Source organism: Melozone crissalis, unplaced genomic scaffold (assembly GCF_028551555.1).
Source record: "Melozone crissalis strain CALT ecotype California unplaced genomic scaffold, PUWL_Pcris_2 ptg000023l_1, whole genome shotgun sequence".
Lineage (NCBI taxonomy): Eukaryota > Metazoa > Chordata > Aves > Passeriformes > Passerellidae > Melozone > Melozone crissalis.
This window is the reverse complement of record NW_026535801.1, coordinates 12,107,996-12,252,174: the sequence shown is the minus strand read 5'-3', so window position 1 is coordinate 12,252,174 and position 144,179 is coordinate 12,107,996.

Sequence of the window (144,179 nt, the reverse complement as noted above, 5' to 3'; positions counted from 1 at the left end):
TTGTATTATCTTCAAAACAGGCAATATAAAACCAGAACTGAAAGTTGAAAGTTTAAATTTCATCCATCAACACCGTAAGGTCCATTTTTTTTAGATGAAGCTCCACATCTAACATTCCTCCCACCCACAATTCTGTGACAGCGTTGGAACTGAAAACTGAAAAGTTACCAGGTGGTAAATACGATCCTCTATACTTGGAATTGAGAAAGAGCTTTTCTCCCAAGCTTGAAGTGGCAGGTTAAAGAATTCCCTTTTCCAAATGCAAATAGGAAATTCCAGAGGGACACTGTGGACAATTTTATTACCCATCTGCTTTACAATAATGTACCCACTAGCAACCTGATTACACACAGACAAGATAAATGATTATACTATATGGGTTCAGAAAATAGGACAGATTTTGATTTTACCACTGCACTCCAACATAACTCCATTGATACTCTGAGCTTATTTGTTCCTGTACTGGTGTGAAATCCAATCCTTAATCTGGAACTTGAACAAAGAAATATATTCCACTGTAAGGGGAAAGTGGGGTCATAGTGGGGTTGAAGAGAAAAGAACACTCAGTGCATGCAGTTCACAAAATAATCCCTCATGTGCTTTGCACATTAAAGAAGGACTTGCTAGGTCACAGAGGAGCAAATCCACTTCTGAGGGTAAAGTAAACATTTGTATCCTAATTAAGAGTTTCTGCTATTAAGCATTTCACATCACATATTTGGAAAGCAGAAATGCTTTAGGTGGAATTTGCACAGGCACTGGTGCAGCTCAGTGTGCAGACCATGGTGGGGCAGCTGTGCCCCTGCAGCCTGTGCAGGGCCACAGTGGAGCAGGTGGATGCCCATATTTTAGTTCTTTATGTAATAAACTTTATTTAGTGATATGAAATCCCAGCTACCTCTCTGTGCAGGTATCTGTTGAGCATCCCACCACGCTAATTTGTGATACAACAGTAAATAATAATGAACTTAAGAGTACTTAAGCTGCCAAAAAATGTTCCTGGAAAGATATTCCATGAGATAAAACTACAAGCATTTTATTTTCTCCAAATTTCCAATCTATTAACCTGTGATACAATTTGAGCTTCCTTCTGTTTTACCATTCTGGGAATGAAATAGGATGGTCTGCAGTTATTATAAGCAACTTTATGTCATATTAATATGCTTTGGGGCTATATGAGGGTCTCAAAATGTTATCGTGAAGAAAACAGAAGAGTAACAAGGGTGAAGGACTAAACTGTGACAGTGCAGCACAGAAGACTGAGAGATGATTTTCAAAAGCAATGCCAGTTCATGTAGAGACAGTATAAGTATAGAACTATTGAGGTTTCTATTCTGCATTACTTAGGTATGTGTTCCAATATTTTGAAGCATGTGACTCTCTTTTATCCAAAAAACAAATACAAACCCACACACAGACATACTCTCAGGTCCTTCATCAGACTGAGGTCCCACTGCACAGTTTGGGCTATATCCTAAGGACTAAAAAATTTCCTTTGGCCATTCATAGAGTGCTTACCATGCCATTTCTGAACACTTGCCAAACTGTGTGCCCTCTTGTTGTGCAGGGTAGTTTAAGAGGGAATATAAGGGCAGCAGACATGATTGAATTTAGGTCTGGAGGACTGATCCAGATTTAATTGATGCCTTATATTTTAAAGCCTTATAATCTGCTGGGTAAAATTTTGTAGGTCCTCATCTGCCTTCAGAGTTAGATTTTGTAGCGCACATTTTAGAACTACGGCCGACTGATTTATTCATGGGAGGAAACTATCAAATATTAACTAATTTCAAAGAGGCAAAAAACCCCCTTTGTCTAAGTAAGGCAAGCATTTGGAATAGCAGCCTAATGAGTGAGCACTTAACTACATGCTCCTTAATCTTGGTTAAGTAGTGCACCATATTTGTGTCATGGAAAAAATCTGATGTACTGTAGCACACCACCAGTGATTTTTGTGCTTTATGAACTGTACCACAGGCAATATGTACAATCTGAAATGTTTGTGAAGCCTTAAGATTTAGGCTACCCAGATCTAGTGGTACTAAAAGTGAAATGTGGTCAGGGTGGGACTATTCCTTTTGCCTTCAGACAGTAAGAATTCAGACAGATACAGTCTGCTTGAAATAAAAGAAAAACTACTGAGACATAATAAGCAGACTCACATTTTTTTCCCTTTTTCTTCATTCTTCCAATATTCCATACATATTTTAAGGTGCTTGTCACTTCCAACATCACAGAAAGTTATTATGCAGGTACTTGATGTGCCCCCAAAAGGAATTCAGCATTTCAAGAAAGCCATTAAATTATGCACCATGTTAGCCTGTGACCATCTATTCTTATCTCTACCGCAGTTGCTGCCTATCTTCTTTCTGCTCCCATTTCTGCTTTCTTCCACCCTCTGCTTAGTTTTGTCCTAGTTGAAATTCAATAGCAAGACCTTTGGGAGAAGGATCAGGGCCTGCATTGATATAGTTCTGTGATCTGTGAGCCAGGAAAAATAAGTTTGAATAAGAATGGTACTACTGATAATTTTGTACACCTGTATCCTCTTCTTGTTTAATGCTTCACTTAATGATTGGAAGTGGAAAAATTATTTTCTCTCTAAAACTATTTGGAATGTGAAGAAGAAGAACATGTTTGATCTTACGATTTCTAAGTTCATCCAGCAGGTTTTCAAATGGAAGCCACTAGTACAATGAAAGACACAACAGATTAAAAAAAAACACCTGCTTGTTTTACTTCTATAAATAATTTTTGCTCATCCTAATTTTATTGTGAGACTTAAATATGGGCTTGGTAGGTCTCTTTCTAAAAATACCACTCAAAACCTCCACTTTGGACACGAAATGTATTTTGTTAAATATTTTGTTGATCGTGTCCTTTCACAAGTTGTCAACGAGCTATTTCCCCCCCCTACCCCAAAAAAAGAAAAAATTCCACAAAGTCTTTCATACAGTTGGACTGGTGAGGGTATTAATGCATTTCAGAAGAAATGTGGTGGTGTTCTCAAAGGTGCATCTTACACTGTACTTAAACCAGTTCCTCTTCGGTCTGCAGGCAATAGGAAGGCAGATAGGGAATGGGAACTTTTCAACTGGTCTAAATATTTTAAAGTGGAATGTAATGTGCTTGTGTGATTCCCAAGAACTTTGGGTTTTTGATTAGCTAGAAATACATCAGGAATGGGATCTCTGAACTTGGATGCTTCTGTTCTCCATAATCAAATGGGAAATGTGGAGAGACTGCAGAGATTTTTTCACTTTGGTGAGGATGTGTGGGAGATTTCTGCAGGCATCTTTGTAATTTCTTTGGCAAGAATAGGTCCAAGTTACACTGGGGGAGAATTTTGGAGCCTATTTAGGGCCTTTGAAAATCAAGAGACTTATTATTTTCAGATGATCCCACTCTGCCATAATGCAACACTTTTCTCTTAGATGGTGCTTTTTATTCAACTTTTGTCTCCTTTCCAGGGAAAATAAAGCTCCTGTGCACTTCAAACTGTGAACTCCCCTACAATGTGTAACTGTGTGTCCTTTGTCTTGGAGGAGCTCTTTATCCATTGTTTGGTCTGATAATGTGTCCTATGATAATGAGGTGTTGTTTATCAGTGCCCAATACTCTGTGGTCAGGCAGGCATGTTGTACAACAGCTTCTCTCCATGGGCGTCTTGTGGGTGCTGCCTGCAGAACTCTGTTTGGGCCAGTCAACAATAGCCTGATACTGGGAGGGACTGAGAGCTTTCAGGTCTGGTATGGTGCCTTTCACAGGATCAGACCCCAGAGCAGGAAATTATCTTTGGAGCCCTTTCATTTTAAAATAGAGCTGTATTTCTCTAATGTTTTAAGATTCTGCCAGGAATTGTACTATGTATTCATGGTATTTAGATTAAAAAATCTGGCTTCTATTAGTGAGTATATGAACTTCAACTTAATTGAAGAGAATATATTGGTGGGAAGGGGATTGCAGATCATTCAGTAAATGTATGCCTGTGGGACTGTGAAGAGTGAATTGTTAAAAGGCTCCAACATGTAGTGGATGCATAAATATCTTACAAAAGCCTGAGATGCAAAGTTAATGCTGACAGTGTATAGTGCAGGAAGGTAATATTACCTTTATTGTAGACATCTGCAGCTGAAGGATCCTCTTGGGATCACCGTTTGCTTGCCCAGGGAATTTGTTGGTATGTTGGATGTCAGCATCCACAAGTTTTATGGGCTGGAACAGAAGGGTGTTTCCTGATCTCAGTTTTATAGCAAAGTCTTTGGTTAGTGATGTAGTATTTGATATTTGGTTGGACAGGGTAGGGAAGCCTTTTGTCAGGTCAAAGCTGGAGACTGGATTTTTTCCATGTGTGCTGAGTACTCTGGTGCAGAATACCCCTGACATTGCATAAAGTGTTAAATGCTAGCTTGAAATCATCAGAACTATTCTCAGATTTCAGGAAATATTCTTAAGCAGTTGTTAAATTGCAGAGAAATTCCAATAGTGTTGCATTCTATATCAAATATCAATGAAAGTAGCATCATTAATGACACACTAATGAATACCACATGAATTAATAATAATTGGCTACTTTTTGAAGTCTCCCTGGCTTCCAGCTGTCTCTTAAATCACTTCAAATAATTAATTGCTTAATGCTTTTCACCTTTGACAGACAGAAATAAATTGCAGGTTAAAAATACCTGTGTTGGCAGTGGGCAGAGCAAAGTGGAATAGCTGTTTGCTGCTAATCGAGAGGGACGGTGCATTTTGCCCTGCTGAGCCTGCCTTGTCCAGGTGGTGGATTAAAGGAGGCTGATATTGCTCATTTCAGTCAAAAACTAATTCAGGGCCACAGAGGTTTTGTCACTGTTTCTCCTCCACAGAGCTGAATCAGTACCTCTGAAGTGTCCAGCCCTCTCTTTGTAGCACTGCTGCAGGACAATGAGTGGCCATGATTTTCCCCTTTAGCTTGTTTGTGTCAGTATGTGACAGGGGTGTCAGGGGTCTTTTTTTAGGGTCATTTCTCCATTGAGACATCACCTCAGTCAGTAAGTGGTCAAGCAATTGCAAGAAATTCCAGTCCCATCGACCTGGGACAAATATGAATGACAGCCTCATGCAAATGCAAACACCTGAATATAATATTGTTTTCTTCTGGAAGCTGTCTGGTACTGAGGATTTTGATATTTTTATTCTTTTTGTTTGTAGATACTAAGGAACTCAGTTGCTTGGAGACCTGCATCTTTCTAACTGTGCTCAAAACAGGTAAGGTCAATTATTCAAATAAAGTTGTAGTGACCAGAGGATGCATGGGAAGCACCTTAATTTTTATCAGTTTAAAATGGGGAAGTCAGTCACTATTCTTTCTTCTCAAATTACTTTAAGTTGCAAAATGTGCAGTCTTGGCATTTCAAAAATATGGGAAAATGCCTGAGATATGTTGTGGCAGGAATTCTTTCCTGTTGTGTATTCTGCTTTATTCCACAAGTGACAAACACATTACAGTGCTGGATGCAAGACTATTGCATTTGTAAATTTTTGAGCTGCTGATATCAGTATATATTGTACTGCCTGGGCACTGTATAAGCTTAATTTATTATTTTTCAGTAATTTTTAAAGAAACTGTATTTTATGGGTTTATGATAGAGAATACAAGGGGGAAAAGCCATGGGTGCCCTGTGATTCAAAGGAAAGGAAAGCCCAAATGCCTGTTTTTTTCAGCCTCTGATAAGTGCAGCTCGCAGCATTCAACTGATAATGCAGAATTAAATCCTAGTTCTGCATTTTCCCTTTCTCAGCCTGTTAAATGTGATACAGAATGGCAACTCCTACTTTATTCCAAATGCATTTTAAATGCACATTTTCAAGTGCTAAAGTTACTGGAGGAGTTCTTAGCATAAAATGCCATTACCCTATGTACATGAAAAAAATGGAGGGCAACAGGAATTTGTTGTGATAGAGAGTGTAAGTTGATAGACTTTCAGACATTTAAAATTCTGGGAAAGATACTACAGTTAAAAAAAAAATAAAGTTTTCTTCTGCATACTTTTGTGCCAGTAATCACCACAAATTCCTTGCAGAAAGTTCCTCAGGCAAAGTTGTTCCTCCCAGGTATAATTATGCCAGACAGAGGGAGCTGCAGGGGCCAGTTGCCAGCCTGGAGGGCCTGTGCTCTCCTGAGGTCAGGCCCCTGGCAGGAGCAGCTCCAGCTCAGCACTGCCGGGCTGCTCCTGCCTGGGGATTTGGGAGAGTGTGTGAGCCCAGCTTTTGGGGGGAGACAACAATGTCAGGAGTTACTGGAAGAGAAACCACAGGGGATGAAAGGCAGTGGTGGAGGAGCAAAGGGGCTGTGACACTGGTGTCAGTGCCTGGAACCACCCCTGCCCAGCTCCCCAGCCCCCTCCCAGTGCCACAGTCCCAGGTGAGGTGCTGGCACAGGGACCCCGAGTAGGAAGCAGAGCCCCCACAAAATCCTGCAGAGTGATGGTGAGGAAAGATTTGACAGGGAGGGAAAGTGGCGGAGAAGGAAGATGTGTTCCAGTAAAAGCTTATGAAACAGAAAAAGGGGGGGGAAAAAGCAAGGGGGTGGGGGAAAAGGGAGGGCAAGCAAACTAAAAGCAAAGCAATAACAGCATAAGGCATAAACTAAGAATATTTTTAGCACTGGTATTACAAAATAAAAAAATCTACTGGGAAAGGAGGGCAAGCACTGGGTTGAGACAAGAGGCAAGATTTCTCTATGCCTGAAAGCATATTGTTGAGATGAATTTTCTTTATGCATCCATGCTCTTTACCTAAGTGCAGTAAGAATAGTTTGAGGCTTGTTGGCTATGAAATGTATTTATGATTTTCTGCTGCCAAATAAATGCTCAATTTTGTTCAAAGATTGTTTTCTTTATTTACCCAGGGCAGGTACTTATAGTGCTAAAGCTAAATGTCACTCTGATCTGCTAGAAGTATTTTGTTCTGGGTAATAGCCCAGTGCCTTTGGATTCAGTATATTATGCTTTATTTAAACATAACAGGCAATATAGCTGTATTTCACAGTGAATAAGTGTATTAATTATGAGACAAATAACACTAGATATTGTTTGCTGCTCAATTTCCTTTGAAATTCCATGAATAATAATTTCCTTTAAAACAGGGGACATTTTTAATGCATCCAATAAGAATGAAGTAGACTAATTACAGATAATATATTTTTATTGAAATCTGAATTACTACACTCATCACAGGGTCTCAGATGCATGTATACTCATTTGATTTATATAATATAATATAATATATAGATTTCTTCCATTACTACTAAAGAAAATGGAGTTAGTCAGAATTTCATCCCACCCAATTTTCCTGAAGTGTCAGAGGTAAAGCTTCTCTTGACCTAAAGGCAACCTGTGTTCATTCTTCATTTTATGGCAGGAACAGATTTTTTACCCTAAAACTTCTGCAAAACAGAATATACAGGGCTAGAAACTCCACACCACTGTAAAAGGCAGCTGCCAGCTCTGACTCTGCTGTGAGATCTCGCTTCTTCATAAGCTTGGGTGTCCCCTCCAGACACAAAGGCTCTACCATGATGCTCCACACCCATTACCAGGAAAAAAAAAATCCGAGGCTGTTGTTATAAGTTTCAAATTTTCTTTGTGTAAACCTCAATGTTCACTTAAACTTCAGCTGTTTAAGCACTTATACCTGCCACTAAATTCCTTTGCTGGAATATTAATGGAAAGGGAGCACAAGGGGTAAAATCAGTCTAAATTAATTTCAAAATTCAAATAAAGGCTCATGCTTAGGTTGTTTTTCTCCAGGACTCACCATTTCTAATTAGGATGCAATATGACATGTCCTGTTTTCACATTTCATACGCTGCATATTTCAAGTAGAAAACCTAGACTCTCAAGATGATGACTGGCAACTCGAGAGAAAGGAAAACATAAACAACTTGGAGGAAAAAAATGAATATAATAAAACTACTCTTGAAAATATTCCAAGGATAAGACAGTTCAGAAATATGTTCAAAATATGGAGTGTGAGCATTAGGTTTCCATAATACAGATGGAATCAATGCATGCAGAATATTGATTACAGATTAAGCTCACCTTATCAATAAAGACCAACTTCTGCAATCATCTGAGGGATTCATCATGTGGTTCTGTCAATACTGAAAAAATCTTTCCATTGTTAGGAAGGTTACCTTTTTCACTAACAGAGCCTGAAAACAGTTTCTCATCAACTGAGTTTCTTAAAAAAAAACAGCTACTAGGTTTTTTTCTACTTCTTCATCTATAACAATATTCATTTGTTTAGAAATTAATATCAGATTCTTAAGCACTATTAAAGAAAAAAAACGAAAATAAGATATACTAAAATTTTAAATAATGTTATAGAGATGCTAAAATTTAAAGGGCATAATGAACTCTGTAAAAAAATACATTATGCATCAAAACAAAAATACTTTTAAGGAGACTAAAACAAATATCTTTCTATATAGACTATGCAGTACACATTCCAAAACACATATCTGTAATTGGAATAAAAATAGTGAAACTAATATGATATTCAGACCTTATTCTGTTCCAACAATTAGCTGTTGATCTAACACACATTAAAAAAAGTAATATTTCCATTTGGCAACAAATGGAATGGAGCATCAAACAATGGCTTAGTGGTTATTTAAAATGAGCCTTGAACAATTTTGGTCTTAGATGGGGCATAAGAGTTAGAGCAAAGGGCAGATGTTCCAGATGGATGGAAGAGGCAGTCATGGCACAAAATGGCACAGAGCTAGGAAGGATCACTCACTCCCTGTCTCAGCTGTGGCCACTTAGAGGTTTCCTGTGAAGGTGTTGTACAGATGTCCAGGAATGAGCTGTGCTGAGCTGTACCTGAAGGCTGGATTCAGCTCAAAAGCTCATTTGACACATAATCGAAGCCCCCAGATGGAAAACCTGAACCAATAAAAACTCTCCATCTTTTCCCTTAGACATGAAGCAACAGATCAACTTTCTTTCAACAGTTAAATATCAAACTAAGGCTGTGTCTCAAACAGGCATGACAATTGTATCATTCTAATAACATGTGAACTACAATTACAGCTCTACAAATGATAGCCTTTACTCCTGTAATCTACAAGTATAGGAATTGTTTGTGTTTGATTTTTACCAAATCCAACAGCACCATAGGGCTTGATCATTAGCACTTAATTTAAGGAGACATCACGAGCTTCAGTAATGGTAAGTGTGTTATCAAGGGTAACTGCTCATTTCATTAGCTTGTTTTCAAACTTGTACAATTCTTATTCAATAGGATACTGCTTTTGTCAAGCTGGTTTATTGATAGCTTAATAAATTAAAAGAGACATTTCATTCTTTTCCCTGGAGAGAAAGGAAAAACAAAAGGATGGAAAACAATTAAGAATGAAGAAATGAATAACAAGCTGCAATTAGTTGTGCAATAGTGAAGTATTACAGAGATTTCACTTTGCACTAGAAGGACCAGTTCTTCAAAAATGTCCTGGATAAGAAGATCCTTTAAGAAAGCAAACATGCATTATTGAGCTGCACGGACTAGGAATCACAAGAGATTTTTCTCTGCCATTCAGTTTAAAAGAACTTTGAATCCTCGTTTGCTTGTATCTCAGTGGCAACTAAGTCTTTTAGTTATTATCAGAAAGGGTTTCTACTAAGTCCAGAACTCTTTCTAGAAACCTTTCTCTGTTTGAGAATCTCTCTCCCTTTCAGACTTCCCTGGCTTTAAAAAAATATTCAACTTTAAATCTCATCTGGTAATGGAATATGCTATTAACATGACAAAAGCAAACTTCATTTGTTATAAAATCATGCTGCACTGCAATTATTTAGAAATGCAATATGCCTATAAATGCATTTAAATTACGGTAAGCAAAACAGCACTTTATGAGGAGTTGGGTAGTGTTGGGTTTGGGGTGATTTTTCTTTTTAATGGACTGTACCACCCACTAAAAGATTTCTGGTTTCTTGGATGATTCATTAATGCTTCCTTCATTTTCCAATTTCTATGGGACCATCTGGCCCATCTTTGTAGAAAGGCTGTAAATATATTTTACAGTCTTTCTCAATTTAAAAGTAGTTGCCCAGCTGCTTCACAGAAACTGTCAGCAATTGGTAAACTCCTCAGAATTGCCAGCCTTCATTAGTAATCCAATCAGGATGTAGTTTAAAATACTGCAAATCAGATTATGCTCCATTGGACAGGAATTGAAGTGACATGATGTGCTGGGTTATCTTATTTTGCATCTGTGATTGCCTTTAATCCAGGAGATGCATCCACTTTCTTTTGAGGGGAAGGCACTTAGGCTGGAGCTGTCTGTCCCTATGCATGGATGTGGTCCTGTGTGTTCCCGCAAAAAGACCTGCTCAGTTTTGTCATTGTCCTTGAGCTGAAGTCACAGTCAGACACTGGTAGCATGAGTTGTATGCAGCATTGGCTGTACTTCTGAGCTCCTGTGTTATGTGATATAGGTTAACTAGAACTGTACATTTGTGTTTCCTGATTTCTGTGAATTTTAGATTGGTCCTGTTCTCTCTCACTATTATCTGCTGTGCTATAAAATCCACATTTCTTTAACAGCTGGCAGTGCTTGCTGGTAATAAGGTAAGAATGTGGAGGTAAGGCAATGAGGCTGGCACTGGGCTGCATGAATCAATTACTTCAGTACATCACTGTTGTCATTGTGAGAGCCTCTGGTAAAATATGCAGGTGGGAATATTTATCAGAACAGTCTAATTAACATAAATTCCCACACATGGAGAATCTTGTGTTGCAGACCAAACTGCACAAGGACTTGGATGGACACAGAATTCCATATTTATTTATAAGGCACCTGTACTACTCAAACAAACATGTGCATAGAAAAACTGCCACTTTGCACTGTAAGGTACATTTTGGACTATTAGATTTTCTGATGGGATAACTAATGTAGGTCAGTGAGGGAGTAAAGTTTACCTCATTTAGCCAGCTCATGTTTCCTAGGACATTTCACTATGTTACATTCAAAAGTAATTCTGAACTTTGTGCTTTAGATACATATTCTGAGTTACTAATTGCTATCATAAAAGAAAACAGGGCACCCACTACCTGCTGCTCAGCTCTAGAAATTTTATCACTTGTTAAAGGCTGAAAATTCTGTTCATTGTTACCAGTTGGATGCAGAGTTGCCTGATAGAGCTTTTATCAATGCTGCTTTATATGCCTCTAATTAGATGAGCCTTCAGGAACAGCCTTGAAAATATGAAGAGGACATGAAAACTGTATGTAAGAAATTCTGTGAGACATTCATATACTACTTCCAGTTGAACAGGAGGTTTCCAAGGTGTGAGATATAAAGGGACATACTGACAGAATAATGTAATGTCAGAGAAGTTTGTATAGTCATTATTTCCAAGAGAAATTTAGAAATAGGTAATAGTGTGGAGATAAATTCTGACAGGTCTATCCAGAGTAGATAAAAGAAGATAAATTTCTAGACAATCATGTCTTTGGGATCTATTTAGTTAACAGTACAGTGGGAGAACTGTAGGAGTGAAGGAGTAGAACTGTAAGGTGAATGGAGTAGAAGAGACAGAAATTCTGTTGGGGATTGAAATCCTTAAAAGCAAGCTTTACTACTTTTGTTAAATATGCAGTTGAATAGTAATAAAAAATACTAAAACTATGTGTCTTAGTGCTGTGAAAAGTTTAAAGTTAATGAGTAGCTTCTACTATTTGAAAATGCTGTGATGATATACCTGTTCTCTGACACAAAAGAAAATAATCTTACAGGTCATTGTGTACTGCATTCATGTCCTCCAAGCAATATTTTTGGTTAGTTTTAGGGAGGAAATCAGGGAGTGCTAGAAGTGACAAGCATCCATTTTCACATGTTTGGTAGGGGTAATTTTTGTTAATTAAATCCATTGTTTATGGAGTCATTGGCACTCAGCAGAAAGTTTCAAGATAACTACTTTTTTCAAAGGAAATTGCGTGGAATTACTTGAATGTGTGTGGTTACTTTATTAAATTCAGAGAGCTCTGCTGACTCTGATTTTCATGTATCTTTTCATTTTTGTCTACTGTCAATGTGATCTGTGAAGAGTTTGGCTTTTCAACTAAATTCCCCAGTTCAGTTCATTCCAGGCATAGTTTGAAGACTCATCCTAGTGGATAATTGCACATTTCATGGCATTTTTATGAGCCTTTGCTTCATAGCTTGTGGATGTCTGTATTTCCTAAGCTTTATAGCCCATGAAATAAAGGGGTTGTGTTGCAGTACACTCAACAGCTTATACAGAGAACCTGAATGCTAATTTTTAGGAACCAAGAATTTAGACAAGTGACATAATTTTCCTCTTGCAGTGGGGAGCCAGGAATGACTCTACTTTCAGCAACTGAATGAAGCTAAGCTAGTAAAAAGCCTTTGAAAATTTTGTTTATTCCTAAATACAGTATGATTCCCAGTGGAATTTCCCCTGATCTCCAAGTAGTTAGGAAGGAATTCTCTCTATATATTTTTTGTTGGCTGTGAGACTGCCAGGCACAAGCTATTCAAGCAAAATAAACAGTAATGTACAACACTTTTTCCACAACTGAAAAACTAATATGTGAAGTAGCGATTGTATCAATACACACTCAGCTATCAGAAAAGTAAGCAAAAGGGAAATGAAAAATGGTACATGTAGGGAAGAATGAGAAAAGGAGAAAAATGTGATCCAGCTGCCATCTCTAAAATATGATCCAAAGGAACAGCTCCTGTCAATCTGCAAGTGTGAGAAAATAACTCCCATGTTCATGTGAAGACTGCTATCATTCTGTCCTTGCTGTGTTTCAATATTAGGCTTTCTTTTGTTTAACTATTCAGTAAAGAGCAGTTACGAAATTTCTTTCCTACTGGATTTGGTGATTGATCCTTTATTCAGATCTTCATAAAATATCCACCAAGATCTACCAGTGATTTGGCTTTTTTGACTGATAATACTGATGATTTTATTAAAATTAGGGCAAAAGGGAATTGAATACTTATATCCAGAAATCCATACTTTAAGCCCCTCATTTTGTATGATGTTAAATGATACTGCTATGGATAAGCAATGGATGCATTAGGTACGCAGGATATATTCCATAGCTGTGGCTTAGACTTCCTCTGTGATTTTACTGCCATAAATGATTGCACAGCCAAACAGGTTAATTCACAGAGACTTTGTAATTTCTTCCATTTTTCTCTCTTTGTCTGTTCCTTGTGTTTCTTCTCTCTTTTTCTTCTTTACACTATCAGTAAGAAAATGAAATAAAAAGATCAATGTTGTGATAATTTGCACTTCCACATTTCAGCTGCCAATACATTTTACTCATGGATAAGGCATGACTTAGCCTTAAAAGTTCTCTATACTATTTAGGAGCAAAATAAATGGGAGCAAAACATACATACACATATTTACACATATTTACATATATTTATAGATTTATATGCAATTTATATTGCAGTTAATTTTCAGCAAGGATTTTATGGTTATATAAAAATCCTAGGACTTTTATCTGAAAAAAAATAAAGAAAGGGAAAGCTGATAAAATATGGAAAAATACAATTCTCTAAAAGAATTCTGGAAGAAGATATGAGCTCTCTCTCTTGACCATTAGTTTAGTTCAGTATTTTCAACCCCTTTGATTATGGGTCATTTACTAAGGGGTTCTAATCTCAAGTGATTCCCAGTGATTTAAAAAAGGTATCAAAGAAAATAAAAGGCACCTGTTCTGGAAGAGTTACAACTGCAAAGGTCTCAGGACCATTTATGAGAAATAAAAGCAGTTCTCCAGTGACTGCAAGTGTCAGTGGACACAACAGCGACTTTGATACTGATGTATCAACAGGAAAAACAAAGTAGCTTTAGAATTTTGCACATGGGCTTATAATTTTGACTGAAATAATAAATTAAAAACCAGGATCATCATGTTTTTTCTACAGTCTAGCCCTTGATTTGCTTCTGAATGGTGTGCTCTCTATTTACAAATAGCATTTATGAGCCTGTTTTACAGACCTATTATTTTCATTCTGGTCTGTATTTTTAAAACAAAAATACTTTAGAATTAAATGTAGAAAATGAACAGGAAAAACATATAAGAAAGCTAAACATCTAAAGTTAATTTACTATTCAAGGTTTGGTTTGGACCTGTGACACTATGAAGAAAAAGTCTACATCTATGCCATATGCAACAGGACATGAATTGATTTTTGTGTTTTCCATTTTACATAGTGGACATTGATTTGCATTCCTAATCAGGCCATTAATAATGGAGTGAAAGGAAGGGTAATAGTCATCCGGTATATCTGTGGCAAGTAGGAATATTAGTCATTAACTACTATGCCTGTAGTCACTTAGTTCAAATCTGTGACTAGGTGCCCTTTTACTTTGTACAAACTGTAGGACAAAGAGAGATTGCTGTAGGAGAGAGACTGTAGAAACAAAAGAGATTGCTGTGAAGTTTTAACTGGTCCAAACAAAAACATTTACTTCATATATTATTACATATTTGTGCCCAAAGATAGATGTGGATCAATAAACTGTAATTTAAAGGAGACATTTATATTTAGAAGCTTCTTCATTGCGGAAAGAGGAGATGTCTTAAACCTGGTGTAAATTCATTGAAGAAGTGCATTGCAATTTTATTGTCATGAGTAAGCAAGCGAGACAGCAGATGTGAGTTACAAAAGCAGAAAATATCTGGGCAGAACCTCTATCTACTCAATGTACTTTAATATAAATAGTCATAATGGCACTGCCAGCTGGAGGGCAGGATGAATTCACCTGAATGATATTTTGAGCTTTGGGATTCTGGGGAGTTTCAGAGAAAGTGGATGAGCAGATGGAAACAAATGAAAATGAAAACTTTTATGGTATGAAATTGTATGAAAAGGTGTGTTGTATGATTACCATTGCAGCATAGTGGGGAACATAATCTAGCTACAGAAAACACAGCTGCTAATGGTGAAAGGGTAGAGATCATAAAACTTAACACATTCAGATTCATTAACAAGCCATGCATATGTAACTAATCTTCCTGTTATAATTTTTCAGGACACAAAGACAAACCTAAGAGACACTGAAATGTAGTAAATGCTGTAAATAGTACTTCTATAAATGCAGAATAATGGAATTTCATACCTACTTGTTTCACGTAAATACTAAATAGATTAAATGTTACATAAATGAAATCAAAAATCTCCCCTAATATAATTATTAACATGTGTAGACCCCTTAACTCCATTGGTTTATCCAAGAACTTTTTTCTTCTTTCCTGTTTTTATCTGTGTTGGACAATGACTGAAACTGGCTTGCTTACAATGATAGAAACTCCCATCAGTTGTTTGCATGGTTTCTCTCAATTTTTTGGGTTTTTTATGGTTCCTTAACTAGTGCTGTCTTTGTGGTTCTTTAATTAGTGCTGTCATTCCATGCTGGACACACCACTTCATCTCTTCTGGAAAGCTCTGACAGGGTGCACTGGGAAAACAGTAACTCTCTTTTTCCATTGTGAACAGTGCTGCCTTGTACTTCCCACCCCCCTCAGTCCCTTCCTTTCCAAGTGGTTCAAAAGTTCCCTTTCATGTACTTTTATAATTATTTCAAATCACAGCATTGCTGCTTTCAATCAGTGCTGATGGATGTCTCTGTATCCTGTGAGTCTCACAGTGACACGAGAACACTTAGGTTTGTATTGTCCATCATCTTCCTCCAGTCATTGCACACCTCCCATCAGCAAGTATGGAAGACCATATAAATAAGGTGCTTTCATAAAATAATTACTACAGGATAAAGCACAGCCTGGGCTTTTTCTGCTTATTGAACTAGTTACCTATCTGTTTAAATGTCAGAAACAATTCCAGACATTAGCCAACATGTCTGTAATATACAATGATATGCTGCCGCAAAGGCAGCAATTTTCTAGCACTCATAGACTTCCTCAGGACCCTCACGATGAGATGAACAGAAGCAGACAATAAATTCCACTTCTTGCGTAGGCTCTCCCTGTCACTACAGGAGGTGAATCTTTGCTTAAGGTCCGACCAAGTTAGTACCATTTTGCTGTTGAAGCAAAAATAAAATACATGGTTAGACAGTTGCCATGTTCCCACCTCCTAGTTCTTCACAAAGAGAAAAGAATTTTAGACAGTTTTGTCAGCTAGCTGAGCTTTCTGTTCATTCCTCCTAGGCCTTTTCACAGTTTGGACAACTTCAGAGTAATTCAATGTCAAGGACGTTGCTTCTTCTGAAAACTTCACATCTGCCATTTTCATAGTGCAGGGAGCTGTCTCCTGCCAGCTGCAGTACATTAATTTTGAAGGCATCAAAAAAGGCCACCATAATTGATTGTTTAAACAGCAGTACCTCTTTTCCACACCTGCAAATAGAAGTGCAGACCTTCCTTGTCCTGTCACATCTGACAGCTGCCCTCACCCTCCCCAAGTGTCTCACCTACTCACCAGTATTTTAAAATCCCTTTTAAGAGGAATTCTTTATGAGAGTTTTACCTTAAATACACTTTGCAACAAAACAAAATGCTACATTAGTAACTAAGCTGGTAGGCATTACCCCAAAGTGTTGATTTCTCCTGGGCTAACATTTGTGCTAAGTTTCTTCTCAGGTCTTAACTCTAAGCTCGACAAGACTGGTCCAAAAATATTGTTGAATATCCTATGTCAGGTTTATATTTTATTATTTTCTGGACAGCTACTGGTGAAGGTGCAAAGCAAGGCAGGAGGGGTGATCTGTGTGACTGGGGACTAGTTTTACTCCAGGGGAAGTAGGGAGGGCAAAGTTTGGTATCTTCCTGGAGCCAGCCACCCCCTCCTGCTAACCAAGGAAACTGAGGAATGGTTTTCTTCCCTGTTTTCTCATGAGCACAATGATCCTTCCATGCCTTTAGTCCTAGAATGTGACAAGAATGTCACCAGTTGTGACAAGAAAGGCAAAGGTCCCTTTCTTTCACTGCATCCACTCCTAATTCCCCTTTTCAGGGAACATACTGTGTCTCCAGTCTTCCTTAGTTCTTCTCTCCTAAGATCTTTGTTTTTATTTCTCATCAGTAATACCTCTCCATGGATCTCTTGTCTATTAAGCACAGAGAGTAAACCCATTTTTGTACAGGATTACTGGTGTAATTTGAGTAATATCTGCCTCTACGATTAGTTTGATGCAATTTACTGAGATGTGATGGGCATATACTCAAAAAAAAAACCAAAAAACAAAACCTCCTGACTGGTGTTTCTTTGATAGTCTTTCATCTTTGAGGATATTGGTGAAGATCACATAATTAGGGGATGTATGTGAATATGAAACATATATTATTTACACCGTAAAAAATTTCAATGATATAATTTTATTTTTGCTTCTACATTTTAAAAGATTGCATGTTATACTGGCATGTTTGCTTGAAAACTAACTCACTCTTGAGGTAAGTGTCCAGGCATAAATCAGTTTGACATATTCTGTCTCCATGGTTAGGAAAGGCATTGAAAAGAAGGTAATATAATTTTGAAGTTAAGGAATAATATGGGCCCCAGCAACTGAGATAATAATGAGTCAAAAATTGCTATTCATTGTGCAAACTTGAATATGAAAGAGGCCATATCTGTGAAAAGAATCTGATTAAAAAAAAGAGATAAAATCCAGCACCAGTTCTTATTTGCTCTTTGAAGTCTGATTTTGCCCACAGAAAATGCATAAAAGAAATTTGAAATGCATTTTTCTGATGATCAGGCTTTTCAGCAGTTGACAATTCCAGGTATTTGCCTGTTAATACACTGTGTCAAGTGTATATTTAAATATAGGTAATTGGAGATCAGGAAGATTCCTTTTAATCTTTCTTGGCTTCATTGCCAAGTCCGGTGTTGAAATGACATGCATATCGCTGTTGAAATCAGTAGGGCAGAAAGAATCAGAGTAAGGAGACACCATTCTTCATATCCCAGAATGTTCTGCTTCATAGCAAAAAGAGTCTTAGAGGGGCAGATTTGCCTAAGAATTAACATTTCTGTAGAAAAACCAGCAAGATTTCAGTTTTAAGTAACATTTAACAAGAACTTTTTAGCCGTGTGGTAGAGGAGTTGATGTCTAATATCAAATATTTCCACAGCTCCATAAGCAGGGCAGGAAGAAAAAACTGAATAAGTTTCTTTCATTTTCAGGTCACCATGCTTTCATGGTAAGATGACCTTCTCTCATTCTGAGTCCAATGCACTCTGACCACGTTCTTTTAGATATTTTCCATGAGGAGGGTTAAATGTATAATGCAAAATACATTTATTGGTTCCTTTTTCAGTTTTCATACCCTTTCACTGAGCTGAGATACTTCCCAGTATTGGTCCTACTATCTTGGGAAGAGAGTATTTGCATTTCTTTGATTAACTCTGGGACGAAGTTACAGAGGCAGTTGGTTCTCTCAGCTGATGTAGCTGTTTATCAATAATAAAGACTGCCCTTATTGTTGAGCAGAGTTCAGCTTCCATTGTTCTTGCTGTGCTACATCACCCTGATGTTCTTACCTAAAATTGATGAGGGCATTGCCCTTGCCCATCACCTGAGAATCACCTTCAGCTGCAGGGGTGTGCTGATTCAGCACACTTTCTCAGAAAATTTCTCAGCATGGTGGGTATTGAACTCCTTCACTTTCAGGAAACTGATTTCCATCTGCTTCTAGCTGTGGTCTCTACTAACAGGTCATGAATACCTGTTACAGTGGTTTAGTTGAGTAAGAAATAAGTCAGTTCTCACTGTGAGTGCATGAAGCAAATAGAGAACCAGATCTGGGATTGAAGTGAATTCAGTTAGATTGTCTCTGTCCTTGGATCTCTGTTAAACACCATTTAGCACAATGCAGTTGCTATGGCTTAAATATTTGGGTTGTTCCTTAATCAAAAATATCAATGGGATCATCGAGTTTAAAAATAAAAACAGTAAAGCATTTTTATCTTATAAATTCTGGCTGGATTAGTAGTTTGCAGGAGTGCAAAGCAATTGGGGTCAACTTTTTACTTCAGAAGTTACAGCTGTTTGTCCAGTATTCCAAAACAGTTTTCTGCAAATTCATAGCAAGGAGAAAATGCAGTGGCAAGTGTCAGGTGATCCAAGAGCTGCTGTACATGTGTCCAAGGTGTTGTAGGACACATCAGCTGCATGAGCTGTGTGCTTGGTTGGGATCATGTACAGGCTAGGGAATAAGGATAGCCTCTCCTTATTCTCCAGGATGGAGGCAGGAGGTTCAGGATCCGTGCTTTTGTCTGGTTTAATGGCTAGGTGTCATGGAATATGCTGGCTGCTGTTACCAAGGAAACTTGTCATGCAGACTTTAGAAACTGTCTGGGAAAGAATTAATGAGCAGTTAACTTGGTTTCAGATCTAGCTGAAACCAAAATTGTTTGTGTGAAAAATGAGGGTTCATCCACACCAAAAACCTTTGCTGAAAGCTTGATTAGGGTTCTTTTATGTGGCTATCTGATTATTTTGAAATCTCTCTCAAAAAAATAAAATGCTTTATTTATATTTTTCTAACACATTGAACCTAACAAATATTCAAATGAAAATATTTTGATTTCAGGAAGACTGTAAAAGAATAAGGCTGAAAGCACCCTATCTTGTCTTTTACTGTATTTCCCTTACAACAAGAACAGTTATAGCTGAACAATTTTTGGCTGATATTAGCCTAACCAACCCTTAAAAATCTGTGTTCCTACACTTTTTTAATTCCTTCTTTCAGTGCTAAGTCTTTCATAACATCTGGGTTAAACCTTCATTGCTGTATTTTATGCACATCACTTTCATCTTATTTCCCAGTGAATATAGAAGGCAATTTATTACCAGCTTTGTCTGAGTAACATTTTATGAGTGTGATTAGATATGTGTCTTCATTTTTATTTTCAAGACTGAACAAACCAATTTTCCAAATTTCTTTTCATTCAACGCAAACCTCTCCTCACAGACAAAAAATGCTGTAAGTAAAGACCTGCTAACAAAGAAAACATTCCTCTGCCTCACTGGAGTCTTGGAGCAAGCTTTGCTAAGAGCTGAGGCAATCCTCCATGTGCCTTACTGTGGAAAAAAAAGAAAGCCAAACATCCTGTCTACGAGGGTGCATTGCAAACAAAATGAAAATCTGAGAAAATTCTGTAATAGAGGGATTTAATTGAGAGCATTTTTCAAACATCCTGAAGAAAAATAATTTATAATAGAAGCAAATGTATTATTTCTGATTCTTTTATCTATATTCACTGCATTATTTTTTTCACACATTTTTAAAGCAAATTGCTTTCATTCTAATTGTTATCATCTTAAGGTTAGAATCTTATTTTTATAATTTATGTGTGTACATGGGAGGGTATAGTGGGCACATTTCTTCACCATTACAGCTCAATTGTAAATAGTGTGTTTGTTCTTGAACAAGTGAGACTGAAGAAAGTATTACTAGAAATTAAATCATGTAACCAGGTATATCTGCACTTGAGGTACACTGCTAATTTTTTACAGAATAAAAGATGGCCTACTTTTTCTAGTGTTAGTATTAAAAATAATCTTCAAAAGTTGCCATTAAAATTATTTTGCCAACTTCTTTGAAGGAAGGAGTTTATAGCAAATTAAGGAAACCCCAGGAGGAGTCATTTATTTAATTCCAGCAATATGTGAAACAGTGTCAGGTTTTCAAGCCAGAACTTTGTTTTCTCAAGTAGTTTCTGGATCATACATCATGTTAAATGCACAGGTACAAGACTCTTGCCATGCAGTTCATAGCTGGGGTTGCCAAAAGCCATCAGTCTAATCAGGAACTAAGATCTCTAAGTAGATGATAGATGCAGGTGTATAGAGATTCTCCAAGTGTCTCTCCTTGTTCCCAAAACCTAAGGGAATGTGTTAATTACTGCTGAGAACTAATCCTTAACCATCGTAGAACTTCAGGTGTAGGAGCACCTTTTCTTCATTCAGTCCACATAATGAACAAAAAAAAATTGTTCAGCTATTGCCAAGGAAACTTCATCAGAAGGAGAAACCTTTTATTTTGTGACAACTTTGACCATTCTGGTTCCAGAAAGGCAAATGTAATTTCCTCTCCTTCTCATCCCCACTATCACTGTCTTCACCCAAAAGGAGTCTGCTCTGCACCTAAAGGATGCACAAGTGCATGTGAATGTCAACCTGGTCCTCAAATAGAGGGAACAGAGATCTGCTCCCTAGGTCTAGATCTGTATGCTAAATCTGCGGGATAGCAGGAATGCCGTCCTTTTCTTGAATTCTCCCTACTCTTTGTTGTACCTTAAGGCTTACTAGGAGAAAATTGAGCAAGGCTCTTGGAAATCTTTGAAGTTCTTTGGAATGTTCTGGTATCTGCTTGAGCTGTACTGGCACTCAAGGACAGTTTAAATAATCTAAACAAAATTAAATTTTTTAGTTACCATATTAAAAGGAGAAGGGGATCATTTTCTGAAAAATAGAAGAAAAAGAGTTTTGGAAAAGATCTTTAAACTCAAGAAACCTTTCCATCTGTTTGACACAGCTTATGTGAATTGAGTTTGTTACTCATGTTCTTGAATGTCTGCAGTGCCCAGGGATTTTTGGTTCACTTGCTTCTTCTTGAACTGACACACATCACCTGCTTAAAGCAGCTATTTTAAAGCAGACAAACTCTGTAACATTTTAAAACAATAAGAATTTATTCTCAGGGTGAGGAAGTAGGCAAAAAATGCCATTTCTTTACTCAGTCACAAGAGACCCTCACCCTTTCCAACTGATATCTCCAAGACAGAGAGCAAATTGTTGTTCTCAGGGATTTAATTTTAACTGAAGTTCTTTTCAATATAATAGCAAGAAAAATGAAAAAGGGTTTTAAATGAAAGTGAGAAACATATTTTTACATGTCAGTGTTACTGTGCATTATTGGCTATTAAGTATCATTTTAATTTTGATTGGTCAGTGAAGCTGTGAGACTACAAGAAATGAAATTATCTGTCTGTATTTCAGTAGTGACATCCTTTTACTTTGTACTTGTATGCACTGAGACAGAATGCCAGCTCATGCTGTGTAAATATTTATCTCATTTAGTGGTCTAATCTATAAATTAGAGTGCATCTATCTTTTCACTGCTTTATTATAGTCCATTTCTGTGTACTGTTCTGTACTGTGGACATACTCCATTGGTCATTTTTCAAATGAATTTAGATGAAAATAATGGAAAAATTATTAATGGTTCACTGTCTATGATCAAAATGTGCAACCAGCTATCCTCATACCCTGCTGCTTGTACTTGACACATCCACCTGACCCATTCAGGAGAAAAAGCAGTGAGGCTTTCTCACCAAATCCAGGTCACTTCTGACAGGATCCTCTGCACTCTGCCTGCAGTTTGGGTGCCACTTTTAAGCATGTTAGTCTGGTAGAGTTTTATGACAGCATTCATTGCTGCTTAAATGTTCTCAGTTAAATGAGGTTTTATCCATTTTGTGAGCTGCTGTTATTTCTTACTCTAGGGTGTTTTTTTTCACCTTGTTCATTGTTCCTTCACTGCCTGTGAAGAAAGGATGAGGTGGTATCCTTAGTGTTCATACACATGTACTTAGAGTTTTGTGGAGAGTCCTCTTTTATCATTTCTTTTAGGACCCATAATAATGTAAGTATCTGTGTATTGGAGTGAAATATTCCAGGTGAATATGGAAGTGAAATGGAAGGAGCAAGAATTATGAAATGCTCTCCCACACAAAAGGGTCCAAACCTCTGTACAGCCCAGAGAGTACCCACGATGATCTCTGAACAAAGCCACTGTCTTTGCCTCTGAAATTGAGAGGAGCTTTTCCTCACTTCTGGAAGCTGAACAGTGATTTCTGCAATAGGGTTCTGAGACAAATACATGCATACTGTTGGCATGATATGGCTACATTACATCTTTAGTGCAACTTTATTAGTGCATTCTACTTTACTGCTCAATAAATTTAAGCAAAGCTAATCTGTGTAGAGCCTACAGTGCAATAATTATATAATTATTTCCATTCCTCATTTGCATTCATTGTTAACAGGCCCCTGTCCTTGTAAGTATCAGATGATGCTAATGATGTAACTAGTTAGGTATATAATTGTGCATATCTTATTAGAGACAGCACCTTAGCCTCATAGTATAATATTTTTCATTGTCTTCCTTATGAATTCTTAAATAATTATGAAAATATTACCCCAGAATGGTTTATCCATAGTTATTATGATTATATATTTATTTATGGGCTTCTTTTGCTCATATCTAATTTAGAAACACAAATTTTAAGTAAAGAAGGAATGAAAAACATGGCCTTTCAGTGGCTCCAGAGGCATAGAACTCTTCCCAAAAATCAACAAACTAAACAAAAAAAGGTAGAAAAAGCATTTTCATATTTTCTCCTTTTTGTAAGTACCAAGAAAAGCAAATTCAAAAGTTGTATTCAGTTACTTATATCTGCACCTGCAGTGTGCATTATGGAGAACCCTAATGACTTTTATAAGCATTATTTAAGAGCTGAAAGCATTAAAAAGTCTTGAAAAATCAACAGTAATCTGACAATCAGTCACTGTCTCTTGACATGTGATTGAAAGGATTATTTTCTCTTAACTTAAAAAACAGTTTCAGTATTCACTTTCCATACATAACGTAAACCATTTTAAAATTTTACTATCAAAAATGACTACTAGCAGGAAGATACAAAAATCTAGAAGGGAAAAAATTCACACACACACCCAAAAAAAATACCAGAAAAATATAGAACATGCTGGTATCAGAGAGATCTGAGTCTCATTCCTCTTTGTAAATATTTATCCTTGAGCAGATTTTGACAATAGGCAAAAAAGAAGCAGGGCAGTTTTCTGTCTGCAATAACCTTAAACTTCATGCAGAGGCAGAAGGAAAACAAAGAAATCAAGTGCCTAAGTGACCCCTGAAAAAGTCAGTCTTAGAAACCAAGTTACAGTGCATGGCACCAGAAGTCATGGCAGCAAAATTTCATGTCTGTTTTTTTCTAGCAATTCCATGAAACACTAGCCAAGCACTCCACAGTCCAGTTGGTGTGCCCAGTGCTGTAGAGCACCCTGCACTCAGGTGTTTTTCCCACCCTTGTGCTTATCTTGTACCAAGGTATTGGTTGTCAAAGCCAGCAAAATTGTAAGGCTCTTAGTGGAAGGCACTTGCTCCGGAAGACAGAGAAAGGAAAAGAACAAAGCCAAATTAGGCTTCAGAGGTTTATTCTGTCAGTGGTCTGTGACACTGTATGAGTTTAATAAGAGCTTAACTGAATCCTTCTCAGAGAAAGGGAATTCTGTTGAAAGCCCAGGATTTTAAGAGGTTATCAAGGGACACAGATTTAGTTGATGAAATGTCATGTCATGAACCTTGCTCATTGTTAACAGCATGAAACAAAGAACATGCTGTAGGACCAAGCAAAGAAATCTTCTTGTTACTGATTTTATTTGGACTGAATGGCATTGTAGCTATCAATTGCAGAGAGCTGATCCCTTCTAAATTAAACCTGTCATTGGTGGTATGTGCTGTTCATAGGATACTGTGCACAAAGAATAACATTGAGAAAAGAATTATGCTCCCGGTAGTCAGAAGGTTATCTTTACACTAATATTCTTAACAGTAATGATATCCATAGGACTGAGAGTCATTTATTGGCCTAAAACCCAGAGATTATCAGTACTTCTGCAGCAAGAGAGCTCCTTTGCCAGACAGGCATGCAGATACAGGAGAGGCATAATAACAATGTGATGAAAATCTTGAAGTAAGACAATGCAACGAGGAAGTTAAGAACAGTTTGTCTTAGTTCTGTCATCCATCAATACTTTGTAACCCAAAGGACATGGTTTAATCAGGGGGTCTGAAATGTAAATGAAGCAAATTCTGACAGCCTTTGATCAAAGGCAGAGAAGGATGGAAAGCTTCTCAGATAAGTCTCTAAGGGAGCAGTCAGAGTTATTCAAATAAACAGAACAAAAGTAAAGTATATTCACATTCCAAATTTTGCTAAATTTAGCTTTGACAAAAGAATCAAGAGGTAGCCTTAAGCCAGTGTAATTAACTGGTTAAGAAGGTAGGGTTAATACATTTTGGTGGCAGACTGTGCCCACTGCAAACCTGTCTGATAAAGGTGCAGGCTGCAGAGATGACTCCATCAAAGCGACTTTGAACCCTTTGATGGGCGCCGAGAGACACAGCTGCTAAATGGGTATTCAGTCACTTACTGATTGGTAATTCAGGAGAAATCAGGTTAATACTTCCAGCTCTAATAACTCCGAATTAGAGATGGCTGACTTAGGATTCATTAAAAAAGCAGTCTGCTGGAGTCAGACTTTAGAGCACTTTGGTTACTGTGGAGAGGAAGAAAAGGCCCTTTGGGGTGTAAGTCCCATTGCCATTTATTTTCAGCAATGGAAACCAATTCATTATTGTAATGAAATGTCCGACTAAATACGTCAGGATCTTACAGAGGGTACCCCACAAAATGTTGTTTCTTATGTTTGAAAAAAGAAAGTAAGCCCAAGACCTTATTTTATGTCACATTTCTCCATCTCACATCTCTGGTGGGGAAGCCAAGCAGAATTATATATAATTTTTAATCGACATTTGTCATGACAGGGGTTTACCATCTTGCAGACAAAGACTGATAGGTACATATACGATTTTGGTGACTTTAAATTTCAGTATTTCTCAGACAAACTACATTTTCATTAAGATTTGTATGAATTTAGGTATTTGATCTAAATCTGGGACAGAACTTATTCTGTTGTTTTTATGAGAATAGTTTATTGTATGGTAAATTGATTGCTACTTTTAAGTTTAAACACAAGTGCTTAACCTTTTTACCTATTGTTCAAGTGTGATATCATTCCTAGGAATGTTCATGAACTAAACATGTTCATAGACTGTTCATATACTGTTTGATGGCAGTCTTCCTTATCAGCCTTAAACATGTAGAATCTAGTCTACAATTCAAAGAATGAATATTCTTTTACTACCCTACTGCTGCATTCTCAGTGGGATTGCTCTTCTCCATGAGGGTTTTCAGGTACCTATATGAAATAGTTTAATCAGCTGCACTCATAAACCAGCCCTGGGTGGTGAACAAATCCCTCCCTTAGCACAGTGCTCAAGGCAATCACGAGCACATCCTTAGCACAGGTCTTGATCTTTTGAGGTTTTTGGTGTTTTTTGTTTTGTTTTTGTATTTGTTTTGGTTTTTGTTTGTTCATTTTTGTTTGGTTGTTTCTTTTTTTTTCCTTAGAAACAGTACTCTTATGTCTTTGAAAATGCATTAAATCCCAAATTATTTTTATAGCACTTTGGAGACTATATGGTGGCTCATATAGCTAATTAGAAAACATTTCTTTCCAGATAAAAGAGGTATGGAAGATACATTATTAACATTTCTCAAATATTCATTAATGAGTCTTCCAGTGTGGACTTAATAACAAATGGGCATTTACTAAGAAAATTTCCCTTCTGTTTTCTGAAGAAATGCTCTCAAGAGAATGTGTAGCAACACTGAGATTCACTGTTCAGTAGATAACTGAACAGCTACTCACATTATTTTCTTTGTGCTGGAAAAAAACTTTTATGTAATTTCTCAGTATCAGAACAGAAGACATTTGAAAAGTGAGAGTATCTGTGTAGGAATCCAAGTAGTGTACTATTAACATTAGTAAAGGCTATTGATCTGAAGACAAATCAAAAGAACTGTTCCTGTGTTCTGAATTTTGTGTCCATTCCTGAGGGCAGTGGAAAGACCCCCAATGATTTCAGTAATTATTTGATTTTGACTTTATGTCCCCTTAGAGGATTTGAACAACTCAGAGTTGTAAAAGAGTATAGACATAAAACATATGTACTTGCACAATATAATTTTATTGACTTTGACAATTATTTAAGCTGGACTAATATTTTCAGTTTGGGATACTTTCCACTGAAGACAAAGAAAGTCACAGGAACTTCTCTACCTAAGAATCTAAATGTACATGCAGAACTTGTCCTGCAAACAGTAAAATTATTCCACTGCACTAAAAGTATCTGGTTTTGCAGATTTATAAATTTGTGCAAGTTCAAGTACAACATTTTAGTCATAAAAGAAATATAAGTCCCGAACATATTTCTAAATCCTACATTAAAGAAGAATTTTTAAAAAGGGGGGAAAATAAGGCAGCTAGTATGATGTAATTTAAACTATTGGGCTCAGAATCTTCAGATTACCTTTCTTTTAGTCTGGACCATGATTTTTCCATGTCATCTGGACCATAAACTACATGTATTTTCCTTTTGAAATGTTACTCTCCATTAACTTGAGTGTACCCCTTCCCTGATTCTATATTTGTCCTGTGGAAAGCACATTGGGAAAACAATGTGAGCAACAGGTGAGAGCTCACACTTGGGAATATTGCATGTGTATTTCACATGACTAACTAAAATCTTCAACTCCTCATCTCTGTGTTTTTTTCCTTTGCTTTATAAATTCAGTAATCCTTTTGTAAATAGTTTTGCCAACTACTAATACACTGGAGCTTTGTTTAGACATTCTACTGTGTGCCTTCTCTTTAGCGAATATATTCATAATTTCTTCAGGCTTCAACTAAAATCAGTATTTTTTAAAATAACTTTCTGTAGAACAGAGCTTTAAAAATTAAAAATAATTAGATTTTGAGTTTTAAAATAATTATCCATCTTGATTATAGAAAAAAGTAAAAGGCATGCTCAAGAATTTGCATGGCAGTTTTGGATCCAGGTGTTTTAAGGAGAAGGAGCTCCATGGTGACGTGGACTTTTCTGAACAGAAACAGGCGAAGCAAACTGATGAAAATTGGGGTTTAAGTTAAGGAATAATTGGTAGGACACATCAAGAATATGTCAGTTCTCAAGAACAGACTGACTGTCCAGGCTTTGTGCAGCTTTACCTCCCAAGGACAAGCGCTCAGAGACCTCTGTTTCAGAGGGATAAAGATGCAGCCAGGCAGGACATTCCTTCCTGTGAAAGAGAAAAATCTTTTGGAGAAAATGAGAGTCTGCCTCGAAAGAGATAAGCCTGTATAAACTGTATGAATGCTCAAGGGCAGCTGAGTAACCTGCCTTGCCTGGTTTCCAGAAACAGGCACATGCAGTTTGGCATGAGCAGAGACTCCACCTACAGCTTTTTAGCCCTTTGCCTTTGAAGAACCTGGTATATATGTTAGGATCATTTATCACCACTTCCTACAGGCAATATATTGTTTGACTGCAGTTTTATCTTAATTTACAATACATTGGCTTTAGATTGTTAAGTACTAGACATCAGAGCTAAAAATATAAAAAAGAAAAATAAGCTAAGATTAAATAGCTGGGATTTATTCCCTGATTTTATGTCCCAGAGAGTTTAGAGCAATAAACAGGAGTGAGTTAAAAATAATAAAAAAATCTCTACTATAAAACATATTTTACCATTTAAGAACATCTTTTTTGTTGGCTCATAAAACTAAAATAGTCAAGAACTACACAATATTTAATTAGTGGGAATGGAGGATGTAACTGATTCTTTTTGGCTCTTACTTTCATTGAACTTCATATTCAATTACAGTATGAGAATATCAAAACCCATTGCAAAAAACCCTTGGTGGAGGGGAGGTGCTGCAGATATATTCTACAGGGCCACAAAACAAAAGTAAGATTATTATTAGCAACCTTAAATTCTCTATATAGGGTGTCATGTCTGCAGTGGAAAAATGTCAGGGTGGCACTCAAAAAAGAGTTGATAATCTCCATTATGATATCAGGATCACAGAAATTTTAGATCATGAAAAATTTGAGTGTGGAAATTATTTTTTTCCCTTCATAGTCTCAGAATGTGTTTAAATTTTTAATTGAGTGCAATTTCCAGCTGTCATCCCCAGCATTCCTCCATTCTCAGCTGTTGTCTCATAAATGGCTAGAGAATGCTCTTTCACTCTTTAGCACTAATTAATTTTGTTAATTAAATGTCACCCTGCTTTTTTCCTTATTAGAGTTTTTGTACCAAAATGGTTCCCAGGACATTGCTGCTAAAATCACTAAAGATTAAAAAGAAAGGATGGAAATTGAATGTGCAAGCACTAGAGAATTCATTAAACGCATTGTAAGACTTGCAAATGCCTCTTGACAAGCAGGATGGGAAGTGTAAGACACTTCCCTCCAAGGGTGAGTTAATAGGCCAGGCATTTCTGTCAAATCTTCTGTATATTGGTGAGCAAGAGTATCACAAACTGGTGCATTCAAGAACCAATGTCAACATGTAATCCTGCTCTGATATTTCTCATTATAGCAATTACATTGTCGAGGAATTTCCCTGTATTAATTATATAAAGCCAGTAGATAAACGTCTTGTTATTGCTCATTTCCTTTTTTAATCTAAAGTAACAAGTGCATGTGGGAAGAAAATGAGAAAGGCAGATTTTCTTCCTCCAATTTATTGGTGGCTAATCCATCAATTTAAAAAAAAAAAAAAAAAAAAGGAAAGAGGAAAAAACATCTTAGATTGTTTTCTGGGGTATTCATGAGTGTATGTGGGAGCTGGCAGGGGGTCACATAAAATGAATGCTGCTTTTTCAACCCCTCTGGACTATGGCAGGGCATGATGCATCTGTTAATATGTTCTTTTGTGGCATTGAAGGGTTTTGCTGGTTTTGCTGGCATGGTACCCAAGTAGAGGCCAGTTGCATTGAGTAACATGTAAAACTGCCAGTCAGGAATGTAGTCCAGGATATTATCGGGTGAAACATGCAATCTTCATTGATTTCCTGACGCTGCCATTAATAATAAAGCCAGAGTTTCCCATGAGTCCCTGAAGTGTTTATTCAGCACATTCAGCTAGTTCTGATTATCATTCATCCTCCTCTGAGGGCTTTTTGGGGAGCAGGGAGAGAGAGAAAGGGCTTATGCACCTGGTTGTGTTTCAGTGGACAGGCTCTGCTCAGCCTTTCTCAGCTGCATGGGCACATCAATGGAAAGTGCTGATTGCAGCAACCTGGGAGAAACTTCTGCTGGATCTCGTGTCAAGGTTCAGATGATACCAGAATTAAGCCTGGTATTTCTGTCAGCTTTTGGGAAAATTGAGTGGGGGCATCAGTGAAGGATATTTTGCTCAGTCCCCTTTGGTTATATGTGTGCTTGAAATGCACAAGGATGGCCCAGATTGTCAAAGAGGGTATGGCAAGGAGTGATCACATGTACAGCTAAATTATACCAAGTCTACTTTTCTAAATACCACATTCAGCCTAATTATTCCCAGACAGCATCTGGAAATCTTTAGAAAGGATTACATATGCAACTGGAGTTGTGAAGTTTAGTTCTCTACAGCACTGTTACTCAATGTAAAGCCTCTGTTTCTCTATGGACTCTTTCCCTCACAAACCCCCAACAGATCATAATCCTGAGGGGGAAAAATATCTGTTTTACAAATACATGTAATAGAGAGCTCCATTGCACCCTCCATTGCAAGACAGGATCAGATTTTTATTTGCTTTTTGAGCTTTCCAGCATTTCAATTTGCATGCACAGACACAGGGTCATGTGATCCTGCTGTATTAGTTTATTAGATAGTGTATTATTTAATGTATTTTCTATTACCTCTCTTACCTGTTTCAATATGAGTAAAAAATTCACAGTTGCTGTTTAGGGGATAGAAACACTCTATTACCTAAGATCAACAGGAGAGTTTTCTAATTCCAATGAGAAACTGAGACAAATAGACAGGACAGTATGCCTTGAGTAAAGTGCTAATAGAAAATAAATACTTTAGTATAAATATTTATGTTGATACTAGGTTAAAAGGCACAACTTTGGGACTGTAATAGATTTGTGAATAGAATTATTTTTTTTCTGTTGGTGCATATTCAGTTCTTTATTAGCTATTGGGGATCTGCTGTTCTTGAAGATGCCTTTGTTGCTCATGTGCACATTTACATGGGACTGTTCCAAAATGTTCTTCACAGTTTAATGAAGCACAAGTGAGGAGCAGCCACTGCTAACTGGGTACGTGCTCCCATGCTGACACAGCATGGAATGTATTTGCTTTGCAGGTTCTTACAGACCCCTTAGAGAGCTGAAACTGCTGTCTCTAAATGTCCAAATTTTATCAAGGTCCACCCCTACCTTTCCTCACATGTCCTATAAAATCCTCTCTTGGCACTGATCTCTTCTTTTGGTAAAGTCTTAAGAAATACAGTCAGCTTGTAACCAAAAATACATTGAGCTAATCTATTTTCTAAACATTTCAAAGTAATAAATGCATTCCAAGAATTTTGGCCAGATTATCCACAAACAAGCAAACATGGAAAGACAAGCTCTTTTTTCCAAACTAGTTCTTCATAATTCAGTTAGTTCTAGAAATGTGACAACATTATAAGAGTGATCAGAACAGTAAAAATAATTGAGAGGAGAAGCTTCAAGAAGAGGGAAACAGTGCCTGACATTAAAAAGAAAAATGGAAAAGAAAGGGCAGAATTATAGAACAGATTTTTAAAAGTAGTAAGAACTATGCATATTGGCATCCCTAAAAGAAATGAGATAGAAAATGCCCAACTAAATCATTATACATTTGGCTAATGTATAAGTATTACTGGATCTCAGTCATGCATAATATCATGAAAAAAACTAATTTATTTTTCGTACCCTAAACTCATAACTGGCTTGGAGTTACAGCATTATTGGAAAATTGTTTAGAAATAAACTAAAGAAAGGGGACTATTGAGATAATCTTCCTGCACTGCCAAAGCTGTACAGTCAATACTGTAATAATAATAATAGTAATAACATCTTTTATCCTTGATATTGACATGCTAGGAGTATCGAACATCATTGTGTCCAAAAAGCCCACATGCAACACTGATCTCTGAACCCAGGTGTTCGAGGTGAGCTGTTTCTAGACCCAGGAGGAAATTAGGCTGCCTGTGTGGCTGGACCAGAGGAGCATTATGACCTGCTCTTGGTAACAGGCTGTCATCAATTACCTCTCTCCTGCAGGGTCACCGGGGTCTGGGGAAGTCAAAGCCGGTGCTGTAGCAAGCAAGATCTGAACCTCGATCCTGTCATTGATCCAGCCCCAATGCCCTTTCCTGGGAGTGCCTCGTGCCAAGGTAAATACAGTTATTTGTGTGACTTCTCCCTGTTAGGTCCTGCCCGTGGCCTGCCAGGCACAGAGGCAGCATCTCTGGTGCTGTGTTTGCTATTAACTGAGCTTCAGCAAGTTTAGCTCAATTGCAGTCATGTCCCAGCTCAAGTGCCAGGGAGCCTTCTGTGATTTACAGCATAATGCCAATCTGAAGAGGGCTGCAATGGGAGATTAACTTGTAGCAACGGCATACAGATTGAGACACAGCACAAAAATAAGAGTGGAAGTAAGTAAGATCAAAGATTAAACTCTAAACACCAGTAGATACTTTTAGAGATTACCTGAGACTGGCCAAAGAGAAGAAATGTGAAACAGACTATAAAAAAATCTCAGAGGTTGTAGGAAAGGAAGGGAGAACTTATTACACACATGGTGGTCATATCTGAGAATGTAATTCTCGTGTCTGAGGAGATATGAGGGAAGAAAGGAAAGATGAACTCCTTGGGTTGTGACATTTCTCTACAGCCAAAATTTGGGGTATTTGAGGGATTTCATAAATTGAACAGGGCACTGAAAAAATAATTTTAGCAGCTTGTGTAAAAAGCAACATTTTTAAATTAAAACTGGGGCTTGGCTATAAAATTCCCACGTCTGAATATGAGCTAGGCTGTGAGGAAAAGGTTAGTGAATCTAAAAAGACAATAAAAGAAAAAGAAAAATGTGAGGTTCAGTGAGAAGACAAAAATCTTCATAGGTTGGCTTATATTTGCAAGAAATAGATAATGTGTATAAACCAGGAAATTTAGTTATTCAGTCTCTGTCCATGTTTTTGTTGGCACCATAAGAGCATTTTAGCTCTGCAAGCCCAAAGATTTGTGGTGGTGCTGCTGCAGAGGAGCCAGATCATAATACACTCAGGCCTGTGTGCAGTACAGGGGTAAAAATATCTGCTGCCAGTTACATGTGGGACTGAGGCTTTGAGTGTTTGGCTCCACACATAAACACCTCAGGCACAGAGAGATTTTCAGCCTATGAAAACCAGTCTCCTCTTTAAAAGCAGGCACAGAGAGATTTTTAGCCACTGAAAACTGCTCTTTAAAAACCTCAGTAATAACAGGAGTTGGAGCAATTCCTTGTGGGAGCTGTTGCATTGACTTCTGCTTCACCTGTGCACATGGAGCTTATTGCTGTTTTCTGATGTGGTGGTTTTGGTGTGGCTAACATAATCTATACTGTCATAAGAATCTAAGAATTTATGCTAGCTGATAACATGATTTGCAATCTGAGCTTGACTTATTTTCTAAGAAATTAAAAGATGGTGAAACAAAAGAGAAAGTAAGAAGTTATTTGCAATCAGAGATTGTTCTATTTCAAGGAAATTAAAAGACTTGCTAAAACAACCCCCAGAATTTAACAAGAAATTAAAATATGGTATAATCAATTCCCTTCAGACATTTCACAATTCTGAGCTACAGGTACCTTGTCTGAGTAGCTTTGGTTGACCTTCAAAGTCAGGGTTGCTGGACACAAGATCCTTTCACTGGCTTATGTGCAATGTTTATCATTGAAAGGCACACTAAACTAATATAATGGAAATAGTTTACTGGTTTAGATTGTCTCCTATTTAAATCTGCAAGTTTCTTGTGATACTGGGGAGAGTTTTGTACCATCTGCTTTCTCAGAGATAAGGTCCCCTTTTCTCTACAGCTAACAATCCTCTCACCATACCTGTCATTGTATGGCATAACTGTCTAGGAATGCAGTTATATATAAAAAAATTCCATTGAATTCGTATATTTTTCCCTTATTATGTTATGCTAGTGTGCTGAAATAGTAATGCATTATTTTTCATCCATACACTTAATGTTTCTTCTATTTTATTTATTTTGGCATATGTCATCTGTTGCTTCTGCAAATATATGTATTAATATAAGATAGTTGGTAAAATCTGTGCACATTAAGTGAGTCATATGCAGTAATTTTGGCATTGAAGCCTGTATTTAGAAATCCAGTCTCTTAGACTTAAATACATAAATAAATAAATAAATAAATAAATAAATATTTGTTGAGAAACAAGCACAGACAGTGTTACTCATGCTGAAAGCTATGTAGTTTTTTTAAAATAAAAGTCATTTAATGGTGTGTGTCTCTAAAACCCAGAGTGGTACAGTGCAGTTCTGTAGGGGAAACAGGTAAACTGTGCAATGAGGATAAAAAATAAACTAATGAAAAATGAGACAGTTGAGCTGTGCCATGTTTTGTAAGACTTGCAATCCCTCATCCTTGGCTTTACATATTCAGAACAGTTTGCTTAACATTTTTTCAGGAGGGAAGGAAAACTAAGATGTTGACGTGGTTGCTGAAATATTCACGAAAAGATACAAAAGTAGGGACTAAAGCAGTTACAGGCTGCAGGCTGGTTTTATGTTCTCCTGTTCACTCACAGAATTAAGGCCTTCATTTAGTCTGTATTTCCTGTACTCATGTAGTCTATATTTCTTTTCACCCATAAGTGAACATTTATCTATGCAAATATTAAGTCCATCATTTTCTTCTTCCTCCTTGTGATTGTCAGTAATTTTTTTTTAATATACTATTAGATGCTATTACTTTCAGTGAAATAATCTTATTGTGTGACAAAATTTAATTATTTATTTCCCTATCAGACTGCAATTATTATCTGTTTTAATATCTGGCAACTGAAAACCAAGGAGAAGCTCAGATGGACTGTGAGTTAAATATTTTGAAATCATGCATTTCGAAAGAATGAAACAGTGGAACCCCATCCAGAGTATGCCAAAAGGGCCCAAATTGTGCTTTCTTGTGGGAAATATAAAATATCTGTATTAATGAAAGCAGAAGGCAAAGATTTAGACATTCAGACTACATGTAGGAACATTTATCTTTTTTTGCAAGAAGAAAGCATACAATAGCTATTGATGGCTGAAACACATGTGCTTTCCCAAAATACCTCATAAATACACAACAAACTTTTCATCATTAGCAGAATAATGATGAATACTGACATTGTCATTGTTATATTTTACAGACAATCAATGAGTGGTTTAGAAACTCTTAGGAACTGAATGGAAAGCAAAATGCAAGTTCTCATTTCCAATTGAGCTACTTTTGCATCAACAAAGATAAAGTTCACAACAGCCATATGGTTTTCCAACATTTTGTTTTCTCAGTTCTCTGCCAACTTCATTTGTCAAAGAAATGTCAAATATACAAACCAAAAGCCACAAAATCTTTGACCTGAGGAAACTGTAAGCCAATTTCAGAAAACAATTTAGACCATAAAATTTTGCAGATTTTTGTCCAAGTCCTTTTTTTAGCAGCTGTGTATGAAAACATTTTAGTTTTTCATTGAGCAGTGCTTCTTGTTAGCTGTACTACAACACTGCCATACAAGTCAGAATAAGCTACAAATTCAAAGCACAGGAGCAAAGATAATTAACAGTGAACAGTATCCTTTCTGGATAGTATAGAAAATAATAGCTGACAGACTACACAAAAATCTGAGAAAGAAAAATCCATAAATCAAGGATGTTAATTGTTATTTCCACTACTTGTTAAGATGAAAGATGACACTATGTAGGCATTTTCTCAGCATGATCTCTCATAAACAGATGTCCAATGCCTTGGGTAAACCTGTACAAACTGAGAAGTATCTACTGACTGCATCATTAGTCTTCTTCTGATTTCAAGCCAGGGATACTGGAGAACAAATTAGTCAACTGATCCTTGCCAAAGTCAAGTTTTATTAAGGAAAAGCATTTGTTGCAGGGTAGAAAGGAATGCTGTGTTTATGCTGAAATTTATATAACAAAGTCCCAGTGAAAAGATAAATTTTTTAATTTCACATTTGAGTAATTAATTGCAAACTTTACATCCTTCTTCCTTTGTCCAATTTATAATGTACATTCATCATTCCTCTAAAACATGCGCTCTTAATTCGTTAAAAAATATGAACATGCTTGAGAATACAACACTTGACATTCAAGTAAAATACCACGTTTTCCCAGCATCATTATTCACATGTTCTCCATTCAGCACTGCTTCCTTGCCTTTTCCACACCTAATAGAAGAAGTGAAGTGAATCACCAGGTCACCCATATGTGGGTTGTCAGCTCTAATAAGCCTGTAGGTACCAGCAAGCAACAAAACCACTTCTGATTTTGCAAGGCACTGTTACCTGGAAAGAGAATGATGCAGATCCTGCCGGTTTTTCTCTTAAAAGTATGTGTACATTTAGTATGTTTTTCTGTATGCTTTATTTTCACTGAAGCTAATTATTTGTCAGATTTGAAATTTATGACATTTAAATATCAGAAAGAAAAAAACAAATAGGGATATACCCATCTGAAAAGTGGGGAATGATAGAATGAAATCAAGAAAATAATAATTTATATTTATACCAGGAAATAATTTTTGGTAGTGAGTGATTAGCTCATGGAAAAATACTGCAAAAGCCTTAATGGAAAATGGGCATTTGTATCTCTTATCTGTATATTTCTAATAAATATATTATCTTGAAAATTACATTCAAGAAATGGATTAGATAAACTTAGCATTTCTTACGATCTTTGCTATCTATATAATTGTGCTTTCTTTGTGTGAAAGCAAAGAACAATGAATTGTCAGAAATTAATTATCAAGGAAGTAAGTGGCCTTAAGAGAAAAAATTACAGTTATATTGAAAACATATTTAAAATAAGGCTGGTTATTGTTTTATTGTCAATGCTTAGCTCTTTGTGTTAGATGAGACAACAAAAATAATCAAGAGACTGAAAAAACACTTTTCTACAGAAACCCCTGAGAATTTCTCTCAGAAAAAATTACTTTATTGGAAATGGGGCAAAGGTGCAAGTGAGCAAATCTTTGGTGGAACTGCAGCACCTTTTTACCACTGCTACAGAAATTAAACTAAATAGGAGCTGGGGGTACCTACAGAGATCTGACCTTAATGGCTCTAATGGGCACTGCCTATTAGAGTGCAGCCTGAATAAAATCAGAGCAGAGCCAGGAATGCAGCCCTTTAATGATGGCTGTCCTCATGATGGACAAAGATTGAGGGAAGTTTCCTGCTCCTACTGAGTGCAGTAGGAGTTTGGCCACGGGCTTCAGGCAGAGCAGGACTGTAAGGGTGAGGGAGAGGGAGCACTCACTCTGCACAGGCAGCTCAGAGCCTCCTCACTCACCCCCTGTGCTCCCTCCCCAGAGCCTACTCCTCAGGAGCTGCTCCAGCATCTCCTCCTGCTCCAAAATTCCTGTATTTTCCTGCTGAACACGTTGTTTTGCACTGCAGATACAGTAAGCAAGCTCAGTGCACACAACAATAATATAGTAAATATGATACTGAACCATGAAGTCTATTGATCTTGCCTGTGTTAGTGTTTCAGAGGTATTCTGGTTTCTCCAAAGAGCAGTTCCTTCCTAAACTTATCATCAGCACAAATATTAACGGTGCACTGGTTTGATTAGCAATTTCCCTAGCTTTGAGTAGACAGCAGAGTAGCTGTCAACATTTGTCTCCTAAACTATGATAGTTAAAAATAACATTAAAAAATTAATTGGAAAAAAACTAATGCTTATTAACAGAAAATAAAAGTACAGGTTGTTTCCATCTCTTTGACCTATTTCACACTGCATAGTAACAAATTAATATTAGTTGTATAACAAGAACAAATATCTTTGTGGAACTATTTGGAAAATTCAGTATGATTTTGAAATTGCTGTATTTAAGTTCAAGGAGATACAAGTAAAATATGAGAAAGCCATAGCAGCATGTCATCTCAAATGTTTTAACAGTTACATTTAAAAATGCATATTTTTTCTAGTCTTCATCACATCTGGTCATTAATTGGAATGCATCCATCAAATATTGCAGGTGATGTGGTAAATCATAAAGAGAGATATCTAGAGCTACCATGACATTAGGATGTATTTGATTAATATTGTTAAGGTGAAGCACCACTGGAAGCTTTTATCTACCACCAGTTCCTTTTATTATTTCCTCTTGTGATATAAAAACAAACTCATCTTAAGTGACATATTCCTCCAAAACCAAGTAATAAATGTAGACAATTTGAACCTAAACTTATGTGAATTTGTGAATACAATTTGTCTACAGAGGCTGTAACTATATGCATTATGGCTCTATAGGTTCTAAAATGCAATAACCAGATATGCTATAAGTATAACCTAGCATAAAATGTGTTAAAATTTGCCGTCAGAAGAAATGTTTCAAAGGATCTTAATGTTAAGATCCTGAATATAGAATCTGAATGCTTACTACATACAAAAACCTACAGCTTGCAAAACAGAGATTAAGATATAAAAATGTTCATGTACAAAGCATTTCTTTAGTATTTTAGTTATTACTGCTGTTATTATTATCTGCAAGACTTGGATGCTTCTTTCTCTCTCAATTACGTTTTTCACAGTGTTAGAAAATAATTATTTCAAATTAAGCTGCATATTGCTGAATGAACAGGAGTTGAATCAACAGCACATTTAGATAGAGGTATAAATTTAGTAATTCAAATTTTTTTATTTTTCTAACTCCAGTTCCCAATCAGAACTATGCTTGAGGGTCTCTTCTGAAAATAATATTGTCCCAAGAGTAATGGGAGGCTGATGCCAAAAAACCTGCACACAGTAATGCTAGGAGAGTTTGAATGTTTAATTTCATAAACAAGTTCTCGCTGTACATTAAAGTACCTGGTTACCATGGCTCTGGGTAGCACAACAAACCTCTCAGCACAGCACTGTGCTGGAAATGACTCTCACAGTAACTTTATTAAATATTTAGCTTCAGAATAACTTAACAGAGGCCCCACAACCCTCGTTTTCCAGGGATTTCCATGTGCTGTATGTAGGCACTGGTGGCTTGTGTGTGACGAGGTGTTTTCCTGGCCTCTCCAGTGATTGAATCGTGCTCTGCTGTGGAGTTTCTGTCTGTTGGGATGAGTGTGCTGAGTCTGACAAATTCAACTCCAGCCTCGGTCTGACCATCCCCTTTCTGGGAAGGGGTTTAATTGCAATTCTCAGCATTAAATTGTTTGGATGGAAGGAAGATGGCTCAGACTCCTTTCTCTGTCTCTTTCTCCCTCAGTTGTGTATTCTGGGTAAGACTTTTGAAGGTTTTTTAAAAATAATATTAAAAATGTTAATATTATCAGAAAAAGGACATTGACTATAGATCAGTGATACAGATATTTGCTTCAGCTGGAGACAGTTGAGGTTAAATCCTTAGATTTATGGGCATGTTCCTCTTAAGCAGTTTTATTATTCACCTTTTTTCATGAACCATATGTAAGACACAGCTAATTATACCAGGAGTGTCCGGCATATGTTAAGAACAGTTTAAATGTCCTCAGTTTCGAAAAGCAATATAGAAGCTCCAGGTTTTGTGTATTTTCATGGCACAGGAGGGGAAAGTTGAAGAAAAAGTACAGAAAAATAATTTTAAAACCCCAGGAAAACAGAAGACATTAGGTAGAAGAACCTGAAAGTTATGAGTGTGCAAATCTTGTAAACTCGCCCACGTTCCTCCTTATTGCTTACAAAGCTGGGAAGAACATATGACAGCTGCTTAGAGGCAGGGTGGAAAATGATGAGTCGGGGAGAAAAGAAAAAGAAGTAGTAAAAGACATCTTATTCTCAAAGTACCTACTGAAATGCGGAGGAGTCTGTCATCTGGCACCCATCAGGATGTAAACCCTGGAACAGACACAAATAAATCCCAGAGGGAAGTTATCAATACTTCAAAGACACCAAGTTCACAGCTAGCTAGCAGTAGGCAGACCTCAAAGTTTATTACAGAAATATGAAATATACTTCCCATGAATGAACAGTCCCAAGACTTAACTCTTTTTCTGATCTTTCTTAGAATGTTTATTTTTTTCTTAGCTAGTATTTGATGAAAACCTTGTGCTAATAAGCTTCAACCTATGTGATTTCCATGAAACATTCATGATTTCCTATTTGGCACTCCTACCATGTGCTTTTGTTTTTGCTTCCCAGTTGGACAAATAAAATATTCAGAAAAAAAAATCACATTTCTACACCAAATGCTTATAAACTTAGTTTTTCTGTGAAAGCTTAACTCTTCGTGAGAGCTATACAGGTATTAATATAGGGAGCAGCAATTTTTCAGCCATTTTTGCAAACAGAATCTTAATAGTCCAGATGTTCATGAATAGTAAATAAAAAGCAGCAAAAACATGAATGAATGGAGCAGCTGCTCAGAATGCTGAAGAATGTTTGCAAACATCATTTTGAAGTATGCAATCAGTACTGGTTCAGAGGGAAAACTTGGATAACCAACAAAAAGTTTGAATAAGCAGCTGAACATGTCAACAGTATTATCTGTTCTACGCTAACTTTGAGACTATTCAGCTGTAGTCTATCCAAACTTTGAAACTATTCAGCTGAAACACAACTTTCCTGTACTTTTATGATAATTTCTGCTCCCAAATGGATCAAAACTAGAGCAAGAAAGATGCTACCATGTTTGTGTTGATGTGTCTGTGTGAGGGTGCAGGGCTCCTCAACCACATGCACTTATTAGCATGACTGCCTTACTTTGTGATGCTTTAGGTGAGCAGGTCCTAAATTTCTAATTAATGGACCATCAGCTGCCAGAAATCAGGCATAACTGGTGGGCAAAAGGTCAGGGTATTCCACCTACTCCTCTCTTCTGAAATTCTTAAAAATGAGGGGTTTACAGGTGCTGCTGGGATTGTGCTCATCTTGAAACCCCAGAGCAGATTCTTCTCCTGTGCCTGTCTGTCCCCAGCAGTGAGATTGCAAGGAGGATCTGGAAACATAAGCTATACTTTCTGTCTTTACAAATTTGCTATTCTTTTCATTTTAGTGTGAGTTCAAGCTGACAAAAAACAACTGCTCCAGCCCAGTTGAGTGGAATTTTTCAACTTTCCTTCTCCAAACCCATTGCTGCTGAATGAAGCATGTGGTAAGTTCCATTTTAAATCCTAAGAGTTGAGCCTTTGCAGAGAGTTTCATGTTGCAAGAGTCATGTTAACACCTGGACCTGTCTAATGTTGGGTATATTCTTGTTTGCTAGATGCAACTTTGGGTGCCTGGAAAGCTTACAGGAATAAGCAGAAAAGCAGAGAGTAGCTAAAGGTCAGTGAAAAGTGGCAAGGAGACCACTGAGAAAAATAGGGCACAGGCATTTAGCTGGCCTCAGAGGTGACAGAAAAAATAAAATCCCTCTTAAAGATCCAGAGGGGATTTTGCAGAACTTGTTGCAATCCAGAAAGTCAGTCTAAGATGCTGAATGAAAAACAGAGTATCAAGGATGGGCTGTGTAAACCACATCAGGGCAAAGAATTTTTTTCAACGCAGGCTTTTATCTTCATTTACCTCACCCCATTTTTTTCTGTTTCTGTGTTATAATTTGTGCTCTGATAAAACACTGATGTAGAATTTAAAGCCCCGTTGGGTTCTTGCTGTGCTTACTGTAAAGAAAAGATACAGCAAGATGCACTCAAAATCTCTGAATAGCCATCTGGTCAGTGTTGTCTGGCCCATTTATCCATCAAAATTAACTCAGTGCTGGTTCAAAGCTGAACACCTGCAAACCACAGTAGATAATGAATTTCCTCTCTTTGCTTACTTTACATCCCATCTGCAGGATTGCGCTCTGCTGCTGTAGGAACAACTGATATTAACAAACTGATGGTTCAGAATGAAGTAGATTTTGGAAGGAAGAGTACCAAAATTAGCAAAAAAATACTGGATTATTTATATTATTTTTCATGAATAATTTCTGAAATGCTCATTTTTACAACAATTATTTGTTTAAAATATTGGCAGCAACATTAATGCAAGAAAACAAAAAATGCTTCTTTATGTACACACACAAGCTGGTTTCAACAATCAAGTATCAGAAATTGAAGATAAGAGATGCAGAGAAGATCAACCCAACTGTTTTGACTGCACACAGGCAGTATATAGCAGAGGTTTTTGTCTCCTAACAGCAACCAGTTTTTTGGTCTTTGTTCAAATTCTGTTGCTGACTCAGATTTCCTATTTAATGTGCCTTGTCCAAAGTTCAATGAAGCTAGTGCAGAGGTCCCATTAAGCTTTAATAAGCCCCAGTTTAGGCCCAGAGCAGAATGGACATACTTAAAGGCATAAAGGCGTAGCAAAATTAGAGCTTCACTGGGCCACCAGTGTCTAACAGGCCAAGTGACTGCCAGGATAAGTGTATGGGTTTCTGTCAGTAATTTTCTGGTTCCATCATTTTAAATTCATGTTGTCAGGCTAAAATCAACTCCCATTGAACCTAAAGCAAAACCCATACTGATGCAGCCTGGAGTTCATCCTCATGGCTTTTATGTTTTATGGAAATCCCTTGAGCTCAGAATATCAAGGACATTATTCTATGTTGGCATACAAATATCATCACACTTGCTGTCATTTTTTATTAGTTTTAAGATATATGGTACTATTCCTGTTTTGACTAAGTATGCTCTAAAATTTCCAGTAATCTGTGGAAAAGAAGCTGACTTGCATGCCAAGTCAGCTTATTTTTTTCATTAGCCTTTGCTCCACTTCTAAATTTTCTCTGTCAAAATATAAATATACAAAATGTTCATTTTGGCTCAATGTCATCAGCAGCTCTTAGTGTAAGGTGTTCCAGCTGATGCCTCATTTGTTTGTGGTGATCTCACATCATCTGTGTCGTTCATCTTCTCTTTCAAATTTGGCTGACCACCTTTGGCTCTCCACCTTTCATCAGGAGGGAGGAATAACAAAAAAAAACCTTCTTGCAAACTGTTTTGAAAGCATTTCCCAACATTATTGTAATGAAATGAATGGGAAGGGGAGGTTCTATACTCACAAAAGTAGCAGCATCCAGGAGACAGGTAGACATTCCCCTGGCATCTGGACTTTGAGCTGCTGATAGAATAATTTGAGATATCCTGTAAGGCAAGATACTTTTGCCTTCAGGGTCTTGCAGGGAGGGACATGGTTTGCCTCTGCAGTGTCAGGGAGAGAAAGGATGGGTCCAGATCAAAACCCCAGCACTAAGAATCAAGGTACATAGGTTTCATTCCAGAATATTCAGTTAGGTTAGTCTCAGAATTCCAGGTGGAGGTGAAATACTGAGAAGCATTGTCTTTGATGATTCTACTTTGAATCTCTGTGAGGACAGGAAGCTTTGCTAATGATTGTAAAGGCTTATTTGGATATATTCGCACAGGTAATGTAGCAGAAGTTGGTTATTAAGTAATGTAAGACTCATAAAAGGGTAACATCTGCAAAACCTGGGTGATGATATAGATCTGATGATGCATATTTGGAGGGTGTGGTGTACATAACCCAAGATTTTAATTTTTAGTGAATACACCTTAGGCATGTTTATAAACAGTTAACACAGAAGGATAAACACAGAGCTTCACTTAAAACCGCTTACACTTTTTCAGCTATTCCCTTTGATTTCCTGTTTTGTACATCTAATGCTTGGCCACTACAGCTTAATTATAAAATGCTGAGTATTATATCATTGAATGGTCAGAAAACTTGTAATTTTTTTATCATTCTCCCTCATTTGAAATCCCACATGGTGTATTTTTAAATGGAAATGAATTATTATAGTATGACTAGTCATAAAGCAATTTTTTCCCAGAGAACCATGTCATGAAAGGGCATATGCACAGAGCTAAGTGTCTAAAATGAGATCTTTATAGCCAGCTGAGACGCTGAGAACAATGGACTGAGAGTGGTCACTAATGACATTGTTAATGATAGATACCATTACCTTAGAACAGATGTCAAAGTGAAATAGCATTATAGCCTTCAAGATGGACTGCCTTGTCCTTCTCAGTAAATCTATTAAGGTGGCTTGCAAGAACAAAACAGGGAGGTGTTTATTTTCTCTCCTTTTCCTGAAACGCAAAGTACTCTGTGCATTTGTAACATTTAACTGCAAAAAACTCAAGTAAAAAAAAAACCAACAAACTTCGTGGGTAAAATATGCATGTGGGGAAGTAAATATAAAATATTACAGAGAAAATAATATATATTTAAAAAATAATAAGTCTGATTAGACCAACCTAGAATTATTCTGTTCTAAGATCAAAGATAAAAATGGTGTCACCATGAATTAGGAAGAACAGAAACGTTGGATTGCTGTAGCTGTACCTAAAGACTGCAGAGAAATCTGCATGGTGGTAGGTTTAGAGCTTAATTTTAAAAACTGCATTTGTAATCTAGGAGATTAGAATCCTTGTGTGTGCTTGGCTACAAATCTCTGTGAGTGTGATTGCAAGGATGTAGGCAGAAATGCAACAGTGAAAACCCTCAGTAAGGTAAGGATATGGGACAGTGCAGGAGTAAAAAGATTAAAACAGAAAAAGTTCCCTGTGATTCTCATTTTATTTCATTATTTCTTTTTAAACATGTGACTGTGTAAGGTAAATTTGATTCTAAAATTGTAAATTGCATAAATGGAGCCAATTAAGTATACAAAGGCTAAAAAAACCCATGTTGAAATGTATCTGAGAAAACTGACAGAAGAGAAGTCATTTTGTTTTTTATTTTTTATTTTTACTTTTTGATTTTGTATTTTATTTACTTTCCATTCAGTAACAGATCCATAAATATGTGTATCAAATTCAACACATTATTACAATATGAATTGTACTTTTAAAGTACAATAAATACAGAGTGTATGAAGCCACTTCAGATGACTTATTTGGAGCTCAAGATTGAGTATTGGTTGCAAATACTTGTCATACAAGCTACATGGAAAGTTTATTTTCTAGAGTGTTACTTCTCTGTATCTGTAGGTTTTCTCTACTACAATATTAACTCCTATATGTGTCTATATTTCTGGTTTGATAATGAAAAAAAGAATGGACATAGTCTTTTGGCTAGAATTGTAGCTTAAATTATCATATCTGACAGCTAAATTGAGATATCCATCAAGCATACAAATGAATACCCAAAATATTCATGCATTATTCACCAGTTTTATCTGGATGATGTGCAGGGCCCCAGGATTATCATCTGCTATTGTGGCTCCACGAAGTGCTTTGCAAGGTACTAAGTGTGGTACCTACATTAGAAGGGTGGCTCAGGCAAAGGTGGATGCTTTTATGCTCTCAGAATTGTTCAGTCAAATTAAATCTGCAGTTTTAATGGGCTTTGAAGCATGTCCTGGAACAGGGGTCACTTTGACTTTGCAGAGGAGAGAAAATGTGGATCATAAAAACTTGGACCAAAGTTCAGTGAGTGCCACAGAATTGGTTCAATTTCTGCTGATTTCAGAGTGCTCTGGATCAAGCTCAGTGCATTGGTCTCAGATCAAACATACTCACAAATGCATTTCCTCACAGACAGGAAATTTTGGTCCAAATTTTTTAGCTTTCCTGCCATACAAATCGAGGGAACTTGTTATTCCTCTTGGTTATTTCATATCCTGAGTAATAAACAGGGAAACTGCCTCACTTCACATTTTGCTTCATGTACTGGCTCGTTATCTTTGAAGCAGAATTTTTATCATTTTGCTGCTGCACTGATCCTTGCCAAAAGAATCAGCAGAGGAGAGGTAAATGGAAATCCCTGTCCTTGCACTCCAAAGTTCCTGTTCTGCAATAGCACTCGGGCCAGCTGGGGGAATATGAAAAATCTACACAGACACACCCTTCTTAGTGTGAGCTTCCAAGACCCCAAATCTGCTTTCAAGACAGGCTGCAGTGCTTGGAGCTTGGAAGGGGGATTGGAAGGGGGATTGACAGCCTTTGCAGTGCCATGGAGAGAGGAGCTGTTCTGCAAAGTGACAGCAAGCCTGAGCAAGCTGAGGATGAGCCTAATGAGCAAATGGAGGCAGAATTCAGTGATTTCCATGAGGCCCTGTGGGGTCTGTTTATTTGAGTCAGGAGCTTTAATGAGCAGCTTGCTGCAGCTATGGTTATTGTCAGCACCTGTATCTGTCGCTGCTTATTGGGATTTCAGTTCAAACTGCTCCTGAAAATGGGATTTGGCTTTACAGTCAGGCTTTGAAATTACTCTTACATGTTGCAACCTTGTACCATCTTTTCAGGTCCTCAGCAAGAATCAGGGGTTGTAGTGACAGAGGACTTTTATAAGCTCAAACATGCTTATGGCCACCAGAAACACAGCAAATCATAGAACAGGTGTGAGGCCAGCAGCTCTGTTATATATTTCCTCAAATTAAAAGAAAAAAAATACAAACTGAAATTCCGCATGTTTTAATTAAGAGCCTCTGTGCTAGAGAGCAACAAAATTTAAAGTATTTCTGCTTTGGGGCTCTAAATGTGTGAACCAGCTGAATACTTACCTCCTTCTATAAACAGGAATTTGAACATAAGAAAAGCAAGGGTTTTTTCTGAGTTTTCATTGATTTGAAAGAGATGTTCAGAGATAACAGCCATGTGAGTTATTCATGTGTGCAAGTAAGAAAAAGAGACTTTCAAAAAAGAGCCTCCACATCAGGAGTTCCCTCAGTAAATCTTTTCCTAATACTTCATTCTCTCAATCCTTTTTTTTCCAATTCCAACACTGAATGTGTCCTCTCTTCCAAAATCATCTGTGCCTTACACATGCTCTGCTGCTGATTCTGAGAAGGTTGTCTGAGCGTGTGAGCTGTGTGATGGTGGGTGTTCTCTCAGAGAACTGCTTATTTCATGAAGCAAGGTTTTAAAGAAACTTGAGGATATCAGAGGTGGAGAGTACTGTGCATGAGAAAACATGGCATTGAAATATTCTTTTATTACAGTCCCTGGAAGAAACATTGTTTAATTTCTAGCTCTCTGTAAATTGTTGGTATAAAAGTGGGAGGAGGCCTAATTTTAGCTCACAAATTCCTAGGAAGGATTAAAAAAAGAAATCTGTTTTTCCTGGCTAAAAATACAAGTATAGTGGCATTAAGCTGATCCAGGTTCTGAAACAATGGTTCTGAATCAGCTTTATGTCTATATGTCTGTATTTTATAACTCCCCTTTGAAAATGATGAATTTTCTTTCTTGGCTGTTGGAAAAGAAAACAAATGCCTGACATTTGATCTGTTGGAGTACATGACCATATTTTACTAGTCTTGTAAAACAGACTGTCATAATCATGAGGGGAACTGTTAATTTCATCTCACTCTGAGGTATGGAAGCTTGTAAACTCCTTTGCTAATGCTGATAAACCCTGCTCCTTCCAGGAAAGGATTCTTCCACACCACATCCTCCGCAAGAGTGGCTCTCATTGCTGAGTTGTTTATGGACCAAACTGTCTCCCCCTGATTTATTTCATGGCAAGAACACTTTATCTAAGCAATTACACTATTGAAAATTATATGCCCTTCTGAGCTGTTTTGAACTCAGGGATTCAACAGATTTGCCTTCTTATAAAACTGCAACCAAGTTACAAATCAAATTCTCTTCTCCAAATATTCATAAATGTGTGCATGCTTTTATCTGTCTCTGCTGAAGGAAGACTAAAAGAAGGTGTTACCCTCAAGTCTCTGAGATTTCTTGAGTTCTTAAAAAATAATTGGAAAGTCCAAGGTCAACAACCTTATTTCCTTTTTTTCTCTTGTTCTCCTCTTTTCTTAAATGTAATGAGAAGAAATATTTTTACGAAGAAAAGCCACTCCTCTCCTAACACTGAAGAGAAATAGAGGTCTTTCCCTAAGACTCTGACCTGGGACTCCAAGAGCTTGCCTAGGAAGGGAGGTTGTCTGTTGTTGAAGTTAAATCATTCCTTTTGACCAGTCATTTCTTTGGTCTTTTCTGCTCATGACCGTGCTATGTCAGCCTAATGTTCCAGATGGATCTGTTCTAAAAAGCATCACACTGAATGCCTGTCTCTGAGAGATTTATGAGAGACCAAAAGAGGCCCACAAGTGCAAACAGGTGTGAGTGAACTTAGATGAAATGCTGGATTTGTCCTGATTCAGTTTTATCTCCAATACTATAACATCAGTCTTTTAAGTCTGAGAACTTAATGTGCCCTGAAATCTTTCATATATTGGAATGTATCAGTTCCAGCTCTTTGTTGTAGGTAAAATATGCTTTTCTTACTCCTATCAAGATTATGAGGTTATTGTTTCCAAAGATAACTTTTCTTCCTCTTCACGTCTGGCCAAACAATCTATATCTTTTATCTGAAACCATATTGTTGTAAAATGAGATAAAGCAGAAGAAAGAAGAATCCTCTGATCTGTGTTGGTCTTCAGTTTTTGAGCAAAGCCAACTATTTTCTCCAATTGACTAAAAGCCCTTTTTTTCTGGTTTTTTGTTTTGTTATTTTTTCCCCTTCATTTGGCAGTTTAGGTGCTCAGACTCAAAAAGCTTTAGGTTCAATAGAAGTGTCAGTAAGAAGCTGTCAGAATTTGGTGGATATTGACATTTTTCAGTCAAGCTATGGATGAAAACAGAAAAGATAAAACTGACACTGTAAAACAAGGAGTGGAATCCTGTTCACGTTGCAGTCAATAACAGAGTTACTATGATTTCACCCGAGGGGTTTGTAAAAGCATGTGGATGACCTGGGAGCCCTTATAATGGGGTTTTATGGTGCAATGACACACAAACGCTTTTTGAAGTTTCTGACTGTGACCCAAATTGAGATATTAGCTGGAATGGTACATTGTGATTTTCTCTTCTTGATGTCTATGCTGGAACAAGGAAACAATTCAAACAACCCACAACAACAGGGTTTGAAATCTCTGACATTATTCAAATGAGGGAGGTGGGACAAGGAACAAGTGTAAAAGGTTTTGTGCTTTTTTATGAACAGTTCTTGCTTGTGACATACTCTTCTAAAATTTTGGGAAATTCACTCTCTTCACTGAATGACTGCAAATTGTCTAATAGGTGTTGTGTTTTCAGTCCTTCCTTATGATCCAGGCTTCCCTGCTATACTGCACCCTCAAACTGCAGAGAAGCTTTAGCAGCAGTGTGTTTACAGCATTTTCTTCCTTTGTGTTGCAGTAATTGAGAAACTAAATGATAAATGGTCACTGGTTGTTTTTTTCCATACACATTAATAAAATTAATACCACATTCATACAGAATACTCAGGAAACAGTTAAAAGAAAAAATATTTATTCATAGCAGGCTTCTATCACTGAAGTTTTTCTGTCTCTCTGAAAGAGCCGCTTTTTATGAGTATGGCCAAAATTCATCTGTATTGCAGTAAACAAGGCTGAATTGGTGATTCATCCAGTTCCCTTTGTGAAGCTCCAGTTCTTTAGTATTTTATGTAGCCTGACCAAAGCACGGAGAGATTTAGTCAGTTAATTAACTTGAAGAAATGAAATAACAAACAGCATATATAATCTTCATGAAAAATAAAGATACCAGGAATGTGCAATATACACCTCTTACAGATTTAAGCATATGATTTGATTTTATTTCTGCTTTTAGTAATTCCTCAATAATAATGGTAATAACACTCAGTTTATTTAGGATAAGAGATTTTGGGGAAAGTTGTCTTTAAGCATAATGAGGATGTTTACAATGACTTTTTTTTTTCACTTATAAGAGAAGAAATTGTGTCTCTCTTATATGTTTGATTTTTTAAAGTTCACACAGTCCATCCTCTGGATTTAGGCTCTGGTTTCCAAAGCTGACAATAATTCTAAGTGCTCTAAGTATTATTTGTGGCTTTCTTTGGTATTGTGTTGAAAATAATAACCTTCAAGATCACTGCCTTTCTTTCCTCATGCAATTTTGAGCTTGGCTACAAGATAGGCCATTGGATACAATGTTGCCTTCATATTGTCTTATGTCTTTTCTTTCAAACCTCACATTTTCTGGTTTCACCAACTTTGAAATCTCTTTTTTTCACTACTGATGGAATTTTTTTCCTAATTTCTTTCTACTGTGCTCCTGATGCAGTGCAGGAAGTGCTGAATATTGTGTGCTGCTCAGCCCAGTGCAGGGCCTGTGCCTATCTTTGTTTAACAATTAACTGCTGTAGTGACTTTCACCATCTTCAGCTAAAACAAATGCCCAACAGGAATAAAAAGAGATAATCATTCTTTAGCCAGACACACTGGGAACAATTAAAGGCAATGTTTTCCCCTTGCAGAAATTTGCAAATCCAAATTTCAATGCACTAATTGTGTCCATAGGCTCGAATCCCTGGGTAGGAGTAGCTCTCTCAGGGGTGTGGGTTTTGTGTAGCAGAACCCACAGGTGAGCCCAGTGCAGCTGTGACAGTGATGCTGAGCCCATCCTGAGTGGGGTTGGGTTGTACTTGGATATTGGATAGATCAGGATGTGGAGCAGTGTACAAGCATCTTATTTGTGAGAGGCTGAACACAATTAAAGACACACGAAGGACAACTTTAAGCTGTAAGAATGTAATGTAAAGGAGATAGTGCTCCTTTAATCCCACAAGTAAAAATATTTTTTGCAAAGAGGAAAGCTTAATAAAATCATTTGAAGTTTAAGGCTGACAGTAAGTGAGCTTTAAATGTGCCAACAAGGTAAATGATATCTCTTTCCTGCCTCTCAATCGTGGGAGGTGCTGTCAATGTCTGCCCTGCCTGAGAGCTTCACACACCCATCCCTGAGGCACACCATGCTTTCAGTGATCTAATGCACAGACACTAATATTTGCTGCTTGTAAATAATAACACCAATATTTGCTGCTTGTAAATTATAGCAGCAGACTGAAGATCTTAAGCTTTGGCTACAGGACGCGTAAGATTGTGAGGTCATATAATGGATCATAGGCATCAAATTGACCTGATCATTCATTTTGAATTCATTCTAATTGTGCATATTTCTGCTGGGGCAAATTGTTGTTAAGGGCAGCTCTTTTTCTCTTTATTCTGTCTGTTTTGCCAACTAATATTTTTATTGAAGTATCAGTAGTTTGTATGTGAACTGTCAGCTTGCTGCAGGTTCCGCAGTGGTGTAAACATTCTCTTGATGTGTTCTGTGCATGGAGAATGTGCAGGAACCACTCAGGAGATCACTAAAATTAAAGGTGAAATTGATCTTCCAGTGTAATTCTGCCCCACCAAATGCAAGGAGGCACAAATTAAATGAGCATGCTTTTCTTTCTTTTTCAGATCCAAGTATTATTTTCTTATAAGGGAAGAGAGTATGTTAATAGAGTATCTGCAGTGGCTACAAATCTTAAGCAGTGGCAGAACACAAGCAATCACAGGGTGCCAGTAGTAGATGTTGGGGCTGCTTACCTACTTGATATCCTTTGGATATCCCCATAACTGAAAGAGTGGGATAAACACACAGTGCAAATTATGTATAGGGCCACATCTGCTGGAGGGAGGAGCAGGTGTTATTCCCACATTGTTGTGCATTGCAGAACTGGGTGTGTTTTCATGAAAAAAAAAAAATAAAACAGTTTGTAACTGAGCCCTCCCAGGAAAATATAGAGGGGTGTTGAACAGAAAGATTATTCAGGATGGAAGAGATCTGTAGTGGTCACCTTGCCCAGCTTCCTTCTCAAAGCTTTTGATTTGCCTGCTGCTGCTCAGCCATGGTGAGCTGGCCTCTCCTCAGCTACCCATTTCAATGACCTAAGAATTTGGGGAGCAGAATTAAGTGCTTTCTTCCTATGTTTAAGTTTCTTGTTCCTACAAAGTAAGTCTGACTGGCCAGCCCTCTTTTCTCTGCTCACATCTCCACCCTCCATCCCACTCCTGTGTGAGTGGCAGTCAGAATCTGGCTCTCAGTGAGCTGAATGCACAATTGGATTGGGAGCAGTAGCAAATCCCACCATCCCACTGCAGCTATGAGCTTTTAGTAAATAAATGGGAAACATTTCACATAATTAAATACCATCTTAGGAAACTGGGGAAAAAAAAAAGCCCTAATTTAGAAAAGCATTCAGAATTGCATATAAAACATGCTGCTTAAATGTATTTTATAGTGAATTTGCAGCAGAAGCACACATCTGAATATATTCATGAAAAATCACACTCAGTGAACAATCTTTCGATCTGTCGGTTTTTTTGGTGGGGCGTGCTGTTGCTGACACTGCTTTAATAGCTTTGCCACATCCAAACTTCACCTGACTATGCCCTGCCCCTAAAAGCTCCCATTTAACCAGGGTTCTCATTTTATAAATCACATTTTGTAATAGAAGTCAGTTTTGTGTGCCCCAAGTGGGTAAGCATTTCCATCCTTACATCAAGAATTAAGCATCTCCTGAGAAGGAAGAGAGGTCAAGTGCTGTAATAAACCAGATTCCATCAAGAGTGTGGAAAAAATGCTGCTCTGACCAAAGCTAAATGGAAGTATATCTGGATTGGGATGTGATATGAAAGAGTAATGAATAAGCTGAAGCTATTTCTAGAGTTTATGCCCACTGTGGCTGATTCCATCTCATTCTTTCTGACACTGTTATTTACCCTGAATTACAGTGAAAGCTCTTAATACATACATGATGTATTCAAAAGGCCAGGCCCACAGCCAGCTCCAAGCACCTTGATTTCACAACACATATCTTTGCCTTTTCACTATGTACCTTAAAAACAAATTGAACTCTTGGAAATGAAATCTGACTGGGGAGTGAGCATGAGCTAAGTACATGCAGGCAGGTACTGAATAAGAAAATAGTTTCACTGGACTTGTGGCCCAGAAAGAAAAGTGACTCTGGGAAATCTGTCAGCATATCCCTGTGGCTGAGTAGGTTACTTTGCCACATTCATTACACTGGAAAATCTCTTCTTGATTTCAGTGGAAATGTTATTTTTCACTGAAAATTTCTACTTGGTAATCTACCACAATATTATTTCCATTTAATCTATTAAATTACCAAAGAAATAAAATGCATGTCTTAGTATTTAGCAGAAACAGAAGGCCGTATTTATTAGCTTGCTGTAGTATTTCTTTTGGGCAATAAATCTGGTAGTTTTCTTTTTTAATGAAAAAAAAAACCAAAAAAAACCAAAAAAAACCCCTGTCCCTTTCCTGCTCCTTGCACATTCTGAATATCCAACTAACTGACAGAGATGAAATAAAATTTTGATATTTATTATGAACAGGACACATATTGCTTGAAGTAAAACATAGTTTTTAATCTAATGAAGTATAATACATTATTTTAAATATACTTTATCCCTTTGTTTTAATTTCTGATGGAATAATGTTGAATATCACCGTTAAAGTCTAATCTTAAAAAAATATTACTTCATATGCAAACTGCAACAGATGTGGCTGAGAGGAACAGAGGCTTATATAATAATGTTCACATTCTTGGTAGTTGGTAAAAGATGACATATGGAATACTCTGGGGCATATCAGTCATAAATAATGATGAGAAATTTCTTCAGTTTCTGAAGAATTACTTGAAAATCTGTAATTCCTACTGTTTATTTTTAGGGCCATCTGAAAAAAAATATTTTTGGGCAAATGATGATTGCTCCTAATTTTTTTTTTCTGTAACACTGTATTTTTCTGTATTGGCTGAAAATTCACCTTTTTCTTACAGTTATACAAACTAATACTACAAGGGATATTATCTGTACCTGCAAGCTTTGTCTTTACTATGTCATACAGCTACAAAATAAAGACAAATCAGGACAGTATTATAATTGCCATCCACCTTACATTTTTAAAAGCACTGGAGGTCATTGCTGGGTGTTACTCTACAGGGACATATTGTCTTCTCAAAATAGGAGTGATCAGCAGGCCAAGAGCTTTTCAAAGTACCCACCAGCTTTCTGCTCTGTGTAGTGCTCTGCCTGCCTGCATTATTAAGTGGAAATAATTATTTTGAAATTTCCATTTTTAGAAGAAGACATCCTTCCTTGCCTATTACTCAGCTAAACCACCCCATATATCTGTGCAAAAGAGAAAAATGGGCAGCAGTCTGGATAATTCCGTGTGCTGTGTGCTGAATTCCCTGAATCAGGTCAGCTGGAGCTTCAATGCTTATATTCTGTGGCTGATTATGGATATCAGTTTCTCAAAATGCTTCATCACTGCTGAAATTAACATTTTATGGTAAAAAATATTCTCATTTCTTTTCATATCTTTCTGCCAACACGGTTTCATCACTATTACTGCTTGCTTTTTATGCAAAAAATATTGAATCTTGGGTTTCAGTTTTTACTTTTTTCTTCCTGAACACACTAGATGAAACTTCCTGTGAATAATTCTTTAGCCTTAAAGATGAATCAGCTTACATTGTTATTAGAAAGAATGCCAGGACAGAAGCAACTTGATTTTCATAATATTTCAATTGTAGTGGATAAGGAGATTTTTCAGCTCTTTTGGGTTTTGACAATTTGAAAAAAGGAAACATGTAGTTGTAAAAGGTATATTTAGGGATTTCTGGACAGACCTAAACCTGAAATGTAAAATTCCATATCATGACTATTCAGCTGTTCTCTGCAGGCGTGTTTTTATTTCCATAACTTAAAGGTTAAGAGTAAGTACTGCTTAAGAGTATATATGTTATTAATTCTAGGTGTGAATAACCATAATAAATCCAAATTACACGGTTTGAGAAAATTAACAACTCTGAATGTTTTTCTCAAAAAAAAAATTTAAAAAATCAAGTATCATGATGTATTGCATTGAATTGTTTCTCTCTGAACAAAGGTTTTGTTTGTACTCCCCCACCTTGCTTGGGCAAGTTAAGACTGGTGTATGCCAGCAAATTCCCAGTCTTTGCTCCAGGTCTGGGGGGACCCTTGCAAGTCATCCTGTCTCTAGGCACAGGTGGAAAGCCAAGGTCAGTGCTCCATAGCCTGGCTTGCCCATGGCAGCCTCACCAGTATCCACAGGGATATCTTTTTTTTGGTTCTTTGAAATACTTCTGGTACAAACATAAGAAAAATAAGACTAAAGCTTTGTTTTCATAATTAAAAAAGCAATTCACTAAGAGGAAAATGGAAACATTCTTCAGGAGACTTGTGGTGTTCAGTCTTCTAGAAAGCTTCAGGAACTGCGTCTGTAGAAAGTTTTTTTTCCTGTTTACTTTATTTTTGGGCAAAGATAACTCTCTTGCCTTGCCTACAACCACTCTCATATTGCTTCTAAGATTGATGAGTAGGCCTCATGTGCATAATATTAATTCACAGATCTTAAGTCACCTCATAAAAAGATAAGTGTTATTCCAGTAAAGGGACAATGTCAGAAAGTGACTTATTAAAAGATCATCAGTGTGAAGTCATCATGATGGGTTCAGGAGTTTTTAAATCTGTGTTTTTCATGTGGTGCAAAATGATATGGGACACAAGGATTTGATCTGTGATGTAGACAACTGACATAAATACAAAGGTCTCACTATGGCCTGGCCTTCACAAAACTGTCACTGAGAGGGAAAATGTTAGTCATGGTGGAGAGGGCTTTTCAAGTTGCTCATGTGGAGTATGATCTCTAAAATAGTGAGGAAAGTACTGAAACACAAAATACGATGCTATGTGTAGGTTTTGGAGCTGTATGAGTGTTCTCAGTACAGATTTATGAGGTGTGTAAGGGTTTGGGGAGAAAGGCAGCAGGTGTAGGTCAGAATTGCTCTCAGTCTGTGCATCTGTGAAGGGTCAGCATTGGGAGTTCTCCCCACTCACTGATCATCCTTAGGGATTTGTGGTTCCAGAGACACACTTGTGAGGGGGAGTCTCCTCAGAGCTGGCTCTCCTTTTGTACCTCCAAGGCTCAAGGACAGGGCAGGAGAAAGAGTCACAGCAGCTGAGAGGGCATGTGAGGTGGGGACCAGCAGAGCCATGGCCCTGACTCTGTGTGAGCATCCATGGAGGGGCAGAAATGAGGATAGGGAAGAGGGGAATGTGCCATAGCTCTCAGTGTGTGTGAGCATCCATGGAGTGGCAGAAATGGGGAAAGGGAAGAAGGGGAATGTGCCATAGCTCTCAGTGTTGTGAGCATCCATGGAGTGGCAGAAATGGGGAAAGGGAAGAAGGGGTATGTGCCATAGCTCCATGGAGTGGCAGAAACAAGGACAGAGAATGTGCCATAGCCCTCAGTGTGTGTGTGCACACCTCAGACACCAAAGAATCTCCTTGTGTAATTTGCTGCAACATGATTTAGATGTTTGTCCTTGGACTGGTTCCTGTCGTTATTAACTGGAAGTGCAATTGGCTTCTCAGAATTTTGCACAGGCTTCCTTTAATGTCCAAATGATGTAATGAAGATGTAAAGTAAGTCTCAAATGCAGGTTTTGTAGCACTTAAAAATTTCTGAAATCCCTTTTTAGTGTTGTAAAACTAATCTCCCCATTGTGAACTCATGCAGGCATGATCTCACCTTTGGCTTAAAAATCATTGCATCTCGCCAAAGACTGTTGCTATTCCTCACCTTCTGAATATAATTTGATCTTCTCATGCAGCTCTAACAATAAGGTTTTTTGATGAGCTGGAGACAATTGCAGAAAATAACAAGTTGGCACAAGGGAATGTAAAATGACTGGTAATTTTGCAGAATAAAATATGAGCACATGACCTCTGAGGCTGTAGGCGAGCAAATATCTTTGCCTAAAGCCTATAAGCAAAACTGAGACTTTCTAAAACATTTTTATTTCCCTTCCTAGTGTTAATCTTCCAAAGTGCATTCTCATTTTTGCCTTTGCTAATAATTTTACCCTCATTAAAGGATACCATTGTCATCAGAGATTTTCATGTGGCAGACTTGCTTCCAACTATTTGTTGAAGGGATACAAAAATGCCTTCTAGACCTCTCCCTTGTTTGACTAATGCTTCCCTGCACAGTTGAGAGCCCAGGAGCTCCCCCAAATGCCAGCTCCATTACCATATCCCCAGCTAGTCTCAGCCTAACTCAGCAGCATCATTACATGGCTCTGCAGTCTACAATTCAGATACAAGTCCTTAGCCCTTGGCATGTCACCGTTAGTAAGATCATCTCTTTCAAGGTAAAAAATAAAGCACTAAAGAGGCACTGTAAATTTTTAGGACATTATTTGTATCACAAAGCAATTGCTGTCACTTAGCAACTGCTGCTGACAATGGTATTTTATGATCACAGAGCTTTAGCTATAAACTCCTTCTCCAAAAGTATCTTTGGGCATCTTGGTTTTGGGTGCAAAAGCCACATCATTGCAGTGACAGAGACTGCTTAGCTTACCATGCCAGCACTGGATGGAGGGTGTAAGGCTGTGATAAACTGAATAATGCATCTGAGTTTGGAAGGAAAATGTATTGTAACGGAGCTATATACACTATTTATAAATATGTCATGGACTGTGGTCACTACAACCCATGTTCCAATTAAAGGTAAAAGACAGTGCAAAACCAGACAAAAATTCTTTTCCAGGAAGCCTCTCTTGTTTATCAACAGATATTTCCCAGTGAAGGGCATAAGTTTGTTTTGATTATACTGATCATATTGATTGCATTTAAACCAACTGATTTGGATATATCAGTTTTAAGAAATATCACTTCAAAAAGTGTAAGTCAATTCAAAATTTGCCTCTGCAATCTGGAGCCCAGGATGGAATTTATAATGTTCCAACTTCCACCCTGCTGGACTATTAGCATTAATTGCTTCCTGAGAATGCTACAAACCAAGCATATTAAGATTTCTTTTCTCCTTAGTACAACCCAACACTATCATTATGGAAAGTTGATATAAATCTTGTTGTTCTACAGTCAGAATTGTAAAACACTTGAATTTGAATAAATGTATTGCAAGCGATGTTCAGACTTCTAGACATCTTTAATAATCCATGCATGTAAAGATAATTTCCCCTTTCTTTTTCCATGTACTATAAAGCCTAAAACCAATATGTAAGATAAAAATTGTCATATAATTCTTCTACACCAATGTTACCTTTACAGAATTGTGAGGATGTGCTTAAATATTCATCTGAAGTTGTTACATAAACCAGAATCAAAACATCACCCAAGTAAAATATCTTTCCTATTACATTGTACATATTGGGCTGAGAAGGTAGGGAGAAAATGTCGTTGTTTTGCACAAAATAAAATAAATGGCTGTTGTAGAGCTGATGTATTTTATATAGATCAGTTTCTGTTTGGTTTTTCTTCCCTTAAATATCCATGTTTCCATCCAAATGGGATATGAGTGGAACTTGGTGTCCCAAAACTGACATTCCCTTTGGTGAGGAAATAGCTTTTTTTCCATCTAGACTCTCAGCAAGAAATGACTGAAAGCTCAGTCATTCAAATGCACCATGCAGGTTCTGAAGTTCTATGCTGATGATAACAAAGGTAATTAATAGTACTACTGTAATCATTATCAGATTTTTACAAATTCACTTGTGACTTTAATAAACTTGAAGGTATTACAGGCACTTTTATGTACATGTGTACATAAAGCTGCTTAAGAATAAAGCTGCTGATTATTTGATTCTTGTTTTACTAAATGAAAATCTGGTCTAATTAAAGAAATCTCTAAGAACTTCTGCTTCTCTTTAAGAAGAAAAACCTGGGGTTTTTCCCTAGAATCTACACTTAGCATTTCCATACCCAAACTCTGTAATTTCAGAGTTGCTATACTGTTTTTCCTATTCAGTGTGCTATAATCCACATAATATTTGGGAGACGGTGAAAAGTGAAAATGTTAGTAACCATGACTGAGAGAGGTTGATTAGCAAGTTTTTGGCAGGAGTTTTAGGTGTGTGCTGTTGTATATCTGCATATAAGCTTTAGATGGTCCAGTTAAGTAAATTAATGAATTGATAATTAAGTTTCTAGAAGCAAGTGTGGGAAGAACCATCCTGGGCAGACAGAGCAGTAGCAGGTAATACTTAATGCAGTCACTTCCCAAACCTATCTCCATTGATTGTGTCTTCAATTCCCTGCAATGTCCAATACAGCTGGTATTGAACACTGCAGGGGGCAATCCAAACAGAAATATTTCAGCTTCTCATTAGGAAGGGATGGATCCTCAGCAGGCATCTGCTTTCTCATGATCTGCACTCCCAGGGTTTACATTCCAAACCTGGTGATTATATTTGATTTATAGCATTGTTGAGTGCTGAGGAGGCAGAGGCAGCTGGGTGTTTCACAAAAGTAGTCCCTTGCTGTGTTTTAGAAGCTCTTTCAAAATTTTATTAACTCTCCTAAAATTAAAACAAATCTACTGGAGCAGGTCTCTGGAGGTGTCTTAATTCAGCCCTCTGAATTGTGAGAACCCCATTTTGTTGTGTTGCATTTTCTGGATAGGTTAAGGGTACAGATTGGTCAGTCTATGTACTATCAATTTATCCTATCAATCTAAATTTCCTACTGATTGGACTGAAGCAGACTTGTGTGAGTGCTCTGTTGCAGTGAGAATAGATATTTCTAATAATCTGCAACATTTTGTTTCCAGCTGAAGCTTCAGTTGTCACATATTCCCCGTGGAGCGTGTTTGCATTTTCCAAACATTTGTATAGTATCCAAATTTATTTTGTATTCTGAGATTTTTCCAATATCATTATTTACTGTTAACAGGTTAAGAACAAAATCTTCTATTTCCATATAAAAAAGGAAACAGCAGTTTTTGAGAAGTGAAGTATTGTGTGAGGAGAAGAGGAGCCTTTGATTTGTTTTTTTTTTAGCATTGTTAGATAACCATCTGTAAATAAACTAAGTCAAACTTGAGAACATGGATTGAGAACAGGGTGCTCTTAATCCAATTGTAACAAGGCTTTAGCTAATAATACTTTGACATTATTTTAACAAGGGAATTTAGAGTGAGTCCCTTCTAGCTTTGGGATTGATTGAAATAGTTTCCCCTGAAGCATAAAGCATGTCTCAAGCCACTTTAGAAGTACAGAGTTCTGAATTCTGAACATAAAATACTCTTTATCAAAACAAAAGTCAGTAGCAAATCCGTGGTACTTTTCCAGCTTTAACTTCTGCTACAGTTGTATTAAGTTTTTTGCCTTGCAAGGAGTTTTTTCTGTTAAAAAAAAAAAGAAGACATAATAATGTCACAAACATCTGCTCTGATTCAGCTGAGTGAGGCATAAAACTTCTGAAGTCAGTCATTGATTGTCAATTGCAGTGTTACTTCTATCAAAATAGCAATAATTTTTATTTAGTAGTTTCTTTGGATAAGCGCACAAAACAGCAACTTGGTAGGGCCTACACCATCCCCCTTCCAGAACTCTTTGAGGAAAACTAGGGCAAATATTGGTCTTTCATACTTGCATTAATAAAGGTCCACAGTTCCTCCTGTAAAGAACAAACCAATCTATAACATAATCAAAAGCTTTGATTTCTATTACTTCAGCATTTTATCACTCTACTGTAATAAGCAGATATATGCAAAAGGGTACCCACCATTTCAAAAATGTGTTGCTTGCATACAAAATATCAAGGAAGGGTCTGTCAAAGTGCTAGTTAATAAAACTTCTGCAATTCTAGGTGATTGCTGCAAATGCAGCTTGAGAGTATGATGGGTTACTAAGTGGGAACAAACAGGGCTGTCTAATGGGCTAACCCTCGCTGCAGAATGAGACCTTTGAAAGGAAATTACTCTCATGAAAGAGTCATCCTTGCTTTTAGTTAATTCCTGATTTTCTATAAAGTGATGTGGCTCACAGCAGGCAGCCTGCTCTGCAGGAGAGGAGGAGATCCTCAGCCCTGGGGCTGCACACCTTCAGTGAGAGGCAGGGCCAGACCTGACACTGCACACAGCTCTGGTGTCTTGTGGGGGTTCAATGTGGGAAGAGGAACTGGCTTCTCAATTCCATCACCTGCGCTGCAGAAATGCCCTGTGGCACACAGATTTGCAAAAAAGGTGGGAGTGAATCAGGTCAGACACAATTACTGGAAAAGAGGAGCTTATCAGGTCCAGCCTCAGTGAGCTGGGCTTGCCATCCTGAGCTGACTTCTTATCTGGAATCATTTTTCCTATGGCTTCCTTTGCTTTGTGGGTTTTTCCCTCTTTGTTGTTTCAGCAAGTGTCTCAATTCCCTTGCCTGGGCATGAGACATGCAGGACGACAGCTTCAGCCCTAGTCCTTTCCAATCTGTGTCCCTCTCTCCTAACTTCTGAAACATGGCCATTTCAACTACCTGATCAATTTTATTCTCCCACATCATGGGACTATTTGGACTTTTTCCATCTCAGATCACATACTGAATTGCTGTGATCACTGATCTCTAACAAAGGAATGGAGCAGCATCTTGTAACATACTTAAAATTGAACTTGTACAGAAGAGACAAAAATAATTTTTAAAAAATCCAGAACGATAATATAAAATATAAGTAATAACATAAATGAAAAAAAAAAGTAGAAAAGGTTAATAAAATGTGATAATCCAAGAAAAAGGGGTAATAATCCCTGCTCTGTGCATTGATGCAGCCAGGCTAGTCAGAATCAGTCTGCACCACTAGACAGAGCTGAGTCTTGGGTGAGGTAGCAATATATATATCACACAGTTCATAATAAATCGATTGACACAACGGGCTTGGAGCAGGCATGTATTGGGTTACTCACAGAAAAGAGGCAATTTAAGTCACCCCTTTCACCTCAGAGATCCAGCTGGAGAACATGATCAAGTGAAAACCATTCCAGTAACTGGGCTCCAGCCTACCACCGTAAAGCCTTTTACACTCCTGCATACAGGATAAGGGACAACATTTTTAAAAACTTGGAAATCTTTTACACAGCCTTGAAAAAAAACAAGTTACTGTGGCAATATCAGAGTTAGCCATTGCAGAGCTTATTCCAAGCAATATTCATTCAGGACAGGAGAGAGCTAAGTCTATTAGGAGACTGTTAGTGATTTATTTGCTTTTTTTACAGAGTCATGTAGTGGGGAAAGGCAACTAATCTTGTTGGACTCCATTAAGAAAGTCTCTTCAGGCTTCAGACAGCCTCATATCCCCACACAGCCTTCTCAAGCAACATGACTGGAAATTTCTTGTTATGTCCCAGGCCTATTTGCATAAGCATGGAAGCAGACTTGCATTAATAATCACTGTATTAAGGGCCTAAAAAATCCTGATCACATCATTAGACATACTCCCTGGACATTTTTTGTACATCATAAATATCTTCTCATCACCTCCTTTATTTCTGTCACATCCACGATAGTTTTAATAACAGTTTTATAGTACAGCTGAAGTCGGATTGAGAAGACATTTCTTTTAATTGATTCTATTTTTTTTTTTTTTGAAAGAAGAGAAGGAAGAGTTTTAAAAATACCTAATAGTATCTGACTTACAGAAATATTACTCTTAAACCTTCAGGGTTTAAGATACGTAAAGGAAGTTTGGAAGATCATAGGCAGGATTTGCATAGGAGAGGTAGGAAAATCTGGATTCATTTTGCCATCTATTTAAGGGGACCTAGCATAGTATTTCTGTACTTCTCACAAACCAGGATTGCAGTTGAAAGTGTTCTACATATGCAAAAATTTGCATCACCAAATTAGTAGGTAGAAGTAATTGAATTGCAGGGCAAGTGTGCCCCCTGTACAAGGGGAAAGTTTGTCTTGTGAGAATTAGGGGGTTTCAGAGCTTGCTTTTGTTTTCCCAGCCCAGAGAAAGCCAGGTTTAAACTGTGGAGACACACTGGGAGATTTTCAAGGAGAGGATGGCTGCAAGCCAACAAGTACATTTTCCCTCATGAAAGGTAACAGTGGGGCTCCCTGGCTGGCTGAGCTGCTCTGAGAGGAAGGAGAGTTCCCTTGAAGGCAAGAGCTGATTTCTGCCACCCTCTCCTGACACTGTGTCAGACACCCCTGAGGCCCTGTGAGCCCCCTCCTTGGGGCATGAAGCTGGGTCACTTTGCTCTGGTACAGAGGTGGGGTCTCAGTCTGAGGGACCCTATTGACCTTCCCTAATCATAAAAAGCTGATAAAGGCTGTTATCAATTAGATGCCTGTAAGAAATCAACGTTCCCTAATAGTTATGGTGCACTGGATTAAAAAGTACATCAGTTTTCTTTTTGTAGCTTTCAGTCAGATCCCACTAACTTTTTATTCCAGCAACTTCTCAGTGAAATCCAGACATCCCAACAGTACTTGGGATCCAGCAGTGCATAAGCAGCCACACAGGACCTCACTTCCCCTTAAAGTCTGCATGAACAAAAAAAAAAAAAAAAAAAAAAAAAAAAAAAAAAAGGGTTTGGCAGCATTCAAGCAATACATTCATGAAATCCTTTGAAATGGGAATTTCAGCATAATTCAGCATGATTGTAAATGCTGTAAAATGTGTAAGCCTAAATGGCAAAGGGAATTGTATACTGTAGTTAGTGATAAATGTTCCATGCAATATACTGGGTTTAGCTGCCCCACTTACCCAATGCTCAGTGGAATTAAGTAGTTAAATTTATGTGCATAGTACTGAAATTGTAATGCTGAATGTCAACCTCAGACCTGTTTTTCTCCTAAAGCATAATAAAAAATATCAGTGGAAAAACTGTCCCAAGCCTCAGTCTGGTAAAAGGACTGCAAGTCAAGCAGAAAATGTAAAACATTTCTGGTTTTCTTGACCAACCTGTCACAGCCCAATCTGTTGTGACAGTGCAGGAGGCACAGCCTGAAAGCACCTTGGGAAAGGGGTCAGGGCTTAGGCTCCTCTCTTTTTGACAGAGGTGAAAGTCTCAGCACACAGTGCCTGCCTGCCCATGCTAACAAGGTGGCCTTTTAGCAAGCCATCAAAGGCAGAGGTGGGACACTGTGGGTTTTCTGTCCCCTGGGAGGTTCCAAGTTGGCCACTGTCCTTTGCGGTGTGGCAGCTCTCTTGATTTCCCGTGAAAGCTCTGAAAGTTCTTGTTTGTCCTTAGTGTGGAAAGGACAGTTACTAACTGTAACAATCAGCTCTCTCAGTTTGTATTTCTGATGCCATGGAGTACCCTGGTGGTTCCAAGCCCTGGTGGAAAGGAGAGAGTGAAGAAGGCTGTGTCACTGCCCATTCTGCAGGCAGGGCACTGGGAATGGCCTCACCTGTCCAGCTAAGTCCAGGGATTTGCTGCACCTGAGTGGGCCTTGGAGGAGAGGAGGGAACGAGCTAATGAGCTGCACCTATGTGTGGTTAACGGTGGGGCCATCTCAGCTGTTCCCAGTCTGTGCTGATGAGGCAGCCTGGGCTGGAACCTTCTAGTTGCACACTGCTCCCAGCTCTGCCTTCTCTCAGAGAGGTGCTGGCTCAGGGAGAAGGAGTTACACGCAAAGCTGGAGCCATCTTCTGTGGAGCTACGTGCCCCAGGGGGAGGCTGTGAGGGTGAGTCACTGCTGATGGAATTACCTGGCTTTTCCTGTAATGTATATTAGATCAAGGGACTCTGACGCTCCTGAGTCAGGGACTTAAGGAGATGAAAGATTGGAAAACGTAAGGATGACGTGAGTTGTTCTGGCTGTTTTAGGGTTTCTGGAACATGAGGTGTTGAGGAGGTAGAATTGCTGATTATGTAAGATAGGCATGTAAGCTGCAGTCTTTGAGACAGTTGGGTCTTCTTAAGATGTACCCAATTTCTCTGCCTCTGTGTTTGAGTAGTGAATTTTCTCAGTGTACCTGAAAAAGTCTAGTTCTCTGTGAAGCCTGACCAAATAAATATGTGCATCATGTATCTTAAAGCATTTCTGGGGTGCTAAGAACTGTCAGTGTACGAAGGGCCAGTCGTGCCTTGCGAAACTTGTTTATTTTCCACCACCCATTGCCCTAAGTTTGCTCCTGTACCTGAGGAACTTGCCTGAGCTTCAAGTTAATGCCTAAAAAGTCTAGATCAGTAGAAGAAGACCTTGGTTATCTTGGAACAGAGTTGTAAAAAATGTCACTTGTATACTGATGGCTGTAAGACTTCATACAAAATACGTGGAGATACTTGCATTGCTTAAGTGAAGCTTTCTGTAATAGAGCAGAGTCTCCTGAGTGGGTTTGGATGGGCCCTGGGGATGCCTGTAGCCTCTGGCAAGGAGCCTGAGAGATGCCAACATCAAAGTGGAGAACATGTTTCCCTCTCCCTGCTGAGTCCCTTCCTTCAGTTTTCTTAGAAACAGTGTCTTCTTAGATCGGCTATTGCTGCATTCTGCACTTTGCTTTTACTTCTGCTGCTGGGTCATAGGGATCTCCTTTTGCCTTTGTTTTCCTTCCCTTTTTTTGGTTAAAAAACCCCTCTCATGGTATCTTGAATTACAGACAAATGTTTTTGTTCCTCTTTGACTAGACCAGTCCCAGGCTACCTTTATTTTGCATCCTTAGCTCATACATGTGATGCAGAGTGTTCGACTTTGTATTCTTTCTCAGCCTGAAATGAAGTTTATGTTGAAGTGCTTGAAAAAGCACAAACCACTTATTTTCTATTTGATAACATAAATGAAGACTTAGTTCAAAATATATATTAAGAGCTACTGGTTCAAGTAGGCCCTGAATTTCTGTGGGAGTACATTAAATTCTCTTTCTACTATCTCAGGAGATAAATAGGTTTGAAATGCAAGTATTGGTGTTTTAATGTGGGGTCCCCCCCCCGCCCAGATTTGGAGAAGTTGTTGAAACTTTTAGTCCACTGAAAAGATTCCCTAATACTTCAAACTGAGGATATTTATTTTTGGATTTTGAATGCTTGATTAGAACAGAAATACTTTGTTTTGATTTTACATGGTCTTTATCTCCAGCCTGTGGGAAAAAAAATTAATTGTATGTTTGTGTTAACTCATTCAATGTCAAGTTTATTGCAAGGATTTGAATTCCTAAATTGAAATGTGAGGTTTCTGGTGGTTTGCGACCAAACTGAGAATGGGGACATTCTGAATAAAATAAAAAATGTTTTGTGCTGCTAGAGGCCAAATACTTAAACTTTGAGGCAGCATGAAAATGTATGTGATGCTGAATGTGCCATAATCAAAAAGAAGAAAACTAAATAGCTTGGAAAAAGAGGGGGCAGCTGTAACTGTAGCAATATTAGGGGTAGGAACAGAGGAGTCTGTTGTGTATAGGAGCAGACTGATGGATTCTGAGCAGAAGAGCAAAGCACTTCTGAAAGGCAAGTTTTTCTTATTCGATTTCACTTACCCCTACTTTTTGTTTTTTTCTTGCCAAATTTCTGCAGGGAGGTTTCAGGATAGCTGTGCATACTTGAAAAGATTAGGGCCTACCAGACCAGGTGCTGGCTGCAGTCTCCCAGCTGTGGCTTTTGTCCTGCATTTTCCTGCACCATCTCCCTACAGCCTTTATTCAAGCCTGTTGCCTAGGGGAGGTGCTTATGCAGCAAAGCTTCTGGGATCCTTTGGCAAATCCACCAGTCTGGTGCAGTTACTCGATTCAAGTCAAGCCTCTGGGGTTGTCCTGGTGCTCTGGGGTTATAGAAATTAACCAGCTTCCAACAGGAAGTGCAGTCTCTCCTTCAAAATGAAAATATTTTAGTGAATAAACTTCTTTTGCATTTCACATGTGGTATTATTTCTGAATGCTGAGAATGTGGGTGGTAGTTTTACAGCAACTATCTCAAGGAAAGTAAATATGTGAGTTAAAGACCATATGCCATTGAATCTTTCTGCCCTATCCCCTCAGTATTTTGGAGAAGGATACCTAACAATCTGTTCTGTTTGATCAATAATAATTTTCCAAAGCATGATTATGTTTTTTGGGTTTTTTTGGGGTTTTGTCTTTAATGTAAATTCTGGGTGACAGGAATACCTGCATACTGCATTAGGTAATGGCATTAGATGCAGTAGCGATAAGTTAGCAAGCACATAATATCCTAAGGCAAATAGATTTATATGTTCTCCTTCAGACTGGATGATTGTGTTGCACTCTCTAAAGACACTTTAGATCAGTAAGCATGTCTCCTCAGGGAATGATAGTGATAACTACTTTTGACAAGTAGTAATAACAGAAGTTTGGTCCAAGCATGCAATGAAAGACTCATGCTGAAGCCAGGGTTACTGCTAGTGGACTGCAGGGGCACTGTAATTGCACATTGCTTGCTTTAGTGATGGCATGTCTGCCTCCACTCCATCTGTACTTGTGAATTCGGAATTGCCTGCTCCATCATATCAAGCAAAAAGCCTAATATTGATTTGAAGGGATCGATGGTGAGAAGCATTGTTTTAACTTACTAGTAGGCAAGATCAATTCCTTCCACAGGAAACCACTGTATTTATGCTGCAGTCCCAAATACAGGGGAAAATCCTGAATTCTGTGTGACTTTATTGATTAACATCACTCTTGGCTAATTAGACATGCCTTACCAAACCTTTCAATAGCTCAGTTAGGTGACAAGCTCCCCAGGTATGTGTATCATGATACTTCTGAGGGAACATTTGCAGTGATCATGACTCTTCCTTCATTCTTCCTCACTGTTGTTACTTTACTGAGCCATCAAAGGCTGTCGTTATTGCACATTGACACAGTGCTGCAGAATGGTTGATAAATCTATATTCAAGTTGTGTTTAAAATCAATATTATAGCAGTTAGCATGCCAAATCAATATTTGCCCACTTGCCAGCTCCCACTGCTTGATACACTGCAATAATTCCTCTTGTCCCATGGAACATGGGGACCTAATCCAACAGTCACTGAAGACAGATTCTCATTGACCCCAGGCCTTGGATCAACCCATGCCTGCCTTTATTTACTCGTGTTTGCTGTAGGGTTGTACAAGAGCTCACTGGGAACAGAAATCCTGTTCACCTGATTTCTCCAACTGATCAAAACCATCTTTGCTATTTATCTTTTTTCTTTGCTATTACCAACAGGCACCAAGGTGTTACCTTGCCACTGCTGGATTGTGGAGCTGCTTTGGTTCTGTTGCACAGACAGTGCCTGCTTAATGCAGATAAAAAGCATTTGCTCAAAAATAATCCACAAGTTTTGATGATGCGGCAGTTCAGAAATAACACATTTGAGACAGATCAAGTAAGGCTAATTATCAAAATAGACTTGTGTAATCATCTATGCTTCCATGTTTTAATTGAACAGTGGGATATTTCTTTCGGAAAAGTGTGTTAATTGGGGTCTGCTCATGGGAAGGAGTGACTAATTGAACTGGCATGAGCCTGATAGCAGCTTTTTTCATTAAAATGTTAACTTTTAAAATCAGTGTTACATTGCAAATATTGTCTTTCTTTCAGTTGGACTAGTCTATCTGGCACATGCCAGCTCAATTAGCAGCTTGCTTTCATGAGCAGACCCCAATTAACACAGACTTCTCTTAAAGAAGTATTCCACAATTTAAATTAGCACATTTGCATTAGAAGTAATTATACTGGTTTTGGTTGTTAGTTGTTCCTAATTTTTGTGACGATTAAATATGCTTTAATGGAAAATGACATTTGTTGATTAATTACTGAAGTTGTAATGGATGTTTTTAGAAAGTATTCAAATATGGAAGAGAGAAACGAAGCTAAGACCAAAATATATCAATGGATATCAAAGGTGGAATTTGTCATTGCTTATATGTAATTTCGACATAAATGACACCCTTGCAAGTTATAACTACATTAAATTTAACCTATTATTTAATGAATTGTTTCTGTGTATTTGGCCTGAGTCTGTGTGACCTTAGAATGCAGGACCATGTGAGGTAGCAACCAAATAGGACACTTTAGCTCTAAGACACATGAGCCCAATATGTTTTGTGAGTGGAAATATCTGCAAAGGCATCAGAGAGGTGTGATGATGGAGGACTAATGCAGGACTTCATATTCAGAGCAAGAACAGGAGAGCAGTGACCTGGAACCAACAAAAGCCTCTAAGCTCAGTGCTCTTGCTCTTGAAGGAGACTGTTCTCAGGGGACTCCTTGGGGAACTGCAGAAAAGGCCTTCAAGCTCTCTGTTCAAATACTTCTTAAATAGATGCTTAATCTGTAGCATGGACTCTGTGCTGTCATTGGTTTACTTCATGTCACATCTGAAGTAATTCATAAATTTTTGATCTATGTGAGCAGTATGGCCCTGTGTATAACAGAGCTTTTTTTCTTTTTCATTTTTATTTTTTTCTTTTAGAGTTAGAGATATTTCAGGTGAAAATGGCTGTGTTATCATAAGTTACATAAACTGTATGAAGGGAATTTTACAGTTTGCATTTAAACTTGGAAGGGATTGTTAATTTTAAACTAGTACCTGTATGATGAGATTCATTAATCTTTTTACATCCATGTAACTTTTCTTTAAGGCAGAACTTGTGGTTAGCTAGAACATTCCTACCTGAAAGGCATCCAGTCTTCAAGGTATATTATCTACCATTTTGCTTAAGAGTGTGTTGTGATGATTAATTGCTCTCATTGACAAGAAATGGTCATCTAATCCACGTGGATTTTCTACAGCTTGAGGTTTTGGCATCTAAACCTTACTAATCTTTAGGTTTTTTTAAATGCACATCCTTTGCCAAGCAATAAATGACAATAAAAAACCCAATGAAACAGAAATACACAAACCACCCAGAACTCCTCAGCAACTCTTCTTTTTATTGTTGGGGTTTTTTTCCCTTTTGAAGATGTTTTTCTCACTGTTTTGAAAATGTAGTCAGTGTTGTCCTGGTGTCCCTCTGCTCAGCTAACAAGGATTCTAAAGCAGACAGAAGATAAACACTGTCCTTCTGAGAGCTCCTTCTGCTGTAGTTTGACATCTCCAACTACTGAAGTGTTCTTACACTGAGTATATTTATGCAGTGTAATCATAGTCCTGTACAAATCAATCCTTTCCTAAAAGCACCATTCCCCAGTGTTCCCATATATCTGATATTTGGGTTGGGGGTTTTTGTTGGTTTTATTATCTGTGCTATTATAATTGGTGTATGTAAACTATTAGATTTGCCAAAAATGAAAAAAAGATGGAAGATTTGGTGGGAGCAAACACAGTCTGGTCGTGCTTAAAAGCAGGTTTTCTTTTTCTTGACTCTCCTCTATATATAATGGATGTGAAAAATAAGAGAATGCTTTTTCCAGGTGAAGTGTCTGTTAGGAACAGGCATCTATGCCATGTATTACAACATCTGACAGGAAGCCTCGCTCCAGAAATAATGCAATTCTCTGGAGGCTTGTCCAGCAAATGTATCATCCAAGGTCACTGCAATTGCACCTGCATGGAGCTGCCTGGCACTGAGCCTTTGGAAGGAGGCTGGAGGCTTACAGGAGAGCTGGGGTGTTTGTAAAAAGCAGGATAACACCTTGCTTGGAACAACAGGAAAAACAAGACTGGTGCAAGGTAAATGTATATAACCGCAGTGGAGAAATGAAAAGCCAAATAAAAAGTTCCTTCCCAATGAATTATCAACCGTCTTCTTGAAATAGAGAGAAATTGCTCTATGCTATTATTTCAGGGAGACTCATGAAACTGGAACAGGCTATTTAAGGGAATAAATCCCTTTTGGAGCAGGTTGTCTGGAGAATCTGTGGATGCCCCGTCCTTGCTGGTACTTGAGGACAGACTGGATGAGGCTTTAAGCAACCCAGTGTAGTGGAAGGTGATGGAGAGTCAAGTAGAGAGAGCTTACAGAGCCACAGGCTCATCTGAGTCAAATCATTATCCATGAAATGGTAGTAGGGATATCATGAATACTGTGCCAAAAGTGTGTTAAGTCCTTTAGAGCTAGCAAACAAACCACAAAGCCCATGCTTACAGGCTCTGTGGGATTGAGCCCAGGTGAGCATTTAAAATGAAGTAACCCCTTTAGGTAAAGGGGAGAAGCAGGAATTATGCGTGGCAGGGAGGCCTATTTTGAAGAGTGCTTTTTCTTTTGAGTAAGTACCCAGACATTTCTGTGGCGGTAGGCTCACCTGCTGTTCAGGACAGACTTGCTCCTGTGTTTACTCAGCCAGCAGCTGAGTGTGCTCAGGGGGTAGTGTTAGAGAGCTCATTTTTGTGCCATCAAGGGTAAGAACAGAGTACACACAAAAAAAAGAGGGAAAAATGATAGTTAAAAGCAGTGTTCCTGAAGGAAGTGGCTGTGTGTGTTGTCAAGGGGAGGTTCCTGCTCTCAGCCAAGTGATAAAGTGTGCCACTGCAGGGGATGTGGTGCTGATCACAGAGCTCTGTGCTCCTGGGACACACTGGCAGAAGTTTTGTGTAGTGTTACCCCATTTTCTTAAATTCCCTGGTTGCATTTCCCATGTGTGCTTTTTGCTGCCTTTATGAACAGCAGATACAATCTTGCACTTTGAGAAACAGCAAAATTAAAACTTCCACCCTGCCTTCTGCTTCTCCAGAACAATTCCTGGGTTTTTCAAGTATAATAATTAATCCTCTTTTTTACCATATAGCTTATTCTACTGAAAAACGAGCATAGTATCACCCTAAACAAAACAACAGATATAAACTGAGTTGGAAATAAGAGAATTTTTTATATGATCATGTGTATTGGCAAGAAAACTCTATTGTTACAGTGCTGAAGGTGAGTTTCTGACTGAAAAAAAACCAGGCATGATCTACTACTCTGTAGCAGACTTTAACAAGGACACAGCTTGGATGATTGATGAGATCTTTTCCTACCTGTATAGTCTGGGATTCTATGAAAGTAATTCCTTTGTTCAATTAGATGGTAAACTAAGAAATAAATGTGAATTCCGTCTTTTAAAGACCATAAGCAGAAAAAAATGTAAGAACAGCTATGGCATTAGCAAAGACCTGAATTAAGTTTTGCTCTGGTATTAAATATTTTAATCTCTCAGCTAAATTGGTTGATTAAGATTCACTTCATATCAGAGTCATTCAAAAGTTTTACTGAAGAAGAAAATGGAAAATGAAAAATGGTAGCTTTGTGCTTGTAAAGACTTCCTGTGGAGGGCAAAGAATGTTGCAACATATCTTTTTCCAACTCTGTAAAAACTCTGCTGCTGTTTGGACATACCTAAACTACAACAAAACTGAAGGTGGGAAAGAGTCCTTCCAAAAAGCCCGATTTTTTTTTTTTTTTTTTTTTTTTTTTTTTGTCTGATTAATAGGTACTGTTAGAATCTTTGGTAGTCTTAAGGCACCTGGTGAGCACCAAAAATGTGAAATGTGTAACCACAGTCCTCAGAGACAAGGCCTAATAACCTCCTGTGATCTTGTTGAAAGGATATTTCCATATGTTTGTTTTCCAGTTTCAGTTGCATCTCCTCCCAGAACATGACTGTAATCCCCCAAAGTCACAATGGTGTAAGAAATCTACCCTGGGCAGGGAGCAATATTTTGTCCTAATGATGTCAACAGCTGCCATCTAACGTTTAACCATGTAATGAGGGCAAAAATAGGCTCCTTTGACATCCAGAGGCAAGAAGTGCTGCGTGTCCATCGGGCAATCCATTAGCTAGCCAGAATGCTCACAGCTGGAAGCCTTTGTGAGATGGCATTTGATATCATCATTGTTAGCCTTCACATAATGCAATATTTATTACAGTAAGGGAAGAAGGGAGTATTTTTAGCTGCATCTTGAGTAACTTATCTCCATGGCAACCCTTTACTTGCCTGCCCTGTTGCTGCTATATAGAATGTTGTCACATTAATAATAAATGGAACACATCTAACACATTTGGCTGCCGATTGGCTTCCAGCCACATATTTCTCTTGTTCTAGTTGAAGGGTTTGCAAAGCTTAGGGGTCCATAAGCAAATTTCATTCATTTTGTTTCTTGGAGAAAATTGCCTTGGATTATGTTAAAGCACTCAGGAGGTTTCATCAATGTATGCATTGTGTTTGTTGGGTTGGATTTTTTTTGTTTCCTTTTGTTTCTAGTTCCGCTTTGAAATGCCAAGGAAATCTGTGAATAAATACAATTAGAAAAGCTAGAAACCCAGCAGCTGTGGAGTAATTTTATTTGACTTACATTTGTATGGATAAGAAAATGACATTTTTAAAAATTGCTTATGAGGAACCCCTGTGACATGTTTTTGAAGAACAATGCCTCCGTTTCATGGAAACTTAAAGTGAGCAGGTCTCCAAGTGAGATTCTAGAATTTCTGATCGCTTCCCTGTGCATACAAAAAACGCAGTTGCAAGCACTCGGCCCTCATTTTGTTGTCTAAATATATCAATGGCAAATTTGGTAAATGCTTCTTAGAATGGTGAAGAAATAGATGAAAGAACATTAGGTTTGAGTTGATATCCTCCATGTGTTTTTTCAAGAGATTGTAGCACTAGTGAGCAATACAGTGCAACTGGCTTTGAAGTTTGTATGTAAAGGCTTTAATACTCCCTGCTTGGCCTGAGGAACCATTTGGAGCCTATTCAAAAGGTACTACGCAAATATATCAGGGTGACTTAGCCCCTTTTCCTTTCTCCCTCTTCTTCCTTGTCAACTCTTATTTCCAAATCTGTGAAAAAGAGCAGTAAAAGTCTCTAAACTGTTACGGTTTTATTATATGAGAATTGATCTTTCTGCAGTCTATTTAACATATCTAATGAGGCATGTGTGTGTGTGTGCACAGAAGTAATTCCCACAGGAATCTTTATGAAACACATCTTCCATTTTGGCTGATATTAATAATATGTTGCCAGTGATACCCAATGGGTCAAGGAGCTTGTACTATTGCTGCATCTTCCAAATATCCTCGTTTTCAACTCCAAGACTAAAAAAAAGTAACAAAACTGTTCTTGCACCAGCTGGTTTAGCTTTTCGAAACAAATGTTCTGCTTTAAGTTCATAAAATAGTATTTTAAAAAAGAGAGAACATTATTTAACAATTCTTATATGAGACTTTCAATGACATGCATGATATTGTTTCCCCCAGAATTTATAAATAGGAGAAAATAATAGTTCATGTGAGTTTTTGACTGCTACTCAGGAACTGAAAGTTTTTTAAAGCCTGATTCAAAACATTCAGTAGCATTCCCTGGGAACACTGTACTGACCTCTGAGCCTTGAGTTAATCTCTACTTCATGAGGCCAAACTTTGTAAAGAGCTTTTTACACAGAAGGCATTTTGGTTTTCCAGGGCTTTCTGAGGTTTTATTACTGTAAAATGTTGCAAACTGGCAGCATTTCCCTCATTATTTGTTTCTAGACAGCCATAGTTTCTTCAAGGAAAGTAGCTGCTAGCACTTTCTTATAATGACATTAAACGGCCCTGAAACTCAAACTCAGTAAATAATCTTGCATTGTTGCTGTTTTTATGTGTCCAGTCCTGCTTTTACCAAGTAATAGCTAATTCAGGCTGAGTTGTATTGAGCTGGTGGCTTCCTGGCAGTGCTGCCTGCCAAGGTGAGAAAGACACTTTGTACTGCACAGGACCCGCTGCTGCTCAATTGTGTGGGGGCCCCTCCTGGAGTGTGAGACATTCCTGCATGTTTATCTTGAACTGGAACTCACCTGACATCTGTTGGAAGGCCAAGAATTGCATGGACATGGGCAAGGATGATCATCTTCTTGCTGCAACAGGTCACTTTACAGGCTAGGTGTGCTTCTGGACTCTAAATGGGAGACTTTGGGCCAGGCACTGTGGTGGGTGAGAGACAGGCAAGAATCTTGCAGAATGTTCATCTGTCCTGAGCAGCTGGAATCCAGACTTCTGCGTTGCTACATTTAGCATAGCAGAGTGAAAATTTCCTTAATTAATGAAATGTCTAAGTGCAATGGAGGTGAAACTTACATATATAATTGCTATCAAGGTGATTACACTTTAATTCATGGCTCATCTCTGCTTGAGATAAATCTACACTAAAAGAAAAATCTTGTATAATTAATCTATAAGTGATTGATTTCAAGAAAAGAAAAAAATACGACCACTGCTGTGCTGAAGGTTTGTATTTGTGATACTTATTGGAAAGCACAAGAATTTTAAGGAAAGCAGCCTTTTGCTGAGGACTCGTTTTGTAGGAGATTTGCACCTGACTTCAGTAAAGTGGGAAGGCAGTGTAACCTCAGTGAGCAATTTTGAGTGCAGGCTGCATTTCCATCTCGCTGCTACCTCTTTCTCTGTGGGCCTTCACAGGCACACTTTCTTGATATGTGGTTCAAACCTGATTGCAGTGACTGGCTGTGTTGTGGAGTTCACTGTTTGCCTACACTGAATGTAGGAAAAAATTATGTATCTTATTTTGACTGTTTTATGGAATATTTTGTATTCAACTCTACCCTTTCTGAGAATTCTAGGTGTTCAAAGAGCTTGGAATGTATCTGTTCCTTTCAACTGTGATGCTACATACTGCCCTTATTTTACTTGGTGCTTCTTTGCTTTTGTTCTTTCCTCTCCAAAACGTGACGGCTAAAAATGCTGACTGAAAGTCAGAATTCAAACCTAAGCACAGAGGCTATAAAACTGAAATTACTTGGTCCTTTGTGTTCAGCAAGTCCTCTGTTGTCTGTGTAATACTGCAGGTTTGGAGAAATGATGTCAGAGATTGTCCCTGTGGCATGTGCATTTGATGCATTCCTAGAGGAGGGAGCACAACCCTAGACCAAGGAAACCCCTGATGACCACCCTGGGGTTTCCAGGCTTTGATTCTCCCTTACTGGCTCTGGTCAGAGTGAGCAATATCTTTATTTCAACCTAATATCACTAAATATGTTTTTCTACCGGCTCAAGGGCACAGTTTATACTCTTTTTAATTTAACTTTTGGAGCTACTTTTGATCAGAAATCTAATGAACTACTTTAGCTCATTAGGAAGGAAGGGACAGCTCTGCTTCAGAAATAGTCATTAATTTGAAAAGCTGGGGAGGGTTCTAAGCCTGCTTTTGGGATCTTCTATTTTCCTGTGGTGTGCTCCAGAGCAGAAACTCAGTCCCAGCAGAAGCAGACAGTAAAAAACTGAGCCAGTACCAGAGACACATGCCTTCTTTGTGGTGAGATACGCATCCTTGATCTTCCCACAATGGGATTTATCTTCCACATGCTCCCTTACTGTACACCTGTCCCAGACTGGCACTGCTTTTGGCTTCAGTACAGTTGATTCTGTTTTGAAGCCTCATTTGTTCTTACAGTTATTTGCCTGGCACATAATAAAAACTGTTTCCTGTGCTCAGCAAAATGCAGCTACATAAGGAGTCCAGGTGTGCTGTGTTTGTCAGCCTTTCTATGGTGTAATGCTAATCTTTACTCCACATAAAAAGCTATAACAGACTGCATAATAACCCTGTGGCTACCTGCCCCTGATAAGGAACAGGAGATAGTCCAGGCCTCTGGACACAGGTTTCACAATGGATTTGGTTGAAGCTTGTGGCACAGATGTCAATGTAATTGGAATAATGATCCATGAGGGGTACCCAGAAGGTTCAGCCAGCTGTCAGACAAATGTTTCTGCTGGAGTGAAGGGCAGCCTGTCATTAGGTCATAGGCGGGGGTCCAGCCTGACCTGTGTGGGAGATGGGGTTCAGGATGTGTTCAAAACAATATTTTAGGTTTTTTTCTCTATTTGTTTTTATTAGAGGTCCTCTCCCTCTCCCACCCCCACCCCAAAATAAAAACACCAACCCCCTCACATCCAAGCTTTGCAGCTCCTAATACAGCAAGGGGTGCTTTTTTTCCCAGGTTATATCTGTGTATTTGAGCTAAACTGTTCATTCCAGTACTTCATCTTGCTCCCTCTGTGTGTATTTTGATATGTCTGTATATACATTTGTGTATATTACACTTCATAAAAATATGTGAGTTGTGATTATGAATTAACTGCTGGTAAAGTCTTTTTTCAACAAAGAGTTGCAAATCCACATAAATATGGATTCTGAGTATTTTATTGCATTCTAGTATGCAGTCATACATCTAGACCTTTTAAAATTAGAATGCCTGATACATGAACAATAGCTTTAAACACAAACATGAGAGGTACAAATGTGTGCCCTTGACAGATGAAAAGAGGTGCATCTGAATGTCTAAATACAGACAATGGGTTGTGTCCTTATGCAAGTGTAATTCTGAACTAATTCTGGTTTAGGATCTGAGCTAGGAAGAGCACTTGGCTATGATTAACTGTAAGGATGTGGTTACAGCTTTTGTGGGACTAATCACATTACTAATACAATACTTCTGCTTTTTCTGTCATTGTCATATTCTGTTTGACTGGGAGTTCATCCTCTGTAAGCCAAGGATAGTTACACAGACATTGAAGGAGTGAATTGGTGTTTTCCTGCACTGATTTAGGCAGACAGTGTGACAAAACAATGTTGTTAAGTCAGACTTCAATCTTAATTCATTCCAAGTGTTTGTTTCCTCAGTTGTTGCAAGATTTTTAATTTTTGTTTGTCTGTGTAATATGGAGACAAACAGGTACCAGATGCCTTGAGTAATCTTTAGCTACTCTAAAGAACACAGAAATGTTCTTTGAGGTTTGTACTCACCTGAATGAATACTGGCTCATTTGAACATGTACTATGATCAGTGAACTTCTTGCTAATTACCCTTTGCTTTGTCTTGAGCGTGTGACTAAGAGGAAGACCAAGCACCAGCTCAGACTTTTATTTCTTGCTTTCCAAAAGACTCAGGAAGCTGGTCCTTCATGCTTCAATATGATTTTAAAAATCCAAATACTTCTTAGTGTTTGCTATTAAGTCTGATTTTCAAGAGCCTTTCAAACAGGTTCTCCTTTTGAACTTATTTCCTCATTTTGATCTTGAATTGGGAGCATTTAACTTATTTTGTCTGCTATATCCTGTATGCTTGCTTGAAGTTGTTCTACCTACCCTGATATATTCAGAACAAAGAATTCATTGCAGGTGGAAATGTTTCCAATGTCATTCACATCTCTTCTGCAAGAAATGGGAGTGGTGGTGCACCTCAATAGAATCTCATCTCTATTATCTTGGAAACATTTCATTATGAAGTTTCCTGTGGAGCAGTGGGTGTGTGCACTCTTGTCCTGTCTTTTCTAAATCTAACCAGAATTTAGGTGTCTTGCTCTTGGATCAATAGTTTAATACTTAGACATTACCAAAAGCTTGGTGAGCTCAGTTTTCTCTGTGGGCACATCTGCTATTTCAAATCTGACATTCACTCTTCAGAGCCCCACATTGGTCAGCATCTGGATTCCTGAAGGGCCTGGGGCATTCTGCTGGGGAAGATCGTGTCAGGACTTCTGAGGCAGCATAACTGAGGTTCTGGTTAATCAATCCCTTGGGGTGGATTAAAGTGAAATGGCAATGAATGACCATTGTATACATGAGACAGATTTGTTCTAAAACAATTCAATCACAGTGGAGAGGAGGTACAGTCACAGAGTTGCTCTGTTGGGGTGGGAGTCCGTGAAACAAAGAATTTGTCAGGTTACGTGCATTCAAGTTATCATGGCAATGCCTAAATCCCTCCTCAGAAGATAACTGATTTTTAATTCCCCATCATAAGTCTTATGGAAAAATTGTATTGCTGAAATTGATAAATTATTTATTACTCAAGCCTCCTGATAAGAGCTGTAAATTCTCAATGTGTGAATGTGTTTGTCTGGTAGAGACATGGAGAAAAGTCAGCCAATTCTGTAACTGACTTTATCTAATCTTAGCTTGACCTGATGTAGACCAGTGAGGTCTGTATGAGGTCCCCCACCCTTCACAACCATAGTGAATAAACTGTTCCATGGAAATCTCTAGTGAACTTTCCACTGTCAGTGGTTTTTTATGTCTGGCATGACCCCTTGTGACATCAGAGGGCACAAATTGCGTCACTGAGGATGCTGCAGAACAGAAACAATTAAAAGAACAAACATGGACTAATTGGACAACTTAATTCACATTCTTTAAAAGCTACAAATGAAGCAGCTATGATGCATAATCAGAGAACCTCTATGTATAAACATTCATAGGCTATTTCCATGGTTACTTTACTGTCACATAGATGCTGGAAAAGTAAATCCCTACCTAAACAGCACGCAGGAAGAGGTGTTTAATTCCTGCTTCTGTTTCATTCTTGCTGAGAACAGCTTTGTTATGGTTGCTCATTTATTGAATTCCACTGTATCTGCTTCTTATGAATGGGAGTTTTGTGTGGGCTCAGCAGAAGATAACAGCCCCATGTCTGATACTCTTGACCAGGCACACGCTCTCAACACCACTCTTGTCCTTTGTCACATTCCATTCTCATGTTGCAGCCCCTGGGATGTTGAGTGTGGTTACAGATTTCTCCAACACACTTGAGAGGCTGTGAAAGGGAAATACAGCTGTGGCTCATTGGTTAAGTACTCCAAGAAAGACCTTTGGCTGGTTTTCAGATGACACTCTGTAATTACAATCCCATCAGTAAAAGGAGGTCAGATCTATCTTTGTGCCATGCTTTAAAATGATGGAAGGACTTTGGAAAACCATTCACATGGATTCAACACCCAGTTACTGGTTATTGATTCTGCATTGTTCCATTGCAAATCACAGCCTGATTGTTTGTATCACACTGTCTGTTAACAGTGGAATTTACACCTCTGTTAGCATTTCGCTCAAGCTTTAAATGTTAGAGAAGCAGAAAGTATATTCTTTCATTTCTGAATGCGCACATCAAGCATTTTCTCTGTTTTTACCAAAAGATACAAGAGGCACTTGTGTGGTTGTTAGTATTTACTTGAGTTTTATTGCAACTGACACCTTATGGCTAAGTGTTTCAAAAGTCTTTACTGCTCTTAGAGGATGTAGCTTGGCAAAACTTATAAATGGCTCATCTCATTCAATAGACCAAGTTTCCTAAAAAGCTTAACTTTCAAGGCATCTTATTTCTGACATTTCAAATGCAGCCAAAATACATCAAAAATGTTGGTATTCTCTGTTTCCATGTGAATGTATTGTTAGTGTAGTTACAAGACTCCAGTTTTCTTGAACTATAAACTTGCATAAACTTTCCAGAAAATTCAGTGTAAAGACCTCCAAATGGTAGCAGTATTTTATTTCTTATGTGGGCTGTTTTATCATATTATTCTGGAAGTAGTTCCATGGGTGGTGGGGTAGGAGGATGTTTGAAAAAGAAAAAGAACTGAGAGTTTTCACTAATCTATTTATAGTACTCATTAATTGATTTTATTCTTGTGGTTACCCTCCCATTAAAACCCATTTGAAGCTAGAGTGCTCTTGTCTATTAAGGTACTCACTAAGGGTTTTAAATTACTTTGATAGTTTAAGAGAAAAATTACACTTATTTCTTAGTGTGCCTTACTGTTGTGAAATGTAGTACTTTGTGCTTGGTCTGTAATAGTCTTTCTAGAATTGCTGAGATTCTGAACTAACTCTGAAGAGGACAAGGAGGTTAAAATCAAAATTAGTTCATAGTGTCAGTCTCAAGCAGTTTTTGGCACCCTAAAGAGATCACCTATGCTTATTTTGTGTTCTGCTCAGCATACAAGTTCATTATTGCTTTATAAATAAAATTGGAAAAAGGCATTCAGGTGGAGATGAACAAGGAGTATGAATTGTACGAACCCAGGGATGGATAGTGTTAGACATGTCTGTGCTCTCCTTGTTCAAGCACATGGGAATACAGAGGTGGCAGGTTATGGTGCTTGCCCTGTTCTCTTAAGCTGCTGTGGCCCTGCTGCTGAATTGCAGCTCTGACAGCTCTGCTTTCTGATGGTTAACCCAGCCCAGAAGATGGGCTCTCATCTCTCAGACTGGTGGCTCCAGTTAACAGCATTTTATCCCAGTGTTGCACACAATTTACCTTCTGTTCTGCTGCTTAAAACTGCTCACAACAAAATCCATATTCTACTTTGCAGCTGAGTTTCAGTTGGAAAAGTATCTTCCATGTCCTGTAATGAAATATTTTTTTATGAAGATGTCAAGGGAGAGAAGTAGTTATGAGCACTTTTCATGATGGTATAAATTCACACATTATTCATGCTTCATTGGCCTTATTCTGCCAGATCAGCATAAAGCCATCTAGAAGAATATGTACCTTTAGCACACCGATAATACTCGACAACGAGGTAATAACTCCGGTGACATTTGCGGAGCCTGACACACTTGGGCCTCTCTGAGTTGACATTCATAGAAATGAGACATCTCTTTCTTAGGCACTAGTGGTTCAATGACCTTTTTCTTATTTCTCAGACTTCTGTTATTTTTGCATGCTCTTTGTGGCCACTGTAAGGAAACAGGAAAATGCTTCCTTTTCCTGCTCTTCTGATTACTTTAAAAAGTTTTCCCTTTGTAAATGGCTGTCAAAAAGGGCTTCCTCATAGAATTTTCTTGTGGGCACCCTAAACAATTTGGGCTATGGAGAGTTCATTTCTCATCAGAGCTGACTGAAGAAGTGTTAGTGGCATCTGGAAGCAGCAGAGTTGTGATGACTATTTATCTCTGCCTTGCAAAATGGAGTATAGGACATTGCGCAGCTCATGGAAGTCAGCAGAACTGGCCTTAGACTTCACTGCAAACTCTCCCCTTAATAGAGGAGTACTCCAACCCAAAGGCTATTTATATTTCATTTCTCACTATAAAGGAAGGTAGAAGATTGACAGCAGTGCACTGTGATTTTGTAGTAATTGATCTTTTTCAAAGCACTTTGGCTTTCTCTGAAGAGCTGTCATGTGGTTCTGTACCTCGTTATTGCTATAGGTACATTTTACCGTTGTTTTCAGAAAGTGGCCATCAAGATATCACGGGTTTTAACCACAGAATTGCCTTTATTCTGCATTTATTCTGATCCTAGATGTAATATTAATGGAAGTACCCTTCTGGCAGGGTAAGCCACGTTATCAGTAAATGTGTAATTGACTTCTGTACGGAGTCTGAGGGAACAAAGGGAGCTTGGAGATCAAGAGGCCTGTGCCTGGCTGCCAGAGCAGTGTGATTGTTCTGGCCGCAGCCTGTGATCCCTGCTTACGCAGAGCAGTGCTGCGAGTTATCACTCGAGGGCTGCTGCTGGTGATTGTGGTTTGATCAGCCTTAGTGGTAAATGACAGCACGATTCTATCTCGTGCTGTTCATCGGCCTACCTGCGTATCTACTGAAAGAGGAGCAAGGAGAGCTGCTCTAGTACTTGGTGTTAAAGATCTACATAAGCATGAACCTGAAAGGAATGGGCAAAAAAAGAGGGGAATGTCAAAGGTTTAATACATTGCAACCAGTGTTAGGTACAAGCGCTGTGGAAGGACTGGGAAATCAAGATAAAAAATGTTTGAAGTTTTGTGTTTAGGAATTTTTATTTATTGAGGGGAAAATGTTTCTTGCTGTGAGGGAAAATGCTTTGTTTCTTTTTAAACTGTATTTGTAAATCAGATCATGAGAGCTTTGTATGAATATAAGGAATTCAAAAGGGTGTTTTTGACACTGTAAATATGAAGCTCTCAATTGTTCAGGTATTTTAAAGATTTAAAGTACTCAGACCTCTTAACATTAAATCCATGTTATGATCTCTCATATTACGAATCAAAAGACAGAAGGGGAAAACACAACTTTTACATAATGCTATTCATCATGACAAATGTTCTGTACCAAAGAACATAACATCCTGGCAAGGCTTCAAGATTACCCAGAGGAGAGGCAATGGACAGACTGTTGAGCCAAAGTAATTTTAGAAACAATTCCACACCTTATTTATCCCTTGTGTGGAACAGAAAGGCTGTAAAACCCTCTAGCACAGTCACTTTGTGCATTTGTTTAACCTACTGACCTTAACTCTCACCTGCCTGGCAGCCTCATGTTTCTGAGCATGGATTTCTGTGCAACTCAAAGCATCATGGTTTCAAATCTTTCTATGAGGGTGATTCCTTCCCAGCTCCCTAACCCAAGCTCATTTCAGACACCTTCACTGGGCAGCCTCATAGCATCAGAAGAAAAAGTTCTCCTTTCACATTAATGTACCTTTAAACAAATTTGAAATTAGACTGCACATAAACTTCTGGCTCAAAATTGAGCAAATGAAAACTATTTGTTTTCCTGAACCTCAAATTTAATCCTCAGTAAGTGGGGGCTTTTTTGTTTGGTTGGGGCTTTTTTATTGAACTTGCAAATATTAAATCAATTTATTCAGTATTATTAGCACTAGATGATGCAACTTATCTGTCATAATACTGAAAACTAGAAATCTTGTTTATGCAAGTCAGGGTAGAATAGAAATTACATAGAATCATCTATGTAATTCATCAAAATTACATATATTTACTTGTTGGTAGCAGAATTTGGCATTACACTGAGGGCTGTGGAAGAAGTCCTCATGCTGTCTGTCCACACAACAGTATCTAAATGAACTAGTGCTGTATGGTTTGAAAGATGTCAAAAATACATCCTAAATATATTAAATTAACTCTTTGTTCAAGCACATAGTCAAGCACATAGAAGGAAGTGTACAGTCATGCAAATCTAACCAGAAAGGAGGGAGTTGTTTTTTAAACAAACCAAAAAGCCATGGACAAACCCAAAAGCATCCCACCCCTGTTAACCCTTAGTTGGATGCCCAAGGATGAGAGCTGAGTTTTGGGGTGGACACTTGTACTTTACTGTGTGGGAGGACAACATATTTTAGGTTTCCTTGCAGCACAAAGTCCCTACCTGCTGTTGTGTTAAAAGCAAGTCTTGATTTAAATTGGGATATGCTTTAAAAGGGCATAGAGAGCAAAGGGAAGATTTGGGTTGGCATCTTTTTTCACATGCTGCCCATCAATTTGCCTTGGTTTCTTCAAGTTAAGCATCTTCTGTTCTAACAAAAGCCAGCTTTAGAAAATGAAATTCACCTATACCATGCTTAATTTTTGAAAATCCCATTCCTGACACTCAGATCTCAACCAATTAATTTTAATATAACAATAAACTTAATGTCTTCCAGGGAACCACTGTAAATGTTGAGGTCATTCTTGATATTTAAACTCTGAGAGAAGACAGGCTTTGTATTTGGATTTCAGATTGCATCCTGTCATGGGTATTTTTTAAAGTTCACCTTATTACTAAAATGCTAACTTTTTTTTTTTTCTTGTGAAATATAAAGGTTCTTGAGCTTATTTGTATTTTACTGCAAACTGCAGTTCACTCAGTTCATGGAGCTCAAAAGGGACCCTGGGAGGCCTCATCCTGGTCCAGCTGGCACTGATTTAAAGCAGTGACATAATGATAATGTCTCAAGTGTTGCTTTGGGATGTTGGACTTGCTTGAACATGAGGCTCTTAAGGTGCAAGACCACATGACTAAAATCCAGGAAATGGTTCGCCTATCTATTCTTGTGGGGTAAGTGTGCAGTTCCTGTAGAAATTCAGGAAAGAATAACAGTTTACAGTAGTCAGTTATTGTTGTGATGAAAATAGTGAGGCTGTCCTTTTTTCAGAATGTTTTAATGAAAGATGACTCTATTAAAGGAAACATCATACTGAGAAGAACATCTGACATAGATGGGATCCTAACTGGATGGGGAAGGTCCTGGTTCATCTCTGGGGGTTCCTGGTTTGCATGATGACTCTGAGCCCTTAAAATGTCCCAGGACATACCAAAACTTTTAATGATTTTGCCCAAGTCAGGGCAACAAACTTTTTTAAACCTGGAATACCCAAGATGTTCCTTGTGCCTTTAGCATAGAAATGCCTTTTCTCTACTTTTCAGCTGCTGAGATAAACAGTGTTCTCTGGGAAAAGGATGGATTGTAATTTCAACACACAATCAGCATAGAGAAACTTGGTAAACAGAAAACATTGCTGGTGGCAGTCAAGAGAGGAGGCAAGAGGAAAACCTCATTAATCTGATTGTTATGGCACACAGTGATAATGGTCTTGTACAGGAGATAATGATTTACCCAGTGTCTCTGGAACACAATAGGTTATATAGGTCTGTGGGCTTTTGTTTTAATTGAAAGTGCACCTATCGTTAATGGCCAGTGAAATAATTGAGTAAATCTTTGTGCTGCAGAGAGGGAAAAAAGTTAGAAATATTGACATAATCCAATTTCATCCCATAGTGAACCATAATTGCTAATGTTGAATGTATGACCTTGGCAATACAAAGTTTGCAGAGAACTTTATCTTTCTGTGCTTTCGAAACTAGCAATGATGTAACACAATGGTGGCATTTAGTGGCTGGAGTTTGATTCATGCTAACACAGAGCTTACAGTCCTGAAATAACTTCTTAATAAAATTGTGTGATTTGAGTAAGAGTGAGTCAATACCAGTCACCCTCTGGTTGTACACCTGAGCTCATTTAGTGAAGAAGGAAGTGCGCAGTCTACTTCCCTGTGCTAGATCCTGTCTCCAGCCTGCTCTTTCCCATTCAGAGCAGGGATTGTGGTGGCTGTGGCAGTGGGGCTCAGTGCCTGCCCAAGGGGAAAGAAGCTGGTGAGGTCCTTTGTGCCCTGCTCTGCCTGCAGGGCCTGGGGCACCTTGCTCTGCCTGCCAGCTTCAAGTAGAAATAGGAACCAAAATGTGGTCAGCAGGGGTGTCTGAGCGATGAGCTGACCCAGCAGTGCAAGGAAGACCTCCCGTCACGGCGAAGGTTTGATCTGACTCTTTCCTGTAGCAGACTGCAGACAGCATCCCCCCAGTCACTGCACTGGCCAGGGCTTGAGGGAAGAGGAACATGATTGGCTTCAGCAGCCCAATCCCATGTCCATTTATTTTCCTCTACAATGTCTTGCAGAGCCCTGCAGCTGTCACATTTGCCACTCTTCTCATCCTACTGAAGGCAATCCCCTCAGTCTTTTGAAACAGCAGCAAATTAAAGCTCTTTTTGAAGGCTTCAGACAAGCTAATATATATTTTATATGTTCTGTATATATACGTGCACTAGCATATCCTTCAAAGTTGAAAAGAGACCGTTTGAATTAAAGAGAAATTAATATCTTTGCAGATCAAAAGAAAAAATTAAACTTTTGTTTCTGGTTTTAAGAGGGAATTTTTAAAGTAATATCCAAACCTTTAGGGTCTTTAAAGTATTTTCAAAATTGCTGGCAGCTTATCTCTGAAGTTCAGCTCTATGAATTGATATAAAATTCACTTACTGGTCCTTATAATTCCATCTGTTTGAAGATGCTGCAATTGTAATGAAACAATTGTTAGAATAGCTTATCTACAACATGTGATCAACGTGTTTTCCCTGATCGTGTGCTCGTGGATCACACAGTCATTGAAATATGCAAGTTCCAGTGCATGTATTTCTCAAACTGCTGTGAAGTGCATCGTATGCCTGTGGTTATAAAGGTTTGTAACCACATTATGGGGTGATGCAAGTCAGAGGAGCTATCTCACGTTTATCAGGGTATGCACATGGAAAATGATGCACAGAGTCAAAAGACACTCAGTAGGGACTTTCAGAGAAAATCCCCTTATCAGTAACCATCTCTCCCTGTTGGTTGAACAGGTTTTAATTGGCACTTCAACTGGGCAACAGTTTCTTCTGCTGAGTTGCTTGGTAAAATTTGCTATTTTTGTTGAGATTATTAATAATAGCAGTATCTGCAAGAAACTCACGAAATTCTATTCCAGCATCTCCATGCAAAGGAGACTAGAATAACAGTATTGGCTCAAAAAAATCAGGTGCCTCAGCTTTGGGAAGAGAAAATGCATACAACTAAGGAATTATTGGAAAAAGAACTGTATTAAAGAGTGAAAATAAAATAAGCACTAGTCTTGAATGAAAATGTTGTGGAGGAAAATCTGCTTTTTTTTTAAGATACTGGCTTGATGGAGATTCTCCAGAAGTGACCATGGGAAAATGACCTCAGAATCATTAGGTCTTTTTGCATTTCTGACTTAAAGTTCTTTTGTGACCAAAGCACTCTCGGGAAGTTTTGATTATTGTACTCCCAGTTAGCACCCTTCTGATCACTGAATGGGCGCTGAGGGGCAAATTTATGTTGTAAGTATATTGAGAAATAAATTGAACATGTTTGAGTAATGCAAAATAGAAAGGGGATGTAAGCATCTCCTAATTGCTAGTGACAGAGTCTAACACTAAAGCTCTGTGTTTGCTGTTGACTTATTTCCTGTGGAATATGTGAGGAGATACAGATGAACTTTCTCATGCTAACATAGAGGAAAGAATCAGATTCCACCCCCCTCCTTTTTAGCAAAAAAGGAACAGTGAGAAAATCCATAGTCAGGCCATAAAAATAAAACATACTGCACGGTGATAGTGTAAGCTTCTGAGGATGCACAAGGAAAAAACCAACATTTATAACCATGTCTGACTGAGAGAATGAAAGAAAAGACTGGATTCCTTGCAGTCAGCCTGACATAAAGCTGAGAAATTTAACACCCTGGATGTTATGGAACAAATTTAGGGTTTTTTTGGGATAGCATCCTAACACTCCAGTGGTCGGAAATATTCTTTCACTTGTAAGCAGTTTCCCTGCTATTACTTAAAAACAAAGTAACAAGCCATAAAACTTGTATCTTCTCTAAACTCAAGTAGTGTTTTTTTTCTTCTTAATTATGTGGCATTATATTAGTACCTGAAATTTTAATTAACTCTTGTAGTTAACACAAAAAAGATCAATACTCTACAGTAAAAAAATGTGTTCTTTTCATACTCTTTCAGTATGGCAGAGTTTGATCTGTATCTTGGTGTTCTCAATTTTCTTTTTTGTATCTTGTGCTAAAAGATGCTAATCAATGGGATCTTGCATGTGTTCAGATCAAAGACTATTCCTCCACCTTTTAAAATCCCGTTTATGTGCTACGTGCTATATTTTTATGTTCAGTGGGAAGGGTTTCAGTGCCGTTTGTATGCAAACGAAGCCTTATTATGAGATGTAAATGGGTAGTTGAGCCTGTGTGAGCACCGGAAGGATGCCAGTGCCGGGATGCTGGGGATGGCTTGGGTGGCTGCTGGCAGAGTCCAGCAGGAGGGAGCATTGAGCTGCCTTCCTCTGGTGGCTCAGGGGGAGCTGGTGCTGCTGAGCACAGGCTGGCGCTGGGGTTAGAGCAGGAGCCAGTGCCTCGGGTGTCTGCGCTGCCTCTGCCTTACCCCTACCGGCGTGGGGTTAGTAGGAGACTTATTTGCTGGTGCCTGGAATGTCCAGGGGGTTGAACTGCATGTACAAGAATCGTTTTGAGTACTTGGTGTTCATAAAAATAAAGATGGAAGAGAATGAAGGAAGCTACAGCTCAACTCAAGGTTAACTATATGTGGTGCAAAATGTGTGTGGAATTCAGCTCTCCCATACCAAAGCTGACAGACAAATCTGTGTGGTCTCATTAGAATGTTCTTAGTAAAGCAAGAAATACATAAAATTATACTCGTATACTTGAAAGCTCCTTCCAGATGTCACAAGACATTTTTAATGAAGATTTTTTAAAAATTTGTACACAGTCCTGTACCTCCAAAGTACAGGTGTTCTGTAATACCATACTGATTTTCTTTTCTAGTTTTTTGCTTCTATACAATAATGTAAATGTATATCAAAATTATAGTGAGAATGAACCTGCCCCTGGTATGCATTCCTCAGAACCTCACAACCACACTGTCTGCTTAGTGTGCCTTTGAAGTGGATGCAGTATCAGTAGATTGTTTAGTTAATAAATAAATAGTTTTGGATAATGCTAACTTGGAATGAAAAAAAAATGCTGCTGATGAAAGAAGCAAAACTGAAAATAAGTAATAAGAAAAATGCATTTGGGTGAGAATTGCAGGCAGTGGTACTTCAGATCCATGTCAAAGTGATCTGCACACCCTCTGTTCCCTTAGCTGACTGAAATTCTGATTAAGCCTAGCTAGAAAGCATTGACAAGTTTTAGAAACAGCCTGGGAAGGAATGAGGAGAGCAGAAAGAGTTCTTTGAACTCAGCAGAGGCCTGAATGAAGGTAAAATCCTCAATATTATCCCAGCTGGCTAATAACAGCAAAAGGTTAGAGTAATATAGTAATTACTCAAACTTAGAACTGCTTTTTCCCATTGGAAAATAACACCAGCTTTAAGTCATGAATAAAACATGTTGGCCCAAATCTATTACCTTAAGCAACTTCAATAGAACTAGGGACATAATGTATATTTACTTGCTTGAGGAAAACCCACTCATCACTGAAAGGATCCTCACTGCCTAATTAGGATGCCTAATGTATCTCAATGCTTGATGTATTTCCTCTTGCACATGCTTAAATGGGTCAAACCTTGAATCTGGTTAAAAATATAAAAGTACAGTGGAGCACTTTATTTGAGCTTCTTATTCTAATCTATGGCAATGTAGGAGAACAAGCAATACATTCTGACACTTATTTTCTTAATTAAACAAAATAATATAAGGCAGCATCTCTAGACATTTGTCTGAAAGTCTTTAGTTTTATGTTCTCTTCTGACAATAAGCTTAAAAATCAAACTGCCTTTCCAATAAAATGATAAATTGAATTTAACCTTTGCTTTGATTATACTGGTATCTGTTGATATCACTGATGACTGAAATTCCTACCTAATGTCTGTTCAGCAGTTTTAGCAAATTAACATGATCGGAGTTTCATTGTCAGCAATTAAAAAAATCTGCTTGCTGCACCTTCCTTCTTGATTTTGTAAGTGAAATGTAGTTACTTGCCCTGCATTTGAATAAGTACATTTTTATGCTCAGATACACACTGAGTGTGTATAAAATGGCGATGTCATTAGGTTGAATCAATGCAAATATTAGAATAAAGATTGTGATTCCATCGACCATTACACATGAATTAACATGATGCATCTATTCCTAATCTGTAGTTAGTAAACAAAAATTCAAGCATCTACTTTATCTGAGTCTTCACTTCTCAAGTATTAATGAGTGGCTGACTCTGCCGCTGTGAGTCTTACTGAAAAACAGGAAAGTCAAATATTTGTTGGTGATGTGTAAGATGCCAGATGGTATCTCTGACAGCGGTGGGGTCAGAGATGGACCCCAAATTCCTGCCTGAAGCAATGCCCACAATGTGTACAGGAACTGCAGTGTTCCCAACAATGCATTACCTATATGTAAAAAAAAAAAAGATGATTATGTATGTGCCCTATTGGGGCAGTTTCTCATCTGGAGCTAGCACATTCAAATTAAGGTACTTTGTTCATTATAATTCACCCATACTAATATTAGGATAACACATTAATGGGCAGTTACAAGTATGCTGTACAGAACTTTTAGACAAAGTGTTAATCTTGATGGGATTAAGGAAAAGCATTAAAATTAATGAAATGATTGCATCTCAATCTGCATATGCAAATTAGGATAAATCATATGCCCTACAATAGTATAAGCGAAAGATTATGATAATAAATTGCGTTATCTGAATTAATGACTGGCTAGCCCCACTTGATAAGGTCATGGTAAGTCCCAGTGCACTTATTACTAAAATTTATCATTCAAGCATGTGTATGCATTTAATTATTACAGCCTATTTAACAAGCGCATAAACTTTGAGAGCAGTGGAAAGTTTTCCTGTCTGTAAAAGAGAACTTTTCCTTGTTCAGAACACGTCAAATCCCAAGAATGGAAGATATGTAGAATATTCTAATTTGACTTAAGGATTAATAAATAATTCAGTTTAGTCCTTGCTTCTCACTATTTTATAGGGTTAAAGATTTATGGCTTAGATGGAACATGTTAAAGCTAGAATAGCCATGATGAGAGAATTCACTAAGATTGCTTTATCCTTCTATCTGTGTGTGTTGATTTCCCAGCAGCCCAGTCTACAGACCATTATTCCAGGCAAAAAATTATTTTCTAGCTGTATACTGCAAGAGTCTTTGTGTAATATTACATTATAACTAATATCAATATTTAGTAACTTTTACCTTGAGTTATCAGAAGGTTCCAAATAAAGGTTTGAGGCTTCTTTCCTGAAAGGGTATCATAATCTTGTTTGAGATGGGCAGTAAAAGACTTATTTGCCTCAGTGGAATGTAATTTCAAGCTCCTTCTTGTTTGTATGACAATTCCCTACTGTCTATCAGCATCCTCACAGCTGATAAGTAGCTAATTTCTCATACATGGGCACTTCACCAGTATTTGCTGAAGGTAGATCTGTTAAGAGTAGAAATACATATCTGAGACTGTAGAGGGGTTCACTAGTAGCTGACACTGTCAGGGCAGATCAGTCTCTAAAAATCTGCACCCAAAAGAGCTCACAAACTTGTGGACATTGTCAACTATCTGAGCTTGTCAAGCAGTTGTGGGGCACATCCCCTTTAGTAGCTACTGACTAGATGGAGGCCAGTGCCACCATTTCTCTGAGTCTTTCAGGATGTGGTGAATATAGAAGAAAGCTTATCCACTGCCTGGGGAGGTGTAAAAAGAACTGTAAAAAATTGGCAGGCCATTTTGGATACACTGGGTGCTCCCATTTGTTCACATTCACAGAACTGCTGTAAATTAACTCTGAGCTCTGGGGAGCAGTGGCTGTGCTGGCCACAAGCTGAATCAAGGAGAACCTTATTATATCCAGAGAATCAGAAAAATTCTGGCACCTTTAGCAAGGCAGAAATGTTTTGAGGCTTTAGTACATAAATTCTGCGGAAGCACAATAGCCACTCAACAGTGTGATGCCTTGGTTCAGAACTATCAAATTAACTCCAGTAAGAACACTCTCTAATGAATTAATCATAGTAATACACATTTTACTCCCAGAACAAAACATAGATGATCCAATTAACCAATTTCTACTAAGGCCTACGATTACTTTATTAGGGCTCTAAAAAATGGTTTCTGTGAAGCAGTGTTTATTCCCAGATTGCTGCAGTTATCAGACAGTGCTAAGACCTGCAATTGAGGCCTCTGCTGTCCCTTATCTCATTAAGTGTGACATAAACACCTTTGATGAAATGAAATGGTAAAGTGCAGCAAATGGAGTAAACACTTTCTCTGCTGAGCAGTGCCCTGCTACATGCCTAAGATCTGATTTCCTGGCCTCTATTGACAGATGATAACATGTTTTGTACCCATGCCAGACAAAGATAGCCATTTAGAGCTTCTAAATAATTAAATATTGATTAATCAACCTAGAAACATATAGAACTTTTTTTTCCCCGAAGCTTTTGTTCATTTTTAAGCTCTTATTATTTCTGCAAGAGAAAGCAGGGGAATCTTCCATACACCTTCTGCAGCCATCAGGGGCTTAAAAATATTCAGGTTTGTGCTGCTGTGAGAAAAATGGCATGGCTGCCACACTGCCATAGCACTAACATGCCTGACTTTGCTTTGCTGTGCTTGTTCTGCATAGGATCCATCAAGAGAAGGACCCAAATTTTCTAAATCACAAAAGCCATTAGTAAGGGACTGAAACCCTGTTTTAAGTGTTATACAACGTGTCTGTAAGGATGGAAATGTGTGGTGGCTCATCTGCTCATGTCCGTTGGCACAGCTGGGTTGAAAAAGCCAGCAGTTCATGGGTTTGGGGCAAAGTTCAGGAAACAAGTCATCCTCCCTGAAAGTTTTTTAGCATTTGTTTTTTGCTTTGTTTTGTTGGTTTTTTTTTTTCCTTTAATGTAGCAAGTGTGTGACACATGCATGTGAAAAATAAAGCATTTGGGATATAATACAAACTCCAATGAACATGATAATGATTGTAAATTGTTATTGTCATGTGATCTGTGCTACTTCATTCTCCACATCTTGGGGAGGATTTCAGTAGTGCTGAGCTAGTTCATTTTTCTTAACCTGCAAACTGAGATTACCCTATAGGTGGTAAATAATACACATGTATTGGTTGATGAGATTTCTTATGTATCACCAATTACCAAAATGACATTTACAGTAGGTGAGTGGGTCTTAACAATATTTTTGTTATTATTATTATTATTATTGCAATCAGGAAATGCTGGTAGGAGTTTTCATTGGGTGTCTGTAAGAATTTAGAAGCACTGATATATCCAGATGATGATAAAAGCTTTGAAAGATGCCTCCTTACTGCCATATCACACAGAAGATATTTGGAGCATAGTCCATGTGTTTTCTGCCTGAAGTAACGCTCCAAAGCATGCTTCTCTCTGGGGTTAAATGCAAGGTCTTGCCCCTGTGGCATTGCAACTTTGCTCAAGGGCTCTTTATCATTATAGTGGCTGGGTTTTGGTTGTAAGGTGCCTGCTGTAATCTGTGCTAGATGTAGAAAAAACCCAAAGCTCTACATTTATGTTTGCAGTAAAACACAGCTAACTTGGAAGCTCTCAAGCAGAATGTGACTGGCTCATTGTGTGTGGCAGCAGCTCCGAGTGCCATGTGGTGTGGCAGACCTCCTTCCCCTGCCGGCACAAACAAGCCCCATTACAGTTCTGCTGGAATGTGGCAAATCCCTCAGCACAGTGAAACCCGAGCCTGTCTGTGCTGCTAGCAAAAACCAGGCAATTTTTGTTGACAGGGTTTGTAGCTAACACTTCTGCAGGGCAAAAGCAAAACAAGTTTTCTGTGGTACTGTGCACAGAGATAGTCTTTTGTTAACCACAAATGCCAGCTGAAAGTGGTTTTGCCTTAAAACCACAGGACATCCTGCCTTGGATTTGAGAGAATAATGGAAAATGTGGCGAGTGATAGTGATTTCTGATATTGAAATGCTTGTTTGTGGGTGACAAATTGTTGCAGGGTAAGGCTAGATCAAGATTTTGAATTTTTCTGACATCATTGGTAATCAAGGAAAAGAAGCCAAGGAAGAGGAGGATTATCTATCATGGACCTCAAACATATATAGGATCCTCTGTTATGCTGTTTATTGTCTATTGTAATTCAAGATACACATATTGCCAAAAAAGCTGTCTAAGATGTCTGAACACAGGACCAGTAGCAGATTTCCCAGATCAGAATAAGTCTTGATAAATCAGGCTTCAGGGGATACTCCAATTAGATGCAAGAGGAAAACTTTTCACAACATTCAGCCATTGGAATAATCTTCCCAGGAAAGTGGTACATTCCACAACATTGGATACTTTCAAGATTCTGGACAGGATGCTGAGCCATCTTGTCTAGACTGTGCTTTTGATAAGAAAGTTGGACCAGATGATCCTTCAGGTCTCTCCCAACCTGGTATCCTGCGAAATTTAATGATAAATATGTAACTGCCTGAAAATCTGAGTTCAGCCTTGTTGCTTGTTGGCTGCCTAGTTAAAGCTCAAAAGTCGCAAGTAATTGCCAAATTCTTTTTTAAGAAGTGGTCATTAGTTCCAGTAACAAGCCATATGAAGTCTTGTTGTGAAGGATGAGGAAGGGATTGAATGGCAGAGTTATTTGAATGAGCTAAGATGCTAATGACCAGTAACAGCTGACAAGGACATCAGCAGTAAGATAGAAATAAACTGAGATTTGCTCTTATGTGGGTGAAATAGCAAATATATCAAAAGCTGCTTTTTTGCCAGTTTTGTCACTCTTGAAGAAGAGTATTGACGCATTTTGCTTGGAGGGTCATATGTTTTAGAATTATGATTGATTATGTAGGAAGTTAGGAAGGCTTGTGTCCAAAAGCTGCTTGGGTTATTCCTTAGATTATAATATGTTATCTGATTTTTATTTTAAAAAATCTGCCTCAATTAGACCATCACAGTAACAAGAAAAAACATACCCTAAATCATAAAAAATTATACTCTATAGAATGGATGACTGAATGGCCTGGAACCTGAACTAAAGATGTCCATGTTTTGTCCAGTAGTTTTGTTCTCCATTGTGCCTATAGACCTTCTCCATTTGTGATTGCAAATCAAGTTCTCTCCATACATCTGAATTCTTTCATAGTATCTGCTGCACCAAAGCCTTGCAACTCTGAGCTGTTTTCTTTGGGTTAGACTCTGGGGTTTTTCGTCTCTACTGCCGACAGCTCTATTAGCATTGGCAGTGACTCAATTTCTGATTTACTTTCCCCCCTCATAGTTAACTTTATGTTCCTAATTACTCTCACTTCTTTGTTACCAACTGGAGTTGTTGGTGATACTCAAGCTGAGGTTTCCTTGGAAAGTGAGGCAATGCAGCAATTAGAGGTTTATAGCATTGCATGAAGAGTTTGATGCTACTTAAACAAAGCTATGATTAAGCAAAATTGTCTCCTGCTCCCTTGAATGATAAACATCACCCTATTTTCTCTGACTGCCATAACTTCTTTCTGCACCCTTTTACTCATCTTTTGAGGGTAGTGGAAGAGAAAGATGCTGAGCAAGCTTGCTGTTATCCTGCTCTGCTTCCTGGTACCATAGAGGGAGCTTCTAAGACCTATGAGAAATAACAATTTTTGTCTACACCACTGGAAACTAGGAGGGGTGCTTGATGAACCAGGATAATATAATGTGAGGGGAAGGTAAGAATGAGAAAGTGACACTGCTTGAATCTCAGCCTGATTTGAATTTTGATCAGTACAAGGGTAGTTGAATTGTCTTTGTATTGAGATGCGCTTTAGTTTTTAATGTCTTACATTTGACTTTTGATCATTCCTTGACTTAAATAAACTTTATGGGAGAGAGTTAATGAGGAAGACTGAGGGGAAAGAAGCTTTATCTGAGGACTGAAATACTTGAAATTACTTTTGTCATACTTTCTTCATTCTAAGTTTAGGGAGAATGTAATGCGCTCAAGGGCTAAAAGACTGTTTAAATTCTCAATTTGCAATCACTGAAACTTGGGGTGAAACAATCAAATTTCTGTGCCAGATTAGAAACCCTTCAAAATCAAGAAAAACCCCAATATAAGAAAACTCAGTATGTTCATGAGCTATTCACTAAACACTGGAGCTGTATTATGGCCAGTAGTGAGAAGAGACCAATTCTTGAAAAGTAGTTGCTGGCAAACCTTTTCCTTCTTTATTCTACCATGGGGGGGAAAAAAATCAAACAAAAACAACAAGCTGGCTTGTGTGATGAAAAGGAGAGCTAGATGAAGGTGCATAACCTCTTTTTCCAACACTATTCTGGGGTTGTTGACTGGGAAGTAGTCCTGAGTATGTATCTAGGCTTAGAAGAGCAGGCTCTACTACTGATGTTGAGCTCAGTGAAAAGGTTTTCATTAATAGAAATGCAGGCACAGTGAGCATGGCCACTGTGGGATAAATGTTGAGGTATTAATATTTTTCTTAGTGATCACAGGTGGTTGCTAGAACAGAAAATGTACTGCTTTAAATAGAACAAAAAAAGGAATACCTGCATCCTTATCTGACAGCTCTTTATACCATTCTTTGCCACAGCATGAATTATTTGTGCTAAACTAAGGAATATGCAATTTTATTTGGTTGTAAAAATGAAATATACAGCTTTCATCTGTTACCTGCATATAGATTCCCTTGTAATATATTAAAATACTTGATGCTCTTTCTATTTTAAAGTATTTTAGATACAAAACCCAATGATGGCATTATAACTATTGCAAAAGAAAATTAATTCAAGATTAATAGAGAAATCTAAAGAAAAACAGAATAACATAGATGTATTTAAAAATAATTGTGTATTGATCTTTTTTCAGCCTCTGATTTAAATACACCATCTTGCCACCATAAAGCTTCAGCAGAATTGTGTGTGTGTTTAGTTTGGTTATTTATAAGTAATAATTTTACAACAAATATTGAGAATGAGGTTATTTCAGGAAGGAAATTTAGAAAAAAAAGTTAGCTCAGGCTTTTGTGCTAAGACAAAAGATTCTTATAAACATAACATATGAAGGGTGGTGAGGAGGAAACATAAAACAGAGAAATATCAAACTGCTGGTGATTTTAAGTTTTGGGGAGAAGGAAAATCATCTTCAGACTGTTTATAGAGGCATTTCCAGCTTACCCAGAATGAGTTTTTGTGAAATTTTTGCTGTCCCTGGCTTGGGCTCTGTAGTTAGCTCTCGGTAAGCAAAGCAGTGAGAGATGACCCATGAGGGGTACCAAGAGCCTTGTTCTCCTCTCAGCATTGGCTCACACAGCTTGTGAGGGTAAAAAAAAAATTGTGCACATGATAAAGATGAATTGTGAAGAAGAAGAAATCCAAAACTAAATAAATAAAGAAGAAATAAAATAGGAAATTGCAGCATCAGAAAAGTAACCAAGGGAGTTTGGGAGGTCTCACGGCATCACACACAGTCTGCAGCTTTACTACTCTGGTTTTGGGGCTTTCGTTGTTTGATTTGAAGGGGGTTTTTTTTGCCACAGAAGTAGAATTTGCAACAGTGAAGACTATCACAGAATACACTGTCCTAAAGGGTTATAATGCACTTGTAAAGAGAATGTACATTGGGAAGATTTTACTCCTTCAAACACAGTCAAGTCATAGAGATGTCTTGAATTAATACTGAGGGCCAAATCTCCACACTCTTAATTTTGTATCAGTGTGAGAATATTGATCTCTGGAAAAGTTGGAAAACTTTCTGTAGCAGCTGGATACCTATATGTAATCTTTTAACTTTTGTTCTGAATAGTATTTTTTCAAATCTAGAATGTAAAATTGGTCTTGGAAAAATATTCTGGTGCCCACTCCATCTGATGCTTTCCGTATGCATGAAACAGTGAAAAAGGCATTCTCTCTGAAAGATCAAGTGGATCTGCTCCCCAAAGTGGCTAGAAAATGCAGCATGGTTTTCAGTGAACGTAGACCTATTAAATAGCTCTCTCTCATTGGAAAAGACATCTTTTGATATACCTCTTTTTTTTTTTTTTTTTTGTCCTATGTGATGCTATGGCTGCTCCCTTGAGGCCAAAAATACATGCATTCAGTCTACAGAGATAGCTAACCCCCCTTGTTTCTAAAATTTAAATTATTTTATGTTTAAGCAAAAGCTAGTAGTTTGATGGTCCATTTTTTTATATTACAGTTGCTTTTAATAACCCCTCTTAATTCTAGTAAGTCAGTAAAATTCCAATGTGGCTTCAATTTAATATAAAAATATTAATCATGCAACCAAGCAGCTACTTTTGTATTTATTTTTTGGAAAACAAATATACAGAACCATTGTTATGCTTTTGTTGTTCAATTCAGGCTAACTTGTAGCTAAAGAAGGCTTTTACAGTCGGGGATTTTGTCTGTGTTTGGGTGAAGAAGATTCTGGTAACACTTCTAACTAGTTTCCCAGAATCAGCTTAATTTTCTTCAGTTTCATTTTCCATCTGCTTGGTTTTCACTTCTCTCGACATGCTAGCAGGCTTTTCATATTTACAGTCCAACCAAACAACTGAGTGTATTCAAATTTTTCTACATAGCAGACATAAAGTGAAATTATTTTCATCCTTCAGCAGTTCCAGTCTTTCAATAGTGTCATAGCAATAGAAATAGGGCACTTGCACTTCACCATTCAGTAAAGGCTAACTAAGTGTGCTTGAAGTACTCTAAGGTTGAGTGACCTCCAATGACTTGTGTGTATAGATTATCAAACATCATAGCTGAGCTAACAGACCGTGAACACTGTCCATTTCCTTTCAGGCTAAATAGTGCAGATAATCATAATTATTCTGGGTGCCAGGGTCACAAGAGCTGCTCATCACTTTTCTGGCTTACTGGAGAATCTTTTAAAGTACTAAACGATACATCATCCCTGTCAGTGTGGTATAAAGGAATTAAGTGAAGGAAGTTCTAGAAGAGATTTTTGACAGCATATATCTGATATGTCTCTGTACTTTCATTCATATCTCCTCCATTTTTTTAATGCAGATTACCAGTCTGTCACTCAGATGCTTTATTTTGTAGTGAGACAGTTTTCATCTCTAGTAGAATTTTCTCCATTAATCTAAATGGACAGTTTAAGAAGCAGTTAATTAATGCATGAGATCTGTTCACCATAGGCAATCAACACTGCATCATTTTTCAGCTTATGGAATAAACCAGGTGCAACATTGTTTACATCATATTCTAGTTTCTAAAAGTATTATGAAGCAGCTTTTGTTAGGAGAATTCCTTACCCGAAACCTGTTTCAAACTAGATTAGAGTAGCAAGGAGGAATGAATATCATTTGTGACAACAAAAATTGGGCTGATATTTTTCTGGTGGGTCACAATTATTTGGAATAATTGTGAGTGGGTCACAATAATTTGGAATACACTGGAAAAATTATACCTTTAAAACTTATATTTATTGTTTCTAAAGTTCTATTACTGTGATACCAAGACTATTCAAAAGAATGTATGAATAATGTTATGTATGTATGGATATCTAGGTATATATACATATAAAGCTCTGTGTAAGTCTATGAAGAAAGGAACATTTTAAGATGTTCCTAATGGTCATACAGAAAGTTTGGAATGGAATCCTTAATTAAATGTACTACAGCAATGGTTGGGAAAAGAGGGATGGTGATAAAACAAAAGAATGAAGAATGAAATCTAGAGCAGCAGTGAGATGTTACATTTCTGCCAAATGAACATTGGAAAGCACGGGTGAAATCACAAACTGACTGACCAGTTCTTTTCATGTGCATATTTTCTGCCTCCTGAGTTGTGGCATGAGTACAATGGAATCAAAGTATGCAAAACTGAGCAACAATCTCCTTGGCAAACACAAAACAAACATTTAAATCAACATTTAGGTGAATGATTTTCTAAATTTGTAGAACTAAGAACATTGACTTCGTAGGAAATAAAAATATAAAAGGAATAATTGTGAGTCTAAAGGGGAAAGTAGAGCAGAGGATAATAGTTCTGTGTACTGAAATCATTAGGTATTTTACTTGTACATCTGGATTACACAATCCTTGACAAACTGATTGCAAAAGATTAATGTTCTTCTGAATGAACACAAGTATTTTAGGTCTACAGTTCTTTTTCTAAGAACATAGCAAGCCACCAATTTGGCTGGTGCAGTGCTCAAATGCTCTGATGGCATGAAGTGTACCCTGAACAAACTGTGAGCTCTATTTGAAAATAAAGTTTATAATTAAAACTGGCACTTGTGGGCCTCCAGCTGGTGAATGCTGTTTTGCTGACGTGAGGCTCCTGACACCCACAGTATGGTGGCTCATTGTCAGCCCTTCTGCCAGGCCCTCGCTATTCCAACGCCTCAGATGTTGCCATCTCTGCAAAATGGTGCCCGGCAGCAGGAGGCTTGCAAAGGCTTTATTTCCCTGTTGGTGCAGAAAAGGCTTTTGCATGCTCTGAGACTAAGCTGTTTGTTTTATTAGGCATTGAACCTGACTTTGAGCTCTGTGCAGAATTCTGTCTCCTGTAGCAGCAGGGCTGGTTGCTTTTCTAGAAGGACCCGCAGGTCACTGCAGGGGGAAGCAATTGGGCAGCAGCGTAATGATGCTGCACCAGAACTGTCCATGATATCAGTGGCAGTGAGTTGGGTCTCTTGTATGATCTTGCTTGCTGATGGCTCTGCATTGTCATAACCAGATTAGTTTGGCCTGATGCATGTAGTGCTGTAAATGGAAGAGAATTTGGTTCTCTGTGTCTTCAGCTACTGGTGGACACATGGAGAGCTTCTTGCTATGAGAGTCTAAAAACACGACAAAGCAACCACTATGAAATTCCATTTGTGCTCAGTTTTAAAAAAAATTATTTTTTTTTTAATCTGTACGTGCTTATGTCAGCTTCAGGTGACTTTATGTTGTAACTTCAGCTTTACTTAAGCAAGATTTCAGGACAAACTTTCAGGGTTCGATTTCAAACACTATTAATAATAGCATTAAGCTTATTTGTTCAGTGGTACAGCCCCTCCTTGTTCCCATTAAATTAGCAGGAAATAAGACAGTTTTAGCATCACAGTTCTCATCTCAAGTTGTTATTGATCAGCTATAAACACAAAGGGTGCTCTTGCTCATTACAAAACAACTTTACACTAATCTTTACTAGCTTATATCGACAAACATTAAGTAAAAATATGAAATGGCAAGCTTTGGATCATTATAATGTTGCTGTTTAAATAGTGTATCTGCACTTCTGGGGAACTCTTCTGGATGTGGAGATTTTCACCTTTATAAAGTTGTCCTTGAATCAGGTAGCAACAAAATTACCCCCTCATAGACACTGTAATATTTTGACAATACAAGTTAAAAAATTAGTTACGCACAAGACACTTATTGCATGCTCTTTTATTGCCTTCAGTGGTGCCCTGATACAAATGTGGAAGATGAGACAATTACAGTAGCTTGAAGGCTCACAGTGTAAATAAATCTGTGTAGTGATTAGCTGGGTTCTCAGAGCAATGAGACTAATATTTTTAAACAAAATTATTTATAAGAAGCAAACATGCATCATTTCTGGTGCATCATCTGTTCAAAATATTGTGTTAAGCTGGTGGGGAGGGCGAAGAAAAATTCATCTGAGAGATCCAAATATTTAGACAGAAAACTATGAAACATGTCTGCCAGCTGCAAGCAGGACAAATGCCAGACCATGGTCAGACCGCGGGGCACCCAAGCAGGTTTGGTGAAGTTTGCCATCCCTCTCAAGGTGCCACTTAGCTCTGCCAGCTTGCAAACACATTAGGGCTTAGCAATGCATCATGCTATCATTGCTAGAGCATTTAGACAATGAAAGGAAAGAGCAATGTTATGCAAACTTTTTGTTATGTTGCGTTAACAGAGACTAAAAATTATTATGCAGATATAAGAGAGAATGTGGAGAATGTGAGAGGCGTCCTAAATATGTTCCTGTCAAGTGACGGTCCAAGGGGGAAAAGAAATCACAATTTCCTGACTTTTTCTTCCAGCTATATAAATGACAGTGTTGGTCTCTGCTCCACAGTGCAGAGTTAAACTGTGGGACTAAAGTGGAGGATATGCTGTAAAAATTAATAAAACCCCACCAGTGAAATGGGGAGATATGAAGGCCTGGAGAGAAGATAAGCTAAGCTTGTTTTTTGGAACTCTTCATGTGTTTGTAATTTACAGCTGCCATCATGGCTGTTGATGCTTTAAGGATGTTGATGAGGATTCTTAGGGCCTCTGGACAATTCTGCAGGCTGGCACTGTAGGGGAAGACTTTTTTCCTTGAGCAAGCACTAGGAGCACTTGAGTTTCACTGATTAGATACATGGGCTAACTTGATTAGACAAATGGAATCAGATCAGTGTGATGCATTCCTTGCACTTTGCTTCTGGTAGGCAGCACCTTCTTCATCAAAATAAGCCATGGGTTTGCAAGAAAATTACTTCTTTTAAACTCTATTGAAGTTCAGACACTTTTTACAGGAGTCCTTCACCAGAGAAAAGTCCTCTGTCTTTGAATTTGTCCTGTTCCTCTCTTCCTTCCTTTGCATCAAACTGTATTACAGACAGAATACTTTGGAAAAAGTGAAACATTTTCCAGAACAAGGAAAAGAAAATCAGCATGCTTTTATCCTTATTAAAAAAAAAAAAAAAATCTTGTTCCTCTACTTCTCTGGGATGTTTAATCTTAATAATGTTGCCATAAGCCTTTAATATTTGAAATGAAAATTAGTGACTCTATTAGATTCCAAACTGCTATATTCAATAGAAGTTTCACGTGTCAAATAAAAAAAAAAAAAACTTTCTCTCTGGGTTGTTTGCTCTACTTGTTTTCCATAACTAAAAAAAGGCATAAGCCTCTCTGTCTTTGACTTTTTTTTTTTGGACAACTTGCCCTGGTGACTATAATCATTAATTAGACACCTATAAAAGGTACTTAAATTGTTCTTACAAGTTGCACTTTGTTGTCTTCAATTAAGCTTACATAAGCTTGTACACATGGGGACTTTCAAAAGAGAAGTGAATTTGTGAATGTGGCAATTTTTCTTCAAATTCCTGTTGCACTCATCAAAATGACATTGATTTGCTCAGATTAGCAGCTGATACCTGACACTTCTTTATTTGAGCTACTTGACTCAAACTAGCAATTGTTTTCTCATAGCCAGGGATCTGCATCTCAACAAGTACAAGCTCCTTTCCAAACCAGGCAATCCTTCAACCACTGCTCTGGGCAGCAGCAGGAAAGTTTCTTTCCCATAAGCTGATTCAGGAGAGAGCAGTGCCTGCTGGACACTGCACATCAGTCCTGTGTCTTAAATCTGTGTTGCACTCTTTTAATGCAGCTTTTTCTCCATATTCCAAGTATCATTGCATGCTTGAAATCAATATAGCTGGATTTCATTCTTTCTTGAAATACAGGGAAGCGGGAACAGAAATCTCATATGTAAACCTTCTCCTTGCAGAGAAGAAAACTCAGTGAAAGAGTTTCCAGCCTAAAGATCCTGTGCTGCCTCCCTTTGATGTCATGCCAAAAAGCTGATTTTGAAATTATACATAGGAGGCTTTTGCTAGGAAATGGCCACTTGCAGCCATGCACAGCAGAGTTGTAATAGAGGCTGATCTAAAAGAAATGGAGGTGTACAGCAGGCTAAACAAGCCTTTCTGTTCTTTTGCTAACTAGGCCAGAAAATCTTCTGTGAAATACATCTTGAAGTACCTATTCTATAACCCAGGATGTAGAAATAATTCCCTTTGATTACTCTCTGCAAAATGAGAGCACTGGAAAATGTGGGAAGAAGTCATCTTGGGCACAGAGAGAATTTGCTGGCATGGCTTGGTTTGCATAAAGAAGGAGGGCTTGGTGGGAGTACAAAGCATAAATAAGGCAGGTAAGGAACTGCTTTCACTTGAACTGAGTGAGAACTCAGAGTGGTAAAGTATTCTTCAAACTTATGAGCTTTCTAGAAGCCCACAACCTTTCAAAACACTTGAACCTTTTGAATAACCTTTCAAAAAACCCTTTCTCTTGCACAAACAACCAAAGGTGCTACAAGGTGATTCTTGTTTCAGCTAAAAAGGCTTAATCTTATTCAGTTGCTGGTGTGGCACAGCATTAGAAGCAATCTTCTCTTGGCATCTCATCAGCATCTAATTTCAGTTGTCTGTCTGCTCTCCTTCCGCCCGGCTCTGCGTGACAGTGCTTTAAGCTGGGGGAGTTTGGGTTATCAGGATAGATTAGGGAGCTTCTGCAGCACAAACCCATGGCAATTGCAGGGCTTTACATGGGGCTAGTTCAAAGTTTGCTGTGTTTATTTAGACATGAAACTTGCAGGAAGGACACAACTGGTGCCCCAGAGGTGCATTTTCCATTTTCAATCAAAGCAGATGAATTTAAAATTGGCTATCAAATCCTTCTAGCAAACTTGCCTCGTTCTTTGCTAATTTCCTTCTAGTGGCCCTTTGAGAGATGCAGACAGTCTCAATGCTGGATATTAAACTTTAATTACTGATTTCTGTTATGTGGTTGAGATAGAACTTGGCCAGAGATAGCTGCATCATAGCTTAGAAGTTCCTTGTGCTGAAAAACACCCATAAAATAAATGAAAAATGAGTCAGCAACCTCTCACCAATCTCTGTCAGTGCATGCTGCACCTTCAGCTCTGCTGTAGGATGCCAGCTGGTCTTCTATTAACAGTAAATTGTAGGCTTTTATTTATTTAAAAGTGTCATTAATCTGGTAGGTTGAATGCAGTTGGCTTGCCAAAAAAGAGCATACAGGGCTTAGCATTATCTGGGCCGACACAATTGGTGGTTTATGAAAAATATCACAATGAATAACCCACAACAGCCATGCTGTTACATGGGGTTTGAAGCATTTTGCTTATTACATGGCACAAAGTACAAGCCCAAAATCAACATTGCTTGACTGACTTTTCATGAGGAAATATCGAATGCTTTCAGGCAAACTGCTTAAAACCCCACATGCCTGACATGGAATCACTTTCAATTCTATGCAAAATTACCACACAGGACTTTAGAATTATTGATAACCTTGCTGAATTAAATTAAACTAGAGATTTCTCCTGAGATAGCTGTATCTCTTCCAGACTGGAGCAGGTATATGTGGGCTTGCGGAAGTAGGTAGCATGAGACCGTTTAATATGGGGGAGAAGTGGCAGCACTTACAACAGTGTTTTAGGAAATTTGTACTGGAATGCTGTAAGTGTTCTGACAGGGCACAGACAAGAGGTTTGCACTTGTGAAGTATTAGGATGATACAGTATTTTCTTTCTATATATTCAGTTTGCTGCTTGTATTATCCATCTGCTCTGGATTTGTCTAACTCATTCCCTCCTTGGCTGTTCCTCTGCCTTTCTCCCAGACCTGCCTGGACTGTCATCATGTTGTGTTTGAATACTGCACAGTATCTTTTGACACCCAAGAAGTGCTCTGGGATAATGAAGTCCTAGTTCTCAGTGTGGCAGTTTTTCCACTTTCCCAATTAACATCATTTTTCTTCTCTTTCTGCTGCCATGTCACTTTTACTGCTTATCTAAATAAATGGGATTTCAGAGGAAAATCCTCTTTTTAGAGGGGAACTCTTGACAGTCTCACACTTACTTTGTAATGCCAGGAAATGAAAGGGAAATAACTGCAGTTTGTGGGGCAGCTTTGGGCTGGCAAAGGGTCTGCTGGGCTGTAGAAACCATCTGTGTAGTGAAGATGGGTATTATACCCTGTGCTTGGCTGCTGTGGGAAAACACAAGGGAAGCTGCAGGACCCGTGTGGTGCCAATGTTCTCCGTTTTAAGACCTTTTTAAGACTCATTTTATTAGTTGTCAGGGCCTGTGTGTTTGAAGGAGTGTTAAAGCAAACATATTGTTCTTGGAGTCAGAGTGGAAAGTCATCTGTTTGCTTAGACATTTTCAAAGTCACCGTGTGAGACTGGCAGAGTTCACTAGATCACAGTGCAGTGGGTGTCATAAGTAGCAACAAGAAATAAAGATCTCATATCTCCTACAAACAGATGCAAGCAGCTGAATGTATGACCACAGATTTTAGTTATTACATTTAAAATATTAAACAACCACTTTATTTTCATGGCCCAGTCCACAAGCCACCATTCCTCTTGCCTCCCTGCTTTGCAGTTCTTCTATTTTAATTTTCAATGTTGCCTTTTGTTTAATGGGATATTGGATTGTGAATGGTTGGGGTTTGGTTTTGTGTTAAAGTTTTTTTCTGGACCAGGCTTGAGTTCATTTCTAAATTGCAATTTATTTAGGCTATTTAATAAATTGCTTAATATTTGTAGTATCTACATTTTTGGGTCCTATGGGTACTGGTATTAAGCATAGAAAAAAGTTTAGAACTTTAATTAAAAGTAGATGTGAGTGCATAGTTTTTAAAAATGACAAAATACTGCTAAAACAAATGTGTATTTTATACATGCAGCTAGTAAGTTTTCAATTTGCTAAATATGTTATATGTTTGCTTTTAATTGTATAACCCCAAATATCGCACTTGTCTTCATTAAAATTTATTAGTTCACTCATGCAAAGAAATTCTTCTAAGTGTCTCCAGTAAATATTCACTCTTATGGACTATGAAAATAATTATCTCCTTAAAGCCAGTGCTGTCATCCTTCATTATATACTAAGTAGGCAAAGTGAATTTCAATATATTTTCTGGTCTGCCTCTCGGGTTTTTTTTGTACTTTTAAGTCAACTCAAGTTTACTCAATTAAAACATACCAGAAAAGCAAGTTACCAATATGTGTGGAGAGCTATACAATGGACGGATTTTTATTTATGTACTGGGATGGAGGAAAGAAGCAATACAAACCAGCAAAACACTTGTCAAGGTTGGACAGCAGACTGTCAATAAGTGAATTGTAGCACTTGGGAAGTGGGAGCTTGGGTGGTTGTCCTGTTCAGGGGATGCTGACAAGAGCCAAACACCTCTGGGAGCTGTTGCAGCCAGCATGAGGCTGTTTCACACAGCCATGCTGCCCAGCAGCTGGCTGGCTCTGTCTCCTTCTTCCCCTGCCTGAATGTTCACAGCATTCAAACAAAGACCCTGACTAAGGTCTAAAGTTCAGAGCAGATGGAAGCACATGCCCAGACTGATGGTTGTGTGTCTTACTGCAAGGTATGCTCTAGTTTATTAAAAACACAGTCCTAATGTGCTGTTTTCTCCAGTTCTGCTGAATTTCCTTCTTTTTACTACAGCCAATAGCCATCTGATCAGATCATTTTGGTATTTTTCTCTGAGTTTAAACTAAATTCAAATAAGCACCAGAGATTTTCTTGACCCAGTCAACAGTGAAAAATGCACTTCAAAAGCACTGCCAGTAATATAGATTGCTTTTAAAACACATTTTTTTTCAAACATTTCTATGTTGGTTTGCTTATGCTAAAATTAGAAAATGAAGATACAATATTAAGCACATTTCATAAATAGATTCATATTATATTTGTTTATTCTAAAACATCTGTGTTTTAAAAATTAAATTACTTGCATTTTCAGGTTCTGGAGACTTGGGCAATTTATTATCTGTGCATTCTTACTGTGGTCAAGAATGGCGTTACTGTTTCTTGGCAGATTTAAAAAGAGATTTCTTTTGAGGGGTTATTTTGTGTGAGTCAGACTCTTTGAAACTCCTGATGGTCTGTTTTCACATTTTCTTTGTCCTTTTTTTTCTAATAAGATAAATGGGCATAATTTGCAGTGGTTTGGTTAACAGGATAGCTTTTTATTCAACTGTAGTGATATTCAACAATTTCTCACATTTTCATAAAATGTATCTTAAAGGGAACCTCAGGTGTTCCTGCTTACCACAATTGTATTCCACCCTGAAAGAAAGTATGCTGTGATTTAGAAACCAGATGCATCTCACTGAACCTCTTTTATTTGTGGTATTTGCATCTTGCAACCTAACTTGGCAATCTGTTTATCAAAGGTACGATTTGGTGCTTGCTTTATCCATGCCCCATTTAAAGTCACAGCTAAAAAGGGAAGACTCATTGTAATTCCAATTTTGCATTATGGATTTGGGAAGGGATTAAAAATAGGGAAAATACAGGGCAATAGTGAGAGGCTGTATCACTACTCGCAGGAGTAGTGAGCCATAACAGATCTCTTAGGTTCTCCTTGCTCATCTGTTTTGTGCTGACACCTCCACTGGACAAACTCATTTGAGGAGTGTGTGGGAAACAGTTTGTGACTGAAACAGTTCCACTGCCTTTTTTATTTTTTCATTTAAAATTTATGAAGTAATCCTGGGTAACACAATGTAACCATGATATTATAAGACCATGTAATGCTAAAACAACAAAAATAATCTTGTGGCTGGATTTAAAGAGATTAAAGTAAAACCAGCTTTTTTTCCAACAGTGTTGTGTTAGATATTCACTGAATGTTCTCATTTATTAGAAAATCTGGCTACATCCATGTAGCAGGAAATACTACATGTAATTCTTATTGGTATATTTGCCTATTCAAGGAACACCAAAGAAGGAGAACACATCTTTTCTTCTGTGGGATCTCTTATGAGTGAAGCAGGACAAGCCCAACCAACATTGGCTCAATGAGTCTTGCACTATGCCCTGAAGTTGATGAGACTATTAACATTAATTATTCATGTGCTGACAAAGGCTGCTGCAGGAGACACAGAATGAAGACTAATAAGCTGAAACAGAGAAAACTGAATGCCTAGGAGAGCCTGGAGAACGGAATATCTTTCAATATTTTTCCTCATTAGTTTGGCCTATTTCCCACAGGGACAGCAATACAAGACTTTGACACCAGAACTGTCCCTTAAGTGTGCCTGCAAATTCCGAGCCACAGTCCCTCAGTGAGCAGCACTCTGCCCATGAGCCTTGACCCTTTTGTCAGCTCAAATATGCCTGCTGATAGAGGATGTCTTGGAGTCTGACAGATGGACCTCATCTGCCTAGGGCATGGTGCAACACAGAGAAGAACTCAATTTTGAATTCTGTGCTTGAAAAAAACAAAGTCAAAACAGGTAGTGAAAACACCTGTGGAAGTCAGTGACTTCCCACTGGGCTTCTGATTCCATCTTCCCACAAAGATGCTCTGACAAGAAGGAATTTAATAAGAGGCCCCCTCTGTAAACAGAAATGCTATTTCATTTGAAGCTTAGTGAATATTGGGGCAGGTAGAGCAATAGGCAGAATGCTCAGAGGGAGTGGTTTTTAATGAGCTTTCTCTCCCCAGGGATCATATAAAATTCTGATATTTGTATTTCTAAGTTTTAGAGCTGTGAAACCAAAATACACCTTTATCTGTAGCTATGCTGGATGTTTATGGCTACTGGCTATCAAAAGGAAAATGTCCTTTAATAAAATATTTGTATCAGCTTTTTTATTGTTAGGTATGCAATTTTGCAGAAATTTTTGAGTCTCTGTTCATGATAGTGTTCCTGAAATTCTGAACTCTTGCATCGTTCCGGTTTGCTTGACAGTTTTCCTAACAAAAAAGAACATAACATCAAGGGTTTTTAAACAACTAACCAAAACAAAAGTTCACATTTTTTGCAATTTTTTTCTTGCACGAAAGAAAAGAATTTTCATGCTGAAAAGGCTCAGAAACCAGAACCCTTCATTCAGCAAGCTGATTGGTGCTCTGCATTTATAAAAATTGCAGGAAGTGAACTTTAATAACATCAGCGGTGTCAGAAAACTGTCACTTGGTTCTTAGGTGTGCAGAAAGTCCACAATCCTGATAGCACTTGTGTTCAGTTAGTCACATTATTCAGCCAGTCATCTACAAGAAAAAAAGCCCTGTGTCTTTTCATCAGAACAAAAAGTTGCTATAGCATGGAGTCATCCAAGGGTGATCCATGAATATACATCGGTTAGTTTTAGATCTGCACACTTGTGTCATGGAACAGTTATTTTTAAAGCAGTGTCTCCTGAGCAAATGTGTTTAAAACTCTGTTTGATGTCATTCAAATGCAACCTGCAAGTACAATTTACAGTGTCAGGTGCAGCTCGGGCTGGTGCCCGTGCCCCGGAGTCTCTTTTCAGCACCACGAACAGCGTCCAGAGCTGCAGCCAGAACTCCAGCTGTCCCTTCCTTCATGTGCCCGAAAGGGTGGGCACAAAGGGAATTCTGCCCTCTTAAACGGGTAGGTGTGCATGTTCAGCAGTCACACAGATTCTTGCTGCTTCAGCCAAAAACTTGCTGAAATAATTACTGCATAGGGACAAGACTTTATTTTTTTTATTAGGCATATCACAACCTCGGATATGTTATTTTTGCTCAAAAGAAATGAGAAGCCTGCCTGACCTCTGTTCCCAAACTGTGCTAGTTAATTATTAAGATGTGTTGAAACATGAACTATTGAGTTGGTCCTACAGAAATACAATTTTCTTATGCTGTACAGCTAAGCAATATTGTTAAAGCCAGACATTCAAAATGCTGAGACTTGCTTAAAAATAGCGATTTTAAAGAAACTCCCTTGTGACATGCTTTTCTAATTATTCTTTTAGATTTTTTTCAAGTTATTTTTTCAAAGTTCTCTCTGCAACTAAATTTCCACTTCTTAGAGAGAGAAACCTAGGGCTTATACAAGTGTAGGAACCTTAGGGCAGAAACTTTCAGACATTGACTCTCAAAATTTTAATAGTTGGTAGCAAAGTGATTAGAAGAAAGTCAGTGGTTGAAAAAGCCATAAGTGCAGAAGTCCAAGTACAAGACTTATTACAACAGCCCTACTCAACAGGGGAAAATATTATTGAATGCTGCTCATTGCCATAGATAAGAGCAGGTTAAATCTCGCTTGTTTGTCTTTAGTTAACTGCAATAAAATTGTTAGTATCTTTCTGTCCACTTGGTCAATGGGAAGTTCAGTTTCATTTGCTTGGTGGGAACCTGAAAGTTGAGCTAAGAAGTACAATTTCATTGACATAGTTCTCCTAGCAAAGGAGAAAATCTTTTTCCTTCCCCTATGGAAGAAAAAACCTGGAAGAAAAGAGAAGGCACCCAAAAGCTGTTCTGCTGGAGGGGAGAGAGGGTAGTGTGGTAAGATTAGTGAATACCTGAGCTCTGAATTACTTCAAAGAGGCAATCATTGCCTCTTGCATGCCAAAGGTTTGTTATAGTTTACTGGTTGACTGGCTATTAGTTGTTTCAGCAACCTGAATCTCATAAAACATTAAGCTTTTAGCATTACCTTTTTTAAAATTTTTTATTTTTATTGGAGCAAAGATTCCAGTTTCTTTCACAGAAGTGTTTGGTCAGGCAGAAATTTGAAAGAAGTAGGTGAAAGTTTGAATTTTAGCATGGCAATTTTCTACCTCTTTTTGTGGTTGATATCCTCAATTTCCATGTCTCCAAATGGAGGTAGACCAGAGTAGCCAAAGCTTAGAAGTTGTTCTGCTAAAAAGATGATGCACCAAGGATGAAGTTCTGTGAGAACCTTTGTAAACTAGAGATAAGCTAATAAAGAGATAAACTAATAAACTAGTTCAAAGAGAGTCATAAGTGCTAATTCAGAGAATCTTGCAGCCCAGTAGAAAGCTGCTTTGTGACAGAAGGATATTGCTGTAGTGAAAATTGTCTTTTGCCATGGAAGATGTGAGGTTTAGCTACACCTTCCCAGCATAATAAAGGAGAGTTCCATCTCTCCAGGGCAATGTATTTGTACAAAATAGCAGTAAGTATTTGTTGGGCTAAGAGTATGGTGCATTCATATTTGGAGGCTACTATAAACTTCTTCACAGATTTTTTTCTTTTTGTAAAAGTTCACTCCAAATCCTGTCAGAAATAACATTTAGCTCTTTTCTTTTTATTGTGAAATGATGCTTTTGTGACTCTCTCCTAGCTAGTTTGAGAAATAAAAGTGGATTTGCTGGACCTGAAAGATTTCAATTAACTCAAGTGAATGCCAGAGCTCAGAGATAAAGTGTCCTGATTTGCTTCTTGCCCATCAGTCTAGGTATGTCCTAAAAAAGATTTTTCAGGAAAGAAAGCAAATAAAAGATTAGAGGAGAGAGAGTGGGTTGGAGTTATGAACACAAAATGAGTGTATGGATTAACATTTTCAGAGGAAAAAACACAAAGAGAAAGAATAGGAAAACAATTTTGGCTGTTGGGGTTTTTTTTTCTCCTTGTTCCTTAACATTCAGAGATAGCAAATCCATTCTGTCTTTACCCAGGCAGTGACATGCCGCAGTAAAATTTAGTAGCAAATATTCTTTCATATTTGTGGAAGTACATAGGCTTTATTGGGGAGTCATTCTAATCTTCAGTTTCTTCTATTTTGCAAAGAAAATTATGATTTAAAGATTAGAATATAAATCATTTCAATCTTATAAATTAAGCACATTTGTTGCAACAGAAGGAATTACTGTGTTTATTAATATTGTGTGATGGAAACCAAAACAAATTGTGTCATAGGTTTACAAAAAGAGGTGATCAGAAACCTCTGGAGATGGTTTAGTACAACCTAGTGTTCAAGGAAGGTCAGCTGGGGCAGATTGCTCAGGATTGTATCTGGGTGTTGGACATTCTTAAGGACAGAGACTCCAGAGCCTCTGGGGTAAATCTGCACCATCCTTTAACCACCCTCACAGTCAATAAGTGTTTTTTCATACTGTTTCAATGCCATGTCTTTTAATTTTATTTGTCCATTACTTCTCTTTCTGATATTGGATAGCTCTGAGAAGGGTCTGACTTCATCATCTTTGCTCTCCTGGGTATTTATAGACATGAGTGAGATCTTCCCTGAGCCCTCTCTTCTCCAGGATGATCAGTCCAGCAGTGTCAGCCATCCCTTATGTGCCAGGGGCTCTGATCCCATCACCTGTGTGTCCTTTTATTTGGCTTCCCTGCAGCACATGCTCCTGTCTGCCTCACACTGGGAAGCCCAGAACTGGACACAGCACTCATATGTGTCTCACCAAGGCAGAGTAGAGGGGAAGGATCCCTCCGTCTTGATCTGCCGGCAGTGCTCTTCCTAATTCAACCTCGCATGGTCTCAACCTTCAATGTCACAAAGGTGCATCACTGGCTCTGCTCAGCTTGCTGACCACCAGGGCCTCCAGGTCTTTTTTTGCAAAGCTGCTTTCTAGACAGTTGGTATCAAGCCTGTAGTTCTGCTTGGGGTTATTCCTTCCCAGATGTGGGGCTTTGCATTTTCTATTGAACTCCATTATATTCCTGCCTGCTCATTTCTTTAATCTGTTGAGATCTCTTTGAATGGCACCTCAGTCATCCACTGCATCAGTCACTCCTCAGAGTAGATTCCTGCGCATTTGCTGAGGGTATTTGCTGTCCCATCATCCACAACACCAGTGGAGATGTTAATGTGACCTCACTATCAGTCTCTGGAGCACAACAACAGGGACCAGCCTCCAGATGGAATTTTTGCTGCTGGTTACTACCCTTTGGACTTGTTCTCTTGGTGGTTTCCATGTCACTGTTTCTCCACCCAGTAGTTGAATCTTCACACTCAGTTAAAGCAATGTTAGTTCTGAGAAATAGGAATCTTCTGAATATCAATAAAGCTTTTAGCCCATTCCTCCATGGATATCTGAGGGGAAACATTTAACTTCATTGAATATATGATCCTTGAAATGTCCAGATGAACTTCACTCTGAAAGATATAAGCAATGTCTGCTATTTCTGAATAGGGTAAACCCCCAAGTGAAAGGATAGTACTGTAACCTAATTTATAATGTGAAGGTTGTAGGCAACTTTGTTAGTGCAGGAAGGTTCAGCAGAGCTTTTGGAGATTAATCCAAATGTAAATGACCTCAGAATCATGAAACATTTCCTCTCAAGTCATGACCATAAATGATGACTTCTCTGGAATGTTTTCATGTGGGGAGGTAACATGTTGTAGCTCTGTGAGAATGTTTCTGCTAAGGAGCATATCAGAAGAAGAACCAGAGCAAATCACTAGCCAGAGAGAAATACTATGAGGCCATGAACAAGGACTTAATAAATGAGATTGTGCTCGTTCAGGGCTGCAACTCAATCCACAGAAGCCAATGGGAGCTGTTGCCTTTGATGATCAGGTAGCTTTATTGCAGGTCTAATGAGCTTCCCCCTGCAATGCAATTTGAAAAACAGTGTTCTGCCCTGCTGCCTTTGGTAAAGAGTCTCAGAGCTCTACATGTTAATCAAAACTCCCAGCACACTGAGGTGCATTATCCAGAAAATGGGATACAGAGACTAAGACTGAAAATGTTTTTGCTTTACTCCAAAAAGGGACAACAGCACAATTGTCAGAGCAGTTGACCACAGCAGCCCTGGGCAGGAGGCCACACTTCCCACATAATCCAGTTAAGATCTGGTCAGACCAGAAGACCAAGATAGGAAGAAGCAAGAGGGCAAGGTAGAGAACAATTAGTTTGTTCACTGAAATTCAGACAGTGCCTTAGTAACCGAGTTGACTTGTGATCCTTTTCCTGTGCTTTAACGTGTCAGAAAGTCACAGAGATTAAAACAAATGTGTATTTGTGATTTCAAACCCACTGGAAGAAAAAGGTAAAGTTGTAGGTAGTTTTTTAAATTACATTTTTATTATCACACTTTTATGCAAGTTGTAGTCTTGCAGTGCTACCCAGAAAAGATTGTGTAGCTGTGGTGCATTTCAGTGGACCACAAAGGGCTGGAATATTGTCAACAGACATGTCAAAAATCCTAATTTCACACTTAAACATCAAACCTTTGCTTATTTAAAAACTTATTTAATTAAGAAAAAGAAAAAGAAAAAAGAAGAAGAAATAGGGAAAAGAAAAAAAAGAAAACCATAATTTGACTCCTCAGATGTATAAAATATGAAGAATACCTGCAGGCTTCCCAGGATATCAAGATGTGGTGCTCATAAGCACATAACAGTGTGAGTCACAGATGGAAAGGGGCACTGGAGTGATATTTACATTATCTTTTATCATTGCTCTCCCACTTACAGCTTGCATTGGAAAAAGTGTGTACAGTCAATTGTATTCACACTGTAGAAAAGAACTAATTTTTAAAAAGACTTTTTGATTTAATAGGCTTCACTTTGAAAGAGAGCAGGAAAAGTGTTGTGATTTTAAGTGAAATTTCTCCACACGTGTTTAAATACTCTGAGTTTCACTGAGAAATAAACAAGGGATGCTGCATTCTACAGCCCTTTGAATTTGGTACAAGGACTCTTCCTTCTTGGCTCCTTCATTTCCAGTAATTAAACCATCTGGTTGATGAGGGAAATTAATTCAAGACCACATTAATTCCTACTTCTAAATTTCTTTGTGGAAAACACTTCAGGAGAAAATGATGTTTGCTGGATGATCAGATGTAAAATTAAGAGAATGTGTTCTTGATCGTCCTATAGTGCTGCTTACAAAATTAATCATGGATGGTTAGAAAGTCTTGTGATAAATCTGGTGTCAACATTGAGATGGCAAAGAAAAGAGTAGAAAGATCATGAAATTCTCACAGATTTGTTTAGGTTGGTACATAGAATGAGAACAAGTGTTCAATTTATTGAAAAATTCAGGCCAAGCTTTTACAAGATATGGAGGAAGTAGAACAGTTTGTACAGCTTGCAATTGTATGTCTGTGCTCTTCACTATAGAATGCTGGGCTATTATGGTGTGAGACTGACAGTGAAAGTTTGGAACACAAATTTAAGTGCTATTCAAGCTACTTTTGAAGTTGTTGTAACTGTTTCTAAACAACATTGGAAGGATGGGAGTTTATTATGTTGCTGAGCAAAATCCCCAAGTCATCACTCGACGTTCCTCCACTCCAACACTAAAAGAGGCTGAGGCTAGGTAAACAGAAGTTACAGCTGGCTGTGTGCTCTTGTGGATCCTGGAATAGCCCCTCCTGGCCACAGAAGAGTCAGAGTTGTTTGATCAAGCCCAGGCTATGAAGGGTATTCTGCGTTCTGATAAGCACTGCTGAGGCTCTGGGCCCATAACACATTGTTTAGCATCTCTGCTCCAGTTGCACATGGGAGTTTTTCTTTCATTGGAAGCACAGCCAGCCTCTAGCAGAAATTCTGGGCAAAAAATATTGCAGAACAAAATATGAGAGTAACTATTTTGGGCATAGCATTTTGTCTGAAATGTAGAGCATGAAGTAGTGCAGTAATAGTAATATAGTGAGAGCAGTGTTTTTGTAGTTAAGTGGAAATGATCTTCCAAAGGGCACCTAATCTCAGTTTTTCTAGGAAAGTAAACAGAATAAAAGCAGTGGCTATTTTCACAACTACAGTGGGTTGCAAAATATAAGTGTGATGTAAGTGCAGACAGCAATATTTCTTCTGTTTTCAGATTACCCTTCACATTTCTCTCAGTGAGAGGCCTCACTCTCCTCATGGAGCTCCTCCACACCAAAGCATACCTTGCTATCTTTTTTTAGCAAAGACTTCTGCTCCTCCTTGCCAGCATTTTGCTAACTGGGCAGAGGCACCCATTACTAAAGGAGCCAGTGCATTTCTAGCCTCTCAGGGACAGCACTTTACTGGCTCAATTACTTGAGATATGAGGAGCAGGCAGCAATGATGTGTCTATCCTTCCCTGATTCAACAGATCTGGGCTGCTCTTCAAACTCTGACATGCCTGTTAATCTTGTAGTGACAGTGATGCTGCTGTCTGTGTGCACTGTCACCACAGAACTGTCACTGCAGTAGGTGCTAATAAGCAAAGTGGCTGTTTAATGAAACACTGATTTCTGGACAGTAAGTAATGTGTTTAGGGCCCTGGGCTGTGCTTTAGAAGACAAAGGAGGGCTATTAGGCTCAGTTTGTGCCTTGCCCACCCGGGTGACCAGGTAATGATGTGTGCCAGACACTGGTGCTCCCATTTGTTTTCCCTTCCATTTCTTTTCACAATGCATCAGAAATCTGAAAATACTCACATTCTGTTTTCTCAGAAGAGGAAAGCATTTGACCAGAGATCAAGATATTAGTTCAGGTGTTCCAGTTGTCTAGGATTGTGAGTTAGTTTTGTTCTAAATTTCTGGAGAAAAAGGCTTGATTCTCCACAGCCCTCTTCACCACATGGCCCCTCATTCAAAGTTCTGCTGGATCAGAGTAGCAATTAGTTAAGCACATAATTTTGCTCTTCATGTTGCATAGAGCTTAGATGAAATTTTAATAATCATACCTGCAGAAGTGTTCTGGCACGAAGTTGAGTATCAAAAACTGTATTATTGTGCTTAACCTGTGCTTTTCTGGTCATTTCACCCCATTAAACTGCTTGAAGAGGGGTTAATCCTTGAGACAGCAAACCACAATCCTGACTGGTGTTGACCATTTAGCAGTGTTCTAGAGATAATTAAAATCATATATGCAAAACCAGAGTGGCACTACCATGAGCCAAAACTCCTATTTTCAGAAATTTTTTAAGCCTTCATGAAGGGTTCACAGATTCCATTTTGGCATATTACCTTAGAGTTAGCCCTTTGCTATGTGTCTGGGATTCAGGATGCAAAAAATTATTTGCTTCAGGGTTACTTCAGGGCTGCAGCGTGCAATTTTTAGAGTGAAGGTGTTTTTGTAAAAAAATAGAATAAAAATGTTTATTCTATATAAAAATGTTTATTCTATTAGATCTCATGGGTATGGGAGGAAGCCAGTCAACTCTTCTAACTTAGCATGCACAGGGCATGAAGAATCAGCAACAGTTTTTAAACCACAGATGAAAACTGCAAATTCAATCAAAAAAGTTTTCATGTAAATTGTTGTTTTTCCTGAGCAAGTTGTGTATTACACCCAGTGGTGCCAGGATAAGTTCCGAGTGTGCAGCACAATGCATGCCCTCCTACACCCATAGTACTCCCTCATCCCACTCAACTAATTAACAGCAATTAGATAATTATGGTTCATAAAAGTCTTTGAAAGATGAAGATCTTGCTGCTTGGGACTCATTAGCCCTTTTTAACACATTTATTATGCTTTTTATTTCTGACCACAAAGGGGAAAAACTTTAAAATATTCTGTTATTTGCCATATTCTGCTCATGAAGCAAAGCCTGCAAAAGCAACCTTTCTCCCAGATGTCCATTATTAGCTGTGTTTTGACTGAAAATGACAGATAATGATAGAGAAAGGAAGCTTCCATAAAACACCTTGCTTTTGATCACGAAATTTTTACTAGCATTCCAAAGCAAATGTCATGTTATTTTTATATTGCCGGTAAAAATCTAGCCACTTGTTCTCTGTAATAAAAAATGGTAAGCTTTAATTATGTATGCAGCATAGAGCACACAAGACTGAAGAGCTAGAGTAGATTTTTCATGCAAGGCAACCAGAGCTCGAATAATTTGTGGAACTGACCATTTTTGTTGTAGTTTGAATCTTGGGGTTTTTTTTGTTTGGTTGTTTGGGTTTGTTGTGTTTTGGTTGTTTGTTTTGTTTTGGGTTTGTTTTTTAAATTTAAAAATCCCTTTTTGCCAAAGAACTTCCCTTCAGTTGTGTTCCTGAAAGATGCTCAGTTTTCTTCTTGTCCATTTTACTCAGTGACATGTAGAAGTTTTCACATCACTAAACATTAGGCACTAAATAAGGAAGTTAATTTATTTACAGTCCTGATAATGATGAAAGAGAGGATCCTCCAGAAGGCAAACTGGAGCAACATTGTTTTCCTTTTCTGGGATAACAGATTATGTAGAATTCCATGTATTACTTGTGGAAGAGAGCATTAATTAAAGAGTGGTGCAGCTCTCAGCACACTTTTTGACTTTATTATGTCCTTTAGGGTCAGGAGCCTGTTATGAGTAATGCTGTGACCACTGTTCTCCCAGCCTAATAAAGGGCTGGTTTATATGGAAGGAAATACTTGTTGACTGTTTGAAGCAGCCTTCTTATCCCAGCCCTTGAATTTCAGAGGAACACTAAGAGGCCAATTGGGACCTGGGATTTGAGCCTTGCTTTTGATATATTTACTAAATCTGCTTTCCTGTGTCTATACCTTTATCACAGTCAGTGGGGTAGAACTAAACCACCTGGGGATTAAGTGATTTTCTATTGCCTATTCCTGCACTGCAGGCTGAGTCAGTTGTTTGTCTTTTGACACAATGGGATTTACAAACCACTCCAGCAGCTTTCTGTAGAGCAGAGATATAACAAATGAACACAATTAAAACAATGGTATAATAAGTGGTACAAAAAGTGAAGTTAATAACTATCTCCCTGCTTTATGCAGAACTCTTATTTACTATTTTATGGCAGTATTAGAAGGAGAGTTGCATTATGGTTATACAATCCTTAAGTCAGGAGTGGCAGTTGTCACACTTTTTGATGGGTGTACTTTGATAATGGCTGGCTTTATTTAATGAGAATGTTGTCAATACAGCTCCAGCCCCAGCTGTCACTGCTGCCAGGCAGGAGTTGGGGAGGTGTAAGGATCTAATGATGGGCTGGTGCTAAGGGAGAGATTAGATTAACAAAAATCAATGCAATGGTTCTGTTGGTAATTTTGATTATTATGCTCTGCGCTGCCTGGACTGAAAGGCTGATTTTGATTGATTTATTAGACTATTGCATGATCAAACATAAATCACTTTACAGTATGTGTCAGCAAACTAAATAGTTTGGGGGGGGGGGGGATTTGGTCATGTGATTTTTTGCATCCATGAGGTATAGTCACCTAAGAAGTGAATCCTGTGATTTTATTTTATTTTCCCCCCTAACCAAGAACAGCTATAAATCCTACTATTCTTTGTGGGTCCCATTCAATTCAGGATATTCTATGACTCTATGATAATTCCTTGTGTCAGGGAAAAAATGTTTATATTTCAGGTTTGATAGCTGGTGCTAAGATAAATCAAACATGGTTAGGGGGATGAAGAAGACAAAGAATTCTTTTGGTTTTGCAGACGTGTGCTTACAAGTGACACTATGCTGCAGAAAGAGCATGAGTAATGATGGAGGGAAAACAAAAATAGTACCCAAAAGGATAAGCAAGGTGGATTGTCTCAATGCCTTAGTGCATGTTTATTTACCTGACTGCACATACAGAGAAGACAGAAGCAGATCCACATTATTTTGGTAAGTTTTATCAGGATAGGAAAATGTGTTTGCCAAGAGACAAATATCTTTTGGTGGTGGCATTATTAGGGGATTAGTTGTATTTAATTAAGTAGACAGCTCTTTTCTCTAAATTTCATACTTTGTCAAGCAAAAATAGTCTAATATCATGAAGTGTAATGTACTCTAGTCACCTTCCTGTAGAAAGAGAGGTGGGAAATGTATTGGTGACCTCCAGCCTCTCTTCTTCCTTCCTTTTGAAAACAGAGGGAATGCAGTGGAGGGAGATTCCAGTCTGTGGCAATTTCCTCATTTCCAGCTGCTGGAAAGGCCAAGTGCCTCTGCTGTTCTCCTCATTGTCCCCTGTGTCATTTACCATCATGCCTGGTTTGGTGGGAGTAGTGATCCCATGTCGCTGCACATTTAAAGGCAAGGAAGTGGGTTTTTTGTTTAGAATCAAAAGTAGCAGAGTTCTTCTAGCCCCCGAGAATTTTTTAAAGACTTTTCTTCACAATTAAGTGCCAAAAACTTCTAAGCTGCCTTCAAAAATTGCAAGGTACTTGCTTGAAGGTGGTTCACAGAATCTTATCTAAAGAAGAGGACTTAGTTAAAGCCTTGTTACACACACAGCAAAAAGGTCTTTAAGTTTTAAGGTTTTGCTTAGGCACATGCTGTAGATTCCTTCCTCCCTTACTCAGCCTCACCTCACCTGAGGTGAGAAATCTGCTTTATCTCTCTCTTTTAACCCTCCTCTTTGACCCTGCTATATCCAGGCTCTTTACAAATCGAGATTCATAAGTGTGACTACTCCAGGGTTTCTTTCCTTTACTCTCTGAAAACTAATGAAGGATGTTTTAAGACCTGTGTTTTTCTTTGTTGGCTAGGAGAGTGCCATGTTATGAGCCATGATATTTCAACTCCGATGGTATTTCAAAGCTTAGCTGAGGGCCATGCATCAGTTGTTTAAAAACATATGTCTTGTAGCTGCACCCCTCTGAAGTGGGAGAGGGGAATTCCCTGTCTTGTGAGTGCTCAGGCAAGTTATCACCCCCCATTTGTCAGTAGTGCAAGCAGGAGCAGCTTGCACAGCTACAATTGGGCTCATAGTCCTGCAGGGTTTAGTGATGGTGGATACAAACTGGGAATCGTTCCTGAATGTCCTGGCTCATTTTCAGGAAGGTCTTTGCAGAGTTCTGGAGACCACAATGGGATCAGACTGACTCTTTTATAAAGCAGGCCTATTTGAGGCAGACATGGTAAATGTAGTCATTGCAGAAATGCTGGCAGAACTGATATTTCTGCTCCTGTAATGGCTGATGTTCATGAAATGGTGATGCTCTCTCTGCCCTGTCACACAAGTATGGAAGCATATTAAAGAAAATCATCTTCTTGGTGTTTCACGCAGATAGTGTCTTGTGTTGAGGCCCACCTGGCTGTTTTTAATGAGAGCTAGATGCAATTTACATATTTTTTCCAGCTTTTTCTGTTTCAAAGTGCAGAGCAACAAAGAATTCTGTGCAGGTCTCTGACTATGAGTCTTAGCTCAATTTTGCAGTTCTATGGTTTAAGAAATCCCCTTATGTCTCTGAATAGTAACTTGCTCTGTTTTGAGATCTGTCCAGTCATTGGTTCCTAATCCATTTAAAATGTGTTCTATTGATACAGCACAGTGCTAATCTTTTAATCAGAATGTCATGGTATGCTCAGTCAAGGGACTTAGAAAAGTCTATAATACATCTACCTAGTGAAATTCCTCAAATGAATATAATCTAAAACAAAAGAGTCAATCAAGGTTATGTTCAAACAGTGATGGCGTGTGTTTAAATAAAGATGCTTACACTGTAGCTGAACTTTTTGATGAATTTGTTTTATTAATGTAGCTTTCAGGAAGGGGAAATAAGTGAACAGAAAACACATGGCCTTATTTCTTCCCATCTGGGCATGGGAAGTTGCTGGAATGTTTAATTTTCACTTTTATAAAAAAATGCTAATCTCAACAAAGTGTCTTTGGCTTATCAGGAAGAAAGACTTGAATAAGATCAAAACAATATTTTTGAAAGAGATAATATCATAAAAACTCGCATTTCTCTGCTTCATTTGGCTTCAAGACTAAATAACTGAAGTGGAACTACATTCTAAATTATAACCATGAAACTGTCTAGCTCTTTTCTGTACTAAAGACTATTTATATGACCCTTGCGCTCTGAAAGATAAAACAGTCTCCTTTACATGTGAGATGATAATTAAAAGGAAGGAAGCCAATATCTGGACCTCTTGGCTCTGTGTTCAGCAGCCAGCTCAGCATTCCCAGCAGAGGTGTGCAAAGCATTACTTCTGACAAACGAAGCAAAGGCAGCTCCTGAAGATTATCTGCCTGATGGTAAAAACACATCCATGTGCTCTATAGCACAGCATAAGGATGGCAGATGCAAGACAAATAACAGGCAATTTGTTGAGAGGTTGATTAATCATAAATATGTAGTTATATGGCACCTTTGTTCCAGCTCTGTTTATTTTCCATGTAGAATATGGACATCATATAGTTGAAAGAGAAAGTTTCCAATAGGTTTAATTCTTCCTCTAGGTTTTAGAGCTCAGCACCTCAAGTAGCAGCATTTGTTGCCTGAATGGCATCATCTTGAGGACAGTATTTGCTCTGAGTTCATGGAATGATGGAGTGGTTTGGGTTGGAAGGACATTAAAGATCACCTAGTGATCTGCCATGGGCAGGGTACCTTCCACTCCCCCAGGTTACTCAAATCCCCATCCAGCCTCACCTTGAACACCTCTGGCAAGGAGGCATCCACAGCTTCCCTGGAAGTGTATAAATATATTTGCAGAGGACATTGTCTTTGTCATGGCTGTACTGTAGGAATTGTATTCTTTAAGCTGTGTTCAGGTGTCTTCATGGCCAGTACTTCTCTTGCTTTTTTTGTAACGGCTCACAACTACCATAACATCAGCCAAGGTGAGCTGAGAGTTATTGTGCCCTGGCAGTTCATCTGAAACACAGAGCAAGTTCACATCACAGTGTATTTGGAAATCCTAATTCCTTGGCCTCTGCCTTGAGGACTGCGTCTACATCTCACTCTGTTGCTGTCACCTGCCCTGAACATGGATTGTCAGGGTGGTTTGAGTGCTCCAGTTTGCAGTAAACATGTGCAGTTAACATTTTCTCTGAGTAGCTGTGAACAGATTCTTAGCATAGGGCTGCTAACTCGATTAACAGCAGTTTGGTTAACTGAGATAGGGAAAAGTGAAAGTACCCAACCAGAATTTGTGTGATTTGGCACCAGGACTCGTAAATGGGAAAGCATCTCAGTGTCTGTTCCTGTTCAAAGGAGAAAGCTGTAGCTTAGTCATGTACTGAGAGTGTGGTTTAAGGGGGAGGGCACAGAGGTATGGGGGCTGCCAGTGGAATTCATCCCTCATCATCAGTCAGGAGCTGAGCTGAGCTCCTGCGACACTTTCCAAGGGATTTAGGTTGAGGTTAGAGCTCTCAGAATGGTAAATCCAAGATGCCTGGAGGGAACAGAGCTCAGGAGGCCTGCCAAAGCAGAGGATGGCCAGCTGTGAGAGCTGTCCCTGTGCAGTCCTTAGCCATGAAGATCAGTGTGTCCCAAGCCACACGTTGCAGCCTGGGGCAAGGGCTGGTGGTGCTGGCTCTGGGTTTGGTGGCTGAGGGACCTGTCCCTGCCAGAACCCTTTTAATCCCAGCAGAGCCAGGCTCATTCCCTGCCATGCTGCACAGGCAGCGAGCACAGCTGCCAGCACCAAGCCTGGCTCTGGGCAGCAGGGCTAGGAAAGAATGAGATGTAAATAAGCACCATGAGCACACTGTGCCTGCACATTGGCTTTAATGCTGCAGGAAGGTTCCTGCCAGTTAAAAAACATTAAGGACACCATTGATCTCAGTAAGTCCCCCCAATACCTACTTATTTCAGACCTTTCACTGCAGACTAAGGACAGAAGGAGAATTGAAGGAGGGGTGTGTGGGGAGAAGAGGCACTGAAAATGCAATTCATTTTCTTAAGAACTATATTAAGGTCTGAATTTGTGATAGCAAGAAATGTATTGAAGTCAGAGGTGTTAGGTGTTTTACAGTTTTCCCAAAACAAACAAACAAAAAAATACAGTGGCATTGTGCTATCAGAGCAGAATTTTGTTTCTGGCTATCAAACTGTATTCTTAAAAAGCAATAACTCTTGCTTAATATAATTCCTATTGTCTGTTGTGTAATTCCTATTGTCTACGATGTAATTAGCACCAGATAGCTTGTGAAAATGGTAAATTAGATTTAATATGAGGAATGAAAGTGAATGCATTGCAAGTGTATTGAACTATTTCCCTTCATTGATCAGAATGACAGAGGGCTGTGTATTTACAAAGAAAGCTCATGTAAAGGGTGACTGTATTGTGATCATGTCTAAGATGGCTGTAAATGAATTTGAGGAAGTTTTGCTGATGTGAAGATGATGTATTTTGAGTTAAGAAGCTACTCTCAGGCTTCTCTGTCAACATTTTTGTGTGCCTTACTGCTCTCAGCACAGTCTCAATCAGAACAAAGGCTGACAGCACAGAGGAGCTTCTGACTGCAGAAGCTGTAAGGGACAGTGCTTGGGAAGAAGGTAGAATGTGGAATAAAAGTTGAGGGTTATAGCAAAGTTCAGTCAAGACCTTAAAACTCATGGCTTTTGGTATTGTGGTATTGTGCAAGGTAAAACATCTCGTAAAGTATCTCCACCTTTCTGGAACTGCCTTTGTACTCTACCTCTCTGGAACTCTAAACCACTTCCTTCCATAATGATCATGCATGGAACTATGTAAAACTCTAGAGTAACAATGAAGGAGGGAGACTTACGTTACAGGAGAAAAATAGCAGACTTGATTAACAGAAGGCATCTCTCACTGGTGAGAAATTTGCCTTTCCTTTTCTGTAAAGGTTCACACCATCTTTGAAAGAAATGTAGAGACTAATCATAGAGGATCAATGTAATTTATTGAGCATTATATCAAAAATGGCCATACCTTTGGGTTTATGTTGTGATGGAGTCAGAGGAAGTGTTCCCTCAAAAAAGCTCTAGAAATGGACATAAAGGTGAGAAGAATTTATTGAATTATTCAGTCAAGAGCAGCAGTATATACAGGTACATAATTCTAAGATCTAGTTTCTGTCGAATTCCTCTTCCTCAAGCAGAGAGAAAGCATCCTTTGTATAGTAATGAATCACTTGGACATGAGTGTTTCCTATTTATGGAAGTTTCTCATAAAATGAAAGCACTCTATGCTGTACTCCTTTGCACAGCCCTCATCACTTTTACTGGGTCTTGAAAAAAAGATTTTACAGAAAAGTCTTACACTTCAAAAATATTATAAAATAATTGCTTAAAACTTGCAATTGAGACTGTGGAAAAAGGAAGACTTGGGGTTTAGGATGTATAGAGATTCCAAAAAGTGACATTTATCCTGAATAGGGCTGCATCTGCAGCTACCCTGTAGCTTACAATATTATGTGCCCATTCATGGGACTCCTGTATCCTCTACTGTGAATATGCACTGTGGTGCAAAACCAGTCTTAGGGCTATTTTACAAAGACTGTTCCTCTTGCTTGCCAAAATCTTTTAGTGATGTGGGGTTTTTTCAATTGTTGACACCTTAAAATTTCTTTATTCTTCTTCCTGTGGGGTATGAAACAAACATAAAGGAAAAAAAAGAGTAGGAAAGGAGGAGTTGAGGGTAAATATAAACATGAGGAGAAGCCACTGCACTGTTTTTTGTATTCACATCTTGTCAAGTATCCACTAGTTTCCAGAATCACTGATGAGAAATTTGCCTCAATTTGCAGGGATTTCATTCCAAAAAGAAGCTGAGAAGTTTGTTGGAAAGATATTGTAGCTTAGCAAATGCATCCCTTCTGTGATGCTGAGGGAGATTTACCCATGAGCCTCACTATTAAAATTAGTAAAAGTAAAATACTGTTTCCATTTGCAACCCTGTAGAATGAATACACATTTATTGAAACAGTCTGGGTTGGGGGGAAGCTAAATAACCTCATATAAAATGAAATGAAACCATATCTGAAAATTCAGTTGCATGGCAGAGAGAATTGATTCACTGCTCTAATTTAATCAAATGAGAAGAGTATAGTAAGCACATATACTAAAAATGACATCCAAAGTTAAGCCAGTTAAGAAGGCATCAGAATAATCAATGTAGCCAAATCAGTAAGAGATAAATCAATTCACAGCCATGTGAATTAATCTCTACAACTTTGCAAGTGCCAGTGTGTTTAGAATTGTTGAATCAAAGGTTTCATTTGAGGATAACACACCTTCTGCATTTATATAGAGTCGCATGCATTTTTACTTACAAATATTGTGGGATTGTCATTCCTAGGCTTCAGATTTGTCTAAACAAAAACCACAAAATGGAGTGAGAAGAGGAACACTCTTAGCCTCCTCTGGTAAAGGATGAATGATATGTTTTGTTTCAGGCTACTAAAGGATTCTACTAAAATTGTGGCTAGTTTATTACGGCTTAGGTAGAAAGAAACTCAGTTCCAGCCCTGTTATGCAGAGCATCCCAGCATTCCTGTCTGGAAGAACATGCTCAATGTAATTACTCTGGGTATGAAGTCACTTAGGCTAAATACTGAGTAAATTGCTGAGATTTATCCAGTATTTTCTAAACTACAAGCTTGTAATGAACATCTCAAATTGGAATACTGTGCCCTTATGGCCTGCAAGTTAACCCGTTGCTTTCTGGAGTCTATATTTATGCAAAAAATGTATGTCAAAAAACATTTCACTCCTGTAGCTGGCCATGTTCCTGACCTGCTGCAAGAAGATCCCTAAAATCCAGAATTTATCAACAGTAAATACTTTTTCATATTTTTATGACTGATGAATAAAGATACCTTTGCTGCTTGCTAAGTGGAAAAACCTTGTAAATGATCAGTGAAAAATAGCTGAAAAGCTTTTTTTTTCAGAGAGAAGTTCACATTGTATAAATACAAACAGATTTTTTTCTATAAATCATTGGGAGACATAGAAACAGCAATCTGCAAAAATCAGGCTTTGAGGCTGCCTTGATTGCTAGAAATTAATAATGAGGCTTATAACTGTGTCCAAAGAATGATGGACATGAAACTAAACAACCTGCATGAGAAGCAAATAAATGGCCCTGTGTTGGAATCCATAAGGTTAGAGGGTTTTTAGGAAATGGTTAAAAAAGTATAGGCCTCAGACTGAAGTTTTGTTAGCATTGCAAATGCAAGCAGAAAAGTTTCCCATGCAAGCAGAAAAGTTTCCCAAGCAGTAGACGTGACAAATAACAATAAGTCTCTGTAGAATTGGTTTTAGGATGGCAACAAGGTTATTTAATGTATATCTTTAGAAGGTTAGCATGAATAGAGCTCTGTTGATTGTCTCTTATGAACCAGTCTTTGTTTTAGCTACGATTACGTATACTTTGTGGGATTGGATAGAATGCTTGTCAATATGTGTTTTCTCTGTGTGATTGGCTGAACTCTAGATTGAGATGATTTTATGTATTGCTGTATGAGCCCTCCTGGGAGAGACATTTTTTGGGGTGGATCAGTGAGCTGTCATGTCTCCTTTTTGTATTATGAGACTGATGTGCTGGAAATAAAATCAAAAATCTCTTCACTGGTCTGTTTACAATGTTGTCCATACTGGACATTTTGCCGCGGCCTAGTGGGTTCCTTTTTTAAGACGAGGGTTTCTGACACAATTGGACTTATATCTACCCATCCCTCGGCAGCCCTGGAATTTGATATCTGAATTGTGCATAAGTCTGTTACACTTGAGTTAAAGAGAAGGTCTCAAATTGTACCTTCCATTAGATGAATTTGCTACCTTGTCATTCAGCAACTTTTTGAAGGTGTTTGATCCATGCCTTCCAGTGCTTTTACCCTAATTTCCTATATTAAAACAAATTATTTTTACAAGTGATTATCTTGTGATATCTGTGAGCATTTTTTCCCAACTTGGAAGGTAGACAAGAAACAGCCACTAATGTAAAAAGACTGCAATGCTGTGGCTTCCCAGTGCTTTGTATATCTCCCTGGCAAAGCCTGTGTGTTTGCCATTATTTTAACTATTTTAATAATCTGAGCTCATTTCTGTTTTGGATACATTTGGGTGCCCTAAAGAGGATATTTCCAGAGAGCAAACTGGTTTGTTTAATATCTGTGCTGGAATACAGGTGCAGTGTGTAGCAGGTGAGTGCAGTCTCTGCTAGCAGTGATAGTCAAATGATGCAGGACATTGCCACTGTATTACAGATGTACTGCATGGTAAATTGTACGAATATGTCAATAGTTTGATTCTTTAAACTTAACCCCTTTTAAATGTGAAAAGCACTTAATAAGCTGAAGCTCCAGCAAATTGAAAATTGATGTTTAATGAAGATGGTGGGGGTGTAAGTGATTGAATTCTCTGTATCTCTGCTGCTGTGCTGGGCAGTCATTCCTATCTTTCTCCTTCATGCAGAATACTTCTATTTCTAGCTTTTTCCAGCTTTATGAGACTGAGCAGCAGCCATTCAAACTTTCAAATACCAGAAGTTAGAGCTTGTTTTTCAGCATACTGATGAACTTACTTTGAGGAATGAGGTTATTGGATGTAAGCAAATAAATGTCAGAAAAATCAATTACCTTTTGTTGGTCAACTCTTAGCCGTCATTTAGATGTGCTTGATCAACACAGAAATGGAAACATTGTTAATGTTAATTTGGACAGGTCAGAGCATCTTTCTGTGCATTTCACAATATTAATGAAACTAGAAAAGAGCTACATTATGTTCTGCAGCATGTCCATGTCAGACAAATGAGTAAAGCTCACTATTATGTTTGTAATCAGGTAATGTAAACTAGGGATATTTTGATTGATTTCTTTTAGAGTTGTGAGCTCATTATTGTTTTAAGGACAAATGTGCTCTGTAACAAACCATTAGAAATAGCAGGCTGTTTTCCATAGGCACAGGATCCCTGTTGTGTGAGCAATGCCATGGACACAGCCGGCTGGGTGGGTTTTGTATTGGCTCACCCTCCAGTCTGGGTCTGGCAGGTGCAACATAATACAAATATGGTTAAGTGGCTTTCAGATCCAACTGAGGCCCAGAAGCAGGCTGCTTGTTTTCCCAACCAAGCCTGGCAGTGCACAGAGCCTGCTCAGGTGGGTCTGGGCAGCGTTCCCAGAACCAGGAGTGAGGGGAGCAGAGTGGGAAGATGGAGAGTCAGCCCCTCAGCAGAGCTTGGCCAAGTTCAACAGGGCTCATTGGCTTCAGGTTGGTGCCAGCCTTCCTGGATGTGCACCAGGACGTGCTCTGGTGCCTCTGCAAATAAACTCTCCCAGAGCAGTGAGCAAGGGGAGAGGCTTCTGAGCTGGCTGGAGCCCAGCTCAGTAGTACACCAATTACCTGCCATCACTCAGTGTCCTATCCCTTGGATAGTGCAGCTGACTCTACTTGCAAGTAAACACAGGAGCCACAAGACAGTAGCTCTGGCATTCCTTCTGTAAAGGTATGAAATGTTAATGAGATACAGGAGAGAAATCCAGCCCTAAGAGAGGCAGTGCTAAAAATTCCTGGTACTAAGGAGGTTTGTGATGGCAGTGAAGCCTTGCAATGCATCATCTGTGTGTGCTGTGAAACCTCCATCAGAGGACCCAAAGTTACAACAGAATTGTTACTTAACTTTTCTTTACCAAGGCAGAAGAGTGACAATACTTTAAGAGCACTGGTTGGAAATAATAATATAAACAAGGCCCTGGCAACCTTCTTTAACTGGCCATGCTTTCATGAAGAGGTTGAAGTAGATATTTTCTTAAGGGCGTCTTAATCCTACATAATTTTATAGCCAAGGCACAAATGCTGTTACCAATGCCTCATTTTGTATGCAACACTTATTATATGGGTTCCATACCCAGCATATTCTATAGATTGTATGCACCAAATGGTGTGTTTCAGAATAGGTGGCTGCTAGTTAGTGCAGCAGATGTTGCCAGCACTCTGTTTTTATCAAATTCTTTTAGTCATGCAGGTTGGTGTTTGGTTCACACCAAGTTTGCGTAACTAGTGTACAGAACCCTTCTGATTTTCACCCTCAGTAAACCCTACTCTGTAACTCTGATTAAGGCTCATAGATGGCACATGAAAACCTAGGTAGCTAATGTGGTGACTTACTTTGACAAGAGACAAAATTTGTCTGTTGGTAAGTGATTGAGGGTGTTTTAAGTGTCCCTAGAAGGAAAAGCAAAATACGGATTGGTCACAAGTTCTCCATGACAGCTGACAGGCAAAAGTAGTGTGCCAGGGTAGAAGTGATGTATTTTGAACAGTGATGACATGTTGAGTTAGAACATAAGGCAAATAGAATAACAACAGATTGATTGAGAGGGTGAGTGGAAATGTGAAATTCACGAGAGAAGATGAGTGTTGTAAAGTGGCCTTGATCGTGTGCCTGATTTGTTTGATTGCCATCTCTGCAGGCCCCATGCCATTATCTTCAGGTAGAAAAAAATATGCATAAAAATTATTCAGCTCTCACTTGTAACAGTCATGTAATACTGCAATAGCAACACAAGCAAGTAAAGAACCAAAGTGTTTGAAAATGTGAAACTTCCCATAAGAAGTGTAGTGGGGCGGTGGAGGGAAAGATTCCCTCATCAGAGATTGAAAAAGAAATTAATCCAACATCAAGGATTTGCTGTTTGCTTGTAAGCAATCCCATCTGGGTCAAAGCAAGGCAACACATTAGTCTTTTATGCTGCTATGAAGCAAAGCTTCCCACTGGAGCGGATTTTCTCTCTGTATTTAACAGACTGCATGAAATCAGTTGTGTGAGCCGGGCTGCAGTTCAAGTGAATAATGATCATCATGATGGGGTAGAAGGCTTGTAACCATTCCGGATTAGGCTGACACTGATAATCTGGTGTGAATATTGTCAGAATGCTGGCCATTTCCCAAGCACCCATCTGTTTTTTAGGTTAAAAAATTTTTGATCTGTACATTTCCAGGCTTGACTTACTCTCCAAACATTTTTTCTGCTTTATGTGCAAGGTCAAGTCAAAACCTTGATGAGCCATGAAAGGCCAGCATTGATGACACCTTTAATTTAAATGAAAGCATTTAAATACAATCCTTTTGGATACAAAATCCTGTGGACTGCATAGCACACAAACAATGTCAGCAGTTATTTACACAACACACGTGGGTAAAAATTAAGCAGTGGTAGTTTATCGGAGAGATACATTTGGGAAGTTACTACACTGTTACATGAAACGTTTCTATTGAAATGTCTCCTGCTGTTTATTTTTCCTTCCTCTCTCTTTATAGTGCTCCTTTAGTATGGTCCTCCATTGATATTTGTTAGGCTATTTCCCTAATGGTTTACAGTCTCTTTGCTGTTTCCTTTTGACAGACCCTGTCATGAGCTGTCATTGCAGAATGCAGTTCTCAGCAGCATGAAATTACCAGCAAGCTTTGCAAGCAGTCAATGAGGTCAGGCTTATGTGTCCAAATAGAGCCTTTTTAAAAGCCAGCTGGGAGGCAAGAGTGGCCTGTGGCTCTGCAGCCCATCTGCCTCCTCTCAGGCACCTTGCATAATGTTGGAGCTTCCAGGTCTTGCATCCAGAGATGAGGTCTTCATAAAGCAGAAACCAGCCTAAGCCACCAAGGACGGAATTGAGTTCAAACCATAGAAATAATTAAGCTACCTGGAGAAATTGTGTATCTTGTTTACATGCTGAAAGCTGAGGTACAGACATCTGCTCTTTGCACCTAACAAGTCCTAGGATGGAATCCAGAGATCCAGTTTGGTGTCCTGTCTATACCAGTGTCAAGATCTCATGACTGTACATATCTGTATCTAGATACACATGTGTATCTCTCTGTCTGTCTATCTCTCTCCACACACACACAAGGATCTTGTGCAGTGTCCTTTAGTTTTCAGGGCAAGGGATCCCTGTTGTAATGACCTGGCTCTGGGTCAGGTTCCAAACAATCCAGCAGAGAGACTGATGTGGACTCTGGAAAGCGTTTAATGCCTAACAAGTGCTTAGCACAGAGCTTCGTATTAATCATGCTGCAGCAAAATCTGCCATGTGCTGTAGTGTACAGGCTAGATCTCATGAAAAATTAATCTGCAGACATTCTTGGGCTCTGCAGAAAAAATAGCCCAAATCCATGTTTCTCCTGAGAAAATTATCTAGTTTGAGGATTTTTAAAAACATTTCCCACTGCTGTTACCTAATTCCGTGGTGACTGTGAAACAAATGAAGAGTAGCTATGAAGAAAAGTAAGCATGAGTATCTAAAATGAAATTTTCTTTGGGAAATACAGGTACTGTGCAGAGTAACTGGGGCAAAAGTACCCACTGTGGTGCCCTACAAATTTTTTTCCCATCTGTACAAGATGCAAATATGTTATGCTGTGTACTGTAAGTACCAGAATGACTTATTTATCCCATTTTGCATAGTAACTCTAATTATGTTTTACTGAAAACATCAATTTACTATAAACTGAAGTATATTTCTTATTACTGTTTTGCTGTTTTCATAAGTCCACAGCATAGAGTGAAATGTTTGTTAGGAGATATTGAATACTGTAAAAATGTCTTGGCTCTCCTTTTGAAAACTCTCAATTAACAAGCGTTCTAATTAAGAAAAAGAAAAAAGAAAAAAATGCAGTTAAAATTGAAACTCTCCATAAATTGTAATTTTTGCTTTTCAAATAATATGCACAGTTCTGTAATATAGCAGAACAATGTAAATGAAGCTCCAAAAATACAGCATACAAGAAAGGGATTCTAAAACTCATGTATGAACTTGTAATAAAAATAAGAAACTGACCAAGTAACTATTTGTGGGCTGTATAAGAGAATAGCTCTATGCAATTAATTGAAAAAGAATCTGTGGCATTTTCCCTGTTTCATGGCATATAAATCTTTATTAATTCAATGTGCTGACCAAACTTGCTGATATCCAGTATAAACTGATATCAAATTCAGCAGAGAGAGACTGGATATAAATTGGTCAAAGCAATAAATGAATTCAGACCATTTTGTATGAAAGAACATTTTTTAAGAGAGAAGATTTGTAAGCTTTCGTGGAATCTTTGAGCAGTACACACTGACCTAGATCAAAATGTTGGGATTTTACCAGTCGAGAGTGTGAAGAGGAGGTGTTCTCAATTTTTAAAAAAATTATTTTGTAAATTGAAAACTACAGAGGCCTAAAAATGTTCTTAGGATCTCTCCATCCAAGATTTCCTGCAAGAGGCAGTTGAGAAATGCCATCTCCACAAGGGGAGACCTGTATGCTTTTTGAATTGGATAAGAAGCCTGGAACCCAGTGTACCTCCTTAACGTACTATTCATCACTTTGTGTTTATTTTAGGATCCATTTCCCTGGGCCTTTTCCTTGTAGGTGCTCCTATTTCAGTAAAAATCATTATGTTAGAGAAGTTCTATGGGTTGAATGCCCTCAGTTAATACAGTGCCCTAACTAACAACTGTCCTAACTAACAACTGCCCACTAACTCAGGTGTATTGTCATTCAGGTATTAACAGGACAGCAAAAATTACTTCTGCTGCAAAGGGGGGATTTCCCCAGAATACACAAAATGAGTAATTACACTAATGAAGAACTTTGTAACCCTTTTTTCGTTAGAGAAGAGAGGGTTAGAAAGTTACAACCAATTCTTCCATGTCAAAAAAAAAGCTTTTAAGGAAGTTTGGGTGTGTCCCAGTGCATGTCAGAATAGATTATTTTATAAACTGAAATTTTTATAGCTCGAGAGAGCTGTTTCTGACCAGGTCTAGTCTGAATCAGTATTTCCTTGAGCTGTTCACTCACTCTTCTTCTCTCCATGCACAATTTAACTTACATTGAGCTAAGGCAGTCTCTCCCTTCATAGCTAATAACATGCCCCTTTTTTTTCAGTTCATTGGTACCCATGGCTGTGCTCAGATAGGTTTTAGTTCTTTTATTTTTATATATACATCTGTATGGCTGTATATGTAAGTTTTGCACCATTTACTAAGCAGTGATGTAGCTCAGTAGGAGGAACATTAGTAAAATGAATTCACTGTTGTTTTGGGAGCAGGAATGTTGCCTCTGCATCTTCAGAAGGCATTTTAGAGTCCACAACTACATGAAAATAAAGCAATTCTATGATCACAGAAGAAGGCAGTGAAAGGAGAGGGAGGGAACAAGATTGCCTACATTAAGGTAGAAAAAAAAATGTAAGAGAATATAGTTGTTTTGTAACAAGTATAGATGCAAACACCCAGATCAGCTAAGGGTGAGGAGGAAGAGAGGGTTGGTAGGAGGTTAAGAGAGTTTGGGAGCAAGGGAGCAGATTTAAGGAGTCAGCAGGCAGGAAAATGAGACACTTCTGAACTGGAGGTGGAAGCAAAGAAGGGAAGAAAGTGAAGGGGAAGTGTTAAAGCTGCAGTTAAAGAAGGCGACAAAGCTGTGAGTGAGGATGAAAAGCAGTCATGCAAGAATGAAATATTGCAAGAATTGGACAGAAAGGATTTTAGAGGAGAAGCAAGAGAAGGTGATGAAATGGGACTAAGAACAGTGCATTGAATGATTCCCCTTGCTCTTTATTTCATAGGACTCAGGGAAATGCTGTGCCCACCCAGCTCTAGTGGTGCATTGGTTCTGGAATGGGTGAGACCAGATGGGTTCCTCACCTAATGACACTGTTTATCTTTTCTTCAAGTCGGGTATAATTTAGTCTTTCTTTAGTGTATTTCTGTTCTGGAAACAGAAACACATGGTTACAGATTAAAGATGTCATGCCAGAAAAAGAGAGGCTCCTCTCTTCACCCTATCAAAATATTGCAACAAGCATGTGGGAAAGTTCTGTTGATTTATAGCTTGAGAATCCAGAATCTATTTGTGCTGCAGAGAATTTAAACTTGGCAGGGTTTTTGCATGTGTGGATTATTATGTACCCTGTGAAACCCTCATAGCTTCCACAATAAAAGAGGCCAAGTAGAAGAGGTAGAGCAAAGGGTTATGGATATTAATGAATTTAGGATGGGCTTCAGGGAAGTGGTGAGGAGCTACAGTAAGATCTCGGTGTCAGGAGTGAACAGCAAAAGAAAAGGATGAAGATGGAAGACACAGAATGGTATTTCAGAAACATAATGGATGCTGGTAAATAAAATGGCGCAGCACACAAATTTGAAGCTATGTGTAGTTGTTTTAGGGGTGGGAAATGAAAGCACCACAATATGGTAATAAGCAATTACTGGGAATTTAATTCCATTCTGTGTTTCTTCTACATTTTGAAATGATAAAACGCACAAGGCAAATCAGTGGAGGGAAAAGTCAATTACAGTAGCAAATCAATTAGGGTGAAGAGTCAAACCAATCAAAACTGCAAGGTAACTAATGAAGGACAATTAGCAACAATAAATGGATTCAGCATTGCTCAGATTCAAAAAGGAAGGGGAGACATAAGTGACATCAGGCTTAAAAGAGTACAAAGGATGCTCTATTCAGAGGGGAAGCACAATGTGGGCCTGACTCTTCATATTCAGTAGCTTTTAAGTGCCAAATTCAGAATCCTCAACCAGGATGAGGGAAAATTACTTCATAAGCTTCTATATTTTTCTAGTGATATTTGCTGTCAGTGTCATAGGGAGAGTCTAGTGCCCTGTGTAATTTGTCTCTTACCAGTTTGATGGCTAATTCAAAATCTACCCAGTATTCCCTGTTGGCACCTGTAGGCTTTATTGGTACCCCAACCTCTTGGAACCAGCTGTATTAAACTGTTTAAGTCTAGATGTCCTCAATGGAAGAAGTTCCTTTACTTCTGAAGGTAGAGAACACACCAGATACAGAGCACATTAGCAAGGCTGCCCTGTGCCTAAAATTATGCATTGTTAACATTAACACCCTCCAGGAAGGAAAGTGTTTGTGTGCCATTTTCAATCTTAAGTCATCTAATTGTTGATTGACTAATCCCTGAATATAAGGAAAGAATGGCTTTGTTTAAAGTTGCCTGTGTTGACTCTTATTTAAACATTTTTACGTTACAGATCCTCCTTAATTTCTGTGAAGGATCAATGATCTTTTGGTAGCAGCCAAAAAAACCCGATAATGCTTTGGCCAAAAAACCCAATAATATTTGTTGTAAAAAAGCAGAGATTAGTAATCTAAACTGCGCTGCTGTTGGTGTTGGCATCTTTTATAGATTTCTCTTCAATCTTGGGTAATACTTGACAATCTTCCTTATAGCGAAGCACACTTCATTCTAAATTGTCCCCACAGAGAACAGCACTGCTTGATATATTCAGAATTAGATTGGCTAGATGAGCTTAATTCAAGAAAGTACTGAATTTGTCTGTGGTTCATCTATAATGCACTAAAAGGAAAATTCCCCAGCTAGACAAGTAAATTATTAACTCATAAGTCTATGTATTGTAATTTGTGTATAGTAATAACTTATCTTTAAGTAGGATTGAAAATGTATGTGGAGAATGTGAACAGATTCAGAGATAAAATGGTTATTTTCAAACTCAGGGACGAGATGTAAACCTGGCCTTAGCTTGAGAGGTCAGACTTTTGCCTACCTGAAGGTCACTGTGCCAGTCACAAAGTCACTCAGACTGGTACAAGTGGCCCAGCAGCTGTTACTGAACAAATTTTGAGGTTATTGGTCAGGGTAAGATAAATCCAGGTGCATTTCTCCCAGCAGATCCAGTCAAGAACAAAGACAAGGTGATAAATGATGCGAAAGAAACCTTCTCTCATGTCTAGTTTAGTTTCCAGAGATACCAACAACTGCATTCTTGCTTACAACATTTTTGTAAGAGAATTCTGATATAAATTTGTTTCATTAATTGCTCTGTCCATATGACTGGTTTGGAAATACTCAGCAGCTTTTTAAAAGGAGCTGGTAATTCCTACCCTTAATCCAATTTACTTCTTAGAAGCCCTAAACTTTTTTACTGAAGAGTACCTATTTTATCCCTAAGCCCCAAAACAAATCAGGTAAAGATTTAATCAATAATTATACTCTATATTTAGATTATAAATCTGTACATAACACACTGCAAGCATGTCCAACTAGCTACTGGGCTGTAATAATCTTGATAACTCTGGGCTTTGCAGTTCTTTGTCACGCTTATTGTTATGGCCTCTCAGAAATGCTTTGCTCATGTGAAGTGGATGCTATTTATTTGGAGTGTTTTCCCTGTCTAAAACAGCCAACAAGCCCCTTTTATAGTACAGAAGTCGTGGTGTGTTGCTGCTGAGGTTCTTTTCCCTCATGGCCCTGCTTAACAGAGTCTGCTGTGGTGGATCAAGACTTTTCTTGATTTTCCTGTCTGCTTAGCTAATTAAAATAACAAATCTTCACAGCTGTCTGCTTTGGATTCATCCTTATCACCATAAACTAATTAAAATAATGCAACCGGTTGCAACTCATTAAATATCAACTATGCTTTTCATATCATTATAAGCCTTCAAAAATCCACAAAATGAAACAAAAAACTTGGTTCCTCTGCTCCTTCTTCCTTACCTAATTGTAGCTATTTTCTTAAGATGCCTACGTATTAATTTACATTTTCATCTGTGCCTTTTTTTTATTTTGATGTGTTCTTGGAATTGTATTTTTGTAGCCTCCCACTCCATATTTTTTCCTGTCACTCTTAAGTTTTCTCAAGAGGGAACTCAATATACTTGGGGTTTCTATTCAGCCTAGCTGGGTACCCTACAGAATAAATGCTTGTTCAGAACTTTCAAGTCAACTTAGTGGAGTAGGGAAATTGCAATAGGAAATATAATTTAAGAAAGCATTTAAGTGCTGGCTTAATTTGGTTTCCCACTGGTACCTTTATTCATGCGTTTTAATATGATACTGATTCAATACTGTGGTTTACATGTAAAATTATTTCTGAAATGAAAGCGATGCAGTTTTCTTACTGTAGAGAGAGAAGATATCTCCAAAATGGAAATAATAAACTTATTTTCATTGGATTTTTTTTTAATCCAAACTAATATAGGTGTCTCCTGAAAGCCATAGGGATTCTAATGTAACTGATTAGGCAGGCATCTCTGTGTTTTAATGCTCTGTTTATAAAACAGTAGGATTTTGCTACTACTCTCCATTAAAAAACAAAAAAAATTAAAAATTTTGTAGGGGATTTTTCCTATACTGTAACTCTAGCATTCTTCTTTGAGAATCATGTTTCTACACACATTTGAAGCAAGTTTAATCATTTATTTACTGCAGGACCTTCACTTTTAATTAGGTCTTTCCTGTCTTTTTTTTCCTTCATATTTTCCCAAGAGAAATTTTCCTTACAGTGTTCTGGGCTGAACTTTTGTTTTGGCAGACCTACTTTTAAAGGGCTTCCTTACCTCTTCAACAGCCAACAGACATTTTTCTAGCACAAACAATTTAATATCTTCCTGCTTTCATGGTCCTACTTTTTCCTATTCACTGTTTCCTAATTTGAAACACTGTCTGGTCAAACCGGACACCAAACCTAAACGAAAATCTAATTCTGGTTTGTTCCTCCCTGGTGTCTCTCTTTAGATATGAAATTTCTTTAAAAGTCCAAGGAACAAGATTTATCCCAACTCTGCATAGTAAAAGCTGTAAGAAGAGATAATTTTAGTTACCTCTGCCGCATCCTTTCCTGTATCTGCCAGCAGGTGACTATTGTAATACAGGGTTATTCCATAATGTTTTAGAATATCTCCCTCAAGGAAGGCACTGTAGCCTGTACCCCAGCTGTCCCTCTCTGAACTGAGCTCTGAGCTTGTGTTGCAGCTCCTGCTCTGTGCTCAGGCCAAGTGGTGGGATGGCAGCTGCCCTTGCAAAAGGCCCCTTGTGCAGCTGCCACCTGTCCTGCAGCACAAACACCTGCATCCCTTGAGGCAGTTTTCCAGGGGGGTTGGCATGGGGGTTCCTCTTTGCAGGTATAATTAGCTGCATATTCCTTGTTACCTAAACATCTGGCTGTTTTGACACCCCTTATGTACGTAAAGAATTAGAAGCCAGCTCTTTCAGCCGGACCCTGTTCAAAATACAAGACAAAATTAGGTATTCTGCCTTTTCCCATTCTAGTATTAAATGTGAAATGAAAGAGCTGGAGTGAGTCATAAAGGATAAGTAATGTCTTCTAAAGGAGCAGCTCCCAAACTTTCTTGCTTTGTCTGTCTCCTTGAAACTTGTCTCTCATTTCCTTTCACTTTTATGCCTTTATCAGACTTGTGCTTCCATGCTCTCTACTAAAATAAGTGCCAGAGAAAGCCTAAAGTGTTCAGTTTATAACATCCTTATTAAACATTGCAGGTACAAGACAATATATCAAAGGGAATCTCAATGAAGCAAGCATTATTATTAATGCCTTCCAAGTTACTTTAAATTATAAGAAACAATCAAAATGCTATAAATGACTTGCTCTCTTGCACTATGCTGCTGAGCTGCAACAATGATTTGCCTTTTCAAGTTATTTAATTTGTTTTGAGCTTCCTGCCCATTCTTCAGTGTAGTATTGGTGAGCAGACACCAAAGTTCACCTTGCTCACTCTTGACAAAATTCAAATGAAGAGAAAAGCTATGATTTAAAGTAGCACCTGGGGAAATCAAAGGCTGGCACTGGCAGGAAGCATGCACTTGCTCCACAGTTGCTTTTTGTCATTTGAGATATTGGTAAGCTTCAGTTAAAAGTCTGGTTTACTTATTTTCAGTGGTGAATAAGGCAGAGAAAGCCACTCTCGCAGAGAAATGTGGAGCGTAAGGGTTCAGTCAGACACCAGACTAAATTCATTACTTCATCACAGAAAGTTGCTAAGCTACGCTTTGTTGGATTTGAACTTGAGTTCATCATCACCTGACAGTTCTATCAAAAGCTTTATTCCCCTCTCTTGTGAAGCCAGGTGGCAAAATGTCTTTCTGAAAATTGGACCCCAATCAAACTCTGATTTTTCACTGTCAGTATAGTATCAATTAAATTCAGTCCCCAAATATTCATGTGTACATATCTCATACATCACAATCAGTAGTTTTGTGTAGGCATGAACTTTAAATTTCTTTTTAAGGAGGGATGTAGTATTTGGCATTTTTTCCCTGTTTCCTTTGTGATTCATAAATTGCACTGCCTTTAACACTTGTCACAAATATTTAAAAGGGTAGATTTCAGTTTGGTTTTCTTATGCATTCTCTGTTCATTGAGATGTGCAAGTTAATTGACTGGTCTCCCTGGCCACAAGTCATTCCCAAAGCAATCTGCACCTTCAGATCCAAAATCACCATGAAAAGCTTTACCTTCGAAAAAGATACAGCAGACCTGCCAAGGGATCAGTCAACACCTTTCCACATGGGAGCTTGGAGAAGATTGTGATCACTTCCCACTTCACTGAGCAGAACTGGAAACAAAAGTGAGCATGTCTCTTGTGCTCCAATTACATTTTCCACCTTTTCACCCTGATCTGGGATGACTTTCAGCTTGATGGGGAATCTGGGGCTACTGGCAGATTCTGAAGTATTCTGCAGAGAGGAAGTGAATTTAGCACTGGCACTGCCCTTTGAGTTCCCTGTGTTCCCTGAGCTCAGTTCATGCTCCCTCACAGGAGAAGAACCCATCCTCCTTCTCCATTAACCAGCTACTCCAGGAACCAAATGAAGTTTGTTTTCCCCCCATCACTGTACATCTTGACATACCTTTGAAAAGTGGCAGAAGATCAGTGATGTCAGTATTTGTTCATCATTATTATTATGGGGTGTTCCTGTGTTTCACATGTCCCAGCTCCATTTGAGAAGCTGCATATTGATAACTCTGTCATGAATGGTTTAAGTAACAACATAACAAATCATGTAAGGAGCACCAAATGTGTGTTAGGAACTCATGTCCTTTCATGCAGTCTTTCAAATTTGTGGGGTTTGGCAATTACAGTCAGTATCAAGCTTGCATTGTGGGAGGGTTTTTCAGAGATTTTTAATAATGCGAACAAGAATTTAGGTTTTCTTTTTGTTTCAGTTTGCTCATCACAGAAATTTCTCTCAATTTGTTTTTTATTTTTTTAAAGACCTTGACTCTGTATTAAGGTGTTCCTGAAGCAGGAAATGTTTGTTTAGATAACAGCCCATGACAAATGATGCCCCAAAGCACAAAGACAATTTGTTTTCTTCACCACTGGAAGTAAATCCAGATGACAGACAGTTGGGAACATGCATTCTTACACTCTTCTTCTGTCTCTTACTTGTACCAAGAAGCTACAGACAGGCCAGATCTCTTCAGCCTTCTCATGAAGGGTGTAATTCATGCAGTCACCTTTTTCATCAACAACCCTTTGTGTTTTCTTTGTGTTTTTCCACTGAAAGTACTGCCATCAGCTGAAAGTTAAAATATAAATGTGAAATAACTTTAATCCACACCAAATATAAATTAATTCAATAACTTTTATACAAAAATTGAAGATGAAAAATATATTTTAAATTAAGTGTGTAAATCCTCTAACTCTAGACTTATCATCACTTTTGGATGAAAGTTGCTTTAAAATGAACTGTAGTTTTGCTTGATCCAGTAGTTTAGTATCTGTATCACTCTTAAATATATATTTTATTTTACTGCAAACACCTCTGCTGTCATTTACCTTCTAAAAGATTTGTGCTGGGGGGAAATGTATAGGGATAAGAAAATACTAATGTTAGTGAGCTTATTCTTAAATTAAACATAATTTTTATGTTTAATGCTCTAAGAACTTGCTAGTTTTTGCAAGTTTGTATTTGTAGGCTGTGATAAATGGCCACTTTTAGAGAGAGAGAATTATGTCATTGAAATATTTTAATTCTGTGCACAATTCAGTGACTAGATTTCTTTGGGAAGCTGGGGGCATTCAGGCACTGAGAGATACAGGGCACTCTGAGTTGGAAGGTTCTGTATCTGACAGTCCCAGAGCTCTTCCTGGGACCATGGCTTGTGTCCCATCTGTTAGAACAACTGCTGGCATTGGCAGGGCTTCAGATCAACATGTGATTTCTCAAGCTTCTCAGTGTTGTGTAAGACTTGATAGGAGCAGGACTAACCCCAGCAATGCCTTTTGTCACACTGGATTTCAGTATGGAGGTACTTAAAATGCTTTATAACTTATTTCAGTATAGAGATTGACAGTATATTGTATTTTTTAATAAACAGATATATATTTTACAACAGGCAAGGAGTTTATCTCTAAGCCTTACTGACCTACTCCAAAATTACTGCTTCTGGGAACTGCATCAGTGGCTTTGCACTCCCATGGCCTATAGGCATATGCTAGGAAAAGTTTGGGGGATTTTTTCATCAAATTTTACTTTTTCTTCAGTCTTCTTTACAAACAAGCACTGTGTGAGCAAGAGGTAAGGGGTATATCCCTTTACAGGCTGGTTCCCCTGTCAGACTGTGCTGCAGCAGAAGGAGGAAAAGGGATGAGATGGTTTGAGGAAGGGGTTTAGCAAGTCAGTGTCAGTAGGAACCCAGGGTGCCTAAGGGAGAAGCAGATCCCTCAGTTCCCATGCTGAGCATGTGAAGACAGCCACAGCTGAGGGGCAGTCCCACAGGAACAGAAGCAGTTCCTCTCCCTGGAGCTGTGTGAACATGCTGTTGACACAAGGGAGGTGACAGAAAGGGGACAGGGAGGGATGTGTTGTGTCGCATCCTGGGGTTCCTGGGAAAAAGAGGTTCCAGCGCTGCCTTCTCCCATTCCCTTGGAAGCTCCTTCTGACAGATGCCAGGCCCTGAGTCTTCTCTGTATGTCCCCAAAGGGTGAATCAATAGGCTGCTGTGACATAATTACTTACCTACTGTTCCTAAATTGGTAACAAATAAAGCAATTGTTCATTTCCACCTGATGTAAGAAAAAAAGGGAACAGAAACCTTGTTGGCTGATGCTAGTAACTCGTATTATCACGCACAATTATGATCCATAATTGTAGAAACTTTTGATGCAAACCACTTTTTTCTCAGCTCCAAAGGCTGAGTATACAATGCTTTGTACACAACCATGGAATATAGCTGCTTGCTAAGGTTGTTTCTATTTTTCTGCTTCATTTATATAAATATATATTACCTGTCATTGCAAATATATACTTGGTTTTCTTTCATAACTCCAGTGATATATTTGATGTATAGGAGCATTTTCAGTATGAAAAACTTACAGACAGCTATAATCCTACTCTGCTAAAGCACAGAATTTCACAGGAAGCTGCCAGTGGACATGAAGTGATTTGAGCCAGTCAGATTCTACCCTGGCACCATATTTTTCTTTAATTGGGGGGTTATCACAAAACTAAGTAGCAGCAGACCTGTGAGAAGCATTAAGTCCTTACATTCACATACAAGGGGGGGAAAAAGGCAAAAACTTGGCAGCTGTGCCACAGAACTTGATATTGCCAGAGCCTTAAAGGTGAAATGATCCCACCTTTTTCTTGCAGGGAGAAAACTAAAAGGCATCAGCTGCCTCCAATTAATAAAATGGAGTCTCAGTAGAACAAAAAAAACCCCTGAACAATATATTTAAAGAGGATGTTTATATAGAGAAAAATCAAATACTTTGCTCTGCAGATGAAATAAATTTTAACAAGGAACATGTTCTTTCCTCATTGTGTCATGGCTGGTCATGTCCTTGTCTCCAGTTCTGTTTTCTGGCCAAACAACTCTCTAAGACTTTGAATCACTCTGGGTACCTTTTACCATGGGCAAAGGTAGGCAATGTAGTGGCTAAAGCCACAGAAGAAACAGATAATATAAACTGATATATGTAACAGATAACTAAAAGGTGGGCCTTAATTTGCTCACCACCTTTGATGTCTTTATTGTCATGCAGTTGTCAGGCTACAAATTATAAAAATCTGTGGCTCCCTTCAAGTAACTGGTCTTCAGGATCAATAAATTACCATCCTTCAACTGGTTTTTTTTTTCTATAGGACTTCATAATTGTTCACATCAGTGTTTTTCTGTCTTGAATTACAATCCATCCCTGTCTCAACAATCTAATCTCTGCTTGAAGTTTTACCTCTTCCTGGCTGACCTTTTAATGGCTTTTGTCTGCATACTTTACAACAGCTGGTTCCTGGGAAGTTTGAGCCCAGGTTATGCAAGTTGTGGGTTGCTTCACACAAAGCTGAGCCCCTGCAGGAAAGGTTACAGATCCCTGCATGCTAAGAAAGTGTCTCCCTCTTGCTTCTCAGGAATGTTTTGGCATGTTTTTTGCTTCCCTCAGTGCAATCCCATTTTTCGAGTCACTTGGCTCATCCCTGCCTGTGTTTTCCCGCTGTGTTCATGTGTTGCTCTCGGGATAGACAGTCTCTCCTCCCTCTGGAAGACACTGCCTGACCCAGAGCATCTGAGGTGAACAGGCAGATTCCTCCCTATTGCCTGGCTGCACCTTTTTATACCTGAAGACAGAACATGTAGCGCATGCCATAAACTCCAAACAAATGAATCAAATAGTTCTGCAGCCTGTCAGAGGCAATAAGATTTTTGAGTGAGCTGTCTGCCTCTGGATCTCCAAGTTAGGTACATGCTTTGGCTCCTTGATGCTGTGCTGCCAGGCTCGCCAGTAGCCATCCAGTGGGAGGCTGTTACGCTTACATAGAAAACTATTTCAGCATCAGGGGGTTTCTCCTGGCTGTGGAGATCTTTGAGCAAACCAGTAGGGAGCAGAGACCCTGTTGGCAATTCTGATTCACAGGCTGCATGGCAGCAGGAAGAGAAATGCTGGAATCTCTGCTGGCAAAAATAAGATGTAGTAACTTAAAAAGGTATCTCAGTAACCCTGCACAGAAGAGAATATATTTGACTTGCTAGTGTCAATAGCAGGTATATTGGAAAACAAGATTTTGTGTCTCAGTGAAAAATCACAGGTAGGGACACTGG